General features: G+C 46.7%; 1 protein-coding gene and 1 long non-coding RNA gene across 3 annotated transcripts in view; both read left to right on the forward strand.

Annotated features, from left to right (window-relative positions):
- Positions 1 to 4079, forward strand: part of LOC134943548 (uncharacterized) — an 11649-nt gene extending 7570 nt beyond the window's left edge. Inside the window, exon 3 of the long non-coding RNA XR_010181603.1 lies at positions 3506 to 4079. This is a non-coding gene — a long non-coding RNA (uncharacterized LOC134943548). The remainder of the gene's footprint in view (positions 1 to 3505) is intronic.
- Positions 4080 to 52074: 47995 nt separating this feature from the next.
- On the forward strand, positions 52075 to 121589 carry MRAS (muscle RAS oncogene homolog). 2 transcript variants are annotated; one of them, XM_063933981.1, is made up of 6 exons: positions 52075 to 52232; positions 99213 to 99431; positions 109660 to 109813; positions 110736 to 110835; positions 113090 to 113169; positions 120042 to 121589. In XM_063933981.1, the coding sequence occupies exons 2-6, from the start codon at positions 99239 to 99241 to the stop codon at positions 120139 to 120141; spliced, it is 627 nt and encodes a 208-aa protein (XP_063790051.1). In that variant the 5' UTR covers positions 52075 to 52232; positions 99213 to 99238; the 3' UTR covers positions 120142 to 121589. The 2 variants fall into 2 exon arrangements, with proteins under 2 accessions (XP_063790051.1, XP_063790052.1); XM_063933982.1 differs by lacking the exon at positions 99213 to 99431.
- The last annotated feature ends 16016 nt before the right edge of the window (positions 121590 to 137605 follow it).

The raw sequence follows: 137605 nt of genomic DNA on the forward strand, positions 1-137605 counted from the left end.
ACGGGATAATTGTGACTCCCTGCCTGCGCAGGAGCACCATCATTTCCGCCATGACCTTGGTGAAAATCCTCGGGGCCGTGGAAAGCCCAAACGGCAACGTCTGAAACTGGTAATGACAGTCCTGTACAGCGAATCTCAGGTATGCCTGATGAGGGGGATATATGGGGACATGAAGGTATGTAGCCTTTATGTCTAGTGACACCATAAAATCCCCCCCCCCTTCCAGGCTGGAGATAACTGCCCGGAGCGATTCCATATTGAATTTGAACTTTTTCAAGTACAGGTTTAGGGATTTTAGATTTAGAATGGGTCTGACCGAGCCATCCGGTTTCGGGACCACAAACAGGGTTGAATAGTACCCCTTCCCCTGTTGCACTAGGGGAACCTTGACAATCACTTGTTGTTGACACACTTTTTGAATTGCAGCTAAAACTATCTCCTTTTCTGGGGGAGAAGCTGGTAAAGCCGATTTGAAAAATCGGCGAGGAGGCACGTCTTCGAATTCCAGCTTGTAGCCTTGGGATACAATTTCCATCGCCCAAGGATCCACGTCTGACTGAACCCAGATGTGGCTGAAGAGTCGAAGACGTGCCCCCACCGGCGCGGACTTCCTCAGAGGAGCCCCAGCATCATGCAGTGGATTTAGTAGAAGCCGGGGAGGACTTCTGCTCCTGGGAACTAGCCGTAGCAGGCATTCTTTTCCCTCTACCCTTACCTCTGGCGAGGAAGGAAAAGCCCCGACCTCTTCTGGACTTATGCGACCGAAAGGACTGCATCTGATATTGTGGTGTTTTCTTTTGCTGTGGGGGAACATAAGGTAAAAAAGAAGATTTACCCACGGTAGCTGTGGAAACCAGGTCCGCGAGACCTTCCCCAAATAAAACCTCACCCTTGTAAGGCAAAACTTCCATATGTCTCTTTGAGTCGGCCTCACCCGTCCATTGGCGGGTCCACAGGGCTCGCCTAGACGAAATCGCCATGGCGTTGGCTCTCGAACCTAACAGCCCAACGTCTCTCGAAGCGTCTCTCATATATAAGACTGCATCTTTAATGTGACCTAAGGTGAATAAAATGCTATCCTTATCTAGGGTATCAATGTCAGATGACAAGGTATCTGCCCAAGCTGCTACAGCGCTACAAACCCAATCCGACGCCTTTGCCGGTCTGAGCAAGGCACCAGTATATGCGTAAATTGATTTTAAGGTAGTTTCCTGTCTGCGATCAGCAGGATCCTTGAGGGCTGCCGTGTCTGGAGACGGTAACGCCACCTTTTTGGACAAGTGCGTTAAAGCCTTGTCCACCCTGGGCGAGGATTCCCACCGTAACCTGTCCTGTGCAGGGAAAGGATACGCCATAAGAATTCTCTTGGGAATCTGCAGTTTCTTGTCTGGAGTTTCCCAAGCCTTTTCAAATAATGCGTTCAGCTCATGAGATGGGGGAAAGGTTACCTCAGGTTTCTTTTCCTGAAACATGCATACCCTCGTGTCAGGGACAGAGGGGTCATCTGTGATATGCAAAACATCTTTTATTGCAATAATCATATACTGAATATTTTTGGCCACCCTTGGGTGTAACCTTGCATCATCGTAGTCGACACTGGAGTCAGAATCCGTGTCGTTTTCAGTGTCTGCTACTTGGGACAGGGGACGTTTCTGAGACCCTGGAGGGCCCTGTGATACAGCCAAAGCCATGGATTGACTCCCTGTCTTTTCTCTGGACTCTGCTTTGTCCATTCTCTTATGTAATAAAGACACATTTGCATTTAAAACATTCCACATATCCAGCCAATCAGGTGTCGGCGTCGCCGACGGAGACACCACAATCATCTGCTCCACCTCCTCCTTAGATGAGCCTTCCGCTTCAGACATGCCGACACACACGTACTGACACCCCCACACACTCAGGGATAGATATAGATATATATATATATATATATATATATGGAGACAGTCCCCCAATAAGGCCCTTTGGAGAGACAGAGAGAGAGAGTATGCCAGCACACACCCAGCGCCACCGGACACTGGAATAAAATCCCAGTCAGTACAGCGCTTTTATAAATATACTTACTGCACCAATTAAATGTGCCCCCCCCCCCCCTCTTTTTTGCCCTCTGTACTTGTCTTCAGCAGGGGAGAGTCCGGAAAGCCACCTTCTCTGCAGCGTGCTGTGGAGAAAATGGCGCTGGTTAGTGCTGAGGAATCAAGCTCCGCCCCCTTACCGGCAGGCTTCGATCCCGCTCAAATCTTTATACTGGCGGGGGTTTTTGCAATATACTGCCTCCGCAGTATATATCTATGCCAGTGTCCCCAGAGGGTTAATAATTGCTGCCCAGGGCGCCCCCCCTGCGCCCTGCACCCATACAGTGCCGCCAGTGTGTGTGTGTGTTGGGAGCAATGGCGTGCAGCGTTACCGCTGCGCATTACCTCATAGAAGATCAGAAGTCTTCTGCCGCCTTTGAAGTCTTCTATCTTCTCATACTCACCCGGCTTCTATCTTCCGGCTCTGTGAGGAGGACGGCGGCGCGGCTCCGGGACGAACGGCGAGGGTGAGACCTGCGTTCCGACCCTCTGGAGCTAATGGTGTCCAGTAGCCTAAGAAGCAGAGCCTATCATTTAAGTAGGCCTGCTTCTCTCCCCTTAGTCCCACGATGCAGGGAGCCTGTTGCCAGCAGAAAATAAAAAACCTAACAAAAAGTCTTTTTTCAGAGAAACTCAGTAGAGCTCCCCTGCAGTGCACCCAGTCTCCTCTGTGCACAGGATCTAACTGAGGTCTGGAGGAGGGGCATAGAGGGAGGAGCCAGTGCACACCAATCTAAAGTCTTGAGTGCCCAGGTCTCCTGCGGAGCCCGTCTATACCCCATGGTCCTTACGGAGTCCCCAGCATCCTCTAGGACGTAAGAGAAAGATAACATATGAGGTGTGTTAATTATATAGTAAACGTGAGATTAACCACGGATATGCGTTCCCATTGTGTACGTACGCAGGAGCGAAAGTATGCATAGTCAGTATACCATGCATACCGTTATATTGATAGTTTGGTTATTGACAGTACATGTCAGCCATTTTTATGCACTTAACCAATCATAGGAATGTTAAAATTGTATAGTTTTTATAATGCATAAAGTTAGATTGATAATTTAAATATGCAAATGTGGTATTCCTGTGAGGTGTAACTCCACTGATTGCACACCCAGCCAGCAGCATCTAACACAGTGCACCCTAAATGGGAATCTATGATGGTTCCTCTGCGGGCAGGATGTGCCTCACATGGATTGTTCTTACAGGTTATATCATACAACTACACAAGTGCCCGTTTTCCCATGTATGCATTGGGCCCGTGTATGGCGTACCTCCCACAGTGTAACCTTCATAGTGTGCCCAACATGGCTGCCTCATCTTGTACACTTGTGGGTGAGATAAAAATACATGGACATGATAGTTTTGTTTGTACCCTACGCTGAACGTTAGGACACTGCAATCACCCCATTTTGTGTCATCTCTTCTAGGGGTGGAATATTCCACCCAGGGTAATCCTACGCAGTGCGCCCAAGATGCCTTCCACACCTGGTACCCTGTGAGGGTCGAATACACAACCCATGGAAGTTATTACCCAAAATGCCTACACCAATCCTGCATTATGATTACTCTATGTGTTCTAGGTATTAATTTTTATGCCTGTGTGGCCTGTGTATTGCTGTATTAATCTTCTGTATTATGTTTATTTTTGTGTAAAGCACTTTGAGTCCTGTTTGGAGAAAGAGCGCTATATATAAATAAAATTATTATTATTATTATTATTATTAATTATTATTAATAACTCTGTTCATGAACCCATTATAATTTTTGAATCACATAACATTATAAATGAGTTCAAGATGGCACCGCGGTTGGCTGCCTTGGTGCTGCTCTGCCAAGCAACCTTCATTTTTACATGTATAATATGTATAATATGTCGAGTCTATTGTACAGTTGCAATGTGCAGTATGAACTCATACATGTAATGTTTGTAATGTATGCTGCGTTCTTCCCCCTTCTTATGCTATGTATTCCCCCTTCATGTTGCTGCTTGGCAATGCATTGTACCACAAAAAATTCCTAGTGTACGTGAGTACACCTGACCAATAAAGCTGATTCTGATTCTGATGTCAGCATCTTTATGTCCATAACCAATCAGTAGTAAACTAATATTCTAATTCTAAATAGCAGATATTGTTGTACAGACGCCATTGTCATCATGAGAGCTTCTGCATTCACAGCACAGGAGCTGCATATTCTTACGCAGGTGATGGACAGGAGGTGGGGGGCACACACCCCTATATTTCAAATGCGGTCAAACAGGTCACTTATAGAGAGGTTCGCAGGTGGCTCTGCATCCACTGTGTGTCCAGCTGCACAGTTATACAGTTAGAAAGGCGGTGGTCTGACCTCCATTGGCGGCAGCCAGATATGCTGAAGCGCATTCGGGAGGACATATGCAGGCGTAAGTACACACACATAAGTACACAAGCATATGTACACAGGCATGTTGGAGGGATGTTTTGAAATGAGTGTGTTTGTGTGTCAGTGAGTGTGTGTGTTTGTGAGTGTGTGTTTGTGTGTCAGTGAGTTTGTGTTTGTGTGTCAGTGTATGTATGTGTTTGTGTGTATGTTAGGTCTGTGTAGAGATGTGCCCTGTGTCACATCTCTACACAGGTGGGTGTCCGGTGCAGGGATCAGGCTTTTCCCTGCACCAGACCGGCAGCGACGACTGGCAGCGCCGCGGCAGTGGCGCTTTAAACTTGGTGCCAATTTGGCCCCCAATGAGAAGCACCGCCCACAGGATTTCAAATCCGGCGCCGTCCGCGAGCCAATCACGGCTCGCGGGGCGTCGGCCAATCACGGGTGGGCACGGTAAGCCAAACGGCGCTCGCCGCGTCACAGGCCCCACCCCCGGCGAGTGACATCAGACGCCGCCGGGAGCAGAAGATGACGGGAGGCCGTGCTGAATAGCGGCAAAGATCGGGATGAGGAGGAGAGACCGTGACAGAGGAGAAGACGGTGGCCGTTTGGGGAAAAGATCCGGTGGCTGCTGAAGAGGCCAGAAGATGCCGGGTTCCAGAAAGAAGATGACAAAAACAAAAAAGCTGTGTGCTCAGTGAGTGGTGCTGTATAAGATTGTCAGCAGCGACTTGGAAAGGGAAATGCCAGTCCCTAAAGAATATACTGAATACAACAAAAAACAAGTTACGCTCAACAATCAAATGTAAAAACATTTATTTGATAAAATTATATTTATAACAACAAATCTCCCGGGAGTATGATTGAGACAATTCAACATAACATAAAATCTGTTAAATACAATATCCCTATGCCCAAATGGGTTATAGTAGTGGAATTTCTTTTTTTTTAAATTCCTAATGGTCTAAAACATATGAACCCGGAGGTGTCGTTTTAGATATGGTAACAACAATAATTTTTAGCTGTTAAAATAGACTATAGGTCTATGTGCAAATACATATGACTCACTTGATACGTGAAAGTCACAAACAGTCCTGAATCCGTATGAACAAATATCAATTCCAATGGTCCTGGAGTCAGAAAGACCCTGGAAATAGGATTATGGTGCTCAGATGAACAATGATGATAAACGGATGGATGATGTATTAAACTCAGGCCGCTGTAATGATGATAGCAGGGAGAGCCCGGAGTGATGTTTCTGCAGCCAGCCGCTGACCCCTGCACGGGGGATGGAGAGAAGTGCCCGCACTGGCCGCCGGGCTGAGGTGGAATACAGCCGTGCACAGAGCTGACACAGGCTGAGATGTCCAGGCGGCTAGATGTTACCAATGCGGCACGATGTGACGGCTCTCCACAGAGACGGCTGACTGAACTCCCACGGGCAGCTCTGATTGAGCCTCCCTGCAAATCACCTGGTATGGAAAAAAGTGATGGTGGAGCCGCGGTGAGCTTTGCCGGCTGTGTGCTAAAGCCAGCCACGCTGTGATCGGCAGTGTTGGGACTGCGCTTCCACGCAGGGCTCCAATTCAACCTCACTTTATTGTGCCACCGGCGGGAACAGAAGGCACCGGAGACCCGGCACCTAGGCGTCAGCTGGATGGCAAATAGCTGTATTAGCAGCGGCCGTGGTGGGACTGATCTACTGTGAGCCTCCGGCTGATCCTGACTTCAAATAGAACAGGAGTGTTCTAGGAAAGTACACCTGTATCCTTAACGCGTTTCAACGCCAGCAGGGCGTCTTTTTCCATAAGGCAGGTATCCCTTAATGCGTTTCAACACCAGCAGGGTGTCTTTTTCCAAAAGGCAGGTAAGAAGATGTCCAGCGGCGGCTGGACGCGGAGGAGCGACGGCGGCGCCGCTGGCCAGGACAGGCCAGCGGCAGAAGAGTGAAGAGGAGCGCCGGAGAGGCCACCAGGGGAGGAAAGCAAAAGAGCTAACGAAGCTCCCCCTTGGTGCCTCTCCCAACGGACAGGTAGGCCCTCGGTGAGGGTGCCTGTCATCCCCCCCCTTCTCTCCTCCCTAGACCACCAGGGATCAGGCATTAGGCCCATGGGCACAGTCAGGCCACAGGCCTGTGGCACTGCAGGCAGGCACTAGGCCCGTGGGTAATAACAGGCAGTAGGCCTGTGCACATTAGAGGGCATTAGGCCCTAGTTCATTAGTGGCCGCTAGGGATATAAGGTGGCCCTGGGCATTAGGCCCAGGTCACCCAAAGGGCCCCAAGTTAGGCGCTAGGCCCGAGGGAAAAGTCGGGACTTGGGCCTGTGGGTAGATAGGGGGCACTAGGCCCAGCAAATAGAGGATTACTTCCCCCACCCCCCAAGGTGAATAAAGGTGGCACTGGGCACTAGGTCCAGGCCACCCTGAGGTGTATAGGTAGGCAGGCCTGCTTGGCCTGAGCCTCATATAAGTAAGTGTACAGGAGGTGGATAGGCTGTACGGCGCCCACCCCCCAGAGAGCAGGTAGGGATTTAAAGGGACAGCACCATTTACCTTTGTACTGTGATATTTGTGATGTATGCAGGGCCAAGGTTGTCTATAGTTTGTTCGCACCACACACACAGAGCTAGTTTGAGGACTCTGCCGTTGTAGTTAGTGTAGTGGTGTTACATCAGGATAGAGTTAGGCCCTGCACGGCTGTTGTTTGGTTGCCTCCCTACAGGGACCTGTAAGTGGAGAGGAAGATTGCAGTGCAAGACTGACAATGGTGAGTGATACCTCTGTCTGTTTGTCCCTTTCGATGAGTGTTTCGGTGAGCTTTGCACGCAGTTGCACGGTTGAATTTACATCTGGTGCGAGAGTACCGATAGGGGAAATTCGGGCTCTGAGGCCGTGCGCCTTCACCTAGCCTGTCGGTCCAGAGTTAGGAGGAACGGCACTCAGCAATCTCCTTCCCCCTAGGTCATCGTGTCCGGGTCCGACTGAAGGTTCCAGGTCCATTGAAGGTTCCGTGACCTGAAGGTAAGAGAGTCGGCCCTGTTAAGTAGTGAGTCTACACCTGCACGGCAGTAGGCACTACACTGCACCGCCACCCTCTTACATCTGTATTGATAAATATCAGCAGCCGTTATGAGTCCATTAGTTTCCAAAAAAAAAAAAATATAGTAATTTTTTTTGTTTTTTTAAATGTGTCATTGAGTAATTGTAAACCTTTACTCCCACCTCTGTTAGGCCAGGCACAATGCAGGAGGAAGAGACACTATGTGTCTCACAGAAGCGACTAAGAAAGGACATCCTCTGCCGCACCTCCACAACCCCCTTCTGCCACTCCTTCTGAACCCCCCTCTCCCTTCCAACCCCCCCCTCTGCCACTCCTTTGGAACCCCCTCTCCCTCTCACTTCCAACACCCCTCTGCCACTCCTTCTGGACCCCCCTCTTTCTCTCACTTCCAGCCCCCCTTTGCTATTCCTTCTAAACCTCCCTCTCCCTCTCACTTCCAACCCCCCTCTGCCATTAATAATGGAGAGGCCACCACTTCTGGGGATGAAGCTGCAGAAGCACCATCCCAAACACAACAAAGTGCTTAAACATGCATTTGCCATTTTAAAGTAGGTGATGTGTGGTGATTAGTGGTGTTTGTGTTTCTCTATAAAAGGCAAAAAATATGTTGCTAACATAGGCAGCCATGACAATACATTTTTTTTTTTTTTTTTTTAAAGAGAATAGAGTGATAGTGGTTGTAAGGTTAAATTGAACCATGGCAAAGGAAGGTGTTTTTTAAAAATAAGATAGTTATATTTTATGCATATGGGTGCTAATGTAATTATTTTTTGTTGTAAAAAATAATATGATTGGCTAAAGTGTATTGTACTACTATATTGAACCTAATGTGTTTAATTATCTTAAAAAAACTAAAAAGCTTTTATTTATGCCATCTTATAGATGTTCCTGAGCAAAGAGATGCCCTCATTCGGGATTGATTGGCCAATTTGGAGGGCTATCTGAGGGGGCTGTTGCAGGAAGTTATTGTCTTGCAAAATTTATTTTGACTTTATTAGTTTTTGTTTTGATGTTTATGTTTAAAAATTTTGATACTGGACTTTCGGCCACAGCCCCAACTGAGATGTCTGCACAGTGAGTTTGCTCCTCCATAGCTGCAGCAACATCCCCAGCTACGAAACACCTGTGGGTCTGAGAAGCCGGACCTCCGCCACCAGCACCTAGGGGAAGTTCCCCTCTGTGTATGGAGAGATTCTTCTCCCCTTTAATGCCCTTCAAGACTCAGCGCCAGCGCCGGGAGAATGAACGATGCCAATCCAAAATAGCGGCTGCGGCAACCGCGACTCCTGCTTCCTTCCTGTGCTCCACTCCGGCTGTTTCCCCGCCGCCTTCCAGCCCCCACCCCACCCCCTCTTGCCTCTTCGTCCCCCCTGCCACAGATACCTGAGAGCTGCAGACCACACTGGGCTCTTATTCGAACATTGTGCGCGCTATTAAAGACACTATGGCGCCATTAATGCAGGAGCAGGCGGATTCTTTAAGCACACTATGAGGGAAGCAAATAAAAGTAATGTACAGCTGACACAAAGGGTTCATACTAATGAAATTCGGCTGGGTGAGACTTTCTCTGAAGTCTCTGATCTTAAACAGCGTTTTGAAGTGCTTTACAAACAGCATATGCTGGTTCTGAACAAATGGGACGACCTGGAAAATATATTGCACAGGAACAACCTCGGGGTGTGTACCTCGCAGAATCTGTTAAAGGAGACGTATTATATAATTTCCTCTCGGTCACGCTCCCAGAATTGCTGCAAATCCCTGATGTCTGTACCTACATGGTTGTGGAACGTACTCACCGTATTGGATCCCCAGTGCGGACTTTGGGGGACGTCCCAGGGTTACCATATTTCGCTGCCTTAACTTTCTACACCGGGAGGCCTTATCGCAGGCATCTAGGCGCAACCGCCCCATAATGTGGGATGGCCACAAACGATTCATTTTCCAGGATTACTCTGCTGAGGTCACCAGGGCTTGGAAGGCTTTTTCTGGAATCTGTGCTGGCTTGGTGAAACGGAATCGCCGCTTTGCCATATTGTTTCCAGCCCGCCTACATATCTTTACAGCTGACTCGTTTGTGGACTTTTCCTCCCCTGAGGATGCTGCCCATTATTTGCATGTACAAGCTACAGCCAAAGAATTCTCAACCTTGCCCGCTCATATGGATACACAGGATTGAGCTTGCATCATAAATAGCATTTTCTCCATTGGGATTCCATTTGTTTGTTCTAATTACCATCAAGGAGTGATTTTCTATGCCTCTGCCAGCACTTTGGCTGTGCAACACTGACTTCTTTGACTATGCCAGTTTTCTGCTTTGAACTTTCCCTACTAACTGCCTTGATATGGTATCGTATGTTAGTTTGCATTACTTTTTCACTGCTGAAATACATTGTGCTGCTGTTTTGTACTATGTCTTTTTCTTTGTTAAGTGCTCCTTGCCATTGCAGTACAACTGTGCTGGTGGCACTCGTCCAACTGTTTTCAGTTTATTTACATCTCACAATGCTTCTTTTTTTTTTTATTGTGTTTATTATTTTTTACATTAATCCTGTGTGATGTTTAACAGTTGCTGCGGCTCCTTGGAGCCCAATTCTTTGTTGTCTGTTGGATACTTCTTTGTGGAGTGCCTATTTTCTTGATTGATTTTTTCTACTTTTCATGCCTGGAAGTTTTCCGATATGCCAGTTGGCTTACAGTGGTTATCGATCCCTGTGTTGGTTCTGTTTTTCTCTTTCTTCTTGCTGTCTCTCTTCTGGTTCTTGTTTTCATCCCATCTCCCCCCGTCTCCTGACTCCATCCTTGCCCCTTTTTCTCCCTCCCTATGATGTGCCAGAGTGCTCTATTATTACACTGGTCCGGTCGTTGCATTGCTTGACTTTGTCCCTCCCGTTTCCTTGCCTTAATTATCTGCTGTTGTTATGGCTCCCTTAAAGTTTGGCACTTGTAACGTTGGCGGATTAATTCCCCCATCAAGAGGAAAAAGATTCTTACATATGCACGTAAATTGGGTATAGATATTTTGATGTTGCAGGAAACTCACTTGTTACAGCCTGAAATTCTGAAGCTTAATTCTGTGAGGTTCTCTGTGCTTTTGTTTGCAGCCTACTCTTCTAAGAAACGGGGAGTGGTCACCCTTATCAGGAAACAATTGGCTCACCAGTTGCATAGGTTTCATGTTGACCCGGAGGTTAGATATGTTATATCTGAAATGACTGTGCTTGGGGAAAAGTTTACACTTTGCAATATATACGCCCTATTGGCAAAGCTTAGTCCTTCTTTGGATACTTCTATGGTCCTTGGAGGTGACTTTAATATTGTTGTTTCTGACTACATGGATAGGCAACACTCACCCACCAAACCCCGCCACCTGTTGCCCTTAGGTATTCCCCAACTTAATTCTGACCTTTGCCTGATTGACATGTGGAGATCTTTCCATCCCACTGATAGGGATTTCACATGCTTGTCTTCTGCTCACGGCATGCTGTCCCGCATTGATTATATTTTACTCTCTGATAGATTGATTTCCAGGGTTGACAACTCTGTTATTGAACCTATTTGCTTATCTGATCACGCTCTGACCTGGTTTTCTATTTCTCCAGTGGTGGATAGTGGTTCTTACAAGCCGTGGAGATTCACATCTTATTTAATGAACTCGACATTTCGTAATATGCTGGAGGCAGCGTGGTGTGACTATGCGGACAACAATGTGTCTCATGTTGACAACCCTTCCTTATACTGGCATGCTGCTAAATCTGTTCTCAGGGGGGTGATTATGGCTTACACTGCGAAGCATAAAAAGGAATGCTCCAAAGTTTATATTCAAGCTCAATTAACTCTCACAACTTCTTTTCAAGCGGTTAAATACAACCCCTCCCCCTCTACTCGCAGCGTTTATTTACAGGCTAAAACACATTTTCATGGGGTTCTGGATCAGTTAACCTCCCGCCATACTTTTCATGCTAATTGTCAATTCTATAGATTTGGTAATAAATCTGGCAAATTGTTATCAAATCTTTTACGTAGCCACACTGCCCCCACTTCTATTTCGGCCTTACGATACCCTGCTGGTCCTAAGGTACAGAAAGGCCAGGATATATCGAATGTGTTGAGAGACTTCTATGCAGACTTGTATTCCCCTCCTCTGGTTGATCTGTCATAACGAGATTTGTTTTAGGACACTATCAACTCTCTGTTGATTTCTGAGGCTCGATCGACCGCCTCACTTGCCCCTATCTCCTCTGAGGAAGTACCAGCTGCTATTGCTAATCTTAAATCGCCAAAGGCCCCAGGGCCCGATGGGTTCTCGGGAGAGTTCTTTAAAATCCTTCAGAAACATGTTGTGATGCCTCTTACATCCCTTTTTAATGCCATTCTCTCCTCTCATTCTATTCCCTGTTACTTTAATGATGCCATTATTAAAGTATTGCCCAAGTCCGGTCGTGACCCTGTTCTTGCTGCCTCTTACCGTCCTATTTCCCTACTAGATGTTGATTATAAAATGTTTATGAAAATCATATCTGAGCGTTTGAAGTTGATTTTGCCTTCCATTATTGCACCCGATCAAACTGGGTTTATTTGGGGTAGACACTCCACCATTAATATTTGTAAGGTGGTCTTGGTGATCCAGTCGTCTGCCATGTCCACTCAACCCTCCCCTCAGGCGATTATTTGATTATTTCTATGGACACAGAAAAGGTCTTCGACTTGGTCACCTGGGATCATCTTTATTTTTCGTTAGTCAAATTTGGTTTCCCTCCCGATTTAATTTCCCTTCTTCAGGCCCTCTATTTTACCCCCCTTACACAAGTGTCTAGCAACGGATTCCTCTCCTCCTCCTTCCAAGTTTTTTGTGGTACTCGACAGGGATGCCCCCTATCTCCTTTGTTATTCGCCCTAGCCTTAGAACCTCTGGCCATTGCTCTCCATAGTTCTACTGTCTATATGGGGATTTTCATAGGACATGCAGAACTTAAATTATCCTTATTTGCCGATATGTTATTGTTTGTTTCTGACCCGTCCACTTCATTGCTGGCTATTACTTCCCTAATCACTTCTTTTGGTTCCTTTGCGGGCTATAAAATTAATTTTTTTAAGTCTGAGTTGATGCCCCTTCAGGGTATCGGTGCTTCCGATCTGAGGGACCCTACTTTTACTCAGTTTCGTGTCACTACTTCGCACTTTAAGTACCTAGGTATACATATTCCATTGCAACTGTCTTCCTTGTACCAATTGAATTTTACCCCGATAATTACACACATTGCCAGAAAGCTCGAGGACTGGAAACTCCTCTCTCTTTCTATGTTAGGTCACATAGCCCTAATTAAAAGTGTACTCTTCCCCAAACTGTCCTATCCTATTCAGATGCTCCCCATCATGCTCATCAGTTGGATGTTAAACAATGCACAAAATTATTCACTAATTTCATTTGGCAGGGTGGCCACCCTCGTATTGCTGTAGCGAAATTGCAATTGCCTCATTCCAAGGGTGGCCTTGGCCTCCCGAATATCCACATATTTACCAAAGCAGTAGTTTTCAGGTACATACATGACTGGTTTTCTAATTGTTACTTTTATACTCATGCCGCCTCCGAAGCGGGATTCTTTGGTCCTTATTCGGCCGCTGCATTGCTGCATACCCCTAAACAGCTTATTCCCTCTTCTATTTTTAATAATATACTTTTTCATGATACTTATTTGATGTGGAAAACAATATGTCTCAATTTATCTTGCTCTTTTCAGGTTTCCAAGTATATTCCGCTGTGGGGTAACCCCCTTTTTACCCCGGGGCTCGACAACTCGTTGTTTTTGTCTTGCCGGGATAAGGGTATTGCTCAGGTAAAGGATGTATTTGATCCTGGAGGCACTGTCGTACCATTTAAAGTTTTTCATGATACATTTTTGATTCCCCACAAACTATTTTTTATGTATCTACAGACTGTCCATTATGCTAAGTCAATTATTAAACAGCTGTTGGTATCCGATTCTCCTGATCCGCTTCATTCCTTAATGACGTTTCTGATGCTTCATCCATATAAGACCAAATATATCAGTGCTGAATTGGTGGGACATATTCCAGCTAAGGTGTGGGCTCACACTGTGACAGCCTGGGGTCGAGATATTCCCTCTATCACCTCTGTTGATGTTCTGCTGACTCATTACAACATGACATTGAAATATTTACAATGTTCTTGGTTACAGGAAGTAAAAATGATTAACCGTGTCTATATACTGTATCTCAGGCTAGACGGAGTCATATGGTGGCGGAGGAGACAGGAGATTGTCTTAAGTGCAAATGCTCTAATGCTACTTTCTACCACAACTTTTGGCAATGTCCCAAAATACAAAGATTTTGGGGAAAAGTAGTTCAGTATATCAATTTCATCTTTCACCTACATTCTCAATCTGATCCCCTTGCCTTGTTGTGTTCCAAATTTTCTATGTGGGATTTGGGGCCCCACAAATCTTCTATTGTACCTCTCCTGACTATCGTAGTCACTGCTGCGAAAAAAAAGTTATCTTATGTAATTGGACCTCCTCATCTCCCCCCTTTCTGGGTGCCGTTAAATCTCTGCTACTGAAGATGTTATATTATGAACGACAAATGGCCTACCCAGCAGTAGACACAGGGGTAGTATCTTTTTATAAAAAATAGGGCACACTGATTGAATCTCTTGACTCCTCTACCCGTGACACTGTCTTGAAGGTTTTTGAGACTACTTCCTGGTACCTATACAGTACTTTGTCATAGTGGTCTCTTTTTATTGCACATTTCCATCCCTATGGAGATCTCTTGCTTTTTCCTACCACCAATTGTACAGTATATGTTTATACCAAATACATGCACCCCTCTAGTCTGGTTTTACCTGTTCCTTTGATTCCCTCCCTCCTTCCTTGCTCTTCTTTTTCTTCTTTCTCTTTGTCTTCCTTTTTGTGTTTTATGTTTTGATGAATGTATTTGTGCTTCTTTTTAAGTGTTGTACTCACGATTGTACATTGACTGGTTCAATTGAAGCTTTTGTACTTTCATATGTCCCGTTAAAATCAATAAAAAGATTTTACAAAAAATAATAATAATTTTGATACTGAATATGTTTAAAAAAATGTCCTAAATAAAAATGTGAAAACCAACAATTTGTGGTGTTTTTATTGTAAAAAATAAATTATGTTTTTGTGTAGGCATATTTATTTCTATTTCTTACTCTTTCTATTTGTATATATTTGGAAACATTTATAGTCATTATTCAATGTTCACATCAAAACAGTTTGGTGTGTTTGATATACTATTTGTTAAATTAGAAAAAATTGCTTAAATCAATTAAGTGATTATTGAAATTATGTTTCATTGTAAAGTAGGAAACATCAATATTTTTTTTTAAGTTAGGTAGTGCAATATTTGGGGTTAAAACTCAGTTGCTTTGCAAAAATTGCGACATCAGAAACCATTACGCAAAAATTGTGACTGTGTAAATTTTTACGCAAAAATTGTGGGTTTTATAATCTCATCGCAAAATTTGTGATTTTGACAAGTCCACCTTTTTTGTAACATTAAATTAGTGTTGCAGATTTTCCGTTTGGATGTGCTTTCGCAATTTTGCGATTGGTTGCAGTTTTTGCAAATTTGTACTTTTTACGATCCTTACTGAATTAGACCCTTAATGTGAAAGAATTGCAAAGTTCGGCAAATTTGGACACTCGGTGAGCAGAATGATAAAATAAGTTTAATGTTATATATTAGTACAGAATGATGTGGTCACAAACTTGCTGGGTCCATGGCCAGCAACAGAAATATTGGGACCCAGTACACACATGTTTTAAGGGGACACCCAACCCTTCCCAATCAGGACAGTCAACCATTTGCTCATCATCCATGTGTCTCTCCATCCAAGTAATATTCCTCCTGTGTCTCTCCAGCCTCAATCTCCGCTCTGTCTCTCCAGCCTCATCCCCTCTCTGTCTCTCCAACTCCAGCCTCATCCTCCTCACTTTCTCCATTTCTCAACTCCCTTGCTGTCTCTCCATTCCCTCCCAACCCCCATGTCTCTCCGACTCAGTATACTGCACCTTTCCCAGGGCCTCTCCATATCAGCACTACAACCACCTCCTCCTTTGTATCTCTCAAGATACTGCACACACATACATTCTCTTGTCTTCTGCTGCTCTTCTCTGTTCCTCTGCCTTTCAGCAGAAAGGTCATGACATCACACACACTGCACCACAAATGCAAAATAAATAATAATACTTTATTGAACTGACTGACCACCAGGCTCCATCTTTATGCCTGTGCTCTGCTGCAGGGCACAGGCTGGACCAGCAGCAGTGGTCAGAACCTAGACTGGACTCTTCTGTCTCCTGAGTGGTCAGGGCTCCTAGGAGTCTCAGGAGTCTGTTCAGCTGTTTCCCTAGTACCCACCTGTCGCTGGGCCTGGCTGGATCCATTCTTAAACAGATTACAATAATCTAGATTTGCCATTACTGAACTCAAGTAAATCCCAAGTGTCTGTCAATTTGTCTGAGTACAAAAAATATTGGTACAAATTCACATAAATGAATTTAGAGAAAAATTAAGAGAAAGTAGAAAATGTCTCTTATAAAAAAAAAAATCTTCATATAACTATGGGGGTCATTCCGACCCGTTCGCACTCAGCGTTTTTTCGCTGCGGTGCGAACGGGTGCGGAATGCGCATGCACGGCCCGGCGACATCCAGAGAACAAAGCGGTCGCAGAGTGGGCCGCTAAGAAGATTGACAGGAAGAAGGCGGTCCTGGGCGTCTCCACAGTGTTGCCGGCCGTTTTCGGGGGAGTGGATTGAAAAACGCAGGCGTGTCCAGACCAATGGAGGGCGGATGTCTGACGTCAGAAGCAGCTTCAGCATCGCAGGGATCATCGCACAGGGTAAGTATGTCCAGGGCTACTCTGAAACTGCTTGAAATGTATTTAGCTTAGCAGGGCTGCACAAACGATCGCAGCCCTGCTAAGCTAAAATACACTCCCCCATAGGAGTGGACTATTGATCGCAGCAGCAGCTAAAAGTTGCTGGCTGCGATCAACTCGGAATGACCACCTATATTCAGGAACATCTTTAAGGTGTAGTTAATATCAGTGCTGTAAAAATAACTAAATTAAATTACATTGGGAATTGGTAAAGTTAACTGTTTTACATAGACATTATACAGGTTAACATTATATATTTAATGCTTCCAGAGGCGTTGGAACAAGTGGGGCAAGAGGGCAGCTCGCTCCACCCAAACATGAGAGGCGCCAATGCGGAGCGATGTGAGGTCAGTTGAAAGACTGCACATCACAACCTCCATGCATTTCAGGGACTGAGCAGCGGCAGCAATATGCAGATGTACAGCTATACGCTACCCCCCCACCTTACCAGGGACTGCTTTCAGCACCAGAGAACTGACGCGAATCATGGCCCTAATGCTGGGAAGTCCCGTCCCCATGAGTGACCTGTAGCTGTGCTGTTCAGGTTGTGTCTCTTTCTCTCTCTCCCTGACACTGTATGTTTCCCTATTTCTCCTTGACTCCTTTGTTTTTTCTCTCTCTCTCTCTCTCTCTCTCTCTGTGTGTCTCTGTCTTTCTTTCCCTGACACTCTCTCTTGCTCCCCTCTCTGTCTTTCTCTCTCCCTCCCTCTGACAGGGTTGGAATTCATTTGCCGGCTGTCAGAATATCGACCACTGCATCCTGATAGTTAGAATCCTGACAGGGGAAGGTATTATTATTAACTTTTATTTATATGGCGCCACAAGGGTTCCGCAGCGCCAAATTACAGAGTACATAAACAAATAATCAAAACACGAAAACAGCAACTTAAGGGCCCAATACACTAGAATGATAATGCCCAATTTCATCCGATTTCGACCATTCGGGCCGATATATCGGATTAAATCGGGAATTTTGGATGTGTTTTACATCCGACCTGATCTGATGCTCGGTCCCGTGAGCATCGGATCGGATCCCCCAGATTGACTGTGCTGCACTCGTGATATGTCGAACGCAGCAGGCTTGGCTGGGATCGCACAAGATACATCGTAAGCAAAAGGATCGCATACGATGTATGATATGTGATCCTGCCACCCGGGAGGCTGCCGGGGTGATTGCCTGCGACATGAGGGTCCCACATGTTGCATTAGTGTATGGTGCCCTTTTCAGTTGAAGACAATATAGGACAAGTGCAGGGTAAATAAACATAGTTACATCAGCAGATGACACTGGAATAAGTATCAGGTGGCAGAAGACTGCTGGATTTGGTGCAGTTGAAGATTATTAAAGTAAGAAAAAGGATAAGCACATGAGGGAAGAGGGCCCTGCTCGTGAGAGCTTACATTCTAAAGGGGAGGGGTAGACAGACAGGGATGACACAGACGGGGTACATAGAGAGCATGGAACAGAGATTTGGCTGGGTTTGGTGAAGAAGTGGGTCTTGAGGGCCCGTTTGAAGTTTTGTGGAGAGGTGGAGAGTCTGAGGGGGAGAGGTAGGGAATTCCAGGGAAATGGAGCAGCACGCGAGGAGGTAGGAGTGGGAGGAAGTAATCAGTTGGCAGGAGAGTCGGTGCGCATTAGCAGAGCGAAGAGGACGGGTGGCAGTGTAAAAGGAGATAAAGTCAGAGATGTAAATGAATGGTCAGAGAGGTAGGAAGACAGCCAAGAGGGCAGTATTATGTAGACCAATGGAGTGAAGAATTTGCAGTAGGAGAGGGTGTTCTACAGTGTCAAAAGCAGAAGAGAGATTAAGAAGAATAAGTAGAGAGTAATGGCCATTAGATTTAGCAGCATGGAGGTCATTGCAGACTTTTGTAAGAGCAGTTTCAGGTGGTTGTAGACAATACACTCAAGGAGTTTGGAGGCAAAAAGGAGAAGAGAGATGGGTCGGTAGTTGGAAAGAGTGTTTGGATCTAGTGTAGATTTTTTTTTAAGGATATGAGAGATGAGTGCATGCTTGAAGGCAGAGGGGACAGTGCCTGATGAGAGGGAGAGATTGAAAAGGTGGGCAAGATAGGAACAGGCAGAAGGAGAGAGATAGCAGAGGAGGCGGGAGAGGATAGATTAAAGTGGGGAGGTGGTGAGGGGGCAGGAACGAATGAGGGCCATGATTTAGAAACATAGAATTTGATGGCAAATAAGAACCGCTTGGCCCATCTAGTCTGCCCTTTTTTTTAACCATATTTTTATCTCAAAACTTATTTGATCCTTATTTCTTTGTAAGGATATCCTTATGTCTATCCCATGCATGTTCAAACTGCTCTACTGTCTTAGCCTCTACCACCTCTGATGGGAGGCTATTCCACTTGTCCACTACCCTTTCTGTGAAGTAATTGTTCCTCATATTTCTCCTAACGCCCCCCGCCCCCCTCCAGTCTCAGTGCATGTCCTCGTGTCCTATTGCTTCTCTTCATTTGGAGAATGTTTTCCTCCTGGACTTTGTTAAAACCCTTGATATATTTAAAAGTTTCTATCATGTCCCCCTTTTCCCTTCTCTGCTCCAAACTATACATATTGAGATTTCTTAGTCTTTCTGGGTATGTTATGTGATATAGGCCATGCACCATTTTAGTTGTCCTTCTTTGTACAGTCTCTAATGTATTAATATCCTTTTGAAGATATGGCCTCCAGAATTGAACACAGTATTCTAGATGAGGCCATACCAATGACCTATACAGTGGCATTATTACTTATCTTTTTCTGCTGCTGATTCCTATCCCAATGCAGCCAAGCATCTGACTAGCCTTCCTCATTGCTTTATTACATTGCTTAGCTGCCTTTAAGTCACCTGAAATAGTGACTCCTAGATCCCTTTCGTCCTCAGTAGTTTCCAGTATAGTGCCATTAATACTAGAGATGAGCGGGTTCGGTTTCTCTGAATCCGAACCCGCCAGAACTTCATGTTTTTTTTCACGGGTCCGAGCGACTCGGATCTTCCCGCCTTGCTCGGTTAACCCGAGCGCGCCCGAACGTCATCATGACGCTGTCGGATTCTCGCGAGGCTCGGATTCTATCGCGAGACTCGGATTCTATATAAGGAGCCGCGCGTCGCCGCCATTTTCACACGTGCATTGAGATTGATAGGGAGAGGACGTGGCTGGCGTCCTCTCCGTTTAGAATAGATTAGAGAGACACTTGATTTACTAATTTTGGGGAGCATTAGGAGTACTCAGTACAGTGCAGAGTTTTGCTGATAGTGACCACCAGTTTTATTTATAATCCGTTCTCTGCCTGAAAAAAGCGATACACAGCACACAGTGACTCAGTCACATACCATATCTGTGTGCACTGCTCAGGCTCAGGCCAGTGTGCTGCATCATCTATTATCTATATATAATATTATATATATCTGTCTGACTGCTCAGCTCACACAGCTTATAATTGTGGGGGAGACTGGGGAGCACTACTGCAGTGCCAGTTATAGGTTATAGCAGGAGCCAGGAGTACATAATATATTATATAGTGAGTGACCACCAGACACACAGTGCAGTTTATTTAATATATCCGTTCTCTGCCTGAAAAAAGCGATACACACAGTGACTCAGTCAGTCACATACCATATCTGTGTGCACTGCTCAGGCTCAGGCCAGTGTGCTGCATCATCTATATATATTATATATCTGTCTGACTGCTCAGCTCACACAGCTTATAATTGTGGGGGAGACTGGGGAGCACTACTGCAGTGCCAGTTATAGGTTATAGCAGGAGCCAGGAGTACATAATATTATATTAAAATTAAACAGTGCACACTTTTGCTGCAGGAGTGCCACTGCCAGTGTGACTAGTGACCAGTGACCTGACCACCAGTATATATAATATTAGTAGTATACTATCTCTTTATCAACCAGTCTATATTAGCAGCAGACACAGTACAGTGCGGTAGTTCACGGCTGTGGCTACCTCTGTGTCGGCACTCGGCAGCCCGTCCATAATTGTATATACCACCTAACCGTGGTTTTTTTTTCTTTCTTTATACATACATACTAGTTACGAGTATACTATCTCTTTATCAACCAGTCTATATTAGCAGCAGACACAGTACAGTGCGGTAGTTCACGGCTGTGGCTACCTCTGTGTCGGCACTCGGCAGCCCGTCCATAATTGTATATACCACCTAACCGTGGTTTTTTTTTCTTTCTTTATACATACATACTAGTTACGAGTATACTATCTCTTTATCAACCAGTCTATATATTAGCAGCAGACACAGTACAGTGCGGTAGTTCACGGCTGTGGCTACCTCTGTGTCGGCACTCGGCAGCCCGTCCATAATTGTATATACCACCTAACCGTGGTTTTTTTTTCTTTCTTTATACATACATACTAGTTACGAGTATACTATCTCTTTATCAACCAGTCTATATATTAGCAGCAGACACAGTACAGTGCGGTAGTTCACGGCTGTGGCTACCTCTGTGTCGGCACTCGGCAGCCCGTCCATAATTGTATATACCACCTAACCGTGGTTTTTTTTTCTTTCTTTATACATACATACTAGTTACGAGTATACTATCTCTTTATCAACCAGTCTATATTAGCAGCAGACACAGTACAGTGCGGTAGTTCACGGCTGTGGCTACCTCTGTGTCGGCACTCGGCAGCCCGTCCATAATTGTATATACCACCTAACCGTGGTTTTTTTTTCTTTCTTTATACATACATACTAGTTACGAGTATACTATCTCTTTATCAACCAGTCTATATATTAGCAGCAGACACAGTACAGTGCGGTAGTTCACGGCTGTGGCTACCTCTGTGTCGGCACTCGGCAGCCCGTCCATAATTGTATATACCACCTAACCGTGGTTTTTTTTTCTTTCTTTATACATACATACTAGTTACGAGTATACTATCTCTTTATCAACCAGTCTATATATTAGCAGCAGACACAGTACAGTGCGGTAGTTCACGGCTGTGGCTACCTCTGTGTCGGCACTCGGCAGCCCGTCCATAATTGTATACTAGTATCCAATCCATCCATCTCCATTGTTTACCTGAGGTGCCTTTTAGTTGTGCCTATTAAAATATGGAGAACAAAAATGTTGAGGTTCCAAAATTAGGGAAAGATCAAGATCCACTTCCACCTCGTGCTGAAGCTGCTGCCACTAGTCATGGCCGAGACGATGAAATGCCAGCAACGTCGTCTGCCAAGGCCGATGCCCAATGTCATAGTACAGAGCATGTCAAATCCAAAACACCAAATATCAGTAAAAAAAGGACTCCAAAACCTAAAATAAAATTGTCGGAGGAGAAGCGTAAACTTGCCAATATGCCATTTACCACACGGAGTGGCAAGGAACGGCTGAGGCCCTGGCCTATGTTCATGGCTAGTGGTTCAGCTTCACATGAGGATGGAAGCACTCAGCCTCTCGCTAGAAAAATGAAAAGACTCAAGCTGGCAAAAGCAGCACAGCAAAGAACTGTGCATTCTTCGAAATCCCAAATCCACAAGGAGAGTCCAATTGTGTCGGTTGCGATGCCTGACCTTCCCAACACTGGACGTGAAGAGCATGCGCCTTCCACCATTTGCACGCCCCCTGCAAGTGCTGGAAGGAGCACCCACAGTCCAGTTCCTGATAGTCAGATTGAAGATGTCAGTGTTGAAGTACACCAGGATGAGGAGGATATGGGTGTTGCTGGCGCTGGGGAGGAAATTGACCAGGAGGATTCTGATGGTGAGGTGGTTTGTTTAAGTCAGGCACCCGGGGAGACACCTGTTGTCCGTGGGAGGAATATGGCCGTTGACATGCCAGGTGAAAATACCAAAAAAATCAGCTCTTCGGTGTGGAGGTATTTCACCAGAAATGCGGACAACAGGTGTCAAGCCGTGTGTTCCCTTTGTCAAGCTGTAATAAGTAGGGGTAAGGACGTTAACCACCTCGGAACATCCTCCCTTATACGTCACCTGCAGCGCATTCATAATAAGTCAGTGACAAGTTCAAAAACTTTGGGTGACAGCGGAAGCAGTCCACTGACCAGTAAATCCCTTCTTCTTGTAACCAAGCTCACGCAAACCACCCCACCAACTCCCTCAGTGTCAATTTCCTCCTTCCCCAGGAATGCCAATAGTCCTGCAGGCCATGTCACTGGCAATTCTGACGAGTCCTCTCCTGCCTGGGATTCCTCCGATGCATCCTTGCGTGTAACGCCTACTGCTGCTGGCGCTGCTGTTGTTGCCGCTGGGAGTCGATGGTCATCCCAGAGGGGAAGTCGTAAGCCCACTTGTACTACTTCCAGTAAGCAATTGACTGTTCAACAGTCCTTTGCGAGGAAGATGAAATATCACAGCAGTCATCCTACTGCAAAGCGGATAACTGAGTCCTTGACAACTATGTTGGTGTTAGACGTGCGTCCGGTATCCGCCGTTAGTTCACAGGGAACTAGACAATTTATTGAGGCAGTGTGCCCCCGTTACCAAATACCATCTAGGTTCCACTTCTCTAGGCAGGCGATACCGAGAATGTACACGGACGTCAGAAAAAGACTCACCAGTGTCCTAAAAAATGCAGTTGTACCCAATGTCCACTTAACCACGGACATGTGGACAAGTGGAGCAGGGCAGGGTCAGGACTATATGACTGTGACAGCCCACTGGGTAGATGTATGGACTCCCGCCGCAAGAACAGCAGCGGCGGCACCAGTAGCAGCATCTCGCAAACGCCAACTCTTTCCTAGGCAGGCTACGCTTTGTATCACCGCTTTCCAGAATACGCACACAGCTGAAAACCTCTTACGGCAACTGAGGAAGATCATCGCGGAATGGCTTACCCCAATTGGACTCTCCTGTGGATTTGTGGCATCGGACAACGCCAGCAATATTGTGTGTGCATTAAATATGGGCAAATTCCAGCACGTCCCATGTTTTGCACATACCTTGAATTTGGTGGTGCAGAATTTTTTAAAAAACGACAGGGGCGTGCAAGAGATGCTGTCGGTGGCCAGAAAAATTGCGGGACACTTTCGGCGTACAGGCACCACGTACAGAAGACTGGAGCACCACCAAAAACTACTGAACCTGCCCTGCCATCATCTGAAGCAAGAAGTGGTAACAAGGTGGAATTCAACCCTCTATATGCTTCAGAGGTTGGAGGAGCAGCAAAAGGCCATTCAAGCCTATACAATTGAGCACGATATAGTAGGTGGAATGCACCTGTCTCAAGTGCAGTGGAGAATGATTTCAACGTTGTGCAAGGTTCTGATGCCCTTTGAACTTGCCACACGTGAAGTCAGTTCAGACACTGCCAGCCTGAGTCAGGTCATTCCCCTCATCAGGCTTTTGCAGAAGAAGCTGGAGGCATTGAAGAAGGAGCTAAAAGGGAGCGATTCCGCTAGGCATGTGGGACTTGTGGATGCAGCCCTTAATTCGCTTAACAAGGATTCACGGGTGGTCAATCTGTTGAAATCAGAGCACTACATTTTGGCCACCGTGCTCGATCCTAGATTTAAAGCCTACCTTGGATCTCTCTTTCCGGCAGACACAGGTCTGCTGGGGTTGAAAGACCTGCTGGTGACAAAATTGTCAAGTCAAGCGGAACGCGACCTGTCAACATCTCCTCCTTCACATTCTCCCGCAACTGGGGGTGCGAGGAAAAGGCTCAGAATTCCGAGCCCACCCGCTGGCGGTGATGCAGGGCAGTCTGGAGCGACTGCTGATGCTGACATCTGGTCCGGACTGAAGGACCTGACAACGATTACGGACATGTCGTCTACTGTCACTGCATATGATTCTCTCAACATTGATAGAATGGTGGAGGATTATATGAGTGACCGCATCCAAGTAGGCACGTCACACAGTCCGTACTTATACTGGCAGGAAAAAGAGGCAATTTGGAGGCCCTTGCACAAACTGGCTTTATTCTACCTAAGTTGCCCTCCCACAAGTGTGTACTCCGAAAGAGTGTTTAGTGCCGCCGCTCACCTTGTCAGCAATCGGCGTACGAGGTTACATCCAGAAAATGTGGAGAAGATGATGTTCATTAAAATGAATTATAATCAATTCCTCCGCGGAGACATTGACCAGCAGCAATTGCCTCCACAAAGTACACAGGGAGCTGAGATGGTGGATTCCAGTGGGGACGAATTGATAATCTGTGAGGAGGGGGATGTACACGGTGATATATCGGAGGGTGAAGATGAGGTGGACATCTTGCCTCTGTAGAGCCAGTTTGTGCAAGGAGAGATTAATTGCTTCTTTTTTGGGGGGGGTCCAAACCAACCCGTCATATCAGTCACAGTCGTGTGGCAGACCCTGTCACTGAAATGATGGGTTGGTTAAAGTGTGCATGTCCTGTTTTGTTTATACAACATAAGGGTGGGTGGGAGGGCCCAAGGACAATTCCATCTTGCACCTCTTTTTTCTTTTCTTTTTCTTTGCATCATGTGCTGATTGGGGAGGGTTTTTTGGAAGGGACATCCTGCGTGACACTGCAGTGCCACTCCTAGATGGGCCCGGTGTTTGTGTCGGCCACTAGGGTCGCTAATCTTACTCACACAGTCAGCTACCTCATTGCGCCTCTTTTTTTCTTTGCGTCATGTGCTGTTTGGGGAGGGTTTTTTGGAAGGGACATCCTGCGTGACACTGCAGTGCCACTCCTAGATGGGCCCGGTGTTTGTGTCGGCCACTAGGGTCGCTAATCTTACTCACACAGCTACCTCATTGCGCCTCTTTTTTTCTTTGCGTCATGTGCTGTTTGGGGAGGGTTTTTTGGAAGGGACATCCTGCGTGACACTGCAGTGCCACTCCTAGATGGGCCCGGTGTTTGTGTCGGCCACTAGGGTCGCTTATCTTACTCACACAGCGACCTCGGTGCAAATTTTAGGACTAAAAATAATATTGTGAGGTGTGAGGTATTCAGAATAGACTGAAAATGAGTGTAAATTATGGTTTTTGAGGTTAATAATACTTTGGGATCAAAATGACCCCCAAATTCTATGATTTAAGCTGTTTTTTAGTGTTTTTTGAAAAAAACACCCGAATCCAAAACACACCCGAATCCGACAAAAAAAATTCGGTGAGGTTTTGCCAAAACGCGTTCGAACCCAAAACACGGCCGCGGAACCGAACCCAAAACCAAAACACAAAACCCGAAAAATTTCAGGCGCTCATCTCTAATTAATACTATATATAGCTTTTGGATTTTTGAGACTCAAGTGCATGATTTTGCATTTTTGGGCATTAAACTATAATTTCCTCACCAGATGCAAGGAAAAAAAAATGTCAGAGTTGGTGAGAGGGATGGGGAGGTGCGGTAAAGGATGGGAGGAGGCTGGTTGCTGATGGTCTGGTGTAAAGTGATGTCCTGACGTATGGAGTCAATTTTGGACGTGAAGTAAGTGGCAAAGTCAAGAGCAGAAGAATTTACATACCTTCCCCCACTAGCCCCCTAACCCATCCAATTGTCCCCGGAGGCGGCTAAACCTAACATCCCCTTCCCGCAGCCTAACCCCCCCCAACCTGCTGCTTAACCCTAACCCTCCCTGGGGGTGACTAAACCTATCCTCCCTCCCCGTAGCCTAAACCTAACCACCTCAGGGCGCAAGTTAACCCTAACCCTCCCCCAGCAGCTTAACCCCTTCCCCCGCAGCTTACCTCTACAGCATGGCAGTGGATGAGCGTTCGGGATCCTGCTGTCAGGATTTCAGGGTAAGGCTGGAGACCCTATTCGGGATGCCAGCGTCGGCATTCCAAATTGTGTTGGGATTCCGGCATCTGTATTCTGACTGCCAGGCTCCCAACCAGATCCCCTCTGACACCCTCTCTCTCACACCCTGACAATCTTTCTCTCTCGCTCCTCTCTTTCTTCCTAATACCCTCTTTCTCTTATACTCCCCTCTCTCCCTTACTCCCCCCCTCTTTCTCTCCCTGACACTTTCTTTGATTCTCTCTCACTCCCCTCACTCTCTCTCCTGCTCCCCTAAGGGGCATTGTAGTGACAGTGGCAGGGGGTGATGTGTGGGTGCGGGGGTCAAGGTGGGGGGTTGCACACAGATATATCCTCCCCACCATGGTGCTGCCTCTTTTTAGTCCTGGTAGTACTGCCTCCTTCTCCCCGGTAGCTCCACCCCCAGGGATGCCAAAATGAAGATCTTTCTTGCCCCCAACAACCTATATATGTTCAATTTGTGCCGACAAACCACCAGAAATAACCTAGAATCTCAGCACAGGGAGTAGGACGATGGAGCAGTGCAAAAGGTCATACAGTAATCTATATAAAATTTCTACTAAGGGACAAAAAAATGCACCATCACGTGGCTAACATACAAAGCATGCCCACCAATGACAAGCTGGCCCACAATGACCACCACAAGAACGTTTCTCTCCATCCTGCTGTGGACAGTTTCAGAGATAGTTGCTATTGTGTTGTCTTTATTTGGCAATTTGGGTTTTTTTCTATTCCTTTTAAATATATTTTTATTTATTTATATATTTATTTATTTATTTATTTATTTTGGGGGGGGGGGGGGGATTGTGAGAGCAGTGCCACTTTTCTATCTATAAGATCTGTATAAATGAATTATTTCTGCCAAAATATGCCTACATGGCTTCTAAATGTGTATTAGTGACATTCCTGTATACTGTAGTATTGCTCAGTGTTTTGCTGTCCACAAAGTAGAAGCAATAAATTATAGGTGTAGGTTTTATCAAATATTGGGGAGAGATAAAAGGTATCAACCAATCAGTTAATGACACTTTACAGGCTGTATTTGAAAAATGACAGTGGCTATTATGGTGGTACTTAATTTCACTCCAGTTTATCTCTTCAAGCTTTGAGAAATCTATCCCATAATTCTTGATATACTGTATACAGTAATAATCTCAAATCCATAGGGGCCCATTTATCAAACAATGTTTGCAGTTATGTCCCCAAAAACACCAGTTTTCTGGGTGTAGCCGCAAATATTATATATCCCTGCATTGTAAGTAGGAGGTACCGCAGCAGGAACCTCTGATACCTGCTGCGATCCCTCCATTGCCGCCAGCAGCCGTATCCCCCATAGGTTTCTATGGGGGATGCGATGCTACTAGATTTGACAATATCGAAAATGCAAAGCATTCCCAATATTGGCCCCTGCAGCTACCACAATTTTCATTGCGGAAGTCTGTTGTGGGCAATGGGCTACACTTGACGGGATGTAGTTCTCGGCAGGGTTCCCCAGACACCCTCTGCTGGAGATGGCTGCTGTGCAAGTCTGTCACATTGACAGCGCGTTTGCAGCGGCTCCGCACCATATTCATCACATCACAGGGACGGGCTCCTTTTGGATCCTCTGTCCTTACGTGTGCCAGGTGATACTTACACCCAATATGATTCCATTCTGCAATGCAATCCTGGGTGCTATCGGCAAACTGCGCTGCGGGCCGCTGATGCGGCCAGGTCTGACTGACCCTCAGAGTGACAGAATTTGCTAAACTTGGCAATTCCTTCACATTAAATGCCTAATTTCTCTCTAGTTGCCTATAGATTAGATAACAAATGTTATATTTCATCACAAATTCTAAATGGTGCCAACATTAGGATTGAGAACAGTCGGTACAAAGATATTTACCTTATTATTCGTTATTCCTTAGCCTCATTAGTGTAGCTAACAATGTTATACTCTGGGCATATTTGTTAAGCACAAAAGTAGAGGTATAACATAAAAAGGAATTTTCTTATTTGTTTACGAGGGTAATCCAGAAAATAAAGACCGTTTGCCTGTTAAAAAAAAGTTGTTGTTTTTTTTCTTCAGACAGAGTACCTTAAGGTTCTATTAAATGGCCGATATATCGCGGGTCCGTCGGCCAGTGTGTACGGGCGATATGTGTTACGATCCTGATGCTCAGGACAGGGGAGATCTTATGTAGTGAGTCCTGAGCACCAAGACGGAATGCTGGGATTGGGAAATGGGAAGGAAATAGCCCCTAGCACCCTACCTCCGTTGTCTTACCCGTGTTATCAATTCACGCCTGAACGACTATGGTTTCTTGGGCCCATGGCAGCCGCGTTTGAAGGGCGGATTAGGTCTGCCCAACTCCGATGCCCCCTCAGGTCTTAAAGAGAGACAAGGCGTGAACTGAGACAGGGTAATAACAAGGGGACCTCTAACTGAAACAACCACGCTAGGGGCTATAAACTACCTAAAAACTAAACGTATGTGCGGCACGCCGCCAAAGGAAAAGAACTACAAAGAAACCAATGTCCACTCCCCTACACGGCACCGCCGAGTTCCAGGGAGGACAGTGAAAGCGGAAACCTCCGCAAATGCACCAATTCACAGTAAAGTAAACACTAAGCGGCATAGGCCGCAATCCGCAACAGAAGCCGCTACTCACGAAACCGGGCGAGAACCCCAGATGACAAACAGGTTCGCAAGGACTAGAAGGATTCCCAGGACCGGCTTCGGACCTCCAAAGTACCAAAGGGCAGGGAGCAAGATCCACCAAACACGGCTGACAGGAACAGAGTTCTGCAAGGCAGGAACAGCATACAAGAAGCTATCACCGGCGGGGCTGCAGTGTGCTGGCTCACATAAAAAGGCCCTGCTGGCCAATAACAGGAGGGCCAGCAGGGCCAGCCCCCAGACCCTAAATACTAGTTGCCGTGCAGCTGCCCTGCTGCACGAGCAACCTAATTAACTATTCTTAGCAACGGGGAACGCGGTCCACCTGTGGCGTCCCCGTTGCTATGCACCCGGCGGCCCTGCACGCACGGCATCCTGCGTTGCCAGGGACCCGGCGGCTATCGTGCGCACAGCGTCCTGGCGTTGCTAGGCGCCGTGCGGGGGACAGGGAAGAAGAGAGGTGCGGCGGCCGTGACCGCTGCTCAGTCAGGGCACGGCCGAAGACCGCCACGCCTAACAGTACCCCCCCCCCTTGAGGAGGGGTTAAAGAACCGCTAGAGCCAGGTTTCTGAGGAAACTCCTGAAAGAAAATCCTCTTCAGCTTGGGAGCATGTAAATCTTTATCCAACACCCAAGATCTTTCTTCAGGGCCATAACCTTTCCAGTGGACCAAAAAATAGAGCCGACCCCGAGAAAGCTTAGAATCTAAAACCTTCTCCACCAAGAACTCTTGTTGCCCCTGAACATCCACCGGAGATCTACCCTGGGAAGTCCTCCGAGGAAATCTCCTGGAAGAAAAATACTGTTTCAAAAGAGAATAGTGAAAAGTATTGCCAATTTTGAGAGATCTCGGCAAGCGTAGCCGAAAAGCAACTGGGTTGACCTTCTTAATGATAAGGAATGGTCCAATAAATTTGGGTCCCAATCTAGCCGAAGGTTGTCGGAGCTTGATGTTGCGAGTTGACAACCATACCTTATCTCCCACCTTAAAAGTGCAAGGACGTCGGAGCCTATCAGAAAATTTCTTTTCTTGGAAGGCAGCTTTTCTCAAGGCAAGGTGCACCTTTCTCCAAATTGTTCTGAGATGGGAGGTTAAGGTCAACGAGGAGACTGGAGAATGAGGAAAAAAAGAGTTGGCTCTAGGATGAAAGCCAAAGACTGAAAAGAATGGGGACTCCTTGGTGGAAGAATGACAAGAGTTATTCTAAGCAAATTCGGCTAACGGAAGAAATTCAGACCAATCATTCTGGAGTTTGGCCGAATACAACCGTAAATACTGTTTTAATGACTGGTTAACTCGTTCGGTTTGTCCGTTAGATTGTGGATGGTACCCAGATGTTAAAGAGAGTTTCATATTTAATGAGGCACAAAAACGTTTCCAGAAACGAGCAATGAATTGCGGACCCCGATCAGAGACAATATTCCTGGGCAACCCATGGAGCCTGAACACATGACGGAGAAACAAGACTGCCAACCCTTGAGCAGAGGGTAATCGGGGAAGAGCAATAACATGAGCCATCTTACTAAAACGATCTACTACCATCCAAATGACTCGAAATCCGGCTGAAAGAGGAAGGTCCACCACGAAATCCATGGATATATGTGACCATGGCCTGAGAGGAACGGCTAAAGGTACGAGTTGCCCGATCGGCAATGAATGAGGAACCTTATGCCGTGCACAAACCTGACAGGAATGGACAAATTCCCTTGCATCTTTAGAAAGACTAGGCCACCACACCGAGCGAGAGACTAACTCCAAGGTCTTAGTGATACCTGGATGACCAGAGACTTTGTTGTCATGAAACTCAGCTAAAACAGTGCCTCTCAGAAATTCAGGGACAAAGAGACGATCAGCAGGAGTCGGTTTAGGAGCCTGCTGTTGAAGCTGGACTAACTGAGTAAATAAATCCTGTGTGAGGCCTGCCCGGATGACAGATGATGGAACTATGGGGGTAGTAGCAGGATGGTTATTGTGAACCGGAAGAAAACAATGTGACAGGGCATCAGCTTTAGTATTTTTGGAACCGGGCCTGAAGGTGATAATAAACCTGAAACGAGTAAAAAACAAGGCCCAACGTGCCTGCCGAGCATTAAGCCGTTTAGCTGACTCAATATACTGCAGGTTCTTATGGTCAGTAAACACTGTAATAGTATGCCTAGCTCCCTCCAGCCAATGCCTCCACTCCTTGAAAGCCCATTTAACTGCCAGCAATTCTCGATTACCAACGTCATAGTTGGATTCTGCGGAGGAGAATTTCCTGGACATGAAGGCACAAGGGTGTAATTCCTGACACTCTGGATCTTCCTGAGATAGGATAGCCCCCACTCCAACCTCTGAGGCATCTACCTCGACTATAAAGGGGAGCTCCGGGTTAGGGTGCCTGAGAACAGGAGCAGAGACAAAGGCCTGCTTTAAGGCCCGAAAGGCAGACTCGGCTGCAGGCGACCAATTGGAAGGGTCCGCTCCTTTTTTAGTCAATGCTACTATAGGAGCGACCAAATCTGAAAAGGTATGAATGAACCGCCTATAATAGTTTGCAAACCCTAAAAAGCGCTGAATTGCTTTTAAATTTGTGGGTTGCGCCCAATTAAGGATGGCCTGGAGTTTTTTTCGGTTCCATGAAAAATCCCTGGGGAGAAATAATATACCCCAAGAAGGAGACTTCCGTGATGTGAAAATCACATTTCTCTAGTTTTGCGTATAAATGATTCTCCCGTAGTTTTTGAAGAACCAGACGCACATGGGTAATATGTTGTTCCATAGACTCAGAATAAATCAAAATGTCGTCTAAATAAACGACAACGAACTTTCCAAGAAAGTCACGAAGAACATCATTGATGAGGTCTTGAAATACCGCAGGAGCATTTGACAGCCCAAAGGGCATCACCAGGTATTCATAATGACCCGACTGTGTGCTGAAAGCCGTCTTCCACTCATCCCCAGATCTTATTCGGATGAGATTGTAAGCTCCTCTAAGATCGATTTTTGAGAAGATAACGGCAGAGCGTAACTGATCAAAAAGTACTGAAATCAAAGGCAAAGGGTAGGTGTTTTTAACAGAAATTTTATTCAGAGCCCGAAAATCAATACATGGTCTGAGCGACCCATCTTTTTTCTCAACAAAAAAGAATCCTGCACTCAAAGGAGATTTCGAAGGCCTAATGAAGCCTTTTTTCAGGCTTTCCTGGATATAATTATCCATAGCCGTGGTTTCTGGCCCGGAGAGGGCATATAATCTCCCCTTAGGTAAAGTGGCCCCGGGAACTAAATCTATAGCGCAGTCATAGGACCGATGGGGAGGCAGAACGTCCGCATTACCCTTGGAGAACACATCAGCAAAATCCTGATATTCCAGAGGAATAAGTTCTGGGGTAACTGCCGCAACCCAGACAGGATGGTAAATACACTCCTTAACACAAAAAGGACCCCATTGGGAAATCTCCCCAGACCGCCAATCTATGGTGGGATTATGAAAGGCAAGCCAGGGGTGAACCAAAACTACTGGAACTGCCGGACAATGTGTAAGGTAAAATTCTATTTCTTCTGAATGTAGGGCCCCCACTGTCAGCAATACTGGAGGTGTGCGGTGAGTAATAACCCCATTGGAAAGCGGACCCCCATCCAAGCCGTGCATGGTGATACGTCTATCTAAGGGTATCAGTGGAACGCCTAAAGCCTTAGCCCAAGCGAAATCCATAAAATTTCCTGCAGCTCCACTGTCGACGAAGGCCGACACCAACGAACTGAGGCTGCCAAAGGAAATCTTTACCGGAACTAATAGAGAATTATTAGAGGAGATTAACTGCAGACCCAAGTGAACCCCCTCACAATTCACTTGGTCAGAGCGTTTCCCGGCTTGTTCGGGCAGTTACGTGCGATATGTCCCTTACCACCACAATACAAACAAAGACCAGAACTTAACCTTCTGGTTCTTTCCTCTGGGGACAGCCGGGAGAGACATTTGCATGGGCTCCTCGACGTCCTCAGGAAAAGTATATACACATGGATTAGGCCTAAAAGTTGTTCCTCTTTCAGCCCTCCGCTCTCGGAGACGACGATCAATTTTAATAGCGAGCTCCATGAGTTTGTCTAAAGTCTCAGGAGCGGGGTACTGAAGGAGACTGTCTTTAATCACTTCCGACAGACCGAGGCGAAACTGACTGCGCAGGGCCGGGTCATTCCAGCCACAGTCGTTCGACCAACGGCAAAATTCGGTACAATACACCTCTGCTGGATTTTTGCCTTGCTTAAGGGCACGCAGGTGACTCTCAGCTGATGCTTCTCTATCTGGGTCGTCATATAAGAGGCCTAAGGATTTAAAAAAGGCGTCTACTGATAACAAAGCAGCATCATCCGCTCTTAGCCCAAACGCCCAGGTCTGTGGATCACCCTGAAGTAGAGACATCACAATCCCGACCCGCTGAGACTCAGTACCAGAGGAACGGGGCCTTAAACGAAAATAAAGCTTACAAGCTTCCTTAAAATTAAAAAAATCCTTTCGGTTACCCGAAAAACGGTCAGGTAAATGCATCTTTGGTTCTGGAACCATACTCGGGGAGGCTCGCAAAAGATCTTCCTGCGATCTCACCCGAAGAGTAAGGTCCTGAACCATCTGAGTTAATTCCTGTATTTGGTTAACCAAAAGCTGACTGGGGTTTGGCCCTAAACCTGCCGGATTCATGAGGCCGAATTTCTAGGCCCACCAATACAACGGAAAAAATTAAACCCCCTTTTTTTTTTATGTGGGCCGGTGATAATGTTACGATCCTGATGCTCAGGACAGGGGAGATCTTATGTAGTGAGTCCTGAGCACCAAGACGGAATGCTGGGATTGGGAAATGGGAAGGAAATAGCCCCAAGCACCCTACCTCCGTTGTCTTACCCGTGTTATCAATTCACGCCTGAACGACTATGGTTTCTTGGGCCCATGGCAGCCGCGTTTGAAGGGCGGATTAGGTCTGCCCAACTCCGATGCCCCCTCAGGTCTTACAGAGAGACAAGGCGTGAACTGAGACAGGGTAATAACAAGGGGACCTCTAACTGAAACAACCACGCTAGGGGCTATAAACTACCTAAAAACTAAACGTATGTGCGGCACGCCGCCAAAGGAAAAGAACTACAAAGAAACCACTGTCCACTCCCCTACACGGCACCGCCGAGTTCCGGGGAGGACAGTGAAAGCGGAAACCTCCGCAAATGCACCAATTCACAGTAAAGTAAACACTAAGCGGCATAGATCGCAACCCGCGGCAGAAGCCGCTACTCACGAAACCGGGCGAGAACCCCAGATGACAAACAGGTTTGCAAAGACTAGAAGGATTCCCAGGACCGGCTTCGGACCTCCAAAGTACCAAAGAGCAGGGAGCAAGATCCACCAAACACGGCTGACAGGAACAGAGTTCTGCAAGGCAGGAACAGCATACAAGAAGCTATCACCGGCGGGGCTGCAGTGTGCTGGCTCACATAAAAAGGCCCTGCTGGCCAATAACAGGAGGGCCAGCAGGACCAGCCCCCAGACCCTAATTACTAGTTGCCGTGCAGCTGCCCTGCTGCACGAGCAACCTAATTAACTATTCTTAGCAACGGGGAACGCGGTCCATCTGTGGCGTCCCCGTTGCTATGCACCCGGTGGCCCTGCACGCACGGCGTCCTGCGTTGCCAGGAACCCGGCGGCTATCGTGCGCACGGCGTCCTGGCGTTGCTAGGCGCCGTGCGGGGGACAGGGAAGGAGAGAGGCGCGACGGCCGTGACCGCTGCTCAGTCAGGGCACGGCCGAAGACCGCCGCGCCTAACAATATGTCTGTGAACTCCGTCGTTCTCAGACATATCGTGTCAGCCCCGCAGCACAGCCAACAGGAAATATATCTACAGATATATTGGCGCATCGCTGTGTGTGTATGGGCAACCAGCCGGCCGCCCGTACACATGCTGCGGCGGCCGGCGGTGATTAACAGCTGAACTGGGCGGGCGTGTGTACACGCCCGCCCAGTTCATGACGTTAGTCCCCGACGGATCGGGCAGTGTGTATGCACAGCACACTGCCCGATCCGTCCATAGATATATCTGCAGATCAATTGATCTGTAGATATATCTATCAGTGTGTAATCACCTTTAGTCTAATTTTGTACATAATCACCTCCTTCATTTAAGCGTTTATACTATACTGTTCCACACTGGGGTTGTCTAGGTGCCAGTCATCTACTGGGTGCAAAGGCTTTACATGGAGCCGACAGTTCTCACCACCAGATGTGTCCCCAAGCTGGCTGCCCTCACACACGTCCCCTCACTTCATTGGGTGACATTACTGGTCCCAGAAAACAGGGACTGCTCCTACCACCTCCCTCCCTTCTACGGGAGCCACTGCAAACTGTGGCCCTCATTCCGAGTTGATCGCTCGCAAGGCGAATTTAGCAGAGTTGCTCACGCTAAGCCTACGCCTACTGGGAGTGTATCTTAGCTTCTTAAAATTGCGACCGATGTATTCGCAATATTGCGATTACAAACTACTTAGCAGTTTCAGAGTAGCTTCAGACTTACTCGGCATCTGCGTTCAGTTCAGTGCTTGTCGTTCCTGGTTTGACGTCATAAACACACCCAGCGTTCGCCCAGACACTCCCCCGTTTCTCCGGCCACTCCTGCGTTTTTTCCGGAAACGGTAGCGTTTTTATCCACACGCCCCGAAAACGCTGTGTTTCCGCCCAGTAACACCCATTTCCTGTCAATCACACTACGTTCGCCAGAGCGAAGAAAAAGCCGTGAGTAAAAATACTATCTTCATTGTAAAATTACTTGGCGCAGTCGCAGTGCGAATATTGCGCATGCGTACTAAGCGGAATTTCACTGCGATGCGAAGAAAATTACCGAGCGATCAACTCGGAATGAGGGCCTGTAATGCTTATGCTGCTTAGTGCTTACTTTCTATGCTAACCAGTCTTTATATTGCAACAGCTGATGCTAAAAATAGATGCAGCCCGGGGGAGCCACTTTCACTTCACAACTACTGTATAAAAGTTTAAATGCACAATAACTGTGTTCTACCTTTTAAAGATACAAATAAATGTATTCTTTAGTTCTGCAATGAGTTGGACACATTCATACAATGAAACAGATGTGCTAAAAGGATTGAGTGGATAACTTGTCCCCTCTTGGATACAATGGACTCTGCCACAAGCTGTGCCTTCAGTACGTTACTCTTAAGGTGGAATGGAGAGGTTCCACAAGTTGAAGTCATTGCAAGTTAGAAAAATAGTTGTATATCGTGAAAATAAGAACAACATTAACATTGCACAGAAAAACATATATAGATTTAGATTTTTCAATACACAGAAGAAATAATAAGGGTCTTTGGCCCTCATTCCGAGTTGTTCGCTCGCTTGCTGCTTTTAGCAGCCGTGCAAACGCTAAGCCGCCGCCCTCTGGGAGTGTATTTTAGCTTAGCAGAAGTGCGAACGAAAGGATCGCGGCGCTGCTACAAAAAAAGATTGTGCCGTTTCTGAGCAGCTCCAGACCTACTCAGCGCTTGCGATCACTTCAGACTATTTAGGTCCTGATTTGACGTCACGAACACGCAGTGGCGTCACAAGGCGGGTGCGGGGGGTGCGGCCCGCACCCGGGTGTGACACCTGGAGGGGGTGACACCAAATGTCAGCTCCTCCGTAGTGACAGGAGCCAGGTGCTGCAGTGTGAAATTCCGCTACAGCACCCGGCTCCTGTCATAGCAGAGGAGCCGACAGCACACTGAAACCGTCTCTGGGGGAAGGAGATGCTGGGCACGCCCCCAGAGTGACGATACCAGTATCCCCGCGAAGCCACGCCCCCTAGCTGTAAGGCCATGCCCCCTTTTTGCCGCGATCGCGGCAGTACATCAGGGGTGCGCACCGGGTGTCACCACACCTGGTGACGCCTCTGCGAACACGCCCTGCGTTCGGCCAGCCACGCCTGCATTTCCCCAGGCACGCCTGCGTTTTTCCACACACTCCCAGAAAACGGTCAGTTACCTCCCAGAAACGCCCACTTCATGTCAATCACTCTGCGGCCATCAGTGCGACTGAAAAGCTTCGCTAGACCTTGTGTGAAACTACTTAGGCTGTTGTGAAAGTACGTCGCACATGCGCATTGCGCCGCATACGCATGCGCAGAAGTGCCTTTTTTTGCCTAAACTCTGCAATGCGAACGAAAACAGAAAGCGAACAACTCAGAATGACCACCTTTGTACGTAGACATCCTTAAGAAAACCACTCCTTGTACAAGACTGGTTATCTGTCATTCTTTGCCTGCCTGTGGCTATAATGTGGATCATGGACTGGGTGCTTCCAGGTTATGTTATCTAGTAGAGGCTATAGCCCAATGCTACAATGCAATGCGAGCCATTTCTTATAGGTCAAACTGTGACTCAGCTCATCACATGCACTCGTTAATGCTAGGAAGCATCCTATATAATAAAATGCTAACTCTACTCCTCTCCTCTCTGGGGAGAATTCAAGTGTTTTGCGCACTGACGGCAACTGGATGGCACCCAATGAAGCAATTCAAGTGTTGCTCCATTTGAGTGCGCACAGCCGCTGACACTGACATTACTGTTATGATGTTCCACCATTTTGACAGACTGATAACTAGTTGTGATATATTGTTCTAGAGGTATGAGTCAGTTATACCCCTTTTACACTCGCAGGCTCAGGACACATTCCGGGGAATGACCCTTTTACATTACCGGTCCATCACCGCTGACTCTTCCGGAGGCGGTGCTTGGAGATTATCTTCTCCAAGCTCCGCCTCCTCCTATGCAGAGAACGGGTGCCAGGTCGCCTTGACCCGGTATACCCGTTCACAATGCACAGCTCGTCCCGGGAAAAATTGTAAGTGTACCCTTTTACACTGACAAAAATCCCGGGATAATGCGCGTTCACGTGCAAAATCCCGGGATAAAATTGTCAGTGTAAAAATAAGAATTTACTCACCGGTAATTCTATTTCTCGTAGTCCGTAGTGGATGCTGGGAACTCCGTAAGGACCATGGGGAATAGACGGGCTCCACAGGAGACTTGGCACTCTAAAAGAAAGATAAGGTACTATCTGGTGTGCACTGGCTCCTCCCTCTATGCCCCTCCTCCAGACCTCAGTTAAGGAAACTGTGCCCGGAAGAGCTGACACAACAAGGAAAGGATTTGGAATCCAGGGTAAGACTCATACCAGACACACCAATCACACTGTACAACTTGCAGAGCCGGCCCTAGCCAATATGATGCCCTAGGCAAGATTTTGGCTGGTGCCCCCTAGCACCACCACTGGTTCCGCCTCTGACCTTGCACCTCTTTCCCAGCACCACCACCCCTCATCCATAGCAGTCCTTATTTTGGTGTTTGTACCCCCTGTATTTTAAATAGGAACCGTTCGCACATTTGGCGCACAGCCCAGAAAGGGGTGTGTTTTTGCTGGCAAGGGGCATGGCCACACAATAGTAACCCCAATTCCAATTACGCCACACAGTACTGCAACTAAATTCACATTTGATCATGCGATAGTGTCCATAATTCATATTACATCCCACAGTAGTATCACTTTACCTTATAAACGTTACTCCTCACAGTAAAGCCCCGTATTCACATTACATCACACTGAATTGCTCCTTATTCACATTACACCACACCCTATTGCTTTTTATTCACATTAGACGACACAGTAGTGCCCTTTCTATATGTAATGCCACATAGTAGAGCAGCTTATACACATAATTCCACACAGTAATGCCGCTTACACATATGAGACACATTATTAATGTCCTTATAAACATAATGCGCCTTACACATTATGACAACCTTTATTAATGCCCTTTTACACATAATGTCCCTTGCACATATGCTGCACATTATTAATGCCCTTATACACATAATGACACACATAGTGCCCCCTATACATTTGCTGCACATTATTAGTGCCCCTATTCACATAATGGCACACATACACTAATACCCTGTTACACATATGCCACACATTATTAATGCCCTTATACACATAATGACACACATAGTGCCCCTTACACATATGTTGCACATTATTAATGCATTTTTACATGACACACATAACGCTCCTTACACATATTCCGAACACTACTGCACAACCAACCCACTTACATGCACACATCACTCACACTGCCACTAACACTGTGACCTCTGCCTCTGCTTGGATACAGATGTGTCCTCATAAATCTTGCCTCAATGCTAACGTCGGGCACATTTTTTTAATGAAAATGTATCTTATTTGCATTGCTAGGTGATATGTAGCATGCCTATATACTGTGTGCGACTGTGGCTGTGTCTGCATATGAAATGCTACACACAGAATATAGGCATGCCGCATATCATTTTAATCAGCAGAAGCTGCTGATGCCCCTAGGCATATCAAATGCCCTAGGCAATTGCCTAGTTTGCCTATGCCTATGGCCGGCTCTGACAACTTGTGATAACCATACCCAGTTAACAGTATGAACAACAACTGAGCCTCAGTAACAGATGGCTCATAACAATAACCCTTTAGTTAAGCAATCTTCTGCAAAGGTCCAACTCAATGTGATTGAAGGGACTGCCACACCACATTAAGATCCCATGGTGCCACTGGGGGCACAAAAGGAGGTTGGATGTGCAGCACGCTTTTCACGAAAGTCTGAACTTCTGGAAGGGAGGCCCATTCTTTTTGAAAGAAAATCGATAAGGCCGAAATTTGAACTTTAATTGAGCCTAACGTTCGGCCCGCATCCACACCTGCTTGCCGAAAATAAGAATTTACTCACCGGTAATTCTATTTCTCGTAGTCCGTAGTGGATGCTGGGTACTCCGTAAGGACCATGGGGTATAGACGGGCTCCGCAGGAGACTGGGCACTCTTAAAAGAAAGATTAGGTACTATATCTGGTGTGCACTGGCTCCTCCCTCTATGCCCCTCCTCCAGACCTCAGTTAGGGAAACTGTGCCCGGAAGAGCTGACATTACTAGGAAAGGATTTGGAATCCAGGGTAAGACTCATACCAGCCACACCAATCACACCGTACAACTCGTGATAACTATACCCAGTTAACAGTATGAACAATAACTGAGCCTCTCTCAACAGATGGCTCATACAATAACCCTTTAGTTAAGCAATAACTATATACATGTATTGCAGAGAGTCCGCACTTGGGACGGGTGCCCAGCATCCACTACGGACTACGAGAAATAGAATTACCGGTGAGTAAATTCTTATTTTCTCTGACGTCCTAGTGGATGCTGGGAACTCCGTAAGGACCATGGGGATTATACCAAAGCTCCCAAACGGGCGGGAGAGTGCGGATGACTCTGCAGCACCGAATGAGCAAAGGCAAGGTCCTCCTCAGCCAGGGTATCAAACTTGTAGAACTTAGCAAATGTGTTTGAACCCGACCAAGTAGCAGCTCGGCAAAGCTGTAAAGCCGAGACCCCTCGGGCAGCCGCCCAAGAAGAGCCCACCTTCCTTGTGGAATGGGCTTTTACCGATTTAGGATGCGGTAACCCTGCCGCAGAATGAGCTTGCTGAATCGTGTTACAGATCCAGCGCGCAATAGTTTGCTTTGAAGCCGGAGCACCCAGTTTGTTGGGTGCATGCAGGATAAACAGCGAGTCAGTTTTCCTGACTCCAGCCTCCTGGCTACATAGATTTTCAAAGCCCTGACTACGTCCAGCAACTTGGAAGCCTCCAAGTCCCGAGTAGCCGCAGGCACCACAATAGGTTGGGTCAAATGAAACGCTGATACCACCTTTGGGAGAAATTGGGGACGAGTCCTCAATTCTGCCCTGTCCATATGGAAGATCAGATACGGGCTTTTACATGACAAACCCGACAATTCTGACATACGCCTAGCTGAAGCCAAGGCCAACAGCATGACCACCTTCCACATGAGATACTTTAGCTCCACGGTCTGAAGTGGCTCAAACCAGTGTGATTTCAGGAAATCCAACACAACGTTAAGATCCCAAGGTGCCACTGGAGGCACAAAAGGGGGCTGAATATGCAGCACTCCCTTAACAAGCGTCTGAACTTCAGGCAGTGAAGCCAGTTCTTTTTGAAAGAAAATAGATAGGGCCGAAATCTGGACCTTTATGGATCCTAATTTTAGGCCCATAGTCACTCCTGACTGTAGGAAGTGCAGGAATCGACCCAGCTGGAATTCCTCTGTAGGGGCCTTCCTGGCCTCACACCAAGCAACATATTTTCGCCATATACGGTGATAATGTTTTGCTGTCACGTCTTTCCTAGCCTTTATCAGCGTAGGAATAACTTCATCCTGAATGCCTTTTCCGCTAGGATCCGGCGTTCAACCGCCATGCCGTCAAACGCAGCCGCGGTAAGTCTTGGAACAGACAGGGCCCCTGCTGTAACAGGTCCTGTCTGAGAGGCAGAGGCCATGGGTCCTCTGAGATAATTTCTTGTAGTTCTGGGTACCAAGTTCTTCTTGGCCAATCCGGAACGATGAGTATAGTACTTACTCCTCTCTTTCTTACTATCCTCAGTACCTTGGGTATGAGAGGAAGAGGAGGGAACACATAAACCGACTGGTACACCCACGGTGTCACTAGTGCGTCCACAGCTATCGCCTGAGGGTCCCGTGACCTGGCGCAATATTTTTTTAGCTTTTTTTTTTTTTTTTTGAGGCGGGACGCCATCATGTCCACCTGTGGCAGTTCCCAACGGTTTACAATCTGTGTGAAGACTTCTTGATGAAGTCCCCACTCTCCCGGGTGGAGGTCGTGCCTGCTGAGGAAGTCTGCTTCCCAGTTGTCCACTCCCGGAATGAACCATGCTGACAGTGCTAGCACGTGATTCTCCGCCCATCGAAGAATCCTTGTGGCTTCTGCCATTGTCATCCTGCTTCTCGTGCCGCCCTGGCGGTTTACATGGGCGACCGCCGTAATGTTGTCTGACTGAATCAGTACAGGTTGGTTTTGAAGCAGGGGCTCTGCTTGACTCAGGGCGTTGTAAATGGCCCTTAGTTCCAGTATATTTATGTGTAGTGAAGTCTCCAGACTTGACCACTGTCCTTGGAAGTTTCTTCCCTGAGTGACTGCCCCCCATCCTCGGAGGCTTGCATCCGTGGTCACCAGGATCCAGTCCTGTATGCCGAACCTGCGTCCCTCGAGAAGATGAGCACTCTGCAGCCACCACAGCAGAGACACCCTGGCCCTTGGGGACAGGGTGATCAACCGATGCATCTGAAGATGCGATCCGGACCATTTGTCCAACAGATCCCACTGAAAGATCCTTGCATGGAACCTGCCGAAGGGAATTGCTTCGTAAGAAGCCACCATCTTTCCCAGGACTCGCGTGCAGTGATGTACCGACACCTGTTTTGGTTTCAGGAGGTCCCTGACCAGAGATGACAATTCCTGGGCCTTCTCCTCCGGGAGAAACACCTTCTTCTGTTCTGTGTCCAGAATCATTCCCAGGAAAAGAAGACGCGTCGTAGGGATCAGCTGCGACTTTGGGATATTCAGAATCCAGCCGTGCTGTTGCAACACTTCCTTAGAGAGTGCTACGCTGATCAACAACTGCTCTTTGGACCTCGCCTTTATGAGGAGATCGTCCAAGTACGGGATAATTATAACTCCCTTTCTTCGAAGGAGTATCATCATTTCGGCCATTTCCTTGGTAAATAATCTCGGAGCCGTGGAGAGACCAAACAGCAACGTCTGGAATTGGTAATGACAGTTCTGTACCACAAACCTGAGGTACTCCTGGTGAGGTGGGAAAATGGGGACATGCAAGTAAGCATCCTTGATGTCCAGCGACACCATAAAATCCCCCTCTTCCAGGCTTGCAATAACCGCCCTGAGCGATTCCATTTTGAACTTGAACTTCTTTATATAAGTGTTCAAGGATTTTAAATTCAGGATGGGTCTCACCGAACCGTCCGGTTTCGGTACCACAAACATTGTGGAATAGTAACCCCTGCCCTGTTGAAGGAGGGGGACCTTGATTATCACCTGCTGGAGGTACAGCTTGTGAATTGCCGCCAGTACTACCTCCCTTTCCCTGGGAGCAGCTGGCAAGGCTGATTTGAGGTAACGGCGAGGGGGAGTCGCCTCGAACTCCAGCTTGTATCCCTGAGATACAATTTGTACAGCCCATAGATCCACTTGTGAGCGAACCCACTGGGTGCTGAAGTTTCGGAGACGCGCCCCCACCGCACCTGGCTCCGCCTGTGGAGTCCCAACGTCATGCGGTGGACTTAGTGGAAGCAGGGGAGGATTTTTGTTCCTGGGAACTGGCTGCCTGGTGCAGCTTCTTTCCTCTACCCTTGCCTCTGGCCAGAAAGGATGCTCCTCTGACCCGCTTGCCTTTCTGAGGCCGAAAGGACTGCATTTGATAATACGGTGCTTTCTTAGGCTGTGAAGGAACCTGAGGCAAAAAAGTCGACTTCCCAGCAGTTGCTGTGGATACGAGGTCCGAGAGACCATCCTCAAATAGTTCCTCACACTTATAAGGCAAAACCTCCATGTGTTTTTTAGAATCAGCATCACCTGTCCACTGCCGAGTCCATAATACTCTCCTGGCAGAAATGGACATTGCATTAATTCTAGATGCCAGCAGGCAAATGTCTCTCTGTGCATCCCGCATATATAAGACGACGTCTTTTATATGTTCGATGGTTAGCAAAATAGTATCCCTGTCGAGTGTATCAATGTTGTCTGACAGGGTATCAGTCCATGCTGCTGCAGCACTACACATCCAGGCTGAAGCAATAGCAGGTCTCAGTAGAGTACCAGAGTGTGTATACACAGACTTCAGGATAGCTTCCTGCTTTCTATCCGCAGGATCCTTTAAGGCGGCCGTATCCTGAGACGGCAGTGCCACCCTTTTAGATAAGCGTGTTAGCGCCTTGTCCACCCTAGGGGATGTTTCCCAACGTAACCTATCCGTTGGCGGGAAAGGGTACGCCATCAGTAACCTCTTAGAAATCACTAGTTTCTTATCAGGGGAACCCCACGCTTCTTCACACAAATCATTTAATTCATCAGATGGGGGAAAAGTCACTGGCTGCTTTTTCTCCCCAAACATAATACCCCTTTTGGTGGTAACCGGGTTAATATCAGAAATGTGCAATACATCTTTCATTGCAGTAATCATGCATCGGATGGCTTTTGTAGACTGTACATTTGTCTCATCCTCATCTACACTGGAGTCAGACTCCGTGTCGACATCTGTGTCTACCATCAGAGCTAGCGGGCGTTTATGAGCCCCTGACGGCTTCTGAGTCGCCTGGGCAGGCGCGGGCTGAGACCCCGGCTGTCCCAAGGCTGCTACGTCATCAAACCTTTTATGTAAGGAGTTGACACTGTCGGTTAAGACCTTCCACATATCCATCCAATCAGGTGTCGGCCCCGTCGGGGGCGACACCACATGTATCTGCCCCTGCTCCACCTCCACGTAACCCTCCTCATCAAACATGTTGACACAGCCGTACCGACACACCGCACACACACAGGGAATGCTCAGACTGAGGACAGGACCCCACAAAGTCCTTTGGGGAGACAGAGAGAGAGTATGCCAGCACACACCACAGCGCTATATAACACAGGGATTTACACTGCTAATAAGTGATTTTCCCAATAGCTGCTTGTTTGTATCGATTTGCGCCTAAATTTATCTGCCCCCCCTCTCTTTTTAACCCGTCTTGTACCTGGATACTGCAGGGGAGAGCCTGGGGAGCGTGCTTCCAGTGGAGCTGTGAAGGGAAAATGGCACTGGTGTGCTGAGGAAGAAGGCCCCGCCCCCTCAGCGGCGGGCTTCTGTCCCGCGTTTTGTGTGACTTAATGGCGGGGGTTTTCACACAAATACAGTGCTAGACTGTATTATGTGTGTAATTTGTGCCAAAAGGTATTATAATTGCTGCCCAGGCCCCCCCCCCCCCCCCCCCCCAGCGCCCTGCACCCTACAGTGACCGGAGTGTGTGGTGTGCTGTGGGAGCAATGGCGCACAGCTGCAGTGCTGTGTGCTACCTTAATGAAGACCGGAGTCTTCTGCCGCCGATTTCATCTGTTCTTCTGTCTTCTGGCTCTGCAAGGGGGACAGCGGCGCGGCTCCGGGAACGGACGATCGAGGTCAGGCCCTGTGTTCGAACCCTCTGGAGCTAATGGTGTCCAGTAGCCTAAGAAGCACAAGCTAGCTGCAAGCAGGTAGGTTTGCTTCTCTCCCCTCAGTCCCACGTAGCAGTGAGTCTGTTACCAGCAGATCTCACTGAAAATAAAAAACCTAACAAATACTTTCTTTCTAGCAAGCTCAGGAGAGCCCACTAGGAGCACCCAGCTCTGGCCGGGCACAGATTCTAACTGAGGCCTGGAGGAGGGGCATAGAGGGAGGAGCCAGTGCACACCAGATAGTACCTAATCTTTCTTTTAGAGTGCCCAGTCTCCTGCGGAGCCCGTCTATTCCCCATGGTCCTTACGGAGTTCCCAGCATCCACTAGGACGTCAGAGAAAGGGGTATTAGTCTTAATGCATTAAGGGGCCCATTTATCAATGATCGCATTTGCTATGCAACCTCAGCGCGATATTAGGGCCGAGGATCGCATTGCAGAATGGTAGCATATCGGCTGTATGTATGAGCCCGTCCCTGTGATGTGATGAGTGTGGTGCGGGGCCGCTGCGTATACACTGTCTATATGACAGCCATGCACAGCAGCCATTTCCAGCGGAGGGTTTCTGGGAACCCTGCCGAAACTACATCCCGTGAAGTATAGGCTTCCGCAATGAAAAAGATTGTGGTAGCTGCAAGGGCCAATATTAGGAATGCTTTGCATTCTTGATATATGGGGTTATTCAGACTTGATCGTAGCAGCAAATTTGTTAGCAGTTGGGCAAAACCATGTGCACTACAGGGGGGCAGATATAACATGTACAGAGAGAGTAGATTTGGGTGGGGTGTATTCAAATCTAAATTGCAGTGTAAAAATAAAGCAGCCAGTATTTACTCTGCACAGAAACAATATAACCCACCCAAATCTAGCTCTCTCTGCACATTTTATATCTGCCACACCTGCAGTGCACATAGTTTTGCCCAACTGCCAACAAATTTGTTGCTACGATCAGGTCTGAATTGGCCCCCTAATTCAGTAAGGATAGCAAATTCTGCAAATTAGCCATAGGGAAAAAAATAAGATTTTACTTACCGATAAATCTATTTCTCGGAGTCCGTAGTGGATGCTGGGGTTCCTGAAAGGACCATGGGGAATAGCGGCTCCGCAGGAGACAGGGCACAAAAAGTAAAGCTTTTTCCGATCAGGTGGTGTGCACTGGCTCCTCCCCCTATGACCCTCCTCCAGACTCCAGTTAGGTACTGTGCCCGGACGAGCGTACACAATAAGGGAGGATTTTGAATCCCGGGTAAGACTCATACCAGCCACACCAATCACACCGTACAACTTGTGATCTAAACCCAGTTAACAGTATGATAACAGCGGAGCCTCTGAAAGATGGCTTCCTTCAACAATAACCCGAATTAGTTAACAATAACTATGTACAATTTATGCAGATAATCCGCACTTGGGATGGGCGCCCAGCATCCACTACGGACTCCGAGAAATAGATTTATCGGTAAGTAAAATCTTATTTTCTCTATCGTCCTAGTGGATGCTGGGGTTCCTGAAAGGACCATGGGGATTATACCAAAGCTCCCAAACGGGCGGGAGAGTGCGGATGACTCTGCAGCACCGAATGAGAGAACTCCAGGTCCTCCTTAGCCAGAGTATCAAATTTGTAAAATTTTACAAACGTGTTCTCCCCTGACCACGTAGCTGCTCGGCAAAGTTGTAATGCCGAGACCCCTCGGGCAGCCGCCCAAGATGAGCCCACCTTCCTTGTGGAGTGGGCCTTTACAGATTTAGGCTGTGGCAGGCCTGCCACAGAATGTGCAAGTTGGATTGTGCTACAGATCCAACGAGCAATCGTCTGCTTAGACGCCGGAGCACCCATCTTGTTGGGTGCATACAATATAAACAACGAGTCAGATTTTCTGACTCCAGCTGTTCTTGCAATATATATTTTTAATGCTCTGACAACGTCCAGTAACTTGGAGTCCTCCAAGTCACTTGTAGCCGCAGGCACTACAATAGGCTGGTTCAGATGAAATGCTGACACCACCTTAGGGAGAAAATGCGGACGAGTCCGCAGTTCTGCCCTGTCCGAATGGAAAATCAGATATGGGCTTTTGTAAGATAAAGCTGCCAATTCTGACACTCTCCTGGCAGAAGCCAGGGCTAGAAGCATGGTCACTTTCCATGTGAGATATTTCAAATCCACCTTTTTTAGTGGTTCAAACCAATGAGATTTTAGGAAATCCAAAACCACATTGAGATCCCACGGTGCCACTGGAGGCACCACAGGAGGCTGTATATGCAGCACTCCCTTAACAAAGGTCTGGACTTCAGGGACTGAAGCCAATTCTTTTTGAAAGAAAATCGACAGGGCCGAAATTTGAACCTTAATAGATCCCAATTTGAGACCCATTGACAATCCTGATTGCAGGAAATGTAGGAATCGACCCAGTTGAAATTCCTCCGTCGGAGCACTCCGATCTTCGCACCACGCAACATATTTTCGCCAAATTCGGTGATAATGTTGCACGGTTACTTCCTTCCTTGCTTTAATCAAAGTAGGAATGACTTCTTCCGGCATGCCTTTTTCCTTTAGGATCCGGCGTTCAACCGCCATGCCGTCAAACGCAGCCGCGGTAAGTCTTGAAACAGACAGGGACCCTGCTGAAGCAAGTCCCTCCTTAGAGGTAGAGGCCACGGATCTTCCGTGATCATCTCTTGAAGTTCCGGGTACCAAGTCCTTCTTGGCCAATCCGGAACCACTAGTATCGTTCTTACGCCTCTTTGCCGTATAATTCTCAATACTTTTGGTATGAGAGGCAGAGGAGGAAACACATACACCGACTGGTACACCCAAGGCGTTACCAGCGCGTCCACAGCTATTGCCTGCGGATCTCTTGACCTGGCGCAATACCTGTCCAGTTTTTTGTTGAGGCGAGACGCCATCATGTCCACCATTGGTCTTTCCCAACGGGTTACCAGCATGTGGAAGACTTCTGGATGAAGTCCCCACTCTCCCGGGTGAAGATCGTGTCTGCTGAGGAAGTCTGCTTCCCAGTTGTCCACTCCCGGGATGAACACTGCTGACAGTGCTATCACATGATTCTCTGCCCAGCGAAGAATCCTTGCAGCTTCTGCCATTGCACTCCTGCTTCTTGTGCCGCCCTGTCTGTTCACATGGGCGACTGCCGTGATGTTGTCCGACTGGATCAACACCGGTTTTCCCTGAAGCAGAGGTTCTGCCTGGCTTAGAGCATTGTATATTGCTCTTAGTTCCAGAATGTTTATGTGAAGAGACGTTTCCAGGCTCGTCCATACTCCCTGGAAGTTTCTTCCTTGTGTGACTGCTCCCCAGCCTCTCAGGCTGGCGTCCGTGGTCACCAGGATCCAATCCTGTATGCCGAATCTGCGGCCCTCCAATAGATGAGCACTCTGCAACCACCACAGAAGAGACACCCTTGTCCTTGGAGACAGGGTTATCCGCAGGTGCATCTGAAGATGCGACCCTGACCATTTGTTCAACAGATCCCTTTGGAAAATTCTTGCGTGGAATCTGCCGAATGGAATTGCTTCGTAAGAAGCCACCATTTTTCCCAGGACTCTTGTGCATTGATGTACAGACACCTTTCCTGGTTTTAGGAGGTTCCTGACAAGCTCGGATAACTCCTTGGCTTTTTCCTCCGGGAGAAAAACCTTTTTCTGAACCGTGTCCAGAATCATCCCTAGGAACAGCAGACGAGTTGTCGGCATTAACTGGGATTTTGGAATATTCAGAATCCACCCGTGCTGTTTTAGCACTTCCTGAGACAGTGCTAATCCCATCTCTAGCTGTTCTCTGGACCTCGCCCTTATTAGGAGATCGTCCAAGTATGGGATAATTAATACGCCTTTTCTTCTAAGAAGAATCATCATCTCGGCCATTACCTTTGTAAAGATCCGAGGTGCCGTGGACAATCCGAACGGCAGCGTCTGAAACTGATAGTGACAGTTTTGTACAACGAACCTGAGGTACCCCTGGTGTGAGGGGTAAATTGGAACGTGGAGATACGCATCCTTGATGTCCAAGGATACCATAAAGTCCCCCTCTTCCAGGTTCGCTATCACTGCTCTGAGTGACTCCATTTTGAACTTGAACTTCTTTATGTACAGGTTCAAGGACTTCAGATTTAGAATAGGCCTTACCGAGCCATCCGGCTTCGGTACCACAAAAAGAGTGGAATAATACCCCTTCCCTTGTTGCAGAAGAGGTACCTTGACTATCACCTGCTGAGAGTACAGCTTGTGAATGGCTTCCAACACCGTCTCCCTTTCGGAGGGGGACGTTGGTAAAGCAGACTTCAGGAAACGGCGAGGTGGATCTGTCTCTAATTCCAACCTGTATCCCTGAGATATTATCTGCAGGATCCAGGGATCTACTTGCGAGTGAGCCCACTGCGCGCTGTAATTTTTGAGACGACCCCCCACGGTCCCCGAGTCCGCTTGAGAAGCCCCAGCGTCATGCTGAGGCTTTTGTAGAAGCCGGGGAGGGCTTCTGATCCTGGGAAGGAGCTGCGTGTTGCTGTCTCTTCCCTCGACCTTTGCCTCGTGGCAGATATGAATAGCCCTTTGCTCTCTTATTTTTAAAGGAACGAAAGGGCTGCGGTTGAAAAGTCGGTGCCTTTTTCTGTTGGGGAGTGACTTGAGGTAGAAAGGTGGATTTCCCGGCTGTAGCCGTGGCCACCAAATCTGATAGACCGACTCCAAATAACTCCTCCCCTTTATACGGCAAAACTTCCATATGCCGTTTTGAATCCGCATCGCCTGTCCACTGTCGCGTCCATAAAGCTCTTCTGGCCGAAATGGACATAGCACTTACCCGTGATGCCAGTGTGCATATATCCCTCTGTGCATCACGCATATAAAGAAATGCATCCTTTATTTGTTCTAACGACAGTAAAATATTGTCCCTGTCCAGGGTATCAATATTTTCAATCAGGGATTCTGACCAAACTACCCCCGCACTGCCCATCCAGGCAGTCGCTACAGCTGGTCGTAGTATAACACCTGCATGTGTGTATATACTTTTTTGGATATTTTCCATCCTCCTATCTGATGGATCTTTAAGTGCGGCCGTCTCAGGAGAGGGTAACGCCACTTGTTTAGATAAAAAACCTAGCTAAACTTTCTCTAAGCAGCTCTTTAGGAGAGCCACCTAGATTGCACCCTTCTCGGCCGGGCACAAAAATCTAACTGGAGTCTGGAGGAGGGTCATAGGGGGAGGAGCCAGTGCACACCACCTGATCGGAAAAAGCTTTACTTTTTGTGCCCTGTCTCCTGCGGAGCCGCTATTCCCCATGGTCCTTTCAGGAACCCCAGCATCCACTAGGACGATAGAGAAAGTAATTTCCACCATATTCTGGGATCCATGCTCATTACCAGGGGTTTCATGCTTTGGGACAGGTGACATACTCATTGCCAGGGGTAATGCTCACTGCCAGGGGTGTGTAATACTAGTTGCCAGGTGTGTGTAATACTAGTTGCCAGGGGTGTGTAATGCTAGTTGCCAGGGGTGTGTAATGCTAGTTGCCAGAGGTGTCTAATGCTAGTTGCCAAGGGTGTGTAATGCTAGTTGCTAGGGGGTATGTAATGCTAGTTGCCAGTGGTGTGTGTGTGTGTGTGTATATAGATTCCTGCTCGCCTGCCTGCTCTCTCACTCCCGCTCCCACCTGCCAGCTCCTGAAGCCGCACGCTCCCCCGCTCTCCTCTCCTCCATGTCATATTACACCTGGGGGGCGGGGGGGGGCGGAGTTTCTAGAAACGATACGTTGTGTTGTGACGTCACGACACAACAAACGATTCATTCCGCAAAACTCCACCCCCTGAGCGTAGTACTATGTCAGGGAGGAGGAGCAGTAGGGACAGGGGAAAAGTGCAGCGGCGGGCGCCCCATACAGTTGCTGCTAAAACGGCACTGAATACACATTTAGAAGCCAGGTAGGCATATTCTGGTGGAAACAATTAATTTATACAGATCTTATACAAAGAAAAGTGGGACTGTCCTCATATCTCCCCCAAGAATTCTAAATTAGAAATTTACAAGGAATAGGAAAAACCCAAACTGATACTGTCCACAGCAGGATGGAGAGAAACTTTCTTAAGGCGGTCATTGTGGGCCAGCTTGTCAATGGCGGGTATGCTTATTGCTTTGATGGTGCATTTCTGTCCCTTAGTAGAAATTTTATATAGATTACTGTATGACCTGTTGCACTGCTCTATCGTCCTACCCCCTGTGCTGAGATTCTAGGTTACTTCTGCCAGTTTGTTGCTACAAAGTGAAACTGAAATTAGTAGCATTAATTATATAATGTTAATGGTATAATGTCTATCTAAAACAGTTAATGTTACCAACTCCCAATTTAATTTTATTTAGTAATTTTTACAGTAATGTCAGCACCTGAGCACGCCCAAATGAAGCAAAACACTTGAATTCTCCCCAGAGTGGTGAGGAGCAGAGTCAGCATTTTAGTATATAGGATGCTCCCTAGCAGTTCTGGGATTATAGCATGTGATGAGCTGAGTCACAGTTTGACCTATAAGAAATGGCTCTTGTAGGAATCTAGGCATTGTTGCATTGCAGGGTTGGGCATCTCTAGATAACATAACCTGGAAGCACCCAGTTCATAATCCGTATTATAGCCACAGGCAGGCAAAGAACGACAGATAACCAGTCTTGTACAAGGAGTGGTTTTCTTAAGGACGTCTACGTACAAAGACCCTCATTATTTAATCTGTGTATTAAAAAAAACAAAATCTATATTTGTTTTTCTATGCAATGTTAATGTTGTTCTTATTTCTATGATATACAACTATTTTTCTAACTTGCAATGACTTCAACTTGTGGAACCTCTCCATTCCACCTTAAAAGTAACGTACTGAAGGCACAGCTTGTGGCAGAGTCCATTGTATCCAAGAGGGGACAAGTTATCCACTCAATCCTTTTAGCACATGTTTCATTGTATCAACGCGTCCAACTCGTCGCAGAACTAAAGAATACATTTATTTGTATCTTTAAAAGGAAGAAAAACAGTTATTGTGCATTTAAACTTTTATACAGTAGTGGTGAAGTGAAAGTGGCTCCCCCGGGCTGCATCTATTTTTAGCATCAGCTGTTGCAATATAAAGAATGGTTAGCGTAGAAAGTAAGCACTAAACAGCATAAGCATTACAGATTGCAGTGGCTCCCATAGAAGGGAGGGAGGTGGTAGGAGCAGTCCCTGCTTTCTGGGACCAGTAATGTCACCCGATGAAGTAAGGGGACCGGTGTGAGGGCAGCCAGCTTGGGGACACATCTGGTGAGTACTGTCAGCTCCATGTAAAGCCTTTGCACCCGGTAGATGACTGGCACCTAGACAACCCCAGTGTGGAACAGTATAGTAAAAATGGAGTGAAAGGAGCTTGACTGGGATCATCCATGATCTTTTTATCATCCTCATATAACCCGGTGATTGCCAGATGTGGTCTGCACATCAGGGGTCTCTAATGACCTGAAGCCAAGGTGCTCTTAATTAGACCTATGGGTGCCCTACTCCTTGTCCCCTTCTGCTATAGAACATGTGACAAAATTCTTCAAGGATAATCTGTAATGTCACTGGATGGTGGATACAAGATCATTCATTTGGAAATGCAGCTAATCAGGTAGTCAGGATTCAGTTATGACACCAGCACAAAACCCTTCCGTAGCCTCGTTTATAGCAGTGCACTAATAAGGTGTGTTCTGTATACTGTATTAAAAAAATAGCTGCTCTTTTGTTACAACTTAGTTTTACAATGCAGTTGGTTTATTACGTTTTGTGTCCCTCCAAGTTAGCAATGTTGCATAATGCATATACTGGCAGCCTGTGGCTTTCCAGATATTACAGAAATGAATAATAAAAAAAATGTTTGTGGTTGACAGTTGTTCTGGGCTTTGTAGTCCCACCACAGCTGGAAAGCTATAGGTTACCTACTTGTGGCATGTGATGGCTGGGAAGGATTAGGTTGTGAAACTTTTGGGCTACAACTGACGTTTGGTCCAGTCATCGTGTTATTGTAGTTAACAACAAATTACATGTCCAAGGTTATGACGTGTTCTCTGCTCATGCATTAACATGTAAGTTAATTGCCAATTATCTGAATATTGCTCAAGATTGTGTCATACTTCTGTTGTATTTCAAATGCATTGTGAAAGTACAAGTTCTGCTTCCTACCTCCTGTAAAGCAAACTGATCTGTTGACTGAGGAAATTTATAGTGAAATATAAACTCATGCAGAGAATATATTATCTGATTTTCTAATTTATTGCTGCCCATACTGCGTTTGTCAGTGTTGCCTCTATTTTCACCTTGTCTCTTTACTCCATCATCAAACAAAATATTCTTACACCGATCTGTTTCTCCAATTACAGGATCTCAAAAGACCAAACTCTTGTTTCCTTAATACATACCCGCTGATATTTGAACTGGGCTTTGTGTATGTAGACTGTGATGCAGTTATGTAGGTACTTTTGAAATGTTTTAGGGGCCCATTTCTGATTGTATATTTGCGGCTATTTCCCCAGAAACAACCGTCTTCGGGGGTTAGCTGCAAAAATTAGGTATCACCTGAATGTATGAAGGAGGGACCGCAGCAGATCCCTCCATTGCCGCCATCAGCCACATCCCCATAGATTGCTTTGGGGAATGAGTTGCTGCCAGATTTACCAATATCCAGAATGTGAGGCATTCCACATATTGACCCCCACATCTAAAATTGGCGGAAGTCCATAGTAGCCTATGAGCTAATCATTACATAGCTGTCCGGCAGAGAGTCCCTTTCGGAAGTGGCCTCTGTACTTGTGTGGTCTGGCTGACCGCGCATACGCAGCACCCCTGGAAGCCATCACAGCACCTTGTAGGAACGGGCCCCTTATGGAGCCCTTGTCCTGCGGGTGCTGATTAATGCATCAGGCTGATTGATCGCATATTGCAATGCGATCCTGGGCAGTAGGATCCTGCCCAGATAGCATTGCATATGCGATCTATGATAAATGGCCCCCTTAATCTGGGTTTTGTTTAACCTTCATCTGACAATGGGAAGTTGTCATCATGTCCAAGGTATATGCTGGGTATCCAAACCTCATTGCTTTTACAGTGCACTCCCATTTATCTGAATGAACATTTTAAACTTTGTTGATGAACTGAAATGGGAATAGGTGTTGTCAAAATAAAGGTCTGTCGCACGGTTGGGTGTGATATGCCTGCGGTCAGAAGACCGACCACGATGTCCCGATGGTGAGAATACTGACGGGGCTAGGTAAGTATACTTACCTTCCCCCAATGCCCCTCGAACCCTCCCCAGTGGTGCCTAACTCTAACACTCCCTTCCTGCAGCATAGTGGCATCACATTCCAGTTGCCGATGCTTCTGCAGTGACAGAAGCTGAGTGTTGCAGTGTGATATTCACCTGCAGCACTCGGCTCCTGTCACACATGAAGAGCCAGCACTGCACTCAGCCCAGTCTCCGGGGGCAACCAGCATGTCTGGTGATGCTGGACAGGCCACCGGAGTGAAGAAATGAAGACCCCATGTGAGGCCATGCCCCCTTTTTGTTAGGTCACACCCCTTTTTCAGGCGGTAGCTCCTGAGGCACGGGGGAAGCAGTGCAGAGTGCGCACCAGGTGTCACCGCACCTGGTGATGCCTCTGCTGCAGCCTACACCTAACCCTCCCTCCCCTGCAGCCTAACCCTCCCCAGGGGTGCCTAAACGTAACACCACCCTCCTGCAGCCTAAACCTAATCCTCCCTTTCCCAGCGCCTAACCCTAACCCTCCTGCGGAAAATCCTCGTTCAGGATCCTGGTAGTCGCGATTCTGGTGCCGGGATTGTGATCCTTGTTGGGATGCTGGCACCAGCATTCCGAGTAGTGTCGGGATTCTTCCGCCAGTATTTCGACTGCCGGGATCCTGACCAGATCTCCTGTCACAAATATCTGTGGGCTCATGGTACAAATGTTTTTTGTTTTCACACAAGATTTTTCCATGTGCTTAATTTGAGTTAGAAATACATTACAAAGGCAGAGTTATAACGTCACTGGGCGTGTATCTTAGTGCTAGCAGTGACTGAAATGTGCATCTGTTCGAGAGAGATAATACATAAGGGATGCTGACACGTGAATAAAGTTTCAGTTCTGATGTTATGACGTCATTGTAAGGAAAAACTTAGGGCCTAATTCAGCATGGATCACTATTCAGATAAATCGCAAACTGAGCGATTATCGAACAACTTTGCATGCTTAGCGTTTGCATTGCGTGCACGCTAGGGGTAATAGCGACAGACATTGCGTACAGATCATAATTGCAATGTAGCCGCTGTTTGACTGACAGGAAGCAGGCATTTCTGCATGAAAGCCTGCCGTTTTCTGGATGTGCCAGAAAAAACACAGGTGTGCCCAGGTGTTTTGGGGAGGGTGTCTGATGTCAGCGCAGACCACTTCCAGGCCATCTCAGTCGCAGATTAGTGGCAGCCTCACACCTACTCACATTTGCTCAGACGGCAATGATTCTTCGATGTTCGGGGAATTGTGTATGCATCTGCGAGTGGACAGCGAACTGCGATGCAGTTGCAATTTTGCACAAGGCATTTTTTCTTCCTGTCGGGGTGGGGCCTTTCTACTCGCAGACAACTGCAATTTCCCTGAATGCTGAATTAGGCCCTTAGTGCCTACTATAACTTAGTATGGATGGTATTTGATACTACCTTAAATTTGTGTAACTTATTCGCCCTGTATATGGCCTCAAAATATAGTGCCTACAAATATTTTGAGTCCTATTTGAGAAATTGCGCTATAAAAATGATCTTTATTTACAGTATGTGTGTGCTATTCCTTATAAATACATGAATTAGATATACTTGTTCTGTAATGTTGCAGTTTACTTATAGCAAGGTCATTATTAATTTTCTTTGCTCCTGATATGTGCAGCGCACATAGGGGTTATTCAGACCTCACCAATGTTGCAACACTCAGCGCAGTTTGCCGGTGGCAGTGTGTGGACATACACATTGCAGCCGCATCCGTGAAAGATGCAATGTGATTGATAGCTACGGGCATTCGTGGGGCGACGATGAAGCATTGGGGGGCAGGGCCGGGCAAACTGAGGCAATCTGGAAATGTTTTCGGGGGTGGTCTTCAGTATGCCGACTGTTGGGATCCCGACGCACAGTATACCAGCGCCAGAATCCCGACTGCCGACATACCAACACTTTTTCTCCCTCGTGGAGGTCCACGACCCCCCTGGAGGGAGAATAAAATAGCGTGGTGCGCATAGCGCGCCACCGTGCCCGCAAGGGGCTTATTTGTGCTCGCCACGCTGTCTGTATGCCGGCGGTCGGGCTCCCGGCGCCGGTATACCGTACTACACCCGTTTTCGGGGCAGCTGCATGATGTCACATGCCGCCGTTCTGAAAAAAAGATGGCCACTAAACAAAGATTAAACCAGGTCTAAATTATAAGTCGTCATCTGGTTTAATCTTTGTTTAGTGTATTTAACTCGCATAGTCATTGCTAGATGCTGGGTCTTATTATGACAGAAGTGCATCATGTTTGGTGTTTTTGTTTCTCTGCAGGTTGACATTTATTTGCTCATCTAGCCGACAATTGAGGAAGTAAATCGAGTGAAGTGTTGAATAAACACGTTGTGTAATTGTGATACATACTGTAGTTGTAAATCTCATAAGAATGAATGTCTGTCCTATAACTCTATCTCTTTTGTAATGTGTTCTTTTGTTCTGTGACCCAGCCGTGTTAGACCTGTCGTTTTAGAATCTGTGACCTTAATACACGTGCTTCCAAATACACATGGAACTATTTTATACCTAACTCAAGTAAAGTCAATCAATTTGTGTCATTTTTGTTGTACATAACATTTAATTAAAACAAAAACACATGAATAAATTGAATTTTGTTTATTAATTGATTAATTATGTTGACCAGGTTTTGTAACAGGAGGCTGTCTATGACTTGTGCAAAATAGTACTGAATACAGGACTGGGTGACCCGGGCATAGGGGTATATTCAATTAGGGTCGGATCCATTCTGACATGCATTTGTCGGAATGGATCCGACAACCCCTATTCAATCTCATCTCAATTCGACTTTTAAAAAGTCGAATTGAGATGAGGGGGGGAGACCAGTGGGGACAGCCGCGGGCAGATGGGGGAGATCAGCGCTACAGCAGCACTGCAGAAGGATGTCTCACAGCCGCCTGACCTCACGGTAGTGTCCACCCGGCTCCAGCAAGCGTGACCTCACTTGCTGGAGACGGGTGGACGCTGCCATGAGCAGCGCGGCTGTGAGACATCCTGCTGCCGAGCTGTGCTGTAGCGCTGCTCTACCCTGTATGCCTGCGACTGTCCCCCGTCTCCCCGCTCCCCTCTCCTCCTCTGGGTCCCACATCTCAGTCCGACATTTTTTATGTCGGATTGAGATGGTCGGAAACGGGGCCAAATCCTGTCGAATTTGGCCCCATTTCACTCAAAAGTATGTGAATCGGCAGCTATACCGCCGATTCACGTACTATTCGACAAGTCGAATTCCACGACTTGTCGAATAAAAACTGCAGGGATTGAATAGCTTGAATCCCTATTCGACCTTAAAAAGTCGAAAACTGACGTCTTTTCGACAGACAGCAGTTTTCGACCCTAATTGAATATACCCCGTAGTGTGACTTTGAAACTCCTGACTATACAGACGGTACAATGCATTGATATGATGAGCTGGCTCTATTCTGTTACGCAGTCACCTAGTATTCATTCTAGCACCCTGCTCCTAATCAGGGAGGAGGGCAGATTTTAATTTTGAAAGGCAAAATTGTATACCGGATGTATTTCTACAGTAGCTGTCACCTTGGTAATTGGGTGGCACACAGCATATCTGCCTCACAGTGCTGGGTGATGGGTTAAATTCTGGTCAGGACGCTACTAGCTGTATGGAGTTCATGTGTTCTCATCAGGTTTGTGTGGGTTTCCTAGGAGTGCTTTGGCTTCCTTCACATGCATTCTTGTAGGTGATTTGTGAATTTACACTGTACAGTACTGTGTAATATGGGGATGCGATATAATCATATTTACTGTAAGTAAAACTCACTGAAATGTTTCGGGAGAAGATAGTCTGAACTTGCAGACCTCTGGTTCCTGCTTCTATTAATTCCCATAGTAACCTGTTACAGTAGATACAGTATGTTGGTATTGCTCTGACTTCAGGTCCTCCCCCTCCACCAGCCCCGTCCTAAAGTTGTTATTCATTCCCCCTGGTCCTTGCAAGCCAGCTCTTATCCCCATTGCATTCATAATACTTTTTTTAAAAATTGCTTCAGAGCCTAAATAATTGAGTGACTTGAGTAATGTCTATCCTAATTCTGAACAAGAAGCAATTGTCCCATTAACTGTGAAATTGTCAAGCAACTATTGCTGGTTCTGGCACAGTGGGAGTCATTCCGAGTTGATCGCTAGCTGCCGTTGTTCGCAGCACAGCAATCAGGCAAAAAATGGCATTTCTGCGCATGCGTATGGTGCGCACTGCGCACGCACGACGTACTTTCACAAAAGCCGATGTAGTTTTACACAAGGTCTAGCGACGCTTTCCAGTCACACTGCTGATCGTTGAGTGAATGACAGGAAGTGGGTGTTTCTGGGAGGTAACTGGCCGTTTTCGGGGAGTGTGTGTAAAAACGCAGGCGTTCCAAATAAAAATGCAGGAGTGGCTGAGGAAACGGGGGAGTGTCTGGCCGAACGCAGGGCGTGTTTGTGACGTCAAAACAGGAACTAAATAGTCTGAAGTGATCGCAAGGTAGGAGTAGGTCTGCAGCTACTCTGAAACTGCACAATCTGTTTTTGTAGCAGCGCTGCGATCCTTTCGTTCACACTTCTGCTAAACTAAGATACACTCCCAGAGGGCGGCGGCTTAGCGTTTGCACTGCTGCTAAAAGCAGCTAGCGAGCGAACAACTCGGAATGAGGGCCAGTGTCCTTTGCAGCAATTGTACTTTTCAATAAAAACAACAAATAGTTTTTCTCCACTCCTCCATGCTGATGTTGTCCATGTAGAGGTAATACTGTACATATTAATGTATATAATTATGGGAAAGCCTGACCACTCTAAGCCCTTATTCCATCCTTGGTCTACTGGTCTGGTTTTCTGTTGGAAATTTTAAATGTTAAACAAAATGTTGAAATAGCATTTAGTGGATCTATGGTAATATCATTATCACACAGTGGTGATATCCAGTTCTGCCAGGAGCCAGTGTACAAAACCTCAGTTCACTAAGACAGAGGTTCCCAAATGCAGCCCTCAAGGCACCCTAATGGTTCAGGTTTTAAAGATATCCATGGCTCAGCACAGATGGTTAAATCGAACTGACTGAGGTACTGTACAGATGTGTCCAATTATATATAGCCTCCTTGCACGTTAAACAGCCCTTGTAGTGGAGTGATGCTATAGTGCTGAGCGTCTTTACATGCAACTTTTTTCATTCAAATGAGCCTTCTTTGAACAATGGTGTGAATACGCTGCATAAGCATATTCTGGTGATTAAAATGACATGCGGCATGCCTGTATTCTTTGTGTGACTGCAGCTGTATGTGCATGCAAAATGCTATGTCAGTGTTTTCTAGGAAACACTGTGACGTACAATTTCATATGCAGAAGCACATAGAATATAGGCATGCTCCATATCATTTTAATCAGCAGAGTCTGCTTGAGCGTTATATTCACATCATTTTGCGAATAAGACACAATAAGAGATGCCCAACGTTAACAGAGTTGCATGGGACCTGTCAGCTCTCCCGCTACATGGCTTATTGAGGCAAGATGTAGGAGGACACATCTGTACTATTTAAGTCACCTGTGACCAAGGATGGGTATACTTAAAACCTGGACTGTTAGGGTGCCTTGAGGACCGCATTTGGAAACCTCTGCACTAAGAACTGAAGATATAATACAGTGCACTTTGTCTACTTTAATACTATTAAAATGATACGCAGCATTTTGGTATTAAATGTGAACTATCTATACTGAAATTACTAGTCATTACAGTAGTGTTACCCAAACTGGGTGTTGTGGAACCCTTGGGTACAGCTGGGTACTTGCATGAGTGCCATGAGTTGGTGTCCAGTACTAAATCAAATTATATATCAAAACCAATAGGCAAAACCAGTGCTGGTACCTGCCAATCATAAAACATGTGGACAAACAGAAGCGCACGCCTGCCCATTACCACATAACTGAACCGAAGTGTGACCGGTAAACACTATTTTCTTAATTTCAATATTTTTTTTCTGTATTTCTTAATAAAAAACATTTGTCCTAGGGGTGCCATGGAAAAAATTGTTGATACTCTGAGGTAATGGGATTCAACAAAGTTTGGGAACCACTGCCTTTCAGAGTTACAGTACTTGCAGGTTTATTTGTGTGAGGTTGTATTGTCATGTGGGTCCAGACTGAAATGTCATGTCTTCATTGATTTATAGTTTGGGTCATGCACTTGTGCCATCGCAGGGTTTCAGATTTCATTTGATAGCATGTTCTTTTCTTTTCCCCATCCTGTTAACCACATCTGTCTCCTCTCCCTTTACCTCCCATCTATTTCCTGCTGTTTTAGTAAATTACATTATTGCTATATGAGGACGATTTATCTGCCTATCCCCATGAGAGGTCAGTATTCAGCCCATGTAATCATAGTGCACTTAGTTGCTGGCATCGTTGTCCAGTAACTGGGTGTGACATCTGAGACCCAGTTCTGTCACTTTCCCAAAACTGATTTCTGTGCTCAGCTAGTGCTATTAGTTTTAGTGCCTACAAAAACTCCTATTATCTTATCCCATCACAATGCCAAAGATATATATATATATATATTCGAAAGAAACTGCGGCACTCGGGGACTGCTGAAAAGTCACTGTATTAAATACAATAGAACATCCATGGATGTTCTATTGTATTTAATACAGTGACTTTTCAGCAGTCCCCGAGTGCCGCAGTTTCTTTCGTCACATATCCAATTTTTTCTGAGGGCACCGGGGCATTTCATCCTAGTGAGTGCCGGGCTGTTTGTGCAACTATATATATGTTATAACACACCCCATCGATCAATGGGTGGCAGCTAATGCCCAGTAGATGGGTAAAATATGTAGAAAATGAAGTGCAAAAGAGCGCCTAATAGTGTTATATATTAGAATAATTTTGTGTAACCAATTCACCCTGTGAGGTGTGCGGTATGCAAGTTAAAAGGAGACAACTTAGCTTCCTTGAGGACAGCTTCAATCTGATGACACTTTAGAGCAGGCTGGCCAAACCAGTCCTCGATCTACCAACAGTTCACATTTTCCAGACCACCTAGCTGGTGCACAGGTGTAGTCATTACTAATTAAGATGTGCTGCATTCATTCCTAACTGACCATTCTACAGATCTCCAGGAGGCCTGGAAAACATGAACTGTTGGTAGATCTCGAGGACCAGTTTGGCCAGCCCTGCTTTAGAGCATGTAAATTAGAAAACAGAAAACAAACAGTGTGTACTGTTTTGAAAAACACACAGAGCTCTAAAATTAGGAACCTTGCTGGTCCCAATAAACATACAATAGCTTATCAATTTTAAAAACGTAAACAGAGTTTAATATAAAAAGTCCTGAAGCCAATGCAAGTAGCAAACGTACAAGATAAAAACAAGTAAACAGCTTATCTATCCACAATTGGAAGTATCGGGTGAGCAGCAAATCCTAGTCCTGTAAATGCATATTAAAATAAAGTCCTGAAGCAAATACAGGTAGCACACGTACAGGATAAAAACATGAAAACTGCTTATCTGTCCACTGTTGGAAGTATCGGGTGAGCAGCAAGTCCCAGGTCTAACGCGTTTCGCCCTATAGCAGAGGACTTCATCAAGGGGATACATAGTGGGAGCAATGCAGGATATTTATGGTACTAGTAATTGATCACACGCAGTGTGGAATAGCGTATAGCGTGCCACCGCTGAGACCTACACCACCGCTTCCCCCAGCGCCCGGCGGAAGTGACGCGGTGTGGTTCACATAGCGTGTCACAGCTGAAAGGCGCACTGCCGCTCTCCCCAGCGCCAGGCGGAATTGACGTAGATGCGGTTCACGGCCGCTCCTGAACCGTTCTTAGACTCCAATTTAATTTCATTTTCTTTGTACTTTAATGTTAATATTGTTGTTTTCTGCACTTTAACATAGACATCCTATCTAATGTCTTCTAAACATATGAATATTTATTGTAATATCCACAGGAAGTGATGTGTCGCTACCTGTTTGTCATGTGATCAATTACTAGTACCATAAATATCCTGCATTGCTCCCACTATGTATCCCCTTGATGAAGTCCTCTGCTATAGGGCGAAACGCGTTGGGTCTGGGACTTGCTGCTCACCCGATACTTCCAACAATGGACAGATGAGCAGTTTTCATGTTTTTACCCTGTACGTGTGCTACCTGTATTTGCTTCAGGACTTTATTTTAATATGTATTTACGGGACTGGGATTTGCTGCTCACCCGATACTTCCAATTGTTAACAGATAAGCTGTTTACTTGTTTTTATCTTGTACGTTTACTACTTGCATTGGCTTCAGGACTTTTTATCGTAAACTCTGTTTACGTTTTTAAATTGATAAGCTATTGTATGTTTATTGGGACCAGCAAGGTTCCTAATTTTAGAGCTCTGTGTTTTTCAAAACAGTACACACTGTTTGTTTTCTGTCTTCTAATTTACATGCTCTAAAGTGTCATCAGATTGAAGCTGTCCTCAAGGAAGCGAAGTTGTCTCCTTTTAACTTGCATACCGCACACCTCACAGGGTGAATTGGTTACACAAAATTATTCTAATATATAACACTATTAGGCGCTCTTTTGCACTTCATTTTCTACATATATACACATACACACACATATATATATATATATATATATATTACACACACACACACACACACTACCGTTTAAAAGTTTGAGGTCACCCGGACAATTTAATGTTTTCCATGGAAACTCACTTTTAGGGATAATAATAATAATAAATAATAATAATAATAATAATAATTTTGTCCTTCAAACTTTGCTTTTGTCAAAGAATGCTTCCTTTGCAGCAATTACAGCATTGCAGACCTTTGGCATTCTAGCTGTTAATTTGTTGAGGTAATCTGAAGAAATGTCACCCCACGCTTCCTGAAGCACCTCCCACAAGTTGGATTGGCTTGATGGGCACTTCTTGCGTGGCATACGGTTAAGCTGCTTCCACAACAGCTCAATGGGGTTGAGATCTGGTGACTGCGCTGGCCACTCCATTATAAACAGAATACCAGCTGCCTGCTTCTTCCCTAAATAGTTCTTGCATAATTTGGAGGTGTGCTTTTGGTCGTTGTCCTGTTGTAGAAGGAAATTAGCTCTTATCAAGCGCTGTCCACAGGGTATGGCATGGCATTGCAAAATGGAGTGCTAGCCTTCCTTATTCAAAATCCCTTTTACCTTGTACAAATCTCCCATTTTACCAGCACCAAAGCAGCCCCAGACCATCACATTATCTCCCCCATGCTTGACAGATGGCGTCAGGCACTCTTCCACCAGCTTTTCACTTGTTCTGCGTCTCACAAATGTTGTTCTGTGTGATCCAAACACCCCAAACTTCGATTTCTCTGTTCATAACACTTTTTTCCAATCTTCCTCTGTCCAATGTCTGTTCTTTTGCCTATATTAATCTTTTCCTTTTATTGGTCAGTCTCAGATATGGCTTTTTCTTTGCCACTCTGCCCGGAATCGCCTCTTCACTGTAGACATTGACACTAGCGTTTTGCAGGAACCATTTAATAAAGCTGTCAGTTAAGGACCTGTGAGGCATCTATTTCTCAAACTAGAGTCTCTAATGTACTTGTCTTCTTGCTCAGTTGTGCATCGGGGCCTCCCACTTCTCTTTCTACTATGGTTAGAGCCTGTTTGTGAAGGGAGTAGTACACACCGTTGTAGCAAATGTTCAGTTTCTTGGCAATTTCTCGCATGGAATAGCCTTCATTTCTAAGAACAAGAACAAACTGTCGAGTTTCACATGAAAGTTCTCTTTTTCTTGCCATTTTGAGAGTATAATTGAACCCACAAATGTGATGCTTCAGATACTCAACTAGCTCAAAGGAAGGACAGTTTTATAGCTTCCCTAACGAGCAAACCCGTTTTCAGCTGTGCTAACATAATTGCACAAGGGTTTTCAAGGGTTTTCTAATCATCCATTAGTCTTCTACCGCGACTAGCAAACACAATGTACCATCAGAACACGGGAGTGATGGGTGCTGGAAATGGGCCTCTATACACCTATGTCGATATTCCATTAAAAACCATACGTTTGCAGCTAGTATAGTCATTTACCACATTAACAATGTATAAAGTGTATTTCTGATTAATTTAATGTCATCTTCATTGACAAAAAAACAGTGCCTCGCTTTAAAAGAATAGGATATTTCTAAGTGACCCCAAACTTATATATATATATATATTTATTTGATACCAGACAAACAATATGGAATGTGGAAGGGCAAGTGGTATAAGTTCAATGATATGCGATGGGGACATGCCTGTAGATGGTGACACTAAAACTATTGGATGATCATTGCGATTGCTAATTTGTTGAGATATTGCTTCTTTATCAGGTGGAACCATGGGTCGTACTCGTGACGTGACTGAGTGGCAAAAGGGAGTCATTGTTTTTGGTCAAGAGCATGGCCATAGCCTGGAGGAGGTGGCAGCATTTGTTGGTGTGCCCTCGTAGACAGTGAGTAGTATCCATCTAAAGTGGAAGAAACATGGACACCGAGAAGCTCAGAAGTGGAACAGTGGCCAAAATTCAATCATGACATATTGGGACTGCAGGCATTTATGGTACCTAGCACCCACCAATTAGTTCCAAACATGTCCAGAACTGCTCCCAAATTCCCAGATCTGGCAAACTGGAGGGCCACTTGAGATGTGGCACACCAGTCTGGTGCTCTGCAAACCAATTCAATCCAAGACTTTCAGCCACTGTTGCTGCCACTGAGATTGTAGGTGTTCATGCTTCTTCCACTGTAGTGGATACTACTCACTGTCTTCGAGGGTACACCAACAAACGCTACCATCTCCTCCAGTCTTTAGCCTTGCTCTCGGGCAAAAACAATGGCTCCCTTTTGCCACTCAGTCATGTGTATGACCCATGGCTCCACCTGAAAAAGAAACAGTATCTCAACAAATTTGTATTGTATCAATACCTCAGACATTCACAATGATCATCCAACAGTTTGTGTCTATTGGATGACCTACAGGCTCTAGGTACTCTGTTTGTCTGTTTACCTTTATTATGATCCTGATGATGGTGTCTACAAACACCAAATCAGTGCTGTACATCTTTGATATGTACATATGTGACACTCTGAACTGGACCCCCTTAATTTGTATTACAAAGGGTGTACATTGCTGGTATCTGTCGGACTGGATAAGACATGAGTAAGGTCCCCTAATTTTGCCCTTGCTGAGCTTCGATTACTATCCATCCTGTTAATGCTGAAGGGGTTAACACTACCTTCTGCTGTTGCCTGGGAGATGCCAGCAGGACCAGTGAGCAGACAGGCACTAGGACCCCTGGACTTACTTATAATGGAGGAGGGAGTGAGAAGGCTGATGGAGTTTTATTGGCTGTGGCAGAGCAGGAAAAAGAGAAGGTGGGGTTCGCACCAGAGGTGTGTGTGGTGATGCGCTGAGGATTCTGAACTGCGAGGAGAACACGGCGCGGTGACATGGAGAGCGGCCGAGAGGAGTGCAAGTGGAGTAGTCACCATGAGAGCCTGTGAGGGGGCTGGAGATGGCACCCTGAGGAGAGAGAGCCGTGACGGACGGAGCGGCCAGAGACTGTGCTGCCAGGGCGGTGCTGCTGGAGAGCCCCAGGACTGCACATACAAAGAGCAGCAGCAAGAGCTGACTAAACCTGAGGGGGAGAAACTGCAATGAGGAGTGACAGTTCGGACTGAAGCAGAGCGTAGCTGAGTGATGCCTTTGTGACCCGCTGTGAGGAGAATCCGCGCCGACCATTCAGAGTGAGTAGCAGCGGTACCGCATTTAGGGCACTGCCGACTACTATCTGTTGGGCAAGACTGGCAGGGAGCTGGGTACAGAGAGACTGAGAGCGGAACTGCCGCTGAGGAGACTGCTGTGAGGAGACACACTGTGGAGAGCGGAGCCGCTGCTGAGGAGACCGCTGTGAGTAGACACGCTGTGGAGAGAGGAGCTGCCGCTGAGGAGACCGCTGTGAGAGCCGCCAGCCACTGCAGTGACACCAGCCTGCCCAGTACTGAGAGATGCTGCTGGGAAAGGTCTCGGGTGATAGAGGGGAGTGGGTGAGGCCACTGATAGCAGGTACCTACCTCTGACGCACAGACACTCCAGTTAATACCCTCAATTAGAAACCCAGAGTTACCAGCAGGTAGAAAGAGATGTGAGGTACAATCTACTGAGTACCTCTATGCATTCCAGGAAATTAGCCCATATCTAGACTGTAGACTTTAAAAGGGACATGCGTAGCTCTAAGATTATGAGAGATAAAGCAGATGATACTGGATGCCGGAGTTAAGTTCCACCCTTTTCTTCACTGATATACTGTTATCTGTCACCCCTGCATAAGGAAGGTATGGTGCTTAAACTCATTACTGCTTCTGAACTGCTCAATTATCTACATGCCTGCATGCCTCCATCCTGCATTTTACTTGCTCGCTCATGCTTAATGATCCGTGCTTGAACTTGCTTACTTGCTTTCTATGATGACAGAATACACCTAAATATCAGCTTATGCGTGTTTCTCTTATTGACTGAGCACTGTCAGGAATCTGTATGCCATTTTTTTTTCACTGAACTGCTTACCTTATATGCTACATTTGCTGCCTGATCTTTAGCATTACTGAACTGTGCTAAATCTTGCTATTGACTGATTAATCCGCCTCACCTCCTACCTTTGAGACTTTAATTTGCATGGTGTTCTGGTTAGAAAGAGACTTGAAGGGACTCTTTGCTACTTCAGGCCAGCTGCGAACTGAGTAGATGCTCAAGTAAAGCAGATTTATAATGACAACTAGGATAATCCTGCCACCGTGTACATGTTAGGGAAGTACAGGTCATCAATAAATTTAATGTAAATGAGGGTATTATATTGGTACACTGTGACCTTTCATCCATATTACTACTGTGTTTATATTGGCAATACTATTGCTGGCTTGTATTGTTTTCATTATATTGTGAAGCGCATTTGCCTGTTAACCCCTTGATTCCAGAGTGGTAACCAGTTTTCCCGAATAATAAACTATGACCCTCATTCCAAGTTGATCGCTGGCTAGCAGCAGTGCACACGCCAGGCCGCCGCCCTCTGGGAATGTATCTTAGCTTCGCAAAAGTGCGAACAAAAGGTTAGCAGAACTGCTCGTAAAAATTTTCAAGCAGTTTCTGAGCAGCTCCAAACCTACTCCTACCTTGCGATCACCTCAGTCAGTTTAGTTCCTGCTTTGACATCACAAACACGCCCTGCGTTCGGCCAGCCACTCCCCTGTTTTCCCAGGCACACGCATTTTTACCTGACACGCCTGCGTTTTTTAGCACACTCCCGGAAAACAGTCAGTTACCACCCAGAAACACCAACTTCCTGTCAATCACTCACCGATCAACAGAGTGACAGAAAAGTGTCGCTCGCCCTTGTGTAAAACTGCATAGTTTTGTGTGAAAGTACTTCGCGCGTGCGTACTGCGGCCCGTACGTATGTGCCGAAATGCCGCTTTTTCACCTAATCGCCGCGCTGCGAACGAAAGTAGCTAGCGATCAACTCGGAATGAGGGCCTATATGTCACCATCCTAACGTGTGGTGACGGGATCGGTATGAAATACCTCCAATCAAAATCCCGACGTTCAAAATCCCGACACCAATTGACCGATGGTCAAAATCCCGACAAGGTCAAAATCCCGACATAGACAAAATACCGACATTTAAAATACCGACAAGGTCAAAATACCGACATGTAAAATGCAGACTGGTCAAAATACCGACATGCTGTTTTTGTTGTTTTTGTGTGTGTATGTCGACATAAGTCAACATGGACACCAGATAAAGTGTACCGCGTCCCCTCGCATGGCTCGCTGCGCTCGCCATGCTTCGGGCACACTATTATATTCCCCCTCCAGGTCCACTGGGATGGTAAAGTATGAACAAGTCGGTTTCAATGAAAAAAATCATGAAAAACTCATGTCGGTATTTTGACCTGTCGGCATTTTACATGTCGGTATTTTGTCCATGTCGGGATTTTTACCTTGTCGGGATTTTGACCATCGGTCAATTGGTGTCGGGATTTTGAATGTCGGGATTTTGATTGTAGGTAAACTGACTGCATCCCGTGGTGACTATTGTGTTGGGTCTCTAGGGCTGGGGTTCCTCGTCTCTCTGCCTAGGGTTCCAACAGTGAGATCTGGTTCAAGAGGATCCCGACGAAGAATCCAGTTACATCAACCGACACCTGCACTTGCACTGACCTTCCCACCTATACTTACCTGTTACACATATGGAACGTACATAGGGTTGGCTGGTTTATACCACCTTAGTTTAAACCAAAATGTTTTTTGGGTTTTTTATATAAAAACCACTCTGTTTTTTTGTATTATGCTGTTAAAACAGGCACGGCGCTGTGACCTTTTAAAGTCTATTATACTAAAAAGTGATTTTATTCAAAATATTTAATGCCAGTGGCATGCCCAGTGTTTATGCTTAACTCTTCCTTTTGTGTGTGTGTGTGTGTGTTTCTCTGAAAAGTGCTTTAGCATTTTCCATTTTGTATTACTATTCAGATTTAATTATAATAAGTAGGACTAATGATTAACATTAACTACTTGTTCTCATTTTCAATTTAATCTATCCCTGAGTGCACTTTGTATAAATTAATATGTTTAGTCTACCTACATATATGCAGATGTAATAGGAATAATAAGCTGTACAAAATTGTGTTTATTGAAATATGTAAAATAAATCAAATCAAAGACTAATAACATTATTAATGTTAGAAAGCATTAAAACATGGTTGATCAAGGTTTACTATAAAAGAAATAGACATTTTCAATGTTTTTTATAAACCAAAGTATTACTGATCTAGTCAGAATACTTAGGGTGTGTACACACGGTGAGATCCTTGCTATGTTCGATTTTTACTTGCGATTTCCCTTGAACTCCCCGGAGCCCAGATAGCACAGATTTTGACTAACTTTTCTTGAGATATGGACTATGTGTGCTTACGATTTTGGCTTATGTGAGATGTAATTGACATGTGAGATGAACTAGATAGTACACCGATCTAGCAAGGATTGACTTGCCTGCACAGTCTATCTTTTCTTGCGATGCCGACCTGGCGGGACCACGCATCGGGATCGAATCGGGATCGCAAGGTGACTTTCACCTTGCGATCTGCACTAACTTTTCTTACGATTTTGACTATATAGTCAAAATCTTAAGAAAAAAATCTCACCATGTGTACACACCCTAACATGGATATGTAGCATATGTCTATAAGTTTATATGACTAAGGGGGTGATTCAGACCTGATCTTAGCTGTGCTAAATTTAGCACAGCTACGATCATCCACACTGACATGCGGGGGTTGCCCAGCACAGGGCAAGTCCTCACTGCATGTCAGGCCCGGCTCCACCACACAAGTACAAAAGCATGGCACAGCGGCGGTGTTTCTGTACTTGAAGAGTAACTCCCAGCCCGTGCAGATCCTGCGTGCTGGGCCGGGAGTTACTCGTCATTGTGATGGTTGCAGCGGCTGCGTGCGACATCACACAGCCGCTGCAGCCCACCCCGCCGCACGGTCTGGACACGCCTGCATTGGCCGGACAGCACCCACAAAACGGCGGCCAAACGCCTCCCGCCCAGCGACCGCCTCTGCCTGATTCAGGCAGAGGCAATCACTGGGTTACGACAGCCAAAGTGAGCGGGCGCATGCGCACTTCTGACCTGATTGTTGCGATGAACGGCAGCGTGTGATCAAGTCAGAATGACCCCCCTAAGTTACAAATGTTCTATGACTAAGGGCCTGAATCAGACTGGTCTGAAGCCCTTTGTGGAGTGCGCCCGCTCACCCCGGAAGCCCAGTGATATGCTAACAGCATCTCAGGGCTGCGATCGCCTCTGCCTGATTGACAGGCAGAGGCGGTCGCGGGCGGGAGGGGGTGTGCCAACGATGTTAGAATGCCGTTGGAAGGGTGCGGTCATGGACAATGAAGGCGTTGCCTGGACCGTTGCGGCGACAGACCGCGATGGCTGCGTGATGTCACATGCAACCACTGCGACCCGGGACGTGGTGGGTAACTGCCTGCCAGCGCAGCTAGGCTGCGCAGGCAGGGAGCTACTCACTGGGTGCAAAAGCATCACCGCTGTGCAATGCTTTTGCACCCATGCGGGTGGGGGCAGAGCCAGACATGCGGAGTGGACCAGCCCTGTACTGGGCGTCCCCCCACGTCTGAGAAACTGATTGTAGATGTGTTAAATTTAGCACATCTACGATCAGATCTGAATTATCCCCTAAATTACTGCCTTTGCAATCTGGTGGGACCGCTATGCTATAGATAGTGCCTATCCTTCCTATTTCCCTATAGATTGTAAACTTGCGAGCAGAGCCTTCCTACCTCTGTCTGTCTGTTTTAACCCAATTTGTCTTATCACTATTGTTTCTGATTGTAAAGCACAACAGAATATGCTGCGCTATATAAGAAACTGTACATAAATAAATGCTCTGTGTGTGAGCCTTCTGTCACATGACAGATATCAATGCGATAATCCAATTTGTTCCAAGGACTTTGCTCGGCACTCCAGCAGTCTCCTGACTACTTGCCAGGTGCCCTCCACCAACGCCAGAATGGCTTCTGGATTATGTAGTTGTAGTGAGAATGGTGGCACTCTGGTCCCAAATACAGGAACCTTCACCTGCACAGGCTACTAACATTACATATATAATACACACACACACACACACACACACACACACACACACACACACACACACACACACACACACTTCACATCAGCAGCTCTCCCCTGACCCCCACCCCTCTCTCCTCCAGAACAGTGGCAGCAGCATTATCCCCCCCCCCCTTACAGAGTAGAACATAATGACAGCGCCTCCCCCCATACACAGGGACAACAGCGGCACCCCTTGCAGAACACAGAGACCCCCATCAACGGAGCATTGCAGTGCCCACTTCGCTCCTCCATCTCTCCCACAACGGAGCACTGCAGCGGCTGACTTCTCCCCACCCCTCCCTCCGCATACAAAGCTTTGCAGCGGCCACTTCGCTCCCCCTTCTCTCCCACCACAGCGTGCAGAGCCGCGGCTGACAGTTTAGACGGTACAGTACATACCGTCCTCATTCTGCACCGCCCGCACTGTGACTGCTCCTCACTCAGGGCAGGTCACTCACACACTATTTAGTCCAGCTCAGGGAGAAGGAGCGCCATTGATGGTGATCGGCGCCCTGCTCCAGGGGATCCTTTACACGCAATGGGGGTGGGGGACAATGGAGGAAGTGCCCCCTTCAGGTGTAGAGCCCGGTGGTAAAAGTCTCCGTTGCCTTCCGGAGTTCCGCCTCTGTGTACAACAGTAACCATGTTTGTTTGTGCGAATTCTAGCACAGAAAAAGCCTTCTCTACTGGCGTAGGAGCCATTTTGCTTGCAATGATGATGCAGTGACTGCTCACACGATTCTGAAGTCACAAACAGCTGCAAAAACTTTCATCCCCGCTTTAAAAAAAATACAGAGTGTCATTTAGACCCTGCCGCTTATGCGGCTCGCAGCGCAGTTTGCCAATATCGTCAAACTGCACATGCACAGCGGCCGCATTGCAGCTGCATAGGCATACACATCGCGGTCACATTTCTCATGGATGCAACCGCAATGTGATTGACTGCGGCGGGCATTTTTGTGGCGGTGACACGGCATTGGGAGGGCTGGGACCATTTTTTGGGGTGACTGCATGAACTCGCACGCAGCCACTCCGATAAAAAAACATGTCCGTTTACTGTCTGGCAACGCAGCCAGGGGTCAACCCAGGCCCGGTGCAACCCGCTCAGCAGAGTCAGCGAAGCAAGGAGGTGCTGTCCGCTACTGTGCTGCTGTGTGTGTGCTATTGCTGACGCTGCGCCTGTCATACTGTATGACAGGTAGCGGCGCCGCAGCTAAAAGTCGTGCTCAGGTTTCAGTCTCCCGTCCCTCCCTCCCCGCTGCACCTGTAAAGACTGAATCTCCGCTCACTGCCTGGCTGACAGCTCCCCAGCATGCACCTTGTAAACCAAACAAGCCCGGGGTGGAAGGCGCACGAGGGACTCCATTAGATTGTCACAGGAAACAATTTCACTTGATGGCCATCTCTGTAACTGGAGACGTACAGTATAGTGCAGCAAATGTTTTTGTCAAAAAGTGGTTAGCTGGAGATGCTCTGGATGACGGGTGCTTCATTGTGGTTCGGTATATAATAACGTTATGTGCTGCATGTATGTATGACTATGTATACAACCAGGTACAGGCGGTAAGATACAAGAAGCTCAATCTACTATAACACTGAATATTGTTTTATTTATTACATCTCCCTAGTATACATTGTATGTGTCACTGGGTGTGGTATGTGTGACTTGTGGTATTCCGGTATCCTTGCAGCGGAATTCCGGAGGGGGGGGGGGGGGGGGGGGGTGTGAAGGCAACAAGCCTCTGCGGTCACCACGGGATCTATACCAACTTTACGGTGTCGTGGGAACAGTCCCTGTTGGTCGGCATGCTGACTGTCAGGATTGTGGGTGGGCGGAAATGGAGGTGCTGGTAATGTGACCGGCGGTCTCCTGACCGCCGGTCACATACAGTGCATCCGGAAAGTATTCACAGCGATTCACTTTTCCCACATTTTTGTTATGTTACACCCTTTTGTTTTTCCCTCAAAATTCTTCACACAATACCTCATAATGACAACGTGAAAGGTTTTTTTTTTTTTTAGATTTTTGCTAATTTATTAAAAAATAAAAAACTAAGAAATCACATGTACATAAGTAATCACGGCTTTTGTGCTATACTTTGTTGATGCACTTTTGGCAGCATTTACAGCCTCAAGTCTTTTTGAATATGATGCCACAAGCTTGGCACACCTATCTTTGGGCAGTTTCACCAATTCTTCTTTGCAGCACCTCTCAAATTCAATCATGTTGGATGGGAAGTGTCAGTGCACAGCCATTTTCAGATCTCTCCAGAGTCTGGGCTCTGGCTGGGCCACTCATGGACATTCACAGAGTTGTCCTGAAGCCACTCCTTGTTAAGCCGCGGCACTTACCGCTGCGGTGGCGGATCCTGGGGTCTGTCCGGGCCTGGCCGGCTGGCTGCGGCGCTGGGCTGCGGGGAGTGCGGCGTGGTCGGCGGCGGGAGGGAGGACCTAGTGGCCAAGCTTCCCTGTGTGTCTGCAGTATGGGGGCGGCCATGTTGGAGACCAAAATGCAGCACCAATGAGCGTGATGGGTGAGTGACAGCCAATCCTGATTCCCTGATGCCAGTGCTTTGTTGTAGTTACTCTGTGCCTCAGCTCTGTGGTCCCGCAGCTTGTTCTGTGTATCTCTGGTTTATTGGTCCAGTCTGGCTCTCCGAGTCCTCTGCCGACTCTCGCTGTACAACGCCCGCCAGCACTTCCGTGTGCGGTTACGGTCGCCCGCTCTCCCACCGGTGCCTTCGGATTTCTCAGGATCTCCGTGGTGGTTCGCCAGTGTCCAGTTTTCACAGTTCTTCATCCACGGCTTCAAATCATCCAGTATCCACTTTTCACAGTTCTTCATCCACGTCTTCAAATCATCCCGCATCCAGTTTTCACAGTTCTTCATCCACGTCTTCAAATCATCTAGCATCCAGTTTTCACAGTTCTTCATCCACGTCTTCAAATCATCTAGCATCCAGTTTTCACAGTTCTTCATCCACGTCTTCAAATCATCTAGCATCCAGTTTTCACAGTTCTTCATCCACGTCTTCAAATCATCCAGCATCCAGTTACACAGTTCTTCATCCTCGCCTTCATACCCTCCAGCAACCAGCCTTCACATTGCATCATTCTACTAACTCATCTTCACAATTCTTCAGTCTCGTCCTTATATCAACCTACGAACATCCTTCACAGTTATACAACCTCGACTTCCTATCACTCAGTGACTCGCTTCCCAGCAGTTTCCCAGTCCTGAACTAATTAGCCCCAGCGACCTGCAGTCTCATTAATATCTGTTGTCCTCAATAAATATATGAAAAGGAATTACCTTCGTCCTCCTTGTTTCCAGCACTCAGGGGCAACAGATCCACAAACGACACCTGCCCTGACACTCCTTTGATATCTTGGCTGTGTGCTTGGGGTCACTGTCCTGCTGAAAGATTAACCATCGACCCAGTCCGAGGTCAAGAGCGCTCTGGAGCAGGTTTTCATCCAGGATGTCTCTGTACATTGCTGCATTCATCTTTCCATCTATCCTGACTAGTCTCCCAGGTCCTGTTGCTGAATCGCATCACCTCAGCATGATGCTGCCACCTCATGCTTCACTGTAGGGATGGTATTGGCCTGGTGATAAGCGGTGCCTGGTTTCCTCCAAACATGATGCCTGGCATTCACGCCAAAAGAGTTCAATCTCTGTCTCATCAGACCACAGAAATTTGTTTCTCATGGTCTGGGAGTCCTTCAGGTGCATTTTGGCAAACTCCAGGCAGGCTGCCATGTGCTTTTTACTAAGAAGTGGTTTCCGTCTGGCCACTCTACCATACAGGCCTGGTTGGTGGATTGCTGCAGAGATGGTTGTCCTTCTGGAAGGTTCTCCTCTCTCCACATAGGAATGCTGTAGCTCTGACAGAGTGATAATCGGGTTCTTGGTCACCTCCCTGACTAGGAACCTTCTCCCCCCGATTGCTCAGTTTAGATGGCCGGCCAGCTCTAGGAAAAGTCCTGGTGGTTCTGAACTTCTTCCATTTTACAGATGATGGAGGCCACTGTGCTCATTGGGACCTTCAAAGCAGCAGATATTTTTCTGTACCCTTCCCCAGATTTGTGCCTCGAGACAATCCTGTCTTGGAGGGCTACAGACAATTCCTTTGACTTCATGCTTGGTTTGTGCTCAGACATGCACTGTCAAGTGTGGGACCTTACATAGACAGGTGTGTGCCTTTCAAAATCATCGTTGTGGTATGGAGGGTCGACCACACTTAGATCAACAGTTTCTAGGTCGACCACTATTGGTCGACAGTAACTAGGTTGACAGGGATTCTAGGTTGACAGATCAAAAGGTCGACATGAGTTTTTTGGGGGGCTTTGGTGTAATTTTCTCCATACAGTGACTGGGAACCCCAATTAGTGCACCGTATCCCCTCGCTCTGCTACCACCGCATTTGGCACAGGTTACTATTCACGAATGGTAGTTCACGTGGATCGTTAAGTATGAACAAGTTAAACTGAAAAACAAATGTGAAAAAATCATGTCGACCTTTTGACCTGTCGACCTAGAACATGTCAACCTAGTTACTGTCGACCAATAGTGGTTGATCTAGACATTGTCGACCAAAGTGTGGTCAACCAAGAGACCGGATACCCCAACTCGTGTCCAGTCAACTGAATTTACCACAGGTGGACTCCAATTAAGCTGTAGGAACATCTCAAGGATGATCAGTGGAAACAGGATGCACCTGAGCTCAATTTTGAGCTTCATTGCAAAGGCTGTGAATACTTATGTACATGTGATTTCTTAGTTTATTTTTTATAAATTTGCAAAAATCTAAAAAAAAAACTTTTTTCACATTGTCATTATTGGGTATTGTGTGTAGAATTTTGAGAAGGAAAATGAATTTATTCCATTTTGGAATAAGGCTGTAACATAACAAAATGTGGTAAAAGTGAAGCGCTGTGAATACTTTCTGAAAGCACTAACTACATCCCATTCTTCATAGGTAGGCTTACCATACTATACAATTTTGCCAGGACACTCATGAATTACACAGGTTCTGTGGCTGGCTGACATCAAGGCTGCATTCCACCCGGTTTTAATCAGCCACAGAACCTGTGTAATGCATGAGTGTCCCTGTATAAAGGGATAGTATGGTAATAAGTTAATATCACTTGTGCACAGGGATTAAAGTGGTACTGGAGAGGTGGTGGAACTCATTTACCCCACCGCCTACTCCCCCCCCCACCCTCACGTTAAGCGGAGCCAGGGCCAGTGCTAGTGTTTTCGTCACCCCCTCCAGAATAAAAATTAGTGCCCTACTTCCCATACTGTATAAGGGGACATTAATCTCACAAAGAAGCAGCGTGGTCAAATAATAGTACCCCCTTATTCATATTAAACCACATAGTAATGTCCCTTATTCAGGTTAAATCACTCATTAGTGCCTTTTATTCACATTGCACTACACAATGGTACCCACTATACATGTTATGCCACACAGTAGTGCCCCTTAGATACAATGCCCACAGTAGTGTCCCTTATACACAATTCCAACAATAGTAGTGCCCCTTACACATAATGCCCACAGTTGTACTACCCCATACACATAATGACCACAGTAGTGCCACTTATACACATAATGCCCACAATAGTAGTGCTGCTTATATACATAATGCCCACAGTAGTAGTGCCCCTTACACACAATGCCCACAATAGTAATGCCTCTTGCCCACAATGACCACAATAGTAGTGCCCCTTACACATAAGGACCACAGTAGTGCAGCTTATACACATAATGTCCAGTGTGCAGCTTATACACATAATGTCCAGTGTGCATCTTATTCACATCTCTGCCTCTGTCACTCCAACAGTTCACTGCCTGTGTCCCGCTAGCATCTCCATGCCCTGTATGCCTCCAGCAGCTTCCCCACCTCTCTTGTCTCTCCAGCCCCCTCTCATTTTGTCTTCAAGATGCACAGAGCCTGCTCCACTTCATGGATACTCTTCACTTCAGCAGCGGTGACAACATGGTATCACACACCATGCCGGAAAATTAAGCCACTGGGACCTGAGGGGATGATACTGTCCAATAGACACAGTGTGTGTGAATACCAGGAGGGGTGGGCTATAAATGGAGGAGGACCATGGAGCCACCAGGACCTAAGGAAGCTGGAGGTGGCTGCATCTCATCAGTATCTCTAGCGCTGCCTGCATCAACTACTGATGTAGGTGATGGGGCAGGATTTTCTGTTGGAATTACTGTGCTGGGAAATGGAGGTGGTGGAACTAGTTCCCCCTACCATTACAGGTGGAGGAACCCAGTTCCACCTCGTTCCCCCGGACTGTAACCCCTGCTTGTGTATCCCTATGAATAGGGTGCAAATTTATAGTTTGCAGGTAGGCGCCGGACACCCTAGCACCGGCCCTGGATCAACCCTAGATCCGATGCGTTCGCAATTAGAAAGCGGATGCCTCGAGAAGGGCGGCCCTCAGCATGTGCTGGGCGGCCCTCAGCATGTGCAGAGATGAACGCAGATCCGGCTGCGTTCATCTCTGAATAGCCCCCATAGTTGCCAAATAGCCCGGCACTCCAACGCAGTATACAGTAGATTGGTCCGGTTCCTGAGCACATAAAATTATATATATATATATATATATATATATATATATATATATATATATATATATATATATATATACACACACACACACACACACACACACACACACACACACACACACACACACACACACACACACACACACACACACACACACACACACACACACACACACACACACACACACACACACACACACAGGTTGAGTATCCCATATCCAAATATTCCGAAATACGGAATATTCCGAAATACGGACTTTTTTGCGTGAGACTGAGATAGTGAAACCTTTGTTTTTTGATGGCTCAATGTACACAAACTTTGTTTAATACTCAGTTATTAAAAAATATTGTATTAAATGACCTCCAGGCTGTGTGCATAAGGTGTATATGAAACATAAATGAATTGTGTGAATGTACACACACTTTGTTTAATGCACAAAGTTATAAAAAAATATTGGCTAAAATTACCTTCAGGCTGGGTGTATAAGGTGTATATGTGACATAAATGCATTCTGTGCTTAGATTTAGGTCCCATCACCATAATATCTCATTATGGTATGCAATTATTCCAAAATACGGAAAAATCCGATATCCAAAATTCCTCTGGTCCCAAGCATTTTGGATAAGGGAAACTCAACCTGTGTGTATATGTGTGTGTGTATATGTATATATATATATATATATATATATATATATATATATATATATATATATATATATATATATATATATATATATATATATATTGTAATATATTCTCCTGCAAAATAGAAACCCAGAACTCTAATACTCAGGAAAAATGTGCCCAGCTTTGTCTGTATGTGGCTCCTCTGGGCCCTTGAAGTTGTTAAGTCTTAGCACAAAGGCCAGATCATAGATACTTTATTGCAAATGTTGTGCTAGAAGTATATCATTGTATTAGTCCCTTTAAAATCTTATGGTTACAAATATATTTTTTACTAGCTAGCTCTCCTCATTCATTGGACCCCTGCACTGAGACACTGTGCTGTCAGTTTAAACTTTATACTATAATTCTAGCATAACCTTTGCACTTAATTGTCTCTGAATCGCCCTTTGTGCTAAGACTAAATAACTTCAAGGGCCCAGAGAAGCCACATACAGCCAGGCATGACTGTAATGGGCTCTTCCTCCACCCCATGCCAGCTGTCCCTCTATTTCAGTGCAGATGTGGAATAATTTCAGCAGATTTCCACAAATCCATGGGATGATTGAGTTTTGTGAGCCTGTAGCAGATGGCATCAGACTTGTGTCATACAGTACATGGAGATCCTTTTTCTGCACTGGCCAATCATTATTGGAAACATGAGTAACAGATTTTTCTAATTATCAACTATTTCCCTCAATAGTGCTCCTTGTTACTACTACCAGACAAATAGCAGTATGGTTTTTGAGGTGAGGATTTTGCCATTATTGTGAAATATGTAGTCTGTGTACATGGCTGCACAGGCAAGAACTGTAATGTGTCCAGTCTGATCTGTTCCCCCATAGACTTCGTTTTATGGCAACTAAAGACTTGTACTCATCACTTACAATGATCAAGCTGCTACGTGTCCTCCCTCCCTGTATTGCTTTAGTGTAATAAAAATTGGCAGGATTTCTAAAAAGCTGCCAAGGCAATTGGCGTTCATACACACATGCGTGGAAACAACCTTGTCAGTTTTCCTAGCATTTAACAACGCATTAGAAGCTTCCCTGCAGCATAGTGTGCTTAATGAGTGTTTACCATAGGCTTTCATTAGATAATGCCATACTTAAGAAAGTTGCAGGCCATATCAAAATAGAATCTTGTCCAGAAGTTTGTGTGCAGGTCCATTCACCTGCAGTATTTACCTCCCTTTTTTATATTTTCTTACAGTGGGCCTAAAAGCAGATTTACGCATTAAAAACATACATTTAACAATTAACATTAATGCATATGTGCTTTTAGACATTGTAATCCGGATTATGAGATATCTATGCTAATTTACAATGGAGGAAGTTCATATGAGCTGAAATAGAATTTTTGAGAATTCAGTGACCCTTAACTGTGTTACTAGTGAATTGATAACGTCATTTTTTTGCATCATAAACTAATATTTTAAAGACTACTTTAGCTATACAGCCAGGCAATGGTGGAAATGTAGTATGTGTAGCCAGCACATGGACTGGAGACAGGTTTTAGACCTTGAGGCACCCAGGACGAGCGTTTCCTTTGCCCCCCCATTTAAAACAGGGACAGTGCATGCCACTGGCACGCAGCAAAAATATAGGGGAGTGGCTTTATGGGGAAGGGGCATGGTCACAGAATAGTACCAATTCCCATTACACCACACAGTAGTATCCCTTATACACATTATGCTATGTTACAGCCCCTTATATACATTACACAAGAGCAGAGCCCCTTATACACATTATGCCAGGTAGAGCCCCTTTTATACATGTTGCGCCAGGTAGAGCCCCTTATACATGTTGCACCATACTTGCCTACCTGACCCTCTCCATGAGGGAGAAAATGCTCTGTTCCTGGACTTTCCTGGTAATGTATGATTGCCATCACCTGTGGTGAGCTAGGTAATTGATAAGAAAGGTGTTTCACCACAGGTGATGGCAATCATACATTACCAGGAAAGTCCAGGAACAGAGCATTTTCTCCCTCATGGAGAGGGTCAGGTAGGCAAGTATGTGTTGCACCAGGTAGAATGCCTTATACATGTTGCACCAGGTAAAGCCCCTTATACATGTTGCACCAGTAAGAGCCCCTCTATAGAGTGAGTGAGTGTGTCTGTGTGTCTGATCACTCACCAGCTCTGCTGGGGTCCGGCCACGCCAGTAAGGCTGTCTCTGCTTGCACTTGCACTCTTTATACCTCACTTCCACCCAGCATGAAGCTGGCCGGAAGTGGGAAGCAGACAGCGGACAGCACTGTGCAGGCAGTAGACATGGCGGCAGTCACCCTGCCAGCCCTGGGCAGCTGCCCTGCTAGCCCGCATTTAAAACCGCCACTGACTAAAGATCACTGCTCTGCTCTCAAAACACCTATGCTGACTGATGCATGCTCATAAGTGGCCCTCTTTACCCAGGTTTCGGTATGGAGACTGGTAATGTACTGTTCTACTTATGTTGTGAGGGGAAAATACAAGGGCTACACAAGAAAACCAAAGTATATACAAGATGATAAGGTCTCATTTTCTAGGTTTGTAAACAAAACAAAAAAAACACTGTTTGTATTTGTTACTCCAAATGCACTGGTGAAGAGTTGGTTAATATTCTGCATTTCAGCAACTAGACACCAATTAGCTCTATTCTTTTCTATCATCCATCTGAACATCCAGCTCTCCGAGATCTAATTAACATTCGTAACCAGTTGATTGTTGAAAGGATCTGAGACAGCTTGAAAGAAATGCTCAGATCTTTGCCACGTTGCCGGGAAGCAGAATATATGGAGTCTTAGTATCCTGAGACCTTGGAGAAGGTGCCAGGATTTGAGGATGAATTATGCTGCGGTGGCGTTTGCAGTGCAGAGAACTCTGGGAACAGCAGATTATGTGATTTGACTTATTTTACTGACAGTAACTTGCACTCTGCTTTTCAACTGCATTTGCAAACTTAACAGAAAACTGAGAAATGTGAGAATAGATGTGCTTGTTGGACCAAAAGACCAATCATAGGGGTCTATTTACTAAGCCTTGGAGAGAGCAAAAGTGGACGGAGATAAAGTACCAGCCAATTAGCTCCTAACTGCCATGTCACAGGCTGTGTTTGATAAATAACAGTTGGCAGCTGATTGGTTGCTACTTTATCTCCGTCCACTTTATCTCTCTCCAAGGCTTTGTAAATAGACCCCATAATTCTGTATTAGTGCGCAGCGCGCATAGGGCCTAATTCAGACCTGATCGCAGCAGCAAAATTGTTCTCTAATGAGCATAACCATGTGCACTGCAGGTGTGGCAGATATAACATTTGCAGAGAGAGTTAGATTTGGGTGGGTTATTTTGTTTCTGTGCAGGGTAAATACTGGCTGCTTTATTTTTACACTGCAATTTAGATTTTAGTTTGAACACATTCCACCAAAATCTTAACTCTCTCTGCACATGTTATATTTGCCCCACTTGCAGTGCACATGATTTTTGCCCATTGTAGAACAAATTTGCTACTGCAATCGGGTCTGAATTAGGCCCATAGATTGGATCTGCGCTTACCAATATTCAACACTGGAAAAATGATGACCGTGCTGCTTATAAGAAATGGAGTCTCTCTTCTCAAACACAATTTATTATATAACCTATATTTATTAAGTCTCTTATATAGCTCAGCAAATTCCGTTGACAAGCGAATACTTAACCGAAGTACACATTAATATACAATTATTGGGTTGATTCGACAATAATTGGGATATCAGCCTGATTTATTGTATAGTGTGTATGAACAATTGTTTCAGCGTTTCATCAATAAATCGGGGAATCTTGCCCACAAACACAGACGATCAATTTTCCGATCTGTCGTTCCAAAGCAAAAATATTCACCACAATCTCCCAATATCGAGCAATGTGTGTGTGCATTCTCAATCTTCCCATATTCCCTGTCTTCCTATCACTGTCATATATGCAAATGCAATGGCAAAAAATTGTTAAGTAAAAAAAAAAAAAGTCTTAGTGTGTAGCTCAGATATTGATGCCTACAATTTCCCGAAGAATCGTCCGATTGTCAGGCTGACCAAAATATCGGACAATGTGTACTTAGTTTAAGCCTTTCAATCTGCAGGATCCATAGGACCAAAAGCCCAATTTGTAAATATGGAGAGCCTGTATTGCTTGTCCCCAGACTGATAAAATAACCACATTGGTAATCCGTGTGGTAGGTGGCCACAGGCACTCTTAGATGAAAAGGCATGCCATTTAAACGGACAGTCCTAGTTGCTGGTAGTCCATTTAATAGGTGGTATCACTGGCAAGCATCTTAACAGCAATCTGCACAATGTTGGTCAGGAGCAAACGCAGGATTTGCCGAGGGGGGTTTCTGCATACAGTTATATAAAATTTTATATATATATATATATATATATATATATATATATATATATATATATATATATATATATATATATATATATATATATATATAGAATTTACTTACCAATAATTCTATTTCTCGTAGTCCGTAGTGGATGCTGGGGACTCCGTCAGGACCATGGGGTTTAGCGGCTCCGCAGGAGACAGGGCACAATAATAAAAGCTTTAGGAATCAGGTGGTGTGCACTGGCTCCTCCCCCTATGACCCTCCTCCAAGCCTCAGTTAGGATACTGTGCCCGGACGAGCGTGCATAATAAGGAAGGATATTGAATCCCGGGTAAGACTTATACCAGCCACACCAATCACACCGTACAACCTGTGATCTGAACCCAGTTAACAGTATGATAACAACGAAGGAGCCTCTGAAAAGATGGCTCACAACAAGAATAACCCGATTTTTGTAACAATAACTATGTACAAGTATTGCAGACAATCCGCACTTGGGATGGGCGCCCAGCATCCACTACGGACTACGAGAAATAGAATTATCGGTAAGTAAATTCTTATTTTCTCTAACGTCCTAAGTGGATGCTGGGGACTCCGTCAGGACCATGGGGATTATACCAAAGCTCCCAAACGGGCGGGAGAGTGCGGATGACTCTGCAGCACCGAATGTGAGAACTCCAGGTCCTCCTCAGTCAGGGTGTGCCCCTGACCAAGTAGCAGCTCGGCAAAGTTGTAAAGCCGAGACCCCTCGGGCAGCCGCCCAAGATGAGCCCACTTCCTTGTGGAATGGGCTTTTACTGATTTTGGCTGTGGCAAGGCTGCCACAGAATGTGCAAGCTGAATTGTACTACAAATCCAGCGAGCAAACGTCTGCTTAGAAGCAGGAACACCCATCTTGTTGGGTGCATACAGGCTAAACAGCGAGTCAGATTTTCTGACTCCAGTCGTCCTGGAAACATATATTTTCAGGGCCCTGACAACGTTAAGTAACTTGGAGTCCTCCAAGTCCCTAGTAGCCGCAGGTACCACAATAGGTTGGTTCATGTGAAAAACAGAAAACACCTTAAGGAGAAATTGAGGACGAGTCCTCAATTCTGCCCTGTCAGAATAAAAAATTAAGTAAGGGCTTTTATATGATAAAGCCGCCCATTCTGACAAACGCCTGGCTGAAGCCAGGGCTAATAGAATCTTCACCTTCCATGTGAAATATTTTAATTCCACAGTGGTGAGTGGATCAAACCAATGTGACTTTAGGAAACTCAAAACAACATTGAGATCCCAAGGTGCCACAAAAGGAGGCTGTATATGCAGTACCCCTTTTACAAACGTCTGAACTTCAGGCACTGAAGCCAGTTCTTTCTGGAAGAAATTCGACAGGGTCGAAATTTGAACCTTAATGGACCCTAATTTTAGGCCCATAGACAGTCCTGTTTTCAGGAAATGTAGGAAACGACCCAGTTGGAATTCCTCTGTAGGGACCTTCTTGGCCTCACACCACGCAACATATTTTCGCCCAATGCGGTGAAAATGTTTTGCGATTACATCCTTCCTGGCTTCGACCAGGGTAGGGATGACTTCATCTGGAATGCCCTTTCAGGATCCGGCGTTCAACTGCCATGCCGTCAAACGCAGCCGCGGTAAGTCTTGGAACAGACAAGGCCCCTGCTGGAGCAGGTCCTCTCTTAAAGGTAGAGGCCACGGTTCTTCCGTGAGCATCTCTTGAAGTTCCGGGTACCAAGTCCTTCTTGACCCATCCGGAACCACGAGTATCGTTCTTACTCATCTCCTTCTTATGATTCTCAGTACTTTTGGTATGAGATGCATAGGAGGGAACACATACCCTGACTGGTACACCCACAGTGTTACCAGAGCGTCCACCGCTATTGCCTGAGGGTCCCTTGACCTGGCGCAATATCTGTCTAGTTTTTTTTTTTTTTTTGTTCAGGCGGGACGCCATCATGTCCACCTTTTGTTTTTTCCAACGGTTTACAATCATGTGGAAGACTTCCCGCTGAAGTCCCCACTCTCCCGGGTGGAGGTTATGCCTGCTGAGGAAGTCTGCTTCCCAGTTTTCCACTCCCGGAATTAACACTGCTGAGAGTGTTATCACATGATTTTTCGCCCAGCGAAGAATCCTTGCAGTTTCTGCCATTTCCCTCCTGCTTCATGTGCCGCCCTGTCTGTTTACGTGGGCGACTGCCGTGATGTTGTCCCACTGGATCAATACCGGCTGACCTTGAAGCAGAGGTCTTGCTAAGCTTAGAGCCTTGTAAATTGCCCTTAGCTCCAGTATATTTATGTGGAGAGAAGTCTCCAGACTTGATCACACTCCCTGGAAATTTTTTCCTTGTGTGACTGCTCCCCAGCCACTCAGGCTGGCATCCGTGGTCACCAAGACCCAGTCCTGAATGTCGAATCTGCGGCCCTTTCATAGATGAGCACTCTGCAGCCACCGCAGAAGAAAACACCCTTGTCCTTGGAGACAGGGTTATCCGCTGATGCATCTGAAGATGCGATCCGGACCATTTTCCCAGCAGATTCCACTGAAAGGTTCTTGCGTGAAATCTACCGAATGGGATCGCTTTGTAAGAAACCACCATTTTTCACAGTACCCTTGTGCAATGATGCACTGATACTTTTCCTGGTTTTAGGAGGTTCCTGACTAGCTCGGATAACTCCCTGGCCTTCTTCTCCGGGAGAAAACATCCTTTTCTGGACTGTGTCCAGAATCATTCCTAGGAACATTAGACGTGTCGTCGGAAAAAGCTGCGATTTTGGAATATTTAGAATCCACTCGTGCTGTCGTAGAACTACTTGAGATAGTGCTACTCCGACCGCCAACTGTTCTCTGGACCTTGCCCTTATCAGGAAAGCGTCCATATTTCTTTTAGGAAGAATCATCATTTCGGCCATTACCATGGTAAAGACCCGGGGTGCCGTGGACAATCCAAACGGCAGCGTCTGAACTGATAGTGACAGTTCTGTACCACGAACCTGAGATACCCTTGGTGAGAAGGGCAAAATTTGGACATGTAGGTAAGCGTCCCTGATATCCAGTGACACCATATCGTCCTGGTTCGCTATCACTGCTCTGAGTGACTCCATCTTGATTTGAACCCTTGTATGTAATTGTTCAAATCTTTTAGATCTCACCGAGCCGTTTGGCTTCAGTACCACAATATAGTGTGGAATAATACCCCTTCCCTTGTTGTAGGAGGGGTACTTTGATTATCACCTGCTGGGAATACAGCCTGTGAATTTTTTCCCAATACTGCCTCCCTGTCGGAGGAAGACGTTGGTAAAGCAGACCTCAGGAACTTGTGAGGAGAAGACGTCTCGAATTTCCAATGTACACCTGGGATACTACGTGTAGGATCCAGGAGTCCACTTGCGAGTGAGCCCACTGCGTGCTGAAACTCTTGAGATGACCCCCCACCGCACCCGAGTCCGCTTGTATGGCCCCAGCGTCATGCTGCGGACTTGGCAGAAGCTGTGGAGGACTTCTGTTCCTGGGAATGGGCTGCCTGCTGCAGTCTTCTTCCCTTTCCTCTAACCCTGGGCAGATATGACTGGCCTTTTGCCCGCCTGCCTTTATGGGTACGAAAGGACTGAGACTGAAAAGACTGTGTCCTTTTCTGCTGAGATGTGACTTGGGGTAACAAAAGTGGATTTTCCAGCTGTTGCCATGGCCACCAGGTCCGATGGACCGCCCCTTTATACGGCAATACTTTCATATGCCGTCTGGAATCTGCATCACCTGACCACTGTCGTGTCTATAAACATCGTCTGGCAGATATGGACATCACATCTACTCTTGATGCCCGAATGCAAATATCCCTCTGCGCATCTCGCATATATAGAAATGCATCCTTAAAATGCTCTATAGTCAATAAAATATTGTTCCTGTCAAGGGTATCAATATTTTCAGTCAGGAAATCCGACCAAGCCCCCCCAGCGCTGCACATCCAGGCTGAGGCGATTGCTGGTCGTAGTATAACACCAGTATGTGTGTATATACTTTTTAGGATATTTTTCAGCTTCCTATCAGCTGGCTCCTTGAGGGCGGCCGTATCTGGAGACGGTAACGCCACTTGTTTTTATAAGCGTGTGAGCGCCTTATCCACCCTAAGGTGTGTTTCCCAACTCGCCCTCACTTCTGGCGGGAAAGGGTATACCTCCAATAATTTTCTATCGGAGGAAACCCACGTATCATCACACACTCTAATTTATCTGATTCAGGAAAAACTACAAGTAGATTATTCCCACCCTACATAATACCCTTATTTGTGGTACTTGTAGTATCAGAAATATGTAACACCTCCTTCATTGCCCTTAACATGTAACGTGTGGCCCTAAAGGAAAATACGTTTGTTTCTTCACCGTCGACACTGAAGTCAGTGTCCGTGTCTGTGTCGACCAACTGAGGTAAATGGGCGTTTTTACAAGCCCCTGACGGTGTCTGAGACGCCTGGACAGGTACTAATTTGTTTGCCGGCCGTCTCAGGTCGTCAACCGACCTTGCATCGTGTTGACATTATCACGTAATTCCTAAATAAGCCATCCATTCCGGTGTCGACTCCCTAGAGAGTGACATCACCAATACAGGCAATTTGCTCCGCCTCCTCACCAACATCGTCCTCCTACATGTCGACACACACGTACCGACACACAGCACACACACAGGGAATGCTCTGATAGAGGACAGGACCCACTAGCCCTTTGGAGAGACAGAGGGAGAGTTTGCCAGCACACACCAAAAACGCTATAATTATACAGGGACAACCCCTTATACAAGTGTTTTCCCTTATAGCATTTTCACATATGTAATCATATCGCCAAATAAGTGCCCCCCCTTTCTGTTTTTAACCCTGTTTCTGTAGTGCAGTGCAGGGGAGAGCCTGGGAGCCTTCCTCACAGCAGAGCTGAGCAGGAAAATGGCGCCGTGTGCTGAGGAGAATAGGCCCCGCCCCCTAAAACGGCGGGCTCTTCTCCCGGAGTTTGTGAGATCTGGCAGGGGTTAAATACATCCATATAGCCTCAAGGGCTATATGTGATGTATTTTAGCCATAAAAAGGTATAATACATTGCTGCCCAGGGCGCCCCCCCCAGCGCCCTGCACCCTCAGTGACCGCCGGTATGAAGTGTGCTGACAACAATGGCGCACAGCTGCAGTGCTGTGCGCTACCTTATGAAGACTGAAAGTCTTCTGCCGCCTGTTTCTGGACCTCTTCAACTTCGGCATCTGCAAGGGGGGTCGGCGGCACGGCTCCGGGACGAACCCCAGGGTGAGACCTGTGTTCCGACTCCCTCTGGAGCTAATGGTGTCCAGTAGCCTAAGAAGCAAATCCATCCTGCACGCAGGTGAGTTTACTTCTCTCCCCTAAGTCCCTCGTAGCAGTGAGCCTGTTGCCAGCAGGACTCACTGAAAATAAAAAACCTAACTTAAACTTTTATTCTAAGCAGCTCAGGAGAGCCACCTAGATTGCACCCTTCTCGGCCGGGCACAAGAATCTAACTGGCTTGGAGGAGGAGCCAGTGCACACCACCTGATTCCTAAAGCTTTTATTATTGTGCCCTGTCTCCTGCGGAGCCGCTAAACCCCATGGTCCTGACTGAGTCCCCAGCATCCACTTAGGACGTTAGAGAAATATATATATATATAATAAGGGTACCGGCGACTAGTGTTTAGAATAAAGTCACTAAACCTTAAAATTTATGAGCCAAAAAATATATAATACAAACAAGTTTTTAATAACGCATAAAAGTGGAATAAAACTGCACTGACCCCCCTGCCTATTTTAAGTTAAGTCAGAACTCCTTACCTCTTACAAAGACCTTTATGCTTTACCAATGTTTTGAAAAACTTTTTATGTTTTATTCCACTTTTATGTGTTATTAAAAACTTGTTTGTATTATTATATATTTTTTGGCTCAAATTTTAAGGTTTAGTGACTTTATTCTAAACAACACTAATTGCCGTTACCCTTATCCCCCCATTCTATACTCTTTTTTAGCAGTACTGTACCAGCATTGCACTCTTAAGGGTTGGCAGACACCTTTAACTAGGTTACGTGTGTTTTTTTTTTTTTAGTAATTTTTAATTCACTTTCTTTACTGAGAACCCACCCCACAAGTGGCGCTGTATCATTTCTAGATAAATAAATAAATATATATATATATATATATATCTCCATCCCGGTGTCGGTGTCACCCAAATACATCCCAACTGACAGACACAGGGACCAGAAGCACACTGCCACACACACACATAGTATATGGGTACACTGACACACACATTGTACAGAGGCATACCGACAAATGCACATACAGTATAAAGGGGGAGCTGCCAGCCATGCAGAAGCACATACCTTCTCTGTTATAGTGCAGCTCCAGCTCCCCCTTCGTCACCAAATGCTGCACTGTCAGTCTCCGGCTTCCCCGTTTCCCTCCATCGCGGGAGGGCTGGGAGCCAGGAGGACACACAGCTGTGCTGTGCTCAGTCTGTGCTGTGTCCTGGGCGAGCGGGCTGGTGAGCGGGTGGCCGCGGCGGTGTAGAGCGTGAGTGACGGACGGTCACTCACACTCTACAGTAGAGCAGCTCCCTCCTGAGTCTAGTGCTGTATGCGTCACGCCGGCACTGGCTGCTGTGAAGCCTGAGCTCTGCCCCGACGAGAGCTCTGTGCAGCAGCAGCTTCAGTGATTGCGATCGCAGTAGCGGTCGCGGTTTGTACTGAGATGGAGACAGCTGTCTCAGTCTCAGATAAAAAGAATTTGGCTGGTCAGGTACTCAGAAACCCCCCTGTGTGCGCCACTGTTGGTATCAGTGCTCAACACCCCACCCTCCGAGCCATTACTGAAATGTTTTATGTACCACTGAGCATCACTGCAGGTTGAGAACCACTGCTCTAGATAATACATGACACATTAGTTGTACTTAAGTCATAGGAAGGATTATTTATAATTTATAGTTTGTCTGCTAGATCTAATCCTAATGTTACCCCACTGTTTTAAACTCTAATCTCATATTTAACTTGACTGGCACGAGAATAAATACTGCACAGTAGATTTGTCCTTAGTTGATGATAAGATACAAGCAGCTTGTATCTGTCATCTGTATCTTATAGTCTCACTTCTCTCATTGAGGTCTGACGTGGGGGTGTCGTACGGTATGCCGGCGCTCGGGCTCCCGGCGACCAGCATACTGGTGCCGGGAGCCCGACCGCCGGCATACCGACAGCGTGGCGAGCGCAAAGGAGCCCCTTGCGGGCTCGCCGCGCTACGCGCGCCACACTATTTTATTCTCCCTCCAGGGGGGTCGTGGACCCCCACGAGGGAGAATAGTTGTCGGTGTCGGGATTCCGGCGCCGGTATCCCGACATTCGGCATAGAGAAGACCACCCTGACGTGGAGGGGTTAATACTGCATGAAAGCTATTCATTAAAAAAATCACTTATTTTTCACATTCTCTTGCTGACTCACTGGTGTCTTATGCTCACACTTTGGTTTTGCAACCATCGCATTCTTAAGTCATGAATCGGAAGTGAATTAGGCCATTTCACGCTGGCAGCTGCAGAGCTGTATAATGCTCTATTCTAATGTAGAGTGTAGAACCTGGCGCCAGGCACAATAGAAAATGAAGGGACAGAGGAGTTGGTTTGTAATCTAGGAAACTGCAAAAACAAACAATTCCTGGATATGAACGGATTCATGTGGTAATAACCTGTCAAGTTGAACTTTTTGACTGCTAGACTGCTTCTGAGGACTTTTACAGCTGGGTATACATTAACCGATAATGTGTACTCGGTGAGATCAGGAGTGACTGATCCGGCAGGGGTGCCATCATCGGCAAATGCATACGTCCCCCGACTGAGCTGCATGTAAAGGTGACAGAGGATGTCACTAGCAACCTGTGGGAGCGTGTGTTGCTAGCGATGTAATAGGTACACATTAGGATAATTTGAACGGTTTGTCCTAACGACTCTTCGTTGTCGGGCAAATCACTAAACTTGTCAAAAAAATAAATGCACTGAGCTCACTAGAGTAACTTTCCAAAATTATATTGTAGTATCGGAGAACCTCCCTCAAATACATGAGAACATACAAACACTACACAGATAAACCGGTTTGTAATGGAATGCATAACTCAGCTATTTGGATGCAGTGCAACTGTGTATGTCTGCAATGTCAGTAATTCAGTAGAACAGTGTTTTTCAACCACTGTGCCGTGGTACACTAGTGTGCCCTGAGCAGTCTCCAGGTGTGCCGCCAAAGAAGCACAGCCAGACCTGTCAGTGTTTTGCCGCTACTGAGGCCCTGGAACGATCAATGCTGGTGGGTTTAGTGGTTGCAGAGCCAGTTCTAATTTTGGGCCCGGCCAGTGTTGGGCTCTTCTGGCTTTCTCAGATCTGGCTCAGGCGTTACCTATGGAGAAGCTGCGACATGACATCCTAGGACACGCAACTGCACCATGTATCACCATTATATCTGAGTGTGCCTTGGCAATATTTAAATCTTGCAAAAAAGTTTCTAGGGAAATTCTTTGGCGCTCCTGTTCAAATCTCTGCTGCCTCCCACTCTAAAGGCCCATACAGACGGGCCGATGCGGGAGAGATATGTGCTGAGCGAACCGCTCAGCACACATCTCTCCTGCCGCTCATCACAGCGCGATCTGTGCTGAGCGTGCGGGGGGGGTCCGCTCACTTCACCCAGCGGGTGAAGTGAGCGACCCGCTAGATTGGCCTGCACGGCAGGCCAATCTAGCACCAGCTATAGCAATGCGCGGTGCTGCGCATCGCTATCGCTGTTAGGGCTACACACAGAGCGATCTTGCTGAAAATCTAAGAAATCTAGTCAGATTGCTTAGATTATCGCTCCGTGTGTACCCCCCTTTACCTGGATCTTTCCCAAAGGATCCAAAGAAAGTACAGAAAAGTGATAAAAAGTGGTAAAAGAGGATTTGTGCTGAGGAAAAGCAAATGGCTAATACTTATCCTAGATAACGGGGTATGTTGGTCGTATGAGTGCTCTTCCTTCCCCTTTTATTTTCTTTAAAGGTGGTCCTCCAAAGGTTTTCAAATGATGTATGCAAATAAAGAATTGGAATAGTTGTGGGTTATATACTGATCCCAATTCAAAAATGTATTATTCCTATATGGCTTTCTTATATGTAATTTATCTTGATAGGTATACCTGGCTTACATGTTAAATGGTATAATAAAGCATATAAAGGTTTCCTTTCAGAATGATTTGGAATTAATACCAATTCCAATACTTAATTCCAAATCATTCTGAAAAGAAATCTTTATGTGCTTTATTATACCATTTAATATTTAAATCTTGTTCAGTGTGCCGCGAGTTGTAAAAGGTTGAAAATCTCTGCAGTAGAATTTAACATTAATTTATTAAGAATATTAGTTCAACTTGGAATAATGGGGCTAATTCAAGTTGGATCGCATTAAGCGATCCAACTGCAATTTATGAGAAAAAGATGCGGGCGCATTCTCAGCACCCGTCCTGTGCATGCGCCAGCATTTTCTGCTGGGAGACCGCAGAAAATGCGTTCACCTCTGCCTGTCAATCAGGCAGAGGCAGTCGCCGGATGTGGGGGGAGGCGGGCAACGCTCCGTTTCCAGGGAGGAGACGGAGCATCGCGGGGGCAGAGGAGGGTGAATGGGAGGCGTGATCGCGGCGGCTGCGTGACATCACACGGAGCCACCATGATAGATTAGGTGGAGCCGGGTGTTCTGCGGCTGCAGCTAAACTGCGCCAGCAGGAGGCATCAATAATTTTTACGATGAAGCAGAAATTGCGAGGCAATCAAAATTTCTGCTTCATCAATGGGGGGGAGGCGCCGGTCAGCATGCTGGGTGGCCTTGCCCAGCGATGGGTGGCCCCCAGCATGTGATCCAAAGGATAGCAAATTCTGCTGATTATCAGAATTTGCTATCCTTACTGAATTAGACCCAATGCGCACTAAAGGAAAAGTGTTCATAAGTAACCAGCAGTATGACTATTACTGAACTGTTCATTACACACAGCCTGCAAACAGAGTTTAGAAAAACTTGACCAAACTTTTAAGACTATGGGGAATTCAGTTATGTGAGCGTTTGGTCCCAGTAGGCGAATTTATTGCAAATTCACATTGCGAATTACGGACCACATTCAGTAAGGATTGCAAAATTTGCAATTCACAATCTGGTCGATTATCGAATGACTGCATATCCGCAGCGTTCCCATTGCGCATGCACGAGTAAAAATAGCAACAGAAAATGCGGACACACTGTGATTGCAATGCAGCCACTGTTTGACTGACAGGAAGCCGGTGTTTCTGGGCAGAAACCTGTCGTTTTCTGGGTGTGTCTGAAAAAACGTAGGTGTGCCCAGGAGTTTTTAAGGAGGGCCTCTGACGTCAGCTATGACCACTTCCAGCCTCTTGTGTCACAAGAATTGTGGAGGACCTTGCCTGGCGCAGATAGGAAAAATCTTAGATGTTCCGGTAAATGCATATGGTTTTGAGATCACACTGCATATTGCGATGCATTTGCAATTTCTGCAATGGGCAGTTTTTCTCTATTTCTGGACAGCAAGTATTTGATCACAGCAACTGCTTTTTAGCAGAAATTGCAGTCCTTACTGAATGATGTCCTACATTTGCAATTCAATTCCAAACTTGCATTCCGCTTTCAGAGTATATTTGCCTGTTTTTGTCCACACCCTCCTGAGCAGGTGAAAACGTAGGGAAAACCTTTATTTTAAGGTAAAAATGTTGGGACTTGCTTCAGAACCCCTTGGACACCCTCCCTAATGACTCATTAGGCATTTGGAAGTTTTCAATTAGTTTAATTGGGCCAGTACAGGTTGAGTATCCCATATACAAATATTCCGAAATACGGAATATTCTGAAATACTGAATTTTTTGAGTGAGCGAAACCTTTGTTTTCTGATGGCTTAATGTATTGTACACAAACTCTGTTTAATGCACAAAGTTATTACAAATATTGGCTAAAATTACCATCAGGCTGTGTGTATAAGGTGTATATGAAACATAAATGCATTCTGTGCTTAGACATGGGTCCCATTACCATCAGTGCTTGAAGTGGTCGTAGAGAGGTGGTGGAACTCACCCCCCCGGTGCCCATAGGGGCGTGGTCACACAATAGTAATAATGCCCACAGTAGTAGCACCCCCAATACACATAATGCCGACAGTAGTAGCACCCCGTAATACATAATGCCCACAGCAGTAGTGCCCCTTTTACAATGCCCACAGTAGTAGTGCTCCTTATGCAATGTCCACTGTACTGGTAGTGCCCATAGTGGTAGTGCCCCTTATATAGAGCGCATAGTAGTGGTGCCCCTTATGCAATGCCCCCAGTAGTAGTGCCCGTTATGTCCCCAGGAGTGATGCCCCTTATGAAGTGCCCCTTTACAATGCCCTCATTAGTAGTGCCCCCATTAGTAATGCCCTTAATGGTAATGCCCCTGTGTAGTATTGTCCCCAGCAGTAATGTCACCTGTAGTAATGCCCCCAGTCGTTTAGCCCCCAGTAGTAATGCGCCCCTGTAGTAATGCGCCCCTGTAGTAATGCGCCCCTGTAGTAATGCGCCCCATGTAGTTATGCACCCAGTAGTAATGTGCCCCTGTAGGTTTGCACCATGTAGTTTGCCCCAAGTAGTTATACCCCCAGTAGTAATGACCCTGTAGTTATACCCCCAGTAGTAATGCGCCCCTGTAGTTATGCCCCCACTAGTAATGTGCCCCTGTAGTTATGCCCTCGGTAGTAATGCGACCTTGTAGGTTTGCCCCATGTAGTTGCCCCAAGTAGTAATGCCCCCCAGTAGTTCAGCCCCTGTAGTTATGCCCCCAGTAGTAATGCCCCTGTAGTTATACCACCAGTAGTAATGCGCCCCTGTAGTTATGCCCCCACTAGTAATGTGCCCCTGTAGTTATGCCCTCAGTAGTAATGCCCCTGTAGTTATACCACCAGTAGTAATGTGCCCCTGTAGTTATGCCCCCACTAGTAATGTGCCTCTGTAGTTATGCCCTCAGTAGTAATGCGCCCCTGTAGGTTTGCCCCAAGTAGTAATGCTCCCAGTAGCTTGCCCACGTAGTATAGCCACCCTGTAGTTATGCCCCCAGTAGTAGTCACATGTTTAAAAAAAAACAAAAACACCATACTTACCAATCCCCGCTCCCGCTGTGATCCTCCTGGCGTCCGCTTCACTCCGCTCCCCAGCACTATGAGAGAGACGTCATGACGTCTCTCTTCATAGCGCGCACTGAGCCAGGAGCCGGAAGCAGGAGCTCAGTAGTGAGCTCCTGCCGCCGGCTGTGCAGGAAGAGCGGGCGCCCGGCATCTCCCTGCGGCGCCGGCGCACATCTGGTTAGGTGAGGAGGAGGAACTGTGTTTCGTCTCAAAGTGGAACTGACGGAACACAGTTCCGCCCCGTTCCGGCTCACTTTAACCCCTGATTACCATGATATCTCATTATGGTATGCAATTATTCCAAAATACGGAAAAATGCGATATCCAAAATACTTCTGGTCCCAAGCATTTTGGATAAGGGATACTCAACCTGTAATTACAGGTCGGTTTTTTTTTTTTCCCCAGGTGAAAAAAACAGTACCCTAAATTCAACATTTTCATTAGTTTATGCACCCCAACTTTAATGAAAGTATTTATTTAAATGAAAAATAGCTTTATTTTTTTTTTATTTTTTTTTTAGATTAAAAAAATTAGAAGTGGCCTTAAATTACCCTCAAATGACTGGGTTTTTTTTTTCTACTTTTCTTTTGCATTTTTCGTTAAATTCCTTTGTAGTTAATCAAAATTTGTAAGCTTTTTACGTTATTTAACTTAAAAAAACTGCACAAATCAGCCATTTGCACCTTTTTAAAAAGGTACAGTACTTTCCTTATGCTCACTAATACCGCTTTTATACAAAAATTATGGGTCGCACCCGGGAGCCGTACACGAGTTCTTTCTATTGCCGGTTCTTGCTTTCACTGCTGACATATGCGGAGGCAGCGCTTGGAGATTAAATGGTCTCCAGGCGCCTCCTCTTATATGCAGTGAACGGGTCACATTGACCCAGCTAACCCATTTACACGGCACAGCGACCCGGGTCCTTCCCAGGACCATCCCTGCAAGCTAGCCGGGTTGGATTTCAGAGCAACTGGACCCAAGGTAACCCTTTTACACCGAGTGACTCCCGGGTTATCACCGCAATAACCCAGGTTTTTAGTGGCGTGTAAAAGGGGTATAACATTCTATATGACTCTGCTAATTACGTTGTCACTTTTTGGGGATATAGGAAGGTCTCCCCACTTTTTCATCCTATTTTCTCAGTTCACTTTTTGGACAAAATTATAAATTGTAATTTATGATTGAATTGTGTGAATTTTGGTTGTGCGCATAAAGGCGCAGTGTGCGAATTTATAGGCAAAGTGTGCAAGTTTATCTCCTTTTGCAAACTTGCACCTAATTGAATTCCCCCATACAGCTCACTGATTAGGCCATGCAGATGCCATTCACCACTTTTTGTTTTTGTTTAGAAGATCAAAATTTGTCCCTGGTTCAGTCTTAATTCAATTCAAATCAGAAGGTTTATACATGGTCTAGTCACATTATTCTGACCACCTCCTACATTTGGTGTCAGCAGCGCGTAGCCCATGAAGTACATCACGTGTTGTGTGCTAACTTGGTGGGAATATAAGGTGTGCAATAGGCTGTCTGCAAACATCACTCGTTGCTATCATTGGTAAAAGCTGCGATTTATCAAAGTTGCAAAAAGGGATGATCATCTGCTTTTGCGTCAAGGGTGGAAGTACTTCTGAAACAGCGCAGTTTGTGAACTGTTCGTGTGCTGCTGTGGTAAATGTGTATCGTGACTGGACAAATAGCACCATTGCGAATAACGGACGTGGAAACTGCGGATCACCATATGCCATTGATGTCTGCTATGAAGGTGTGTAAGGGGCAACCGACAGGCTACAGTTGAGCAGCTCACCGTCAAAATTAACCTGGGGGCTACCAGACGTGTCTAAAATGACAGCATGTCAAGCTGCTGTCCGTGCTGCACATGGCGGTTATTCTGGCTATTAGCTGGTGGTCCTAATAATGTTACTCGGCCGTCTATATGTATTTCATGTAATCTGTGGAGAGATCATGTGAAGTATACTGTATATTTATTTTAAAAATGTTCTTGTCTAATTTAAAATGTGCAGAATTTTTCCAAAGCTAATGCATACATAACATGCCTATAAATAACAATCGCCTACATAACAGTATGTTAGCTGAATGTGTGTCTGGGGCGTGAGGGAAAGAAGGAGGGAATTTGTGGGGTTTATCTCAGGGAGAGAAAAGATGCTCCGAAATTAGAATAGAAGGAGGGGAATTTGGGAATGTAAAGCAGTAATTTGTCTTCTTAGGGAGTTCTATAATGGGGTGGTAGTCATGTGACCGCCGGTCGGCTGACCGACAGTCACATGACCTCCGCCGTGAGCCCGACGGCTCACTGTCCCGATGGTCGGCATGCCGACCAACAGGGACTATTTCCACTCGTGGGTGTCCACGACACCCATAGAGTGGGAATAGAACCCGTGGCGACCGCTGGTCGCCACCGAGCCTGCAGCGTGGCGAGCGCAGCGAGCCCGCAAGGGGCTTGCTGCACTCGCCCCTCCCCGCCGGCGTCGGTATGCTGCCGGGATCCCGGCGTCTGTAAGGTGACCGGCGGTCAGGAGACCGCCGGTCACCCGTACTACACCCCTATAATGGGATCAGGCATAACGCATTGCCACAGATACAGGGAACTCTTCTCTGGAAATGTGTATCTACAGACTTATCTCTAGTCCCAGTGGAACTCATCTAGGCATGCTCATTCCTGCCATTTTAGGCCTACTATGCCAGGAGGGTTCTTCAGTCTCTTATGGAAATGATGTTCCAGAAAATGGAAGGATGGAGGTCACAGATACATAGCTATATCTACATTAGAGAGCCTCATAAACTGACTAAAGAACATATAGGGACAAATATAATAAGGTGTGAGAATAAGAAAGTGAGAGATTTTGGTAAAATTCTCCTGTTTTTTTTTTTTTTTTAAATGGCAATCATTTACATGGCAAAAACAGGTTGATTTTGCCATGTAAATGCTTGCCACTTCCTCTAATGGGTAAAACCATGTGCACTGCAGGGGGAAGGGGGCAGATATAACGTGCAGAGTTAGATTTGGGTGGGTTATATTGTTTCTGTGCAGGGTAAATACTGGATGCTTTATTTTTACACTGCAATTTAGATTTCAGTTTGAACACACCCCACCCAAATCTAACTCTCCACATGTTACATCTGCCCCACCTGCACTGCACATGGTTTTGCCCATTAGAGGAAGATTTTGCTTTTGTGATCAACATTGAATTAGGCCCATAGTGGCAATACTGCTGATGGCACTGGCAGAAGTGGCATATTATTAAAGTTGTAGAACACAGTAAGCATTGAGATCCTTGGTTATAGCCCTTTTGTAGACATCGTAATGTGGGCTCTTCCTGCTTTGGGCATCCAAACTCCCATTTGGACGCACAAAGTGCCGACTTAGCACACATTTCTTCTCGCACCTCAGGAGGCTGCAAGAAGAAATGTCATCCCCGTGGCTGCCACACGTCTAAACAGAGCAACAATTGAATTGCTCCATTTGCTTCCTCTAGTGGTAGCTGCTGGGAAAAACCATTGAATTACCCCCAGTGGCTCCCAAACTTGGGGGCAGATGTATTAACCTGGAGAAGGCATAAGGAAGTGATAAACCAGTGATATGTGCAAGGTGATAAAGGCAGCAGCCAATCAGATCCTAACTGTTAATTTACATATTGGAGCGGATTGGCTGCTGCCTTTATCACCTTGCACATATCACTGGTTTATCACTTCCTTATGCCTTCTCCTGGTTAATACATCTGCCACTGTGTTCTCAAGGACCCCCAACAGTTCATGTTTTCCAGGTCACCGAGCAGGTGCATTGCATCGCTGACGCATTTTAAAAGATTCACAGGTGGAGTTAAACATTTCACTTGTAATTCTGTGAGGGTATCTGGAAAACGTGAATTGTTTTGGAGTCCTTGAGGACAGAGTTTTGGAACCACTGCTCTGCTAATTTTCTGGGTAAGAATTACAATTACAATCTATTTTTATGTATATAAAAAACTAATTAAGTGTTTTTCTGTGTGGGTCACGCACACAGCAGCTAATGCTTTTGACCCTGAGTTTTATGGTTATGCTAGGCCATAGTTGGGTTTGTTCTTAACTGTAAATTGACCCCTTCAGAATACTGTAGCATGCATGTAGAGGTTAGCATCAAATGACAATGGTTTCATTGTATCTATCCATTTAAGTTGTGTATTGATGTTGGACAGAACCTCTAATTATTTAGTATTGCAATGGAAATTTTCTGCTAGAATTTTCCCCCCAGCTACATAAAGTACAAGGAGCTACAAAGGCAACTACAGCATCAACCATAACATTATAGAACTTTTAAGGCAGCTGTGATGTCGCTTGACAAATCAGCCACTTCTGTTCTTGTGATGTTAGTTTAACCCATTTAGTCATTTGCATCCACTTTCTTACATTGTGTCTAATAGACCTTATTTTTTCCCACTAGGTACCAGCAAAGCTACTGTGAACAACATGGCTACCAGTGCAGTGTTGAGTGAGAACCTACCCACTTACAAGCTGGTGGTAGTGGGCGATGGAGGGGTGGGGAAAAGTGCCCTCACAATCCAGTTTTTCCAGAAGATATTTGTGCCCGATTATGACCCCACTATAGAAGATTCCTACCTGAAGCACACTGAAATAGATGGGCAGTGGGCCATTCTCGATGGTAAAAAAAAATGCAGAAGCTGCTTTTTATTATTCTTGAGTGTTATTTAGAGTAACATTGTGTATTAAAAAAAAAAAAAAAAAAAGCTGAGCTACCTGACATAATGGAACTCTTCTGCCATTAAGCTTAACAATAGTATCCAATCCATACATGATTTTTCAACTGTTTGCCCCGTTTCTGCATAGTGAATAAATATTTTGCTCTGGAACAATACTTTCCATAGAGGTTGCAAAGCTACAGCTTCATTGCATGGTAAATTCCCCCCTCTGTCTAATGGATAAAAGCTGTCGAGTGTTCCTTTCTCCACAGAAACCTTTACCAATAAGGAATGTTTATGTACAGTACTTGCGCTATACGCAGAAATTCTATAGCTTCCACTGTAACTTTTTATGGATACACCACATGGCAGACATGCATTAGATGGACAGGTTCAATAGGTTGACATGACATTAGTTGACACACAAATGGTCGATACTTTTGTTTTTGGGAGGGGGTTTCACATTTTTCCAAGATCTGCTTGATTTATAATCCATGAGGACTATGACTGGGAATAGTAAACTGTGGCCAGCACAGCAGTAGCAGAGTGATCCCACCTTGCCCGAAGTGTGGCGATCTTACACGTTTGTACTGATAGTGGTCACATATCATGGAATATACAAGATGTGGCCTAAAAAAACAACTTGTGTCTACTATTTTCATGTCGACCTCTTGTACCTGTCAACCTTTCATCTGTCTACCTTCTGTACCCGTCGAACTTTGGACCATATGGTATCGACCTTTGAATGCCTACCTATCTATCTAGACACTGTAGATCAGAGGTTCTCAAACTCGGTCCTCGGGGGCACACACAGTGCATGTTTTGCAGGTAACCCAGCAGGTGCACAGGTGTATTAATTACTCACTGACACATTTTAAAAGGTCCACAGGTGGAGCTAATTATTTCACTTGCGATTCTGTGAGGAGACCTGCAAAACATGCACTGTGTGTGCCCCCGAGGACCGAGTTTGAGAACCTCTGCTGTAGATCTATCATCTGGATACTAATTGTGGAATTATGTGAAAGAACAGATGAAAGGGGGTCATTCTGACCCGATCGCACGCTGCAGTTTTTCGCAGCGTAGCGATCGGGTCAGAACTGCGCATGCGCCGGCACATGGCCGCCCGTCGCTGCGCTACGATCGCCTCTGCCTGATTGACAGGCAGAGGCGGGCGATGGGCCGCCGTTTCATGGGCGCGGTCCGGTCAACGCAGTCGTGGCTGGACCATGCGGGGAGTGGCCCGCAGCGGCTGCGTGACGTCACACGCAGTCACTGCGGGCCGGGGAGCGATAAGTAGCTCCCGGCCAGCACGCTAAAGCTGCGCTGGTCGGGAGCTACTCTTGAAGTGCAAGGGCATCGCCGCTGTGCGATGCCTTTGCACTTCTGTGGGGGGGGGGGGAATGGCGGCACTGACATGCGGGGCGTCCCCCCGCATGTCTGAGTTCATGATCGTGGCTGTGCTAAACTTAGCACAGCTACGATCAACTCGGAATGACCCCCAAAATCTCACTGTGCTGAGATACAAGCGCAGCGCCTTATTTCTCTTGGTGAAATCTCCTTCTGCTCAGGGCTCAGGCTGTTATAATATATTATTTTCATTTATTTATTTTTGTAGCCAGGCTTTTAGCTAGCTTACTCCTCTCCTTTACACTAGATCATGTGGCAGTGGATGAAGGGATGATAGGTTGCTTAGATACAGCACAGGACACTGCGCAAGTATTAAACATCCTGATAGGCAAACTGAATTTCTAATGGAATCCCACTCTATGTGCTTCACCCAATATAACAAGTGTGTCTAAGACATGAAAAATGTTCCTATACATTGCTTCCTTCTCTATTAATAACCATTATATCTTATTATGTTGCAGCTCTCCATATTAACCTGTATATGGGCATCGGGGGCACGTTATGCATCTGCAGATTTTAGAATGGTCGTAGTCTGTAAAAGTTCTGGTGCTACATTCTAGAGTCTAGACCATAAATTCTAATTTTTCATTTTTTTTAATCTGTATTCTAGTAAATTCATAAATATTGACCCTTTACATATATGTCCTGTGCAGAAATGTTACAACCCAATATACAGTATTTGGGCTAAGACATTACACTGTTAACAAGGCTTTCTGTTAAAGACCTGCAGATTTATGGAATGTGCTTCCTGGACTGTGTAATGTGTTACATGCTCATTCACCTTTAGTTGCTTATTTTTAATGTTCATGTAAATATATGGTAATGTCTACAATGACGTTTATGCACTGAATGTATAAGAATTCTGCGTTGCGGGAAGTGGGATGTGACTGACAGCCTGTCATAGGGCTGGACTGAAGGCACCTGCTGTCTACCTTTCTGTTGCTCCATACATCGTGCATTAATAATCCAGCCAACCTGGTCCTCCTCGCAGCTCTATAATGCATCCTGACAACACTGCTCATTTCTTCCCACTTAACATCATGTCCAGAAACCAGATCTGACAGTAGCGGCTAATCTCTTCCATGAAGCTGCTCGCTACCCAAGTAACACTGGCTGCCGTTACATGTGGCGCTATATAACTGTATGTGTAGCCAGGGATATAAAGGTGCTGATGCTAGGAATAGTGCTGATGTGGATACTTGATGAGGGCCATTTCTAACATGTCCTAAAGCGGTACTGGGGCAAAAGCTAAAATGTAAAAACTAACTCATCTGCTGCACAACCCTGTATAGAAAATGAATTCTAAGGATAAAAATGAATATTAGGACACATACAGGCATATAATGTAAACTATGGGGGATATTCAATTGTTGTATCGGGCCCGACCCACGTCTAAAGTGACAGGAGATTGTGGGGCGATATTCAATTGTTCCTTTTTATTGCGCCCATTAGAGTCATGTTTAGGCACGCAAAGCCACTAAACCAGACTAAACGAATGGGCGCGAGCGTGCAAAGTTCCATTTGGGTGCCCAAACTGGTCTCTTTACGTGCATTTCAGCTCGCCACACCCCCCCGGGGTAGTGAGCTGAAATTGTTATCACGCCTGTCGGCAGAAACAATTGAATAGCTGCGGGCGGGGGAGGGGGAAACATTTGAATCTTGCACAGAGTTTTTCCTAAATATGTGGCTATTGAATGCATTTTGTTATGCAATAACAGCAGTGTAGAGGTTAAACTGTTTATTATGACCTGTCTGTGTGCCAAGATTCCGTTTTGTGTTCCAAATTCTTTTATCAGTGTAGCTCCTTTACAACGTCACCCTTAATGGGCCACACCCACCTGGCACTGCTGACCTGCGCAGACACATAAAAAACAGGGGGTAACTCAGATCTGATCGCTGGGCTGTTTTTTGCTGCCCTAAGATCAGATAGTCCCCGCCTACAGGGGGGGGGGGGGGGGGAAATCGCTGTGCGAGTGTGCTATCACTTCCTTAACAGAGCTGCACAAACATCAGTTTCTGCAGTCTCTGTGCAGCCCAGGACGTACTTAGCCTCTGCGATTGAATCCTCCTGATCGGGGCCGGATCTGACGTCAGACACCCTCCCTCAAAACGCCTGAGCCTGCCTGCGTTTTTCTGGACACTCCCGGAAACTGTCAGTTGTCACCAACAAATGGCCTCTTCCTGTCAAACTCCTTGCGAACGCCCGTGCGACTGGATCCTTCGCACCATCCCGTCGCAGGGCGCCGATTCCCGTAGCAGCCATCCATCGCGCCAGCGCAGTGCAGCTCAGACACATGCACAGTTCAGATCTGATTGCACGCTGTGCGAAAACGCACAGCAGCGATCATATCTGAATTACCCCCACAGCTTCTAGTGAGAGCAGAGCCCTTTGGGTGGGGGTAAAGGGATCCTCTATATGTATTGTGATACATCACTGTATGAAATGCAAGTGTTTCTCAGGATAAACATCAAGTAATTACAATTTAATTTTTTTTTTATAGACGGGAGAAGTCTAATGTATAGCTATGTAATGGTCGAGAGCACATAAACTAAAACAGTATGTATGGTGCTACCCACAGGAGTGACTGTCTTCCAGTTTCTCCTCTTTTTCTACCAGACTCTTTAACTCCCACATTAAATTCCTGATCAGCTATACATAAATCAAATGAACAATTGGGTATTAATCTCCTAAAAGCTACTTTTTTAGAATTAAAAAGAATAGGATGAATTGTATGTAAAGAGCAAGCTTCTGATGATATGGGTGACCTGGCTTTCTCCGGTGTCTTTCAATAGATGAGCTCACAGCTCAATGTTTGGGTGTAGTATAAGTGGCCGGCGGTCAGGCTCCCGGCGACCAGCATACCGGCGCCGGAATCCCAACCGCCGGCATACCAACAGCTGGGCGAGTGCAAATGAGCCCCTTGCGGGCTCGCTGAGCTCGCCATGCTGCGGGCACAGTGGCACGCTGCGCGCGCCACGCTATCTGTTCTCCCTCCAGGGGGGTCGTGGACCCCCAAGAGGGAGAAGAACTGTCGGTATGCCGGCGGTCGGGATTCCGGCACCAGTATGCTGGTCGCCGGGAGCCCGACCGCCGGCAAAGTGAAGACCACCCCGATGTTTAATCCAAGGAACACTACTGCATACTGTATATACAAAAAAATAAGAATTTACTTACCGATAATTCTATTTCTCATAGTCCGTAGTGGATGCTGGGAACTCCGTAAGGACCATGGGGAATAGCGGAATAGCGGCTCCGCAGGAGACTGGGCACAAAAGTAAAGCTTTAGGACCACCTGGTGTGCACTGGCTCCTCCCCCCATGACCCTCCTCCAAGCCTCAGTTAGGATACTGTGCCCGGACGAGCGTACACAATAAGGAAGGATTTATGAATCCCGGGTAAGACTCATACCAGCCACACCGATCACACCGTACAACCTGTGATCTGAATCCAGTTAACAGCATGATAACAGAGGAGCCTCTGGAAAGATGGCTCAGAACCACAATAACCCGATTTTTGTAACAATAACTATGTACAAGTATTGCAGACAATCCGCACTTGGGATGGGCGCCCAGCATCCACTACGGACTATGAGAAATAGAATTATCGGTAAGTAAATTCTTATGTTCTCTGACGTCCTAGTGGATGCTGGGAACTCCGTAAGGACCATGGGGATTATACCAAAGCTCCCAAACGGGCGGGAGAGTGCGGATGACTCTGCAGCACCGAATGAGAGAACTCCAGGTCCTCCTCAGCCAGGGTATCAAATTTGTAGAATTTAGCAAACGTGTTTGCCCCTGACCAAGTAGCTGCTCGGCAAAGTTGTAAAGCCGAGACCCCTCGGGCAGCCGCCCAAGATGAGCCCCTTTCCGTGTGGAATGGGCTTTTACAGATTTTGGCTGTGGCAGGCCTGCCACAGAATGTGCAAGCTGAATTGTGCTACAAATCCAACGAGCAATAGTCTGCTTAGAAGCAGGAGCACCCAGCTTGTTGGGTGCATACAGGATAAACAGCGAGTCAGATTTTCTGACTCCAGCCGTCCTGGAAACATATATTTTCAGGGCCCTGACTACGTCCAGCAACTTGGAGTCCTCCAAGTCCCTAGTAGCCGCAGGTACCACAATAGGCTGGTTCACGTGAAACGCTGAAAACACCTTAAGGAGAAATTGAGGATGAGTCCTCAATTCCGCCCTGTCTGGAAGATCAGATAAGGGCCTTTACAGGATAAAGCCCCCAATTCTGACATGCGCCTGGCCGAGGCCAGGGCCAACAACAAGACCACTTACCATGTGAGATATTTTAACTCCACAGACTCAAGTGGTTCAAACCAATGTGACTTTAGGAACCCCAAAACTACATTGAGATCCCAAGGTGCCACTGGAGGCACAAAAGGAGGCTGTATATGCAGTACCCCTTTTACAAAACGTCTGAACTTCAGGAACTGAAGTTAGTTCTTTCTGGAAGAAAATTGACAGGGCCGAAATTTGAACCTTAATGGACCCCAATTTTAGGCACATAGACACTCCTGTTTACAGGAAATGCAGGAATCGACCTAGTTGAAAATTCCTCCATCGGGGCCTTACTGGCCTCGCACCCCGCAACATATTTTCGCCAAATGCGGTGATAATGCTTTGCGGTTACATCCTTCCTGGCTTGATCAGGGTAGGGATGACTTCATCCGGAATGCCTTTTTCCTTCAGGATCCGGCGTTCAACCGCCCTGCCGTTAAACGCAGCCGCGGTAAGTCTCGGAATAGACAGGGTCCTTGCTGGAGCAGGTCCCTTCTTAGAGGTAGAGGCCACGGGTCCTCCGTGAGCATCTCTTGAAGTTCCGGGTACCAAGTCCTTCTTGGCCAATCCGGAGCCACGAGTATAGTTCTTACTCCCCTCCGTCTTATAATTCTCAGTACTTTTGGTATGAGAGAAAGAGGGAACACATACACTGACTGGTACACCCACGGTGTTACCAGAGCGTCCACAGCTATTGCCTGAGGGTCCCTTGACCTGGCGCAATACCTGTCCAATTTTTTGTTTAGGCGGGACGCCATCATGTCCACCTTTGGTTTTTCCCAATGGTTTACAATCATGTGGAAGACTTCTTGATGAAGTCCCCACTCTCCCGGGTGGAGGCCGTGACTGCTGAGGAAGTCTGCTTCCCAGTTGTCCACTCCCGGAATGAATACTGCTGACAGTGCTATCCCATGATTTTCCGCCCAGCGAAGAATCCTTGCAGCTTCTGCCATTGACTGCTTCTTGTGCCACCCTGTCTGTTTACATGGGTGACTGCCGTGATGTTGTCCGACTGGATCAACACCGGCTGACCTTGAAGCAGAGGTCTTGCTAAGCTGAGAGCATTGTAAATGGCCCTTAGCTCCAGGATATTTATGTGAAATGATGTCTCCAGGCTTGACCATAAGCCCTGGAAATTTTTTCCCTGTGTGACTGCTCCCCAGCCTCGCAGGCTGGCATCCGTGGTCACCAGGACCCAGTCCTGAATGCCGACTCTGCGGCCCTCTAGAAGATGAGCACTCTGCAACCACCACAGGAGGGACACCCTTGTCCTTGGTGACCGGGTTATCCGCTGATGCATCTTAAGATGCGACCCGGACCATTTGTCCAGCAGGTCCCACTGGAAAGTTCTTGCGTGGAATCTGCCGAATGGCTTTGCTTCGTAGGAAGCTACCATTTTTCCCAGAACCCTTGTGCATTGATGCACTGAGACTTGGCTCGGTTTTAGGAGGTTCCTGACTAGCTCGGATAACTCCCTGGCTCTCTCCTCCGGGAGAAACACCTTTTTCTGAACTGTGTCCAGAATCCTCCCTAGGAACAGAAGACGAGTCGTCGGAACCAGCTGCGATTTTGGAATATTGAGAATCCAATCGTGCTGTCGCAACACTACCTGAGATAGTGCTACACCGACCTCCAACTGTTCCCAGGATCTTACCCTTATCAGGAGATCGTCCAAGTAAGGGATAACTAAAACTCCCTTCCTTCGAAGGAGTATCATCATTTCGGCCATTACCTTGGTAAAGACCCGGGGTGCCGTGGACCATCCAAACGGCAGCGTCTGAAACTGATAGTGACAGTTCTGTACCACAAACCTGAGGTACCCTTGGTGAGAAGGGTAAATTTGGACATGAAGGTAAGCATCCTTGATGTCCAGAGACACCATGTAGTCCCCTTCTCTTGAATTTGAACCTCTATGTAAGTGTTCAAAGATTTTAGATTTAAAATCGGTCTCACCGAGCCGTCCGGCTTCGGTACCACAACAGTGTGGAGTAATACCCCTTTCCCTGTTGCAGGAGGGGTACCTTAATTATCACCTGCTGGGAATACAGCTTGTGAATGGCTTCCAACACTGCCTCCCTGTCTGCTTGTAAAGCCCCAGCGTCATGCTGAGGGCTTGGCAGAGGCGGGAGAGGGCTTCTGTTCCTGGGAACTGGCTGATTTCTGCAGCCGTTTCCCTCTCCCTCTGTCACGGGGCAGAAATGAGGAACCTTTTGCCCACGTGCCCTTATGGGAACGAAAGGACTGCGCCTGATAATACGGCGTCTTCTTATGTTGAGAGGCGACCTGGGGTAAAAACGTGGATTTCCCAGCTGTTGCCGTGGCCACCAGGTCTGAAAGACCGACCCCAAATAACTCCTCCTCTTTATAAGGCAATACTTCCATATGCCATTTGGAATCCACATCACCTGACCACTGTCGTGTCCATAACCCTCTTCTGGCAGAAATGGACAGCGCACTTACTCTTGATGCCAGTCGGCAAATATCCCGCTGTGCATCACCCATATATAGAAATGCATCTTTTAAATGCTCTACAGGCAATAATATACTGTCCCTATCTAGGGTATCAATATTTTCAGTCAGGGAATCCGACCACGCCAACCCAGCACTGCACATCCAGGCTGAGGCGATTGCTGGTCGCAGTATAACACCAGTATGTGTGTAAATACATTTTAGGATACCCTCCTGCTTTCTATCAGCAGGATCCTTAAGGGCGGCCATCTCAGGAGAGGGTAGAGCCCTTGTTTTGACAAGCGTGTGAGCGCTTTATCCCCCCCTAGGGGGTGTTTCCCAACGCACCCTAACCTCTGGCGGGAAAGGATATATGCCAATAACTTTTTAGAAATTATCAGTTTTTTTTATCGGGAGAAACCCACGCTTCATCACACACCTCATTTAATTTCTCAGATTCAGGAAAACTACAGGTAGTTTTTTCTCACTGAACATAATACCCCTATTGGTGGTACTCGTATTATCAGAAATGTGTAAAACATTTTCCATTGCCTCAATCATGTAACGTGTGGACCTACTGGAAGTCATATTTGTCTCTTCACAGTCGACACTGGAGTCAGTATCCGTGTCGGCGTCTGTATTTGCCATCTGAGGTAACGGGCGCTTTAGAGCCCCTGACGGCCTATGAGACGTCTGGACAGGCACAAGCTGAGTAGCCGGCTGTCTCATGTCAATCACTGTCTTTTGTAAAGAGCTGACACTGTCATGTAATTCCTTCCAGCAGTTCATCCACTCAGGTGTCGACCCCCTAGGGGGTGACATCCCTATTACAGGCAATTTGCTCCGCCTCCACATCATTTTCCTCCTCATACATGTCGACACAAACGTACCGACACACAGCACACACACAGGGAATGCTCTGATAGAGGACAGGACCCCACTAGCCCTTTGGGGAGACAGAGGGAGAGTTTGCCAGCACACACCAGAGCGCTATATATATATATATATATATATATATATATACACAGTGATAACCTTATATAAGTGTTTTTCCCCTTATAGCTGCTGTATTGTTTATACTGCGCCTAATTAGTGCCCCCCTCTCTTTTTTTAACCCTTTCTGTAGTGTAGTGACTGCAGGGGAGAGCCAGGGAGCTTCCCTCCAACGGAGCTGTGAGGGAAAATGGCGCCAGTGTGCTGAGGAGATAGGCTCCGCCCCTTTCTCGGCGGCCTTTTCTCCTGTTTTTCAGTGTAATCTGGCAGGGGTTAAAATTCATCCATATAGCCCTGGGGGCTATATGTGATGTATTTTCGCCAGCCAAGGTGTTTTTATTGCTGCTCAGGGCGCCCCCCCCTAGCGCCCTGCACCCTCAGTGACCGAAGTGTGAAGTGTGCTGAGGAGCAATGGCGCACAGCTGCAGTGCTGTGCGCTACCTTGGTGAAGACAGGATGTCTTCTGCCGCCGATTTTCCGGACCTCTTCTTGCTTCTGGCTCTGTAAGGGGGCCGGCGGCGCGGCTCTGGGACCGGACTCCATGGCTGGGCCTGTGTTCGATCCCTCTGGAGCTAATGGTGTCCAGTAGCCTAAGAAGCCCTATCCACTCTGCACGCAGGTGAGTTCGCTTCTTCTCCCCTTAGTCCCTCGATGCAGTGAGCCTGTTGCCAGCAGGTCTCACTGAAAATAAAAAACCCAAAACTAAACTTTTCACTAAGCAGCTCAGGAGAGCCCCTAGTGTGCACCCTTCTCGTTCGGGCACAAAAATCTAACTGAGGCTTGGAGGAGGGTCATGGGGGGAGGAGCCAGTGCACACCAGGTGGTCCTAAAGCTTTACTTTTGTGCCCAGTCTCCTGCGGAGCCGCTATTCCCCATGGTCCTTACGGAGTTCCTAGCATCCACTAGGACGTCAGAGAAACATATATTGTATTACTGGGATCCTGTCAGGTTCCCAGGGATCTAATGAGCCATATTTTGTGTGTCTACCTCACTACCTTGTTTAGATTTTGTGTGAAGCTGGCTCAGTGAGTAAGTAGCTCTCTTTGGTTTTTCCAGTGCTAGACACCGCAGGACAGGAGGAATTCAGTGCTATGAGAGAGCAGTACATGAGAACGGGGGATGGCTTCCTGATTGTCTACTCGGTCACAGACAAAGCAAGTTTTGAGCATGTCGATCGTTTTCACCAACTCATCCTTAGGGTAAAAGATAGGTGAGAATTATATAACAGCTTTATAAATTGTTAGCTTAATAAATTGTTTATTGTGCAGATCTCCTTATGTACTTGGTACTACTGAGGATTATTTAATCTCCTTTATATTAGTAGTAGGGAGTCTCTATAAATCTTGCATTTGCCCTTTACATACCCTCAAACATGTCTGAGTTAAAAACTGATACAGATTAGGAAAGGGGGCATGGCCTCTGGTAAGGGGGCAGGCCTCTGCATCGCTGCTATAGAAATCTGTAAACACTGCACACGGTGCAAAGCCAGTTTGCCGATACAGACCATAAAAAAAACTGTACTGCACCAGCTAAAACGGCAGTTGGAGGGTGTGCACTGGCGTATTTATAATGGGTGCAGTGTGTGCAGTGCTCACAGGCCCCTGGAATCCACACCACATGCCCTGCACCCATTATTTTGAATATTTACCCTCCAGAGTCCTGCGGCGCAGCAGCAACACTTTAGGAATCACTGAGAAAATGGCACAGCGCCATTTTCCCGGTGTTTCGCACATGCGTAATAAGATCACTGGGAAAATGGCAGTCACCCCATTTTCCCGAAGATCTGCACATGCGTTTTAGGCCCAGAGCTACAGTGCTGCTGGCTAGAGAGAAGGGGACCCAGACGGATCCTGCACACAGGCCTCCTCTCTAGAGAGTGTGCTTTTACTAATGCAACTATTATACGTAAATCTTTAAGCATTTGCTGGCTTGGTATATTTACCCTCCAGGTGTTGCAGTTTTTTCCTGTGCAAGCTTGTGTGTAACTTCAACACATTAGACTAGATAACTTTTAAAAATTTGTTGGTTGCATATTTGTTATAACTTGGATGACGAGTTAAAATAAATGATCTAAACGTAACATTATTTATCATGTAGTCCTTGACAATGTTCGTTCTGTCTCCTTGTTTCAGAGAGTCGTTTCCTATGATCCTAGTTGCAAACAAGGTTGACTTAATGCACTTGAGGAAAATTTCAAGCGAACAAGGAAATGAAATGGCAGTAAAACACAACGTAAGTGCAGGGCCTGATCCAATGGTTCAGTCATAATGGGCCAAAACCTTCCTTGAAGTTGTGTGTTCTGCAGAAGCCCTCGTTGTGGTGTACTGAAATGGTTAAAAAAATAAATAAATTGTGTCCCCTCCCCCCAAAAAAGTATAACCAGGGCTGCACCTATGAGCTGGTTCTGGTCCTTACAAATTAGGGGGGGGAATGAGTGGGGGTCCCCCGTATTTCCAGCTACCAGAACCGGGCTCAACCAGCAGGGAAGTAATGCCAAAGCAGGGGGACAAGCTTCATAGGGTCCCCCAGACAAAACATTAACCTGCCATAGAATTTCCACACTGACTGGCTGAGAGGAGTGACTCCTCTCTCTTGTGAAACCATATGTGAACCATCTTTTTCCAGGCAAGCACTATTATGTACAGTACATACAGTTCTTGCTTGTCTGCTGGTTCGGGAGATCGGTTTGTATTTAGGTGAAGATCCCTGGCTGCCTACTGGAGAAAAGGACTGACCTGCTCCATGGTATTGGGGTAAGTATGGAGGGTGAGTGTGAAATAAATGAATAACATATATGATGTGTGTTGTGGCATTTTAATTATTCCCTTTACAGTGGGGCTATAGGTCCTTACTGCCCGGCCATGCTGGCACTTGTGGTTTTTAAAGTGCCAGGCTTCTGTGCAGCCTTGCTGGGACTTGTTGTCCCACCATAATGGATATTTAGTCTATTATTTCACCTACAACTCCACTCCCACCGCCACCAGGGGTGTGGGGGATAGCCCTAGGCTTCAGCCTAGATGTGGGTTATACTCAGAAGGGAGGACCCATTTTTTTGGGTGGTCCCCACTTCCCATGGAATCCCCAGGCTGGGCTGACAAGTTGGGAGCAAGTTAATGTTTTGGCAGGAGGACCCAGTGAAGCGTGGCATTACCCAGGCGCAAATGCAGGATTTCTGGAGAGGAGTTTACAAATTTTAGAGAGACTGTCGCCAGCCCATGAAGGATGCATAATTAGCATGTAACAAGCTATGGTGTGCCCCAAAGTGCAGTTTATGTAAAACAGACATATGCAGGCCCAGTGATCATGGTAAGCCAATTATCAGATTCTCTCTCTGGTGCAATGCTTGAAAGCAGACCTGGTAGGAAAATCTGCACCCACTGGTCATGTGCAGGAGCTCCATTCTATCCTTTATACTGCATGTAGTGGCTGCTGGCCAGGTTGTGGGAAAAGGGTGTTTCTGGCCAACCGGACACCTCTGCTACCCATCCACCCCTGTGTTTGCCTATGTTATCCTCTCCCCCTTTGCTGAATTCTGTTTACATGTTTGGATGTCTATTTATAATTTGATTGTGTGTTTATGCCTGTGTTTGCCTTTAGTAAATCTCTGATTTGCAAGAATGCAATCTCAACAAAACCTAATTCTTAGTAAATTTACACCCAGGTATTTGACAGAAGGGGCTTGTGCAAGCTCAGTAAAAGCGTCAAATGCCATGTGCACCATGCAGGAAGGGTCGTTCTTCATGTGGCATGCTAGACACTACCAACTTCAGCACATACTTGCCTACTCTCCCGGAAGCTGCGGGAGGCTCCCGTTTTTTGGGGTAGCACCCCGCACCCCCGGAAGAGTAGACAGGTCTCCCGCATCCTGCTCGCACCCTAGTGATGCGGGCAGGATGGAGAAAATCTCCCGTATTCGCGGGTCCGTGGGGTGGGGAAGGGGTTAAAATTATGCAATTCGCATCATTTTAGCCTGGCCGACTTCCCGCGAATCGCAGCGTTTCCCGATGGGGGGGCGGGGCTTGATTATGTCACAGCCCGGCCCCACCCCCCAAAGTCTTCTGCAGCGTTATCTCTCTGGGCTTCTCCCGGAGAGGAGAAATGTAAAGTAGGTAAGTATGCTTCAGCAAAGAATGTCCAAATATGCGTTGAGCCACTAAATTCTTGTAAGAGGTGTCTGGAGAATGCATATCTGTGGTAATCAAAAATTGGGCACAATGTCTGCAAGGTTTTCTTAACTCGCACCAAACTGAATTCCCCCTTAGCATTTACATCATCCTAGTGGCAGTGACAAACATTAGCAGTGGTCCTTTAACAAAGGAATAGTGCAGACTGTAGACTGTGCGACTAATTGGTCAGAAGGCTTACCTGATACTCTAGGAGGGTCATAGGTATTTATAGATCATTGTTTTGTTGATCGTACACAATGTTCTTGATATTGGTGTCTGGGATAACATTCTCGTTTAAAGACTTTGCTTTAAAATTTTAGATTCCTTACATTGAAACAAGTGCCAAGGACCCACCTCAGAATGTGGACAAAGCTTTTCATGAACTTGTGAGAGTGATCAGGTACATATATTTTTATCCAGTTTATTAACCTCTTATAAACGTACTATATTTAATGCAATGCTAGATAGGTCTACTTACAGTATGTTGCAACACTAACGCTTTTAGTCCTGATTCTCAGTCACAAACACATTGAATGAGGCCTTCTCTAGGGAGTTTTAGTAAACTTGCATCTTTGCACATCTCTGGCTGATTCTGAGTCAGACATCTCTCCGTTTGTTTCCATCCATCAAATGTGTTACTGGGAAACAACTGGATCTATGGATGTGTAGCCAGAGTTGCTTTCTAGTCTGAGTAGTTTGTATGGTTAGTGGATAGCATTCATTCACTTCTTACACCTCACATGGGCTAGGTGCAAGTTCTAATTATAGTGATGACTGCTGCTCTAGCAGATGGAGGGCTCTCTGTTCTGCAGTTGCAGAGAAGCGTTCAAAAAAAGGGCAGATACTCAAACTAGGCTTTAGATCATGGCTGGCGCACTGAATTTCGTACAAGTTCTCTTTTACACCCTTTAAGTTGACTTTCTCTCATTTTGACTCCCTCTTGGTTGCGAATTGCTTTCATTTACGGCATAGCCCAGCCTTTCGATTGCGCATATAAATTGACAGTTCAGGTCCCTCATGTTTCTCTCCTTCCACTGGCCTAAAACACGGGTAAATTAATCCTTACCCCTCCAGGCCAATATAGCAGTGCTGCCCCAGCAATATTTTATTGTTGCAATATGTGCTGGGGTTTTTTCCCCTTGTTGAGACACAACTAGATATGCTCAAGCAGAATACTGTAGTACACTCAAAAGCCATAAATATAACCAGCAAGGGATCTATTGATCACTAGGCTGTGACATGTGTGAAATAGGCAGCTTCAAAATGATTACATGTAAATGGTTTCTGCATAAATAGATCCCTTCTCAGCAGTATTTAACCAGTGGGTTACTTGTTTGTATTCTGTTTTGCAGTTCGAGTGGAATCTAGACTTTTAGAAGGGTATAATGATATGCTTTGTTTTGTACAAAACACATTTCTCTAACGTCCTAGTGGATGCTGGGAACTCCGTAAGGACCATGGGGAATAGCGGGCTCCGAAGGAGGCTGGGCACTCTAGAAAGATCTTAGACTACCTGGTGTGCACTGGCTCCTCCCACTATGACCCTCCTCCAAGCCTCAGTTAGATTTCGTGCCCGGCCGAGGTTGGATGCACACTAGGGGCTCTCCTGAGCTCTTAGAAAGTTATAGTCTTAGAATTTGTTATTTTCAGTGAGACCTGCTGGCAACAGGCTCACTGCAGCGAGGGACTAAGGGGAGAAGAAGCGAACTCGCCTGCTTGCAGCCGGATTGGGCTTCTTAGGCTACTGGACACCATTAGCTCCAGAGGGATCGACCGCAGGCCCAGCCTTGATGTTCGGTCCCGGAGCCGCGCCGCCGTCCCCCTTAGAGCCAGAAGCAAGAAGATGGTCCGGAAAATCGGCGGCATGAAGACATCCTGTCTTCACCAAGGTAGCGCACAGCACTGCAGCTGTGCGCCATTGCTCCTCATACACACTTCACACTCCGGTCACTGAGGGTGCAGGGCGCTGGGGGGGGGGGGGGGGCGGCGCCCTGAGGCAGCAATAAAAACACCTTGGCTGGCTAAAATACCTCAATATATAGCCCCTGGGGCTATATATATATATGAGGTAAATACCCCTGCCAGAATCCCATAAAAAGCGGGAGAATAGGCCGCGAAAAAGGGGCGGAGCCTATCTCCTCAGCACACTGGCGCCATTTTTCCCTCACAGCTCGGCTGGAAGGAAGCTCCCTGGCTCTTCCCTGCAATTCTACAGTACAGTAAGAGGGAAAAGAGAGGGGGGGCATTAAAATTGGCACTGTATACAGTATATTATATAAAAAGCAGCTATTAGGGACATAACTCAGTTAGTCCCTGTATACATATATATATATAGCGCTCTGGTGTGTGCTGGCATACTCTTACTCTGTCCCCCCAAAGGGCTTTTGTGGGTCCTGTCCTCTATTTGAGCATTCCCTGTGTGTGTGGAGTGTGTCGGTACGGCTGTGTCGACATGTTTGAGGAGGATAATGATGTGGAGGGGGAGCAGATGCCTTTAGCAGGGATGTCACCCCCTGGGGGTCAGACACCTGAGTGGATGGTATTATGGCAGGAAATGAGTGCACGTATAGACTCCTTACATAAAAAATTTGACGACATGCCGACTGTGGGACAGCCGAGTCTTCAGCTCGTGCCTGTCCAGGTGTCTCAAAAGTCATCAGGGGCTCTGAAACGCCCGTTATCTCAGGTGGCACAAGTAGATGTCGACACGGATACTGACACCAGTGTCGACGACGATGAGTCAAATTTAATGCCCGTTAAGGCCATTCACTGCATGATTGAGGCAATGAAAGAGGTGTTAAATATTTCTGATTTACATTCAGGTACCACAAAAAAGGGTATTATGTTTGGGGAGAAAAAACTACCTGTAGTTTTTCCCCCGTCAGATGAATTAAATGAAGTGTGTGAAGAAGCGTGGGCTTCCCCTGATAAGAAATTGGTAATTCCTAAGAAGCTACTAAGGGCGTTCCCTTTCCCGCCAGAGGATAGGTTACGTTGGGAAACACCCCCGAGGGTGGATAAAGCGCTCACACGTTTGTCTAAAAAGGTGGCATTACCGTCCCAGGATACGGCCGCCCTTAAGGAACCTGCTGATAGAAAGCAGGAGGCGATCCTGAAGTCTGTATATACACACTCAGGCATTATACTCAGACCAGCTATTGCGTCAGCATGGATGTGCAGTGCTGCCGCTGCGTGGTCAGATAAACTGTCAGAAAATATTGACACGTTAGACAGAGACACGATCCTGCTAACAATTGACCATATAAAAGACTCAGTCTTATACATGAGAGATGCACAGAGGGAAATCTGCCGGCTGGCATCTAAAATAAGTGCATTATCTATCTCTGCTAGGAGATGCTTATGGACTCGCCAGTGGACTGGAGATGCAGATTCCAAAAGGCACATGGAAGTCTTGCCTTATAAGGGGGAGGAATTATTTGGGGATGGTCTCTCAGACCTAGTTTCCACAGCAACGTCTGGGAAGTCAGCATTTTTACCCCATGTCCCCTCACAGCCTAAGAAGGCGCCATTTTATCAGGTTCAGTCCTTTCGGTCCCAGAAAAACAAGCGGGGAAAAGGAGGGTCTTTTCTGTCAAGAGGCAGAGGAAAAAGGCTGTAGCAAACAGCAGGTTCCCAGGAACAAAAGTCCTCCCCCGCTTCCTCTTCCAAGTCCGCCGCATGACGGTGGGGCTTCACAGGCGGAGCCAGGTACGGTGGGGGCCCGCCTCAGGAATTTCAGCGATCAGTGGGCCCGCTCACAGGTGGATCCCTGGATCCTTCAAATAGTATCTCAGGGATACAGGCTGGAATTCGAGGCGACTCCACCCCGCCGTTTCCTAAAATCCGCCTTGCCGATTGCTCCCTCAGACAGGGAGGTGGTGCTAGCAGCGATTCACAAGCTGTATTCCCAGCAGGTGATAATCAAGGTACCCCTACTTCAACAAGGCCGGGGTTACTATTCCACACTATTTGTGGTGCCGAAACCGGACGGTTCGGTGAGACCCATTTTAAATTTGAAATCCTTGAACACATACATAAAAAAATTCAAGTTCAAGATGGAATCGCTCAGGGCGGTTATTGCAAGCCTGGACGAGGGGGATTACATGGTATCCCTGGACATCAAGGATGCTTACCTGCATGTCCCCATTTACAATTCTCACCAGGAGTACCTCAGATTTGTGGTACAGGAATGCCATTACCAATTCCAGACGCTGCCGTTTGGACTCTCCACGGCACCGAGGGTATTTTACCAAGGTTATGGCGGAAATGATGATACTCCTTCGAAAAAAGGGAGTTTTAATTATCCCATACTTGGACGATCTCCTAATAAAGGCACGATCCAAGGAACAGTTGTTAGTGGGAGTAGCACTATCTCAGGAAGTGCTGAGCCAGCACGGCTGGATTCTGAATATCCCAAAGTCACAGCTGGTCCCCACGACACGTCTAATGTTCCTGGGAATGATTCTGGACACGGCCCAGAAAAATTTCTCCCGGAAGAGAAAGCCAGGGAGTTGTCTTCTCTAGTCAGAGACCTCCTAAAACCAAAACAGGTATCGGTGCATCACTGCACGCGGGTCCTGGGAAAGATGGTAGCTTCTTACGAAGCAATTCCATTCGGCAGGTTCCATGCCAGGATTTTTCAGTGGGACCTGTTGGACAAGTGGTCCGGATCGCATCTTCAGATGCATCGTTTAATAACCCTGTCTCCACGAACCAGGGTGTCTCTTCTGTGGTGGCTGCACAGTGCACATCTTCTGGAGGGCCGCAGATTCGGCATACAGGACTGGGTCCTGGTGACCACGGATGCCAGCCTACGAGGCTGGGGGGCAGTCACAAAGGGAAGAAATTTCCAAGGACTATGGTCAAGTCAGGAGACTGCCCTTCACATAAATATTCTGGAACTAAGGGCCATTTACAATGCCCTAAGTCAAGCAAAATCCCTGCTCCTACACCAGCCGGTGCTGATCCAGTCAGACAACATCACGGCAGTCGCCCATGTGAATCGACAGGGCGGCACAAGAAGCAGGACGGCGATGGCAGAAGCCACAAAAATTCTCCGATGGGCGGAGAATCATGTACTAGCACTGTCAGCAGTGTTCATCCCGGGAGTGGACAACTGGGAAGCAGACTTTCTCAGCAGGCACGACCTCCACCCGGGAGAGTGGGGACTTCATCCAGAAGTCTTCCAAATGATTGTAAATCAATGGGGTCGTCCACAGGTGGACATGATGGCGTCCCGCCTAAACAAAAAACTAGAGAAGTATTGCGCCAGGTCAAGAGACCCTCAGGCGATAGCTGTGGACGCTCTAGTGACACCGTGGGTGTACCGGTCAGTTTATGTGTTCCCTCCTCTACCTCTCATACCAAAGGTATTGAGAATAATAAGAAAGCAAGGAGTAAACACAATTCTCGTGGTTCCGGATTGGCCGAGAAGAGCGTGGTACCCGGAACTTCAAGAGATGATCTCAGAGGACCCGTGGTCTCTGCCGCTCAGACAGGACCTGCTGCAGCAGGGCCCCTGTCTGTTCCAAGACTTACCGCGGCTGCGTTTGACGGCATGGCGGTTGAACGCCGGATCCTGAAGGAAAAGGGCATTCCGGAGGAAGTCATTCCTACGCTTATTAAAGCCAGGAAAGATGTTACGGCAAAGCATTATCACCGCATATGGCGGAAATATGTTGCATGGTGCGAGGCCAAAAAGGCCCCAACAGAGGAATTTCAACTAGGTCGATTTCTGCATTTCCTGCAAGCAGGAGTGAATATGGGCCTAAAACTGGGCTCCATTAAGGTACAGATCTCGGCTCTGTCGATTTTCTTTCAAAAAGAACTAGCTTCAGTACCTGAAGTTCAGACATTGGTGAAAGGAGTGCTGCATATTCAGCCCCCATTTGTGCCTCCTGTGGCACCTTGGGATCTCAACGTGATGAGTTTCTTAAAATCACATTGGTTTGAGCCACTAAAAACCGTGGATCTGAAATATCTCACGTGGAAAGTGGTCATGTTATTGGCCTTGGCTTCAGCCAGGCGAGTGTCAGAGTTGGCGGCTTTATCATGTAAAAGCCCTTATCTGATTTTCCATATGGATAGGGCAGAATTGAGGACTCGTCCCCAGTTTCTCCCTAAGGTGGTGTCAGCGTTTCACCTGAACCAGCCTATTGTGGTGCCTGCGGCTACTAAGGATTTGGAGGACTCCAAGTTGCTAGACGTTGTCAGGGCCCTGAAAATATATGTTTCCAGGACGGCTGGAGTCAGAAAATCTGACTCGCTGTTTATCCTGTATGCACCCAACAAGCTGGGTGCTCCTGCTTCTAAGCAGACTATTGCTCGTTGGATTTGTAGTACAATTCAGCTTGCACATACTGTGGCAGGCCTGCCACAGCCAAAATCTGTCAATGCCCATTCCACAAGGAAGGTGGGCTCATCTTGGGCGGCTGCCCGAGGGGTCTCGGCTTTACAACTTTGCCGAGCAGCTACTTGGTCAGGGGCAAACACGTTTGCAAAATTCTACAAATTTGATACCCTGGCTGAGGAGGACCTGGAGTTCTCTCATTCGGTGCTGCAGAGTCATCCGCACTCTCCCGCCCGTTTGGGAGCTTTGGTATAATCCCCATGGTCCTTACAGAGTTCCAAGCATCCACTAGGACGTTAGAGAAAATAAGAATTTACTCACCGGTAATTCTATTTCTCGTAGTCCGTAGTGGATGCTGGGCGCCCATCCCAAGTGCGGTTTATCTGCAATACTTGTACATAGTTATTGTTAACTAAATCGGGTTATTGTTGAGCCATCTGTTGAGAGGCTCTATTGTTTCATACTGTTAACTGTGTTTCATATCACGAGTTGTACGGTGTGATTGGTGTGGCTGGTATGAGTCTTACCCGGGATTCAAAATCCTTCCTTATTGTGTACGCTCGTCTGGGCACAGTACCTAACTGAGGCTTGGAGGAGGGTCATAGTGGGAGGAGCCAGTGCACACCAGGTAGTCTAAGATCTTTCTAGAGTGCCCAGCCTCCTTCGGAGCCCGCTATTCCCCATGGTCCTTACGGAGTTCCCAGCATCCACTACGGACTACGAGAAATAGAATTACCGGTGAGTAAATTCTTATTTTCTCAAACTTAAATTTATACAAATCTGATAACCACACTGTGAGGGTTAAGAAACAGTAGCAACTAAGTTTACCTGCGCAAATTTAATAAGTCGCCAAATTAAACTTATGCAAATGTGTGTAAATTGTATTAGCCTTAAAACCTTTGTCCTGTCTCTGTATTTACCAGGCAACAGCTTCCGGAGAAAAGTCAGAAGCGGAAGAGAAACACAAAGTGGAGAGGAGACCGCGGGTCTGGGACACACAGGTTGCAGTGTGTGGTCTTGTGATGCTTTGGTACAGATGGAACAGTTAACACTGTAAGATGCCTGTACTGTGCACTCCACTATCCCAGTTTGGGGACTACTTCGTGTATAACTGAAGCTGGGCTGGACCCACAAGGCCTGTGCCGGTCGCTGAGCTAGCTCTATGTGCCTAGACTGTGGGTACCAACAAACGCCCACTCGCCAGTCTGCAGAAATGGCCGTTTGAAAATCTTGTTTCTCCCTATCTAAATGTGTTGCTCATCCTATTTGACATGTTGAGTATGGATATTATTTTTTATTCCTTTTTACTTCTAATACACTTTTAGTTCTAGTGGGGAGAATAAAATACTTTAGTATGGACACTGGATGTGGGAAATGATTAGAATTCATGGCATTGAGCCACTTGACTGAAGACCAGGAACAGTCCTGTGCTGTTAACAATATAACTGCCAGAGATCAACCTGCAGCCAGTTGGCATTTTCTGTCAAATTCCAATGTTTGCAGCAAGACGTCAGCTCACCAACATGCATTTCTAGCCTTGTCTGAGCCTCTTTAAAAAAAAAAAAAAAAAAAAAGATCCATTTTCTGTCCTCAATGACCTAAGCTGCTGAGAAATTCCTTGCTGTGGTACACGCTACTACCACTAGTTTTCTTGAAGGTATTAAGGCTATAATTTTGCTTATCTTAGACTGGCAGGAAATGTAATATAGAATATATAAAAAACTGACGTGTGTACTCACTGGGTTGAATGATCAAGATCACTGCACAAGGAGAACCATTGACAGCCTGGCTGCTGAAAATAGACCCTACTGTATGCTGTAACCACCACTGGAGGAATGTTCGAGGGGACCAGTACGGCTGCTCCTGTACACAATTCTGTAACATCCCTGGTGCTATATTTCATATTCTTTGCAGTGGTCCCTAAACTTTTGTCTTGTGACAGTTTGATACATCCCCTCTTTGTTTTCTTTCAACGTCTCCAATAAAAGAAAAAACAAAAAAAAAAGTTATGCCCTTTTACCACTGTAGAGAACCCTAATTTCATATTTGTTATTGAATCATCATGTGAGATCTTCTGGGCCTTACTTCAGCAACCCTATCTCCTTCAAGCCATATGCTGTAAGCCACAGCACTTGCAGGGTTAAGAAGCCCATCTGAAATGAATAAGTATTTGAGAGTGAGAATACATTCCAGCTGGCGTGGTACCCCAGACAATGTGTCAAACGCTGGATTGGTGCCAAACTGGGGCCAGAAGGAGGAGAAGAAGAAATAAAACTTTATTCCCTGAATGTTTTAATTTGTGTGAGGACTTGTCAAACAGTATTTCAGTGATATGTGCAATTCTGCAGGGAATTTACAGGTACAGTGGAAAGATTGTCTAGAAATGTAATTCCACTGATTTCTCCTCGTTTGTTTTGTGAATGTATTAACTTATTACTTGGGGAATAAATGGTAGGAACTTTTGTTTCAAACATCTGGGAGTAGTGTCTGCTTTGTTTGTTTTATTTAGAGGAAGTCAGAGGGAATCCTACATTTTATCAGGATCTGCTGGTCTAAATCCATGTCTGTCTTTTATGTATGTAGAGGGTCCCAGGTAAGCATTATTCACTCTGTAATGCTGAGAATCATCAGTCATTTCCTGTGGACACTGAGTTAACAAGGATTGTTTTGGATCTTTTTTTATTTAAAGAGGAACTATGCACAAAGAATAGACGCTGATGGTGTAGAAGAGATCTATACATGCTTCTTCTAATACAGATGTAGCCATGTTCATCTTGCTGCAATGCGGCATACTGCATGGCGTGCCAGGCTGCGACTATTGACAGCCGGCAAATGCTACATTAATTCCTTGAGGAACTAATGAAGTGATCGTTGGCTGCGAAGAGTTGCAGCCTGGCACGCCAAGCAGCAAGCGGTGTTGCAGCACTTTAGGCTACATCTGTATGTAACCCTAAAGTGTTCATTTTTTTCTCAGCTGTAGCTGCCATAAGACAAAGCAATGGGCGATTGGAATGTCTTCACAATCATGGAAAGGTTTACTTTCCATATCCTAGTTAGTGAAGTGAAACTTTGCTACCTGGATGTTTTTAATTATGTGTAACAAAGAGTTAAATTAGATTCGATGGCCATTACGACGCCTTTAAAAATAGTGGAATTATTATTAAAGAAGGAGTCCCCTCCTAATGTGTTTTCTGGTAAAATTTAGGGGCCGATACAAACCCTGGCGCTGATGTGAAAAATAGTTATGAAGCGTTTTCAGCATATTTGTGCAAGTACGCGCATGTGCAAGGTCCTAAACTGCGTTCTCTTAAAACCTGGAGGGCGGTGGGAACGGGGCATCCACACTGCGATTTGTGGGCGCCTACGCTCTGTTTTAAGGGCGTGGTCCGGACAACGCAGCGTGTCCGGACTGTTGTAGGGGTGGGCCGCGACGGCTGTTTGACGTCACACGCAGCTGCAGCGACCCTTAACATGGCGGGTACCAGCTGCCTTTGCAGCTAGGCTGCGGGCTACTCGAAACATGCAAAAGCATCGCCGCTGAGCGATGCTCTCGCATGTCTGTGGGGGAGGGGGGCTATGGGCTGGATCCGGCATGTGGGGCAGACTTGCCCTGTGCTGGGCATCCCCCCGCATGCAAAAAAACCCAGGATTTTAATACCTACCGGTAAATCCTTTTCTCTAACGTCCTAGTGGATGCTGGGGACTCCGAAAGGACCATGGGGAATAGCGGCTCCGCAGGAGACTGGGCACAAAAGTAAAAGCTTTAGGACTACCTGGTGTGCACTGGCTCCTCCCCCCATGACCCTCCTCCAAGCCTCAGTTAGTTAGATTTTTGTGCCCGAACGAGAAGGGTGCAATCTAGGTGGCTCTCCTGAGCTGCTTAGAGTAAAAGTTTAAAGTAGGTTTTTTATTTTCAGTGAGACCTGCTGGCAACAGGCTCACTGCACCGAGGGACTAAGGGGAGAAGAAGCGAACTCACCTGCGTGCAGAGTGGATTGGGCTTCTTAGGCTACTGGACATTAGCTCCAGAGGGACGATCACAGGCCCAGCCATGGATGGGTCCCAGAGCCGCGCCGCCGGCCCCCTTACAGAGCCAGAAGACTGAAGAGGTCCGGAAAATCGGCGGCAGAAGACGTCCTGTCTTCAATAAGGTAGCGCACAGCACCGCAGCTGTGCGCCATTGCTCTCAGCACACTTCACACTCCGGTCACTGAGGGTGCAGGGCGCTGGGGGGGCGCCCTGAGACGCAATAAAAATACCTTTTTTTGGCAAAAAATACATCACATATAGCTCCTGGGCTATATGGATGCATTTAACCCCTGCCAATTTTTCCTTAAAAAAGCGGGAGAAAGGCCGCCGAGAAGGGGGCGGAGCCTATCTCCTCAACACACTGGCGCCATTTTTTCCTCACAGCTCCGTTGGAAGAAGGCTCTCTGACTCTCCCCTGCAGTCCTGCACTACAGAAACAGGGTAAAACAAGAGAGGGGGGGGGCACTAATTTGGCAGATAAATATATACAGCAGCTATATCAGGGAAAAACACTTATATAAGGTTATCCCTATATATATATATATATATATATATATATATATATAGCGCGCTCTGGTGTGTGCTGGCAAACTCTCCCTCTCCCTCTGTCTCCCCAAAGGGCTAGTGGGGTCCTGTCCTCTATCAGAGCATTCCCTGTGTGTGTGCTGTGTGTCGGTACGTTGTGTCGACATGTATGAGGAGGAAAATGGTGTGGAGGCGGAGCAATTGCCTGTGTTAGTGATGTCACCCCCTAGGGAGTCGACACCTGACTGGATGGTCTTATGGAAAGAATTACGTGATAATGTCAGCACTTTACAAAAGACTGTTGACGACATGAGACAGCCGGCAAATCAGTTAATACCTGTACAGGCGTCTCAAACACCGTCAGGGGCTATAAAACGCCCGTTACCTCAGGTCGATACGGACACTGACTCCAGTGTCGACGGTGAGGAAACAAACGTATTTTCCAGTAGGGCCACACGTTACATGATCACGGCAATGAAGGAGGTTTTGAACATTTCTGATACTACAAGTACCACAAAAAAGGGTATTATGTGGGGTGTGAAAAAACTACCCGTAGTTTTTCCTGAATCAGATGAATTAAATGAGGTGTGTGATGAAGCGTGGGTTTCCCCCGATAAAAAACTGCTAATTTCTAAAAAATTATTGGCATTATACCCTTTCCCGCCAGAGGTTAGGGCACGTTGGGAAACACCCCCTAGGGTAGATAAGGGGCTCACACGCTTATCAAAACAAGTGGCGTTACCGTCTCCTGATACGGCCGCCCTCAAGGAACCAGCTGATAGGAAGCTGGAAAATATCCTAAAAAGTATATACACACATACTGGTATTATACTGCGACCAGCAATCGCCTCAGCCTGGATGTGCAGTGCTGGGGTGGCTTGGTCGGATTCCCTGACTGAAAATATTGATACCCTGGACAGGGACAATATATTATTGACTATAGAGCATTTAAAGGATGCATTTCTATATATGCGTGATGCACAGAGAGATATTTGCACTCTGGCATCAAGAGTAAGTGCGATGTCCATTTCTGCCAGAAGAGGGTTATGGACGCGACAGTGGTCAGGTGATGCGGATTCCAAACGGCATATGGAAGTATTGCCGTATAAAGGGGAGGAGTTATTTGGGGTCGGTCTATCGGACCTGGTGGCCACGGCAACGGCTGGGAAATCCACCTTTTTACTCCAGGTCACCTCTCAGCAGAAAAAGATACCGTCTTTTCAGGCTCAGTCCTTTCGTCCCCATAAGGGCAAGCAGGCAAAAGGCCACTCATATCTGCCCCGAGGCAGAGGAAGGGGAAAAAGACTGCAGCAGACAGCCTCTTCCCACGAACAGAAGCCCTCCCCCGCTTCTGCCAAGTCCTCAGCATGACGCTGGGGCCTTACAAGCGGACTCAGGCACGGTGGGGGCCCGTCTCAAGAATTTCAGCGCGCAGTGGGCTCACTCGCAAGTGGACCCCTGGATCCTGCAGGTAGTATCTCAGGGGTACAAATTGGAATTCGAGACGTCTCCCCCTCGCCGGTTCCTGAAGTCTGCTTTACCAACGTCTCCCCCCGACAGGGAGGCGGTATTGGAAGCCATTCACAAGCTGTATTCCCAGCAGGTGATAATCAAGGTACCCCTCCTACAACAGGGAAAGGGGTATTATTCCACGCTGCTTGTGGTACCGAAGCCGGACGGCTCGGTGAGACCCATTTTAAATCTGAAATCCTTGAACACTTACATAAAAAGGTTCAAGTTCAAGATGGAGTCACTCAGAGCAGTGATAGCGAACCTGGAAGAAGGGGACTATATGGTGTCTCTGGACATCAAGGATGCTTACCTCCATGTCCCAATTTGCCCTTCTCACCAAGGGTACCTCAGGTTTGTGGTACAGAACTGTCACTATCAGTTTCAGACGCTGCCGTTTGGATTGTCCACGGCACCCCGGGTCTTTACCAAGGTAATGGCCGAAATGATGATTCTTCTTCGAAGAAAAGGCGTCTTAATTATCCCTTACTTGGACGATCTCCTGATAAGGGCAAGGTCCAGAGAACAGTTAGAGGTCGGAGTAGCACTATCTCAAGTAGTACTACGACAGCACGGATGGATTCTAAATATTCCAAAATCGCAGCTGATTCCGACGACACGTCTGCTGTTCCTAGGGATGATTCTGGACACAGTACAGAAAAAGGTGTTTCTCCCGGAGGAGAAAGCCAGGGAGTTATCCGACCTAGTCAGGAACCTCCTAAGACCAGGCCAAGTGTCAGTGCATCAATGCACAAGGGTCCTGGGAAAGATGGTGGCTTCTTACGAAGCGATTCCATTCGGCAGATTCCACGCAAGAACTTTTCAGTGGGATCTGCTGGACAAATGGTCCGGATCGCATCTTCAAATGCATCAGCGGATAACCCTGTCTCCAAGGACAAGGGTGTCTCTCCTGTGGTGGTTACAGAGTGCTCATCTCCTAGAGGGCCGCAGATTCGGCATTCAGGATTGGGTCCTGGTGACCACGGATGCCAGCCTGAGAGGCTGGGGAGCAGTCACACAGGGAAAAAATTTCCAGGGCTTGTGGTCAAGCATGGAAACGTCACTTCACATAAATATCCTGGAACTAAGGGCCATTTACAATGCCCTAAGTCAGGCAAGGCCTCTGCTTCAGGGTCAGCCGGTGTTGATCCAGTCGAACAACATCACGGCAGTCGCCCACGTAAACAGACAGGGCGGCACAAGAAGCAGGAGGGCAATGACGGAAGTTGCAAGGATTCTTCGCTGGGCGGAAAATCATGTGATAGCACTGTCAGCAGTGTTCATTCCGGGAGTGGACAACTGGGAAGCAGACTTCCTCAGCAGACACGATCTTCACCCGGGGGAGTGGGGACTTCACCCAGAAGTCTTCCACATGATTGTGAACCGTTGGGAAAAACCAAAGGTGGACATGATGGCGTCCCGCCTCAACAAAAAACTGGACAGATATTGCGCCAGGTCAAGGGACCCTCAGGCAATAGCTGTGGACGCTCTGGTAACACCGTGGGTGTACCAGTCAGTATTTGTGTTCCCTCCTCTGCCTCTCATACCCAAGGTACTGAGAATCATAAGAAGGAGAGGTGTAAAGACTATACTCGTGGCTCCGGATTGGCCAAGAAGGACTTGGTACCCGGAAATTCAAGAGATGCTCACGGAAGACCCGTGGCCTCTACCTCTAAGAAAGGACCTGCTCCAGCAGGGACCATGTCTGTTCCAAGACTTACCGCGGCTGCGTTTGACGGCATGGCGGTTGAACGCCGGATTCTGAAGGAAAAAGGCATTCCAGATGAAGTCATCCCTACCCTGATAAAAGCCAGGAAGGATGTAACTGTGCAACATTATCACCGTATTTGGCGTAAATATGTTGCGTGGTGTGAGGCCAGGAAGGCCCCTACAGAGGAATTTCAACTGGGTCGATTCCTGCAATTCCTGCAAACAGGACTGTCTATGGGCCTCAAATTAGGGTCCATTAAGGTTCAAATTTCGGCCCTGTCAATATTCTTCCAAAAAGAACTAGCTTCAGTTCCTGAAGTTCAGACGTTTGTCAAGGGGGTACTGCATATACAGCCTCCTTTTGTGCCTCCAGTGGCACCTTGGGATCTCAATGTAGTTTTGGGATTCCTAAAATCACATTGGTTTGAACCACTCACCACTGTGGACTTAAAATATCTCACATGGAAAGTGGTAATGCTGTTAGCCCTGGCTTCAGCCAGGCGTGTATCAGAATTGGCGGCTTTATCCTATAAAAGCCCTTACCTAATTTTTCATACGGACAGGGCAGAATTGAGGACTCGTCCTCAATTTCTCCCGAAGGTGGCTTCAGCATTTCACTTAAACCAGCCTATTGTGGTGCCTGCGGCTACTAGGGACTTGGAGGATTCCAAGTTGCTGGACGTAGTCAGGGCCCTGAAAATATATGTTTCCAGGACGGCTGGAGTCAGAAAATCTGACTCGCTGTTTATCCTGTATGCACCCAACAAGCTGGGTGCTCCTGCTTCTAAGCAGACTATTGCTCGTTGGATTTGTAGTACAATTCAGCTTGCACATTCTGTGGCAGGCCTGCCACAGCCAAAATCTGTAAAAGCCCATTCCACAAGGAAGGTGGGCTCATCTTGGGCGGCTGCCCGAGGGGTCTCGGCTTTACAACTTTGCCGAGCAGCTACTTGGTCAGGGGCAAATACGTTTGCAAAATTCTACAAATTTGATACCCTGGCTGAGGAGGACCTGGAGTTCTCTAATTCGGTGCTGCAGAGTCATCCGCACTCTCCCGCCCGTTTGGGAGCTTTGGTATAATCCCCATGGTCCTTTCGGAGTCCCCAGCATCCACTAGGACGTTAGAGAAAATAAGAATTTACTTACCGATAATTCTATTTCTCATAGTCCGTAGTGGATGCTGGGCGCCCATCCCAAGTGCGGATTGTCTGCAATACTTGTACATAGTTATTGTTACAAAAATCGGGTTATTATTGTTGTGAGCCATCTTTTCAGAGGCTCTTCTGTTATCATGCTGTTAACTGGGTTCAAATCACAAGTTGTACGGTGTGATTGGTGTGGCTGGTATGAGTCTTACCCGGGATTCAAAATCCTTCCTTAATGTGTACGCTCGTCCGGGCACAGTGTCCTAACTGAGGCTTGGAGGAGGGTCATGGGGGGAGGAGCCAGTGCACACCAGGTAGTCCTAAAGCTTTTACTTTTGTGCCCAGTCTCCTGCGGAGCCGCTATTCCCCATGGTCCTTTCGGAGTCCCCAGCATCCACTACGGACTATGAGAAATAGAATTATCGGTAAGTAAATTCTTATTTTCTCTTACTCCGTAGAGGATGCTGGGGTCCACTTCAGTACCATGGGGTATAGACCGTTCCGCAGGAGCCATGGGCACTCTAAGACTTCAAGGGTGTGAACTGGCTCCTCCCTCTATGCCCCTCCTCCAGATCTCAGTTATAGGAACTGTGCCCAGGGAGATGGACATTTCGAGGAAAAGGATTTACTTTTATACTAATGGTGAGATTCATACCAGCTCACACCCCAACCATGCCGCACAACATGGCATTCAACATGACACACGCCAACAGGCATGAACCATTTGCAGCAACATGCTGAAAACAATGTACCACAACTTGTGTAACTATAATGAACAAACTGCAGGTAAAGTACACACTGGGTCGGGTGCCCAGCATCCTCTACGGACTAGGAGAAAAGTATTTACCGGTAGGTATTAAAATCCTGCTTTCTCATACGCCCTAGAGGATGCTGGGGTCCACTTCAGTACCATGGGGTTATACCAAAGCTCCAGTACGGGCGGGAGATTGCGGATGACCCTGCAGCACCGATTGGCCGATGAGGACCTCAAGTTTGGCCAAAGTGTCAAACTTATAAAATGTAGCAAACATGTTTGACCCTGACCAAGTAGCTGCTCGGCAAAGTTGTAAAGCCGAGACGCCCCGGGCAGCCGCCCAGGATGAGCCCACTTTCCTAGTAGAATGGGCCTTCACTGACTTCGGTACCGGCAAGCCTGCCATAGAATGAGCGTGCTGAATTGTCCCTCTGATCCAGCGTGCACAAGTCTGCTTAGAAGCAGGACACCCAATCTTGCTGGTAGCATACAGGACAAACAGAGCCTCTGTTTTCCGTAACCGAGCTGTTCTTGCGACATAAATCTTCAAAGCTCTAACCACATCTAGAGACGGACTCAGTGAAAGTGTCAGTAGCCACTGGCACCACAATAGGTTGGTTTATGTGGAAGGACAAAACCACCTTTGGAAGAAATTGTTGACGAGTTCTTAACTCTGCCCTATCTTCATGGAAGATCAGGTAAGGGCTCTTGTGAGACAAAGCCCCCAACTCAGACACCCGCCTTGCGGATGCCAAAGCCAAAAGCATCACCACTTTCCAAGTGAGAAACTTCAATTCTATCTCCTGCAGAGGTTCAAACCAATCTGATTGAAGGAACTGCAACACCACATTAAGGTCCCATGGTGCCACTGGAGGCAAAAATGGAGGCTGGATGTGCAGAACCCCTTTCACGAACGTCTGAACTTCTGGAAAGGAGGCCAATTGTTTTTGAAAGAAAACTGATAAGGCCGAAATCTGGACCTTGACTGACCCCAATCTAAGGCCCGCATCCACCACAGCCTGCAGAAAATGGAGAAAACGTCCCACCTCAAACTCTTCCGTGGGGCCTTCTTGGTTTCACACCAAGACACATATTTTCTCCAAATACGGTGGTAATGTTTAGACGTTACTCCTTTCCTGGCCTGAATAAGAGTGGGGATGACTTCCTTGGGAATACCCTTTCGGGCTAGGATCCGGCGCTCAACAGCCATGCCGTCAAACGTAGCCACGGTAAGTCTTGATACACACACGGCCCCTGCTCTAGTAGGTCCTCTCGAGGAGGAAGAGGCCAAGGATCTTCTATGAGCAACTCCTGAAGATCTGGATACCAAGCCCTCCTTGGCCAGTCTGGGGCAATAAAGATTGCTTGAACTCTTGTTCTTATTATTTTGAGAACTTTTGGAATCAGTGGAAGTGGAGGGAAAACATATACCGACCGAAACACCCACTGGGTCACCAGTGCATCCACTGCTATTGCTTGAGGGTCTCTCGACCTGGAACAATATCTCTGAAGCTTCTTGTTTAGACGAGATGCCATCATGTCTACTTGAGGAACTCCCCAAAGACTTGTCACCTCTGCGAAGACTTCTTGGTGGAGGCCTCACTCTCCTGGATGGAGATCGTGTCTGCTGAGGAAGTCTGCTTCCCAGTTGTCCACTCCCGGAATGAAAATTGCTGACAGAGCTCTTACATGTCTTTCTGCCCAGAGGAGAATCCTTGTCACTTCTGCCATTGCCGCTCTGCTTTTCGTTCCGCCTTGCCTGTTTATGTACGCGACTGCTGTTACATTGTCCGACTGGATCTGCACGGGATGATCTTGAAGAAGATGTACCGCTTGTAGAAGGCCGTTGTAAATGGCTCTCACTTCCAGAACGTTTATGTGAAGACAGGCTTCCTGACTTGACCATTTTCCTTGGAAACTTTCCCCCTGTGTGACAGCTCCCCAGCCTTGGAGACTTGCATCCGTGGTAACTAGGACCCAATCGTGAATCTCAAACCTGCGTCCCTCTAGTAGGTAAGAACTGTGTAGCCACCACAGGAGCGAAATCCTGGCTTTGGGGGACAGGATTATTTTCCGGTAAATGTGTAGGTGGGATCCGGACCACTTATCCAACAGGTCCCACTGGAATACTCTGGCATGAAATCGGCCAAACTGTATGGCCTCGCAGGCCGCTACCATTTCCCCCAACAACCGAATGCATTGATGGATCGACACGCTTGTTGGTTTCAATATTTGTTTGACCATTTTCTGGATTTCCAGAGCCTTGTCCACTGGAAGAAATATTCTCCATACTTCTGTGTCCAGAATCATCCCTAAAAAGGACAATCTTGTCGTCGGTTCCAACTGCGACTTTGGAAAATTCATGATCCAACCGTGTTGTTGGAGTATTGACAGGGAGAGTGCGATGTTTTGCACCAACTGTTCCCTGGATCTCGCTTTTATCAGGAGATCGTCCAGATAAGGAATTATATTGACTCCTTTTTGACGGAGGACCATCATCTCCGCCATCACCTTGGTGAATACCCTCGGTGCCGTGGAGAGTCCGAACGGCAACGTCTTGAACTGGTAATGGCAATCCTGTACTGCGAATCTCAGATAAGCTTGGTGAGGAGGATAAATGGGAACATGCAAGTAAGCATTCTTTATGTCTACTGACACTATGAAGTCCCTCTCCTCCAGACTGGAAATCACTGCCCTCAGGGATTCCATCTTGAACTTGAACCTTTTCAGGTAGAGATTCAGATTGTTCAGGTTTAAAATCGGTCTGACCGAGCTATCTGGCTTCGGAACTACGAAGAGGCTTGAATAAAAACCTTCTCCTTGCTGTGACAAGGGTACCAGGACAATGACCTGATCCTGACATAATTTTGAATTGCTGTTGTTACTGCCTCTCTTTCTGGAAGAGAAGCTGGCAAGGTCAATTTGAAAAATCGGCATGGGGGGGGGGATGTCTTGAAACTCTAGTTTGTACCCATGGGACACTATTTGTAAGACCCGTGGGTCCAGGCCAGATTGAATCCAGATTTGACTGAAAAGTTTCAGACGTGCTCCCACCCGCAAGGGAGCCCCAGCGTCATGCTGCAGAGTTGGCAGAAGCAGGGGTTGACTTCTGCTCCTGCGATCCGGGAGACGCTGCGGATTTCTTTACTTTTCCCCTTCCACTACCTGCAAAGAAGGGGGAACCTTTGGCCTTTTTGTATTTGTTGGGCCGAAAGGACTGCATGTGAGAGTGATGTGTCTTTTTCGCCGGTGTAGGAGCATAAGGCAAGAATGTCTTTTTCGCCGGTGTAGGAGCATAAGGCAAGAATGCCAAGACTAACGCATCCAGCCCATCACCAAACAAGGTTTCACCTTTATATGGGAGAGCCTCCATATTTCTTTTGGAATCTGCATCAGCATTCCACTGGCGAATCCACAACGCCCTCCGAGCCGATACTGCCATGGTAGCGGCTTTTGAACCCAAGAGTTCAAAATCCTTCATAGCTTCCAGCATGTAGGCGGCAGCGTCTTTGATATGACCCTACGTTAGGAGTATCTAGTCTCTATAAACCGTGTCAATTTCCGATGACAAGTTATCTGACCATTTTTCGATAGTACGACTCACCCATGCGCAAGCAATGGTGGGTCTGAGCAGCGTACCATTGGCCACATAAATAGATTTTAACGTAGTCTCCATTTTGCGGTCTGCCGGCTCCTTTAGTGAAGCCGTCCCAGGTGCAGAGAGAATCAACTTTTTTGTTAACCTTGACAGTGCACTGTCTAATGGGCCCTACACATTGGCCGATCCGCCGCTGAGCTGCCCGACGGCGGATACGGCCGACCCAGCGTCGGAGGGGCAGTGACGGGGGGAGTGAAGTTTCTTCCCTCCCCCAGTCACCCGGCTGCATTGAAGTGCAGGCAAATATGGACGAGATCGTCCATACTGGCCTGCATGTACAGCCGACGGGGGACCAGCGATGAACGAGCCCGGGGCCGCGCATCGTTCATCGCTGGAGCCTCCACACTCAAAGATATGAACGGTATCTCGTTCATTTACGAATGAGATCGTTCATATCTTTGACTGATGTCAAAGATAGCTCGTGGGAAGGAGGGAAAGTTACCTTACATTTATTTTCCTTATAGAAATAAGCCTTCTCTTTAGGTACAATAGGGGCTTCCGTAACTTCTAAGACCTCCTTTATAGCAACAATCATATATTGTACGCTTTTTGCCAATTTAGGATCTATCCCCCTGGAATCACTATCGTCGACACAGAAATCAGAGTCCATGTCGTTATTAGTGTGTACAATGTTTGCAAACGGTCTCTTATGTGACCCAGAGGGGTTGCCTGCGGATGAGAAAGCAGAACCCTGAAAAATCACATCTTCCACTGATTTTCTCCACCTTTCTGCATGAGACTCAGACTTATCAAATCTCCTACTGATATGATTCACACTATCACGTATTTCTTTCACCCATTCAGGCCGGCAGCGCCACCACATTACAACTCTGTGTCCCTAAAATGGCTCCCTCAGGGGGAAGAACTCCCTGCCTCAGACATGTCACACACGTGCACAAACATACCACAGACACTCCGGTAGTGTTCACTCTAGGAGTGAAAAGGGGCAGGGCGCCGGACTCCGGGGGCACATGAGCGCGCGCGGGGCGAAGCGGGGGCGTTGCCACGCAAATTAGGGGGCGTGACCACGCCTCCGTCATTTTAGGGGGCGGCCCGGCCCACAGACGCTACTATAGAGAGCGTCTGTGGCCGGCGACGTCACTGTTGGGGGCGTGCCCAGCACCTCCGTCGGTGCTGGGCTTCCCCCAACCCTCTCCTAATGCGTGAATGGATGCCGCGCGCATGCGCACGGCATCTATACATGCCGGGAGGGCAGGGAGCGGGCGGCTGTTCTAGCAGGGCGCCGCAAAAGGGGCAGGGCGGGTTTTGCCTGGTAAAAAACGGGCAGGGCGCGGCGCCCTGCTAAAACAGCCTAGAGTGAACACTACTCCGGGACTTACAGGGGACAGACCCACAGTAAAATCTGTCAGAAGGACAGAGATAGGAGCAGCCAGTTCACAAACCCAGTGCCAGTAACACAATGCCTGTGAAACATAAAATGCCCACTGACATGCAGCGCTTTTTTATAATGTAAATACACAATATAAAGCACCAATTTCACTGTGCACCCCTCTGTTTTGCACCCTGATACTTGTATTCAGTAGTGGAGGAGGACCAGCGTGGTCTCTGCAGCCTGAGGAGAGAGAAAATGGCGCTGAGCAGTGTGCTGGCTGACTGAGGAGGAAACCCCGCCCCCGCAATGGCGCGTTTCTCCTCAGAGATTCTGATAACTATATTTATACTGGCGGGGGTAGGGCTGTGCCTCTGCATCTTATGCCCCTTTTTTACCAGTTTTATAAGGTTTCATGCTGCCCCCCCCGTGCCCTGCACTTTGCAGTGCCTGTGTTGTGTGGGCAGTATGGCGCGCTGCGCTCCCGCCAGCCGCGCGGTACCTTTAGCCGGCACCTTGATTGAAGATCTCTCTTCTAACACTCACCTGTCTTCTGACTTCTGGCTCTGCAAGGGGGGCGACGGTGTGCTGTGGGAGTGAGCATCTAGGCACAGCTAGCGTTCAGTACCCTTCAGGAGCTAATGGTGTCCTGTCAGCAGAAGCAGAGCCATGAAACTATTCAGGAAGTTGGTTCCTACTTCTGCCCCCTCAGTCCCACGAAGCAGGGAGACTGTTGCCAGCAGTCTTCCCTGAAAATAAAAAACCTAACATAAGTCTTTTCAGAGAAACTCAGTAGAGCTCCCCTGGAGTGCATCCAGTCTGCCTGGGCACATTTCTAAAACTGAGGTCTGGAGGAGGGGCATAGAGGGAGGAGCCAGTTCACACCTTTTAAAATTCTTAAAGTGCCCATGGCTCCTGCGAAACAGTCTATACCCCATGGTACTGAAGTGGACCCCAGCATCCTCTAGGACGTATGAGAAATTGATCGTAAATGTACGTTTTCTCGCGCATCTACGATCAAGTCTGAATTAGGCCCTTAGTACACTACCCTCCAAAAGTTCTATCTTCTCATGGCAAAATCTATAGGTGAGAGTAGAGTGTTGTCTCAAATATGGTAGCATACAGGCAGCAACAATATACTGTGACTAGCTTATTGTCACAGCAAGGCTTATGCTCACTGCACCTGAACACAAAAATGTGAATTTTTTTCGGCTTGGTACACTTTAAAAAAAAAAGTCACTACTGTGCTCTGTGTTCATGTGAAATACACCTCTGCAATTTGGCCAGGAGTCAATTTACTGAACAAAGCCAATTATTTGACTCCGCAGCAATCTGGTAATTTGGCAATATGTTTATTTGGTTATTAAATAACAGCTCTAATTGGGAATGAATCAAGAGGCCTTATTACTACATTAAATTCTGTACTGTCTGTGTCAGAGTTATGGGCCCTACATACTTGCCAATGTGTGCGGGCGATATAAACGATTACGAGAAATCGTTCATATCGCTCAGTATGTATGCACCAACAATGAATGATGTGTGTAGGGGGCTTAAGTCTGGATCAACGTAACTGCACATAAAACATCATACTTATTTATATATTACTCTTTAAACCAATAAAGCAGTATTACTTTCATAATAAAGCAAACCCTCAGAAATCCTATTTTTGGAAACATTAATTAAGTCTTATGCTGGGTACACAGTAAATGATGTGTGTACCAAGCGACTGCATGATACATTGCGCCGTCCTTACACACCTCATGATGGGATGCGGTCAAGATGCCGCCAGCCGGAATCCCGGCGGTCGAAATACCGATGCCACAATCCCAACATATTCTCCCTCCGTGGGTGTCCACGACACCCATAGAGGGAGAATATAACAGTGTGCAGAGCGTAGCGAGGCACCGTGCCCGCAGCGTGGCGAGCGAAGCGAGCCCGCAAGGGGCTGCGTTCCGCTCGCCACCCCTGTCGGGATTGTGTGGTCGGGATTCCGGCATCGGTATTTCGACCGCCGGGATTCCGGCCGGCGGCATTTAGTACTGATCCCCTCATGATACAGTGGATGACAGCACTCACTGACAACACCCACTGCATTTTAAAATGCATGACGTTGTTCTTTGGGTTGTCCCATTGGGCGTGCAGCATGCCTGACAGGACGACCCAGTGAACGACCTGTGGGAGTGCGCGACTGCAGGTACACACTGATCCGATATATCGTTCCGATCCACGCTGGAAAGCTATATCGTCCAAATAATCACCTAGCGAGTACCACCCGGCTTTTAGCACTGGTCCATTTTAATTTTTTTTTATTTTTGGGGGAGGGTTCCTCCTTCTCCACATCTTTTAACTCCTGTACACCTGCCTAACAGAAAAAAAAACTATTATTCCTATATGTCATACATATTTCGGAACAGGCTTCAGTCTTACAGTAGAGTTTCCTTATCCCATTACTATTTATTCTCATAAATGTGCTCATGCAGGGTGGGACTTAATTTGTGCCTAATTTACACATGTAAAATGCATCCTAAAAAAGGTGCAATTTCCTTACTATGCAGAGCTGGCTGTACAGTATATGCAAGGGTAGCATATGTGCCTGGTATGCACCAAGAGCTGTGGCTTCACAGTGATAGTATTATTATTAGTATTATTATTATCCTTTATCTATATGGCGCCACATGGGATCCGCAGCACCCATTACAGAGTACATAAACAAATAAGTTAAACAAGAAGACAGTGACTTACAATTCAAGACAATATAGGACAAGTACAGGGTATACAGTGCATCTGGAAAGTATTCACAGCACTTCACTTTTTCCAGATTTTGTTATTCTCGTGGCGCCCTTAAAATAAAATGTAATAATAATATTATAGATAACTTTACCATTGCTAGAGGTTCCTTGAGGATCTAATTGAAAAATATGCCTCCAGCAATGCAAAGGAATTCTGTTTTCTCTGACGTCCTAGTGGATGCTGGGAACTCCGTAAGGACCATGGGGAATAGACGGGCTCCGAAGGAGACTGGGCACTCTAAAAATAAGAATTTACTTACCGATAATTCTATTTCTCATAGTCCGTAGTGGATGCTGGGAACTCCGAAAGGACCATGGGGAATAGCGGCTCCGCAGGAGACTGGGCACAAAAGTAAAAGCTTTAGGACTACCTGGTGTGCACTGGCTCCTCCCCCTATGACCCTCCTCCAAGCCTCAGTTAGGATACTGTGCCCGGACGAGCGTACACAATAAGGAAGGATTTTGAATCCCGGGTAAGACTCATACCAGCCACACCGATCACACCGTACAACTTGTGATCTGAACCCAGTTAACAGCATGATAACAGAGGAGCCTCTGAAAAGATGGCTCACAACAATAATAACCCGATTTTTGTAACAATAACTATGTACAAGTATTGCAGACAATCCGCACTTGGGATGGGCGCCCAGCATCCACTACGGACTATGAGAAATAGAATTATTGGTAAGTAAATTCTTATTTTCTCTGACGTCCAAGTGGATGCTGGGAACTCCGAAAGGACCATGGGGATTATACCAAAGCTCCCAAACGGGCGGGAGAGTGCGGATGACTCTGCAGCACCGAATGAGAGAACTCCAGGTCCTCCTCAGCCAGGGTATCAAATTTGTAGAATTTAGCAAACGTGTTTGCCCCTGACCAAGTAGCTGCTCGGCAAAGTTGTAAAGCCGAGACCCCTCGGGCAGCCGCCCAAGATGAGCCCACTTTCCGTGTGGAATGGGCTTTTACAGATTTTGGCTGTGGCAGGCCTGCCACAGAATGTGCAAGCTGAATTGTACTACAAATCCAACGAGCAATAGT

Source organism: Pseudophryne corroboree, chromosome 7 (genome assembly GCF_028390025.1).
Source record: "Pseudophryne corroboree isolate aPseCor3 chromosome 7, aPseCor3.hap2, whole genome shotgun sequence".
Taxonomy (NCBI): domain Eukaryota; kingdom Metazoa; phylum Chordata; class Amphibia; order Anura; family Myobatrachidae; genus Pseudophryne; species Pseudophryne corroboree.

Bases quoted from the DNA above. Each gene is read 5' to 3' on its own strand.
- MRAS (XM_063933981.1), top strand. From the start codon at position 99,239: ATGGCTACCAGTGCAGTGTTGAGTGAGAACCTACCCACTTACAAGCTG. The intron at 99,432-109,659 runs GTAAAAAAAAAT...TGGTTTTTCCAG, and splicing joins GCAGTGGGCCATTCTCGATG to TGCTAGACACCGCAGGACAG. The intron at 113,170-120,041 runs GTACATATATTT...TGTATTTACCAG, and splicing joins GAACTTGTGAGAGTGATCAG to GCAACAGCTTCCGGAGAAAA.